Genomic DNA, 144179 nt, shown 5'->3' with positions numbered 1-144179 from the left:
TTTTTTCATAACAACATTACTTATTTGAAAAGGTAATATTATATCCGTCTGTACAGATTTCAATTTATTATGAAAAACATCAACAAAAGCCATCATTAATAAAATTAATCGAAGATTTCCAAGAATATCCTCAGCTTGTTGATAGCAATTCCAATTAAGTACCACAGATATATATTTATGGCGCATTATTGGACACTGAGCAAAAGAAAATACCATTCCGGTAGAACATTTTATTGTCCATTGTAAAAACAACATACAGCTGTAAACTTTGCTCGCACTGTGAAGGAGACCACTGAATCAGGGTTACTTCGAAACTTTAAGTTTGCGACCAAAGGTGTATTGGTATCACTGTTGTACATGTATGTACAAACTAATAGGGTCTACTCGCAACCGTGTGTGTGAATTTATCATTGACTCTTGACAAAATTATTCTCCTATCAATTATTCTCAGACCAATTTTAGTACAAAATCCAGTGATCTCTTAATCCTGCGGGTAAAAGGTCAGAAAGCGATTAGCTAGATCAGGTGGGAGGCAGCTATGTCAATACAATTATTATCTTCGTGTATTAATCATGCTAAAACCCACGTCCAAAAATAGTTCTTGTTCGTGAATCTTTGATTTCCTACAAAAACAATTAAGATCGAACAATAAAGATAAACACAGACGATGTATCAACAGAATGTTAGAAAACAAATATTATTTTAACGAGCTCAACATTTTTCACGTCAACAACTTGTAAAGTTGTTCGCACAAAACTTCACAGCTCGATGATTACCGTAATGAGGCACGATAAGTTACCAATCAATAAGACTGAACTGATTAATGGAAACCTTGTGTCAAAAACAGACTTAGAATACGTCACGCGAATAAAGCACGCTTAGGAACCAAAATTCATTGGGAATTTCGTCAAATGTTTTAAGTATACGTGCATGCTGACGTAGTGTATCGCCAGTGTGTTTACTTTTCGCCTTCAAACACATTTTAGGAAAGTTATGATGTACTCGTAAAAGTGGGGTGTTGTTGATGGTTTCACAGCGGACAGACCACCTGAGCTCGTTGAAATGTGGACCGTATTAGGTAATGACGGACGCATTACTTACCCGACTTTATTTTGGCAAGTTTTCACACAAAACTTGGTGAAAGCATTTTTTAAGAATAAATTGTAGGCTATTTCATAAACAGTAAATGGTTTTGACTATTTATCATTCTGGTATTGTGTTTCTGACATTGTTCTGATAAATATCAATACTCTGATAGTCTGACTTTCGCTGTCGTACTCTTGTATTCAATACTTTAGTCTGAACAGTGCATTGAAAATCTTTGATTGGCTGTTGTTCTTTTAGAATAATAAAACACGAAATTGAATCGCAATACTTTTAATATTTAAATTATATTTTACAATATAACTACAACTACTAGTCTACCGGCTTAATGAACTATTTAACTAAATAAACAATACCTCTGTATATGTAGTTTTTTAAAAGCAAACATACTTCCTACTAACACGAAATTACCTACTGCTGAAAAATAAGTATCAAACTTTTTACCTCATGACTGTACATATCTAATAAAAGCGCAAAATAAAGCATTATTTGATATTCATTAGCGTTTTCCACCTTTTGTAAATAATTAATTAGTGTTCCAGTTTTAGAATCAAGTCTATAGAAGCCATTGAATTTTCAACATTCAATATCTAACATGATTAGCTTTCAGCTAAATATGAAAACATTTTAAGTATATAGCCGTACTAGCCGTTTTACCGCGGTTTCATCCGTTTCCTGGGGGAACTACCTACTGTCCGTACCGGGATAAAATATTAGCCTATGGTACTCGGCAAAAGCTAAAAGCTAACCAACAGTGAAATATCTTTTTCAAATTGTTTCAGTATTTTTGAAGCCTTTAAACAAACTAAAAAATGATTTCTTTTTATTATAAGTACTAGTTAAGATGTTGTTGTTATACTATTTGATGAAAATCAAATAAACTTGAATCAAAACGTAATACACGTTAGATATTAGTATTGGTATTTCCGAAAAATATGGAAACTGCACCCACCGTGGTTCTGATTTAAATGCAAAGCCTCGGAATGGGATCGCGTCTCTGCAATCCGATCATTTATCGGGACCCTCCATTGTTGAACATCAAGTGTGTTTGCTATTGGAAATTATGATTTCTTCATATTTTCTGTATTGAAATGCGATAAATCAATTTCTATTGTTCAACTCTGCGGCTAGCTCTAGGTTTTATTCTAGAATTTTGAATTGCCTTTGTTCAACATTTTGGAAGGCTACGGAGAAGCGCTCTTTAAAATCGAATAGGTTCAGTAGGTATATATTTTTTAATACTATATCAAATTTTGCAGTACATAACAATATCGTTTTGCAGATAGTATTTAAACCTGGCTATTGTTAATCCAAACAAACGTGTATTTAAACCGTTTACGCTAGAATATTAATTAAATGTTTAACTAAATTATAGGATAGCGGTATTTATAATATAATCATTAAAAATGCAAACGGCAGGAATAAAACAATAAAATTTAATGGATTAGCACTATATTCATTTGCAAACATTTGTAAATTTTCAATTAATAGTAATTTAAAGCGTAGCTGGCGTCTGCCAAACTCATGAATAATGTTGTTAACCAAAGTTAATGCGCTCAGAATAACATTTTATTGCCAGTAATGGCGGTCGGACGCCATGCGCATATTTATTGCAACAACAATCCCGGTTTTGCTTATTTAATAAATAAAAATTATGCACGGATCTTTCTTTTTAATTTTTAAATTGAGTTCAGAAGCTTTAAAACCTTAATTCGTATACACGATATTTTTTTTCATTCAAATACACGCTAGGTAGGTATGCCAGCTTTTTAATCATTGATCGACGAGCATCCCATTACTCTTAATTCGTCTTCAAAATTAAATCAAACTCGATAACAATGAACAGTTCTGAACAAATTGACACTTGCAAATGAAATCGTTCTCGATTTGATTAATAACTCGATCTCGCAATTGTCATTTTAGAGGTACAAGTGAAATATTTAAGCGATACTTCAATAAGTCGGTAGCGTTGGTAACTCAAAGAAAAGAAGAAATAACGAATGTACGTAGTTTGTTTTAAAATGCAGGCATAGCTACGGACAAAAGCTAGTATAAAACAGCATTTATAAATAACAACAGTAAAATCGAATCCTAAAATAAATAATCATTGCATTTAAATGATTTAGCTTGATTGTGCATTCATGAATCAGTTCCGTTCAATAAATGGAAACATTAAGTTAAGCGTATGTATTTGGTTGAAATAGTTCAACATTTATTCGTAGATATTTATTTTATGAACACCGAATAGTACAGGTACGTATACCTACTAGAAGTATCAGGTACAACCTAATTGACCTTGACATATTTTCAATTTGGTAAGGGTTTTCCTCTGAAGTACCTTAGTATGGCAAAAATGGTCATAAAAGCATAAAAAGAGCCCAATTAAAATTCAATAACCACACCATCACTAGCTCGAACAAAACAAGAAAGAAGAAACCACTGAAGGATAAAGGAATCGCATTTCGCAGTCAAAATTCACTGCAATGCAATTCGTATGTAAACGCCGTAGGACAGTACATAACTCAGGACGTCGGTGGGCAGGCTAACAAATGGCTAGCAATCTAATTGAATTATGTCACCTGGACACTAGGTACCGTCTCAATTTAGACTAATTTATAACTACACCGCACACAGATATTGCTGCCGTGCGAAGCAATTGGATAAACGTATGTGCGTTAGTCCGTAAATCCCGGCTGTCAGGCAACTTGTCTTAGGTCCCAATTAAGTGACGTATTGCCAGTTAAGTATATAATACACGTGTATCAACGGAAAATCTCAGTCGTTTTATATATAACCCGATCCATCTTCCTCAAGATTATGGAGAATTTGAAGTCTAAAATACATAATATAAAATGACAGATCGTTGCGTCGTCGAGCAGCTTGACACAGGAATTCCCAATATCACCATACACGTGTCGCTTCTATTTCCGACATAAAGGCGTGAGCATTCAGTGAAATAAACAAAAACATAAATAATACTTAAAACAAACAACAAACATAACGTTTGTTAAAATCTAGTTAGTGACCGGAAACCTCAGTCAGTTTGAATAATAGAGTCAACGAGAAAATATGTGGAGAATATTTGTTATTCAACGGATCCCACCCCTCTGAAATTTTGAATACACGTAGTTTTGTAGCCGAAGTAACTTGCTTGTAGTACATGATACTCCATATCCCGACTCATGGCATAGTTTTCAACTTTTCTAAAAGAAAAGAGTAACGAGGATTTTGCACTAGTTCCATTTCAAGTACTTTGATATTTTCAGTTATTGGGGTAACAAACCTTTGGAGTAACTTTCCAGCGTTTGGAGATTTAATTAGCATCAATTTCGCATATCAAGCCAATTAATTTGATAAAAACTCTTAAGGCACAAAGTGGAATATTTAATTCGCTATTAAATAAACTCTAAACAGTATAACAGCCGGAAAATTTGCACGAAAATTAGTAAAAGCGAAGTTAAAAGTGTCAGCGAAATAATTAAATTAATGTAGTACTTCTCCCATGTCAACCATTTATGGAGTCCGGGGTAACTTTAAATTACGTTTTATTGCCTTACTTGATACCCGCGCTTTGTTACTGTGGAGTTAGGGTGTTGCCACACTAGCGCTTCGGTGACGCGCGAACAAACGACTGTGCAACATTCGCGCGATTTATGACCGACGTTAACCGCGTAAATCGTGACTAGTGGCTGCAGTCTGGTTTTCACTGAGATTCTTTATCCGCATCCACCACATAAAGCGTTTAACTCGTAAATTTACGATTGTGTACTGTAAAATCACGAACCAAACACGTAGGATGCGAACAAACTTTTGCAGATAGCGTTCCCGCAGTGATAAGAAAATTATCAGTGTGACATCACCCTTATTTGACGTGCAAATATGCCCATTATACTTCCCTCCTAATTATATTTCATTGGCCTGTAAACGCTCCTGGATTAAATAGCTGTTATAAATCTGACGAAAAATAATTGGCCAGTACTTATAAAGGGACTCAAAATGCGTTGAGTGTTTACTTAAGGCACTTTTCTTCAATGATAAGGTAAAGAAAATAATATCAGTCTTGCAGTATTTTTATTCTTAAGGCCAAAAGGGTTAAGCTGAGGGCCTCTGGAGCCACACATTTTGAAGACCCGTATCACAGATGGCGTCTCACAGACCTTACATAAAAGGATTCAACCCTTAGTTGCTCTTTTAATAAAATCCACTAGAATATTACAAACCCTGGAACAGCCTGAAAATAGAAAGTGTTACCTTAATCAAATTTAAATTATAGATACTACTACTACTACTACTAAGGAAACAGTTTCCGGAGAAAAACTATGAAACGTTTTTTTACAATATTTCCTGCATACACATAAAAAAATATCTTGGCACAATTCCAGATAGGTATAAAAATCATTGTAGTTACATTTGTATTGAACTCTCATTTTCTTTCGATCAGTAAAACAATGGTTTCTTAGATTACTACCAGTGTTTACGTACAAGCTTGTGTAGACAAGATTGCAATCATCTTCCCCTTAGTAATGCCAATATTTATGAGTAAATAGCCTCCGTGAGCATTTCACCCATATCTCGTAGTAATTACTCCGCGCACCCAGATAAAAAATAGATATAAATGCCTATAGATAGGCTTCCTGAATAAATGGGCTATCTAACGCTGAAAGATTTTTTCAAATCGGTACCATAGGTCCTGAGAGCGGTAAGCAAACCAATTATTCAATTTTCTTAAATTAAAGTATGTGTATAGGTAGGTATTCAAAAATTATATTAATTTATGAAAATGCTACATTATTTATATTATTTATATATATATTTAATTTATGAAAATGCTACATTATATAGAAGAAAATACTTCAAGATGCAATATTTCATAGTTGAGTGTCGAAATATCTGTAATGGTTATTTCCGATGTTCCGACGAGTTTTCCAAGATGTTGCCTCGGCTTTTAAACTAAGAACAGTTTCTTATTCAGAACTACAAGTTCCTTGAAAACGGGGTATTTTGATAAAGCATTGTTATTTTCAATAGTAATTGGAGTACCTACAATTTATTTAATGGGAATTGTAAAAGTTTTTCTTCAAAACATTTACGTAAAGTAATATTATAAAGAGGAAAACTTTGTATTCTTATTTGTAATGGAAAAAACTCAAAAACTAATGGACCGATTTAAAAAATCTTTCATGATTAGAAAGCTACATTATCTGCGAGTAATATAGGCTATATTTTATCTCGGTACGGGTAGAAGTTTCCACGAGATGCGGGTGAAACCGCGGGAAAACGGCTAGTTACAATGATGATTGAATTTTCGTAGGTAATTGTGATCTATCAAGAACGGTTCCCATTTTGAATTCATATTGGTATGGATAGATAGTGAGGACATGATCATCACGCTTCGAATATCATAGTTTCCCTACTCACACCGATACATTTGGGAATTTCTGTGAATGTCAATAGTCTGTATGCACTCCTTTTCACATTCATTTCAAGTTTCCATCGATCAGTTCAAACCTACATGCAATAATAAATGGGTAACTTTTATGAACCAATTTTTTTTTTTTGAAATTTATCTGTATTCATTTATTAAACTTATCGTAATGTATATTTTTGAATATTTGATTAAAAAAACAAATAATGATTACCTATATATATATTTAATGATCATCGCTCTGTTGGTTTCACAGGATATAATAATTAAGTATATTAATTAACCATCCTTTTATTTATTAAATGTGGTTATCAAAATGGATTGAGGTTTGGTGTTAATTAAAATTAATCATATTTTAGCATTGTTAAATTACGATGATTCCGGTATGTAATGTAATAAGTACATTATGTATACTAGCTGATCCCCACAGTTTCACCCGCGCCCTATAGGAATTATTTCCTGTATATAGCGCATAAAATATAGCCTGTGACACTAAGAAATAACATACGAACTTTCTTAATCAGTTTACTAGTAATATTATCTACCCTTATGTAGTATTATTTACCACAATACAAAAGTGACTTTTTATTAAATTGAGGTACATTTCAAAGAAGATAATATCTATAGAACGCATCTATAGATACTCAACATTTGTCAACTCGTAGAAGTAAATTCTTAAACCTCCTCCACTCCTATCACTAGGACTAGTGAAGTGAAAATGCATCGCTACGACCGTTGCCTTAACATCTAATTAATTCACAAACCAGCATCCTTCTCCCATCCCACTGCCCGAAGCCATCCTAAAACATATGCAGTCCTAATCACCCATTAGCAAAACAAAAGCGGTAACTCTCGTAAACTAAGATTTGCACCGTCATATCTCGTCTTAGCATCTCTTTGGGCGTAGGCCCCTGAGGCGAGTAAAATTACGGGCACATTGCAACAATGGACTAGGAAGCCCTGATGGTCTAAGTAAGGGGTATTGTTTTGCGAAATGCTTACATCGGTTCTGTGGTTGTTCATCATTGGTATAGTACCGAGACGTGTAGGTATAGGTGATGTGTCGTTAGACTTATAGAGGCACAGGATCAAACGGTTTTAGGGATTATTAGATGACACTCCAAAATTAAAGCGGATTCCTATTTTTCTAGTGCGATCTGTCCCACTGCTGGCAAGGGCCTCTACCTTTGTTTCCACTTCTCCCAAACCTCCAAGTGTTCCTGTCGTTCTTAGTTGTAGTCTTAGTTCTTCGCGCCATCTTTCCCGGGGCCTACCTTTAAGTAGTACTCAAGAATTGTAAAAGTATGAAATAAAACATGTTCAATATACACCAAGTATCAAAAAATGTCCATATACATTCGCTAACCTACTCATGTATCACAAGGTCCTTATTACGTTCAAATATTTCAAGTCTGCGACTACCTACTCTAAACTTTTGTGAAGATTCTCAAAACTTCTCGTAACACGAGCTCGAGTGGTCATGTTGACATTTTAAAGATATACTTACTTATATTTCATCCAATCAAAATCTGGTGACATTGAAACTCCAAGAACCAAGTTACGTACTTGTCCCAAAATGTCTTATGTAATAACATAATCAGCACCTTTGTATCTAGTAAAAAAAAAAACATTTCGATAGCTACCTACTTTACATATGTATCCTATTTTTTTTTTTTGAGTTTTTCGTCTCATTGCCATGTTTTCTACAAAAATCTGGCAACAAATTTTGACTTATATTACACGTTTATAATCCAAATTGTCACAGAGTATAATACAACGTCCCCGGGAGCCGTCTCAAGTCGCAGTGTAAAATTTAATGAGCCTGTCAAGCGTCAAGAAGTTACGAGTAATTCGAATTAAAAAGTTTCCCTGTGAATTAATTTGGAGTGGCGTAATAAAGACATAAGCACGAATCATGTTTGTATATCTGTGTTACTGTACTTCGTCGAAACGTGATTTACTGCGCGGATTTCATTTGAAAAGTTTTGTTATAATCATTAAAATTAAACTCGTATGTCTTTATCGCGATTTTTTTTAAGATTAAGATTTTCTTACAATCTTATTAAAGGGCTCAGTATCCATGCCAACATTTTTTCAAGGTTTGAAGCATGAGAATTTACCTTCAAATTATACCTAAGTAGGTCCTTATTTTCAGTATATTGTTTATAAACATCAACTTCGGTTTATTGTTTTGCAAGATTTGATAAACTAGATATTTCAAAAGGACCAGAAGAATTTCTGGAAATGAAAAAGGAAATTGGCAATTTTTGAAATGTTCCAATTTATTTTCAATACATTTTTCCTTAACAGTGCTACGTGCGATTTTTCGACTACTTCGAATATAGTAATAATGTAATGGTATATCAAAATATATGTTGATTAGGTAGTCACATATTTTTGGAGCTTAATAATATATTGAGTTATTGAGTACTAAATACAACATTACGTAATTACGCTGTCTTCTTTACACACACCATAAACTGGTTCTAACTGCAGGTATCACCGGTTCCTATAACATCTAAAACCACAGACTCTTACTAACAAAGTTGTCAAAAGTCCTAGTGGAGTCGAATCCTTGTATCATCCTCATAATAGCGGGCCAACCCTTTAGGAGCTCTTCAAACTTGGACGGTTAAATGTCGGCCTGAATTTGCGTGCAAGTTGCATTAAGTGAAGATAATGGTAGCACTCAGTCTTTGGGGACATTATGTGAGCTAAAGAGGAAACTTCGTGGTTTCTCTCCACACTTGCGCAGACGTTTGTTGGCTTAATTAAGAGGACGATATTTACAACTATGTTGAGGGCTTTGTAGAAAGTTTTCATTTCAACGTTGAGATTGGTATTGGTACGTGAGATATTTTATTAGTGCTGCTTTTATTTAGACTTTTTACACTTAATTTTTTTTTAACATTATAATGTGCATGATGTATTATAGATAGGTATTTTATATTAATCATAAATACAATAGAATTTCTATCTGTATCCACCGAAGAGTGGAATATGAATACCTATTAGTTCTTATATCAAATATACATATGTCAATTTTATTCTATCAAATATCAAAGTACCTAATCAACACTACACACTGAATTAAGTTCTAATTCAGCATACAAAACCACTGAAACTCAAATATTTAGACGTGTTAATTTGATTCTAAGAAATCATGTTACCGCCTAATACCTTGCTAGATATTCCTGGAATTGTATCCACTTAATCTTTACTATGTATTTTTACCCTCCAAGAGGAAACTGTTCCCTACACCAACGCCTCTTTTTTCCAAATATCCATTGAAAAACAAAAGAATGTGAAACAAATGAGACAGCGTTTGCAATAGGCCCATGAAAGCTAAATTCTCTCCAAAATGCTCATCGAATTTGGTACGCATAGGAATTTCATGGAACGTGCACAACGACCGGGTATCCAACCTATTATCATATTTAATTAAACCCCTCTCCTAGCTATATTTACTGAGATTCGTATTACATCAAAACTAATTTATCTTGATCGCATAATTCATTAACGCCCCTAACAGAATCCTCTAAAGAGGTGTTTTAGAATTTATGTAATTATTTTAAGCATTAAAATTGGTCTTGTCCCTGGGCAGAAATAAAGCTTTACATCTTCAGTTTGGGAAGGCGAAACTCAAGGCTTGTGGGGTTACAATAAATTATACCATGTGTATAATTTTCGCTAACAATAGACTAGGTTGTGGACTAGCCCTTCTCTTCCCGAGGGTAATATAAAAAGCAGCTAAAGGGTCGGTGACGCAAGACGGAAGTTCGCAATATAATATTTTTTTGCGAATATGGAATATGAGCATATGACATTGTAAAGTCAATTAATACGACTGTGTACTTATAGCGAAAACATATTTTGTATCCCTGTGTAACGAAATAAAAACTTAAAAAAAAAATAATCTCCCGTCGTGGCGAAGAACTAAGCTCTGACATACGAGATTTTTTCCTGCTATATGGAGGTCCACAGGAGGCTACCACATAGGTTCCTAGAAAATTAAATACGATTCCTAATACACAGGGATCAACTGTTATTGTTTCAACATTGCGGAAGTAGACTCCGTAGAATATATAGCCCACACGAAGACTTGTTCCCGTTAGCTTCCAAATAGTCAATCAAAACAATTGTTAGAGCAAGTTACTACAAACAATTAATAGTCAGTAACTGCTTCCCGTTCAATATTGATTCTGCCGAAGAGCTTCAGAGACTGAATTGTTCCTCTAGCAACTACTATCACATTATAATAGTGTTGGCCAGACTCGATTTGTACGTTAATTACTTGCAATTTAAAAAGTTTGTTTTCGAAAGAGAATTTACAAATTCACTTACAGAACTCTTAAACTTCTATCTATTTAGATTTTTCAGAGTTAACCTTTTTCTTGTTGAGGTTGATGGTTGACGGTCAAATATAATTTGTAAAATTAAATAATACTGTGACCTATTAAGCTCACCTCCCGAATTACTGATTATCATAATCGATATTTCGGTTATTTCTTATGAAAAATCTTCTTATGAAGGTTGAGCTTACCTAATATTTTTTGTAGATTTTACTATCATAAACCAAATTCCATTAAAAAAAAAAAACATCTACATAATCCTAAATGAAATACTAACAATAACGTTACCACATTCATAACATAATTTCTAATTAGCTCATTTGGTTTTGAATTTTAGACGGCAAATAGCGCATGTCAGAGGTAAACCGCGACTAAATTGCGGCTTCGAGTGCACAAGATCTGAGGAAGGACTGATTATAATTAGTACAAACGACCTAATTCTCTATTTACTCGGCGTAATTCAATTTACACTGGCTTATATTTGGATCTAGTAAATAGGATAATTGGGATATTTGCTTTATTTCTGTATAAAGAGCTGATTTTATGTCTAGGTGTGTTTTCGAAAGTCATAATCGGCGTAGCCTTTGAGTAACTAAATTCTGGTTCTCTTCCAGCCTAACTGGTGAATACCAACAGTAGAGCAGTAGGGAGACAGTAGAGTCAAATCTATGAAGTCTCAATGAGTTACGTATTTAGTTTAATAGTTTCAGCAGTACCAGCATATAAATAAACAAAGATCTCTATAAAAAAATGAACATATAATGTAATATTTCACTTCGAGAACACCAATGGAGCGTTAATTTAATAATAAAATATTATAAAATTCACCCCAGTAATTTTATACGAAGGACTTTTCAGGGACAGTGGACAGAATACCATAAAAACTCGAAGTGCCATTTTCACTCGATTACAATATTCCCTTTTGTGTTGTTATGGCCGAAATTATGTACTACTTTTGAGCCTCTCAATTGCCAGTAAATACTAAGTGGTATATTCTGGCAATGAAGTTAACAAAATGTGGAGTATTTAAAAGGAACATTTCTAGATATATTAACACTATTTTGGTACAGATTTTTTGTAAAGAAAATACATTTTAATGTCATCCTAATTTCCACTGGCCTTATGAAAAACTAACAAATGAGAAGTTCCTACTTTTTGCCTTCCAAAGAAAATTTAAAAGTAAGAATCTTGAGCAGCAAAGTTTTCTTTGTGGAAGTTCACTTTTCTACCTCTCTTTATTAGTAAAATTTTATGAGAACCTTCCGTTGTTGGATATTTTTAGCTAATTGTTCGAACAAGGATGCACAAAGAGGAAAAGGTTGAATGACTATTAGCCGAGAAGCCGCGCAAACGTCGAGCAGGAAATTATAAGCACCATATCTTAAAGAACTTCCCTTTTCTCATCAGCCAGCATTTTCAAGAACGGTATTTTATATTCAAAAAAGAAAAAATATGCTGCAAATGAATAAAACGGTTTCGTTGCTCAATGAACATCTTTACGTGTTAACTTTAAGGGCGCGGAAACTCGCAAAGTTGGCCTCTAAACTTTTGCAATGGCCCGATGATTTTACAGAAACCCTAAAAATTATGGCCGAGAGTTCATTATGTTAATGCATATCGGAGTAAAGCAGCTGCTATTTTCATTTAACCGTGGTATTATTATGTACAAGTGGCGAAGATAGGGTTAAGTACGGCCATCATCTCGGAACGCGCGTTTCGAACGATTATGAAACGAGTGCCATTAGCAATTAAATAATGTTTCGCGTGAAATGGCTTCCTGTGAGTAGACCTGGACATGTTTCTAATGTAGGTTGTAACTAAGTAGGTATTTTGCGCATCCAGGTGAAAAGTTATATTAAAGCCAAAAAGTTATAGTTTATAAAGCGGCTTTTCTCAATAACTGAACTATCTGACACGGGAATATTTTTTAAGTAAGTTATAACAGTACAAGCATAGACAATTACTAGTTCAGTTCATGTATTATGAACAGACCAGCTCATTTTCTGAGTTTCTAGATACGCGTGATAAAGTGATTGCACTTATCTAGAGTTATTTATATCTGTGGTAATAAGCAGACCGGGGTACGCCCGCCGTCTCGATAATCCTTTGCATATAGTTGTGCGAGTTAGCTCCCACTTAGCACTCTAGCGTGGCTTATTAACGTGTCATATCGTGAAGATTATGTAAATCTCAGCATTTAGAATTCCTAGGATATTGCAGTTTATCTCAAAGTAGCATGCAGGACGACTTTAAGTTCAGCTTGACTAACCAATATCAGACAACCTTACTGTAATATTATGAATACGAAAATAGCTTTGTCTGTCTGTCACGCTTTGACGCTAAAACTACAGAACGTTTTTTTTAACATTTGGTATAAAGATAGGTAATATAGAGTTTAAGAAAGGACATCTAGGCTTTTTTATCAGCATGCGAGAAACAGTTTCCTCGAAACACAGGTAGAACCACGAGAAACAGTGTAGGCAAAATATGTGTTTTTCATAAGCTCTTTCCTATAACTTTTGTTTTGTGTCAACCCCAATTATTTCTCCAATCGTTTACTAGATGATCCGTATTTTCATTTTGTCTATTTATTTAAATTGTTAAAGTGTATTTTGAACACTGCCGTTCATCAGTTTGTTTGCATTGAATCTTTGTTACAAATTGAATTCCAACAGTAGCTATTGGTTTAATTTAAAAACGGATTTTTATTTCATTTACGTCTGATAAATCAGAAATACCTTTTGCGTATTTGACTGGAAATTATATTTTGTTCACGACTCGAAAAATTCCGTAGTCATTTATGTGAAACGTGAATTAGAATTGTGCTCTATTTTGCCACGTCAAATGAAATTATCATTTAAAACATAAACAGTGTCGCAAATACTACAAAATATTCTCATGAATTTCAGCGCGGCGAAGTTTCTGTGCAACGTTCTGTCATCGCAAACCTCAAAGTAAAGCAAAGTCATATACTTTCGAACAACCTGTAACTGTATGTACCTACTGAAAACTGGCAAAGAACTACGGCAAACAAACTAGTGGCGACTGCCAATTGATCGATAATGGTTGGGACCGAAGCTTAAATAGGTGTATTGTGGTCGAAACACACGGAACAAATCTGTGTGTTGAACTAAAGCTATAAGTCACTGCTCGCCGATATTTATAGCCTAGTTGTGAAGCTTAACACGTTCGTATGTTTGCAGCAACTACAATAAATTCTGAACAAATATCCTCGTATTTTCAATTACACGTCACGGCGTCAGTTCGTTTTTAACTTATCAGAGTTTAATTAAGAAAATAAGTGCTGTTTGCTGTGCGAGAGTTAAATCTTTTATTGTTTCTCTTTTAGTAGGTAGTCGTTTATTTTTGAGAATGATGAGTGATCAGCTTCTGTTCTGCCAGCATTTAACAATCAGATATAAAACACAAGCTTTAGAATAAAAAAAAATTAAAATGAAAAATGTTGTGTATATTTTAAATTAATTTTTAAAAATATATTTGCATCAAGTAAAAATGGTAGTGAAGAGAAATTTTCTTGTACATATTTGCATGTAAAGCATATTGATTCCTCCATTATAGTTTGGTAACTGAAATGACATCTTCTTAATAATAAATAAACGTCTCAAGTCCCTCGTCTTCATCAATATTTAAATTATTTCCGATACTCCTACCTGCTGCTTCTGTTTTCATAGTCTTTGGGTTGAACCCTTAAGTACATTATGTTGGATAGGATCCTCCTTGTTGGATCTTCCTTAACAATAGTGCATGTGTGGTTGATTTTGTTTACATACAACCTCCTCTATTCCTCAGAGACTTTGAGCCGTCAACCCTATGCCTTATCATTTCTATAAAATTCTATATGCTAATCAAAATGAACACCCAACCAAAATCAAAATCAAAAATCATTTACTCAAACTTGGCTGCAAGACAACACTTTTTGAACGTCAAGAATTTTCCAAAGAAAGCCCCCAAATACGCCCACCCTTCACTAATTCCTATGTGTTTTTGCTGGGAAGAAGAAGTGGCGCAACAATCTCCCCAGCAACACATGTCTGTCTCTACCTAGCTAGACATGATATGGTAGGCTCAAATCAAAGTCAAAATCATTTATTGAAACTTAGGTAATTAGATTAGCAATTTTTCACGTCAAAATTACTGATGTCGAGCACTCCCAAAACCCCCCTTCCACGTCCTAGCCCAGACCGTTAGTATGTCCCAATACTATAATACCTATCTCTTGACGGCTATTGTCCCCTGAAATTGATTACCAAATTGTAGTTGAGAGTACGTTATTATTTCAAATAGATCGAAACACTCAAAATCAGTGAACGTTAGTACGATAATAGATACTCTACTGCACATGAAAATCTTTTGCAGAAAAATAAATAAATGATGTTTGCTCCATTTTCCAAGCATCTACTAACCTTCGTTATTTATACGTATTTTTCTTATAATCACATTTACCGGTATTTCTCAAGGGCACATTTAGCAGTTCCCTAGCGGCCAGGTGTTAAGTGTAGACTTTATTGTTTCTAAGGATACAATAAGTGATTTCACTAAAAGCCTCTACTTTAAGGATATAATTTATGAAGTTTTCGTAAAAAGGAACGAGGAAAAGTTTTACAAGTTAATGTGATTTGTCGAAAATTTGTATGAGCAAGTAATGAGTGATGATGACAGTTCTCAGGATGTTAATTCCGTGAAATAAAGATTAAATAAGGGTTCCTAAGTTGACTATGGAACCCTAAAAAATTGCAACAAAATCTTAACTTAGGGTCGGTGCAGGTCATTTCTTAGGGTTCCGTACCCAAAAGGTTAAACGGGACCCTATTGTTTTCGCTCCTCTGTCCATCCGTCGGTCCGTCCGTCCGTCCGTCCGTCTATTACCAGGCTGTATCTCATGAACCGTGATAGTTAGAGAAATTAAATTAAATTTTCACAAATGATGTACAAATTTCTGTTGCCACTATGACAACAAATACTGAAAACTAGAATATATTAAATATTTTGGGGGACTCCCATACAACAAACGTGATTTTTTGTCCGTTTTATAAATATTGGTACGGAACCCTTCGTGCGCGAATCCGACTCTAGGCCGGTTTTTCTTCCATACTTACTTACGTCATAAATACGTCATTATATACTTATGTCAAACAGAACCTATTTATATGTTAAAAATACTAAATATAAAGTTCGTATATTTAACGTACCTACAAATATCGAACATCAAACAAACTCCTACCTTTGCCTCAAGAATATTTGTATTAGGAAAATTAGAAATCAATCTATTTACTCGTGCGTAACTTTATATGTATGTAGGTATGTATCTTGCTTGACTATAACTGTAACACTGTAAACTCTGAACTGGTAGGCATAGTGTTATTTCCCTGTAAAAAGTGGTACGCATGAAACTATTGTACATTTAGCGAGGAACTCAAAGTTAACTAAGATATGAATTGCTGTATTTCGAGTTCTCTGTTAAATCATAATATTAAAGAACAAGCACTAACTACTTTAATATGATATAGTTACCTGTGAAATGTCAGCATCTCAACTTCCATCGTTATATTATAAATGCATATAAGTCCAATATTTTATCACTGAACATTTAAAACAAGTGGCTTCGTGTAACACGCATGGTAATACGAACGAAGAATTGATTTACTGCGCAACTCGCTGGAAGGTACAAACTTCGTCTGCTGAAGAAAATCATGAACGTTAACTTCACCATATAAGAATTCCAAACTATGTTATGCACTAGATATGGCAGTTGCTGAGCTCGCATTTATACGCTACTTACTTGAAATCCCCGGACGGATTTCAGTGAAGTAAAAAATTCAGGAATATAAAATATTTCTCGTGAATGCTGTGGCTCGTTTAAATTTTGAGCATAGCTGAGTCTAAAATGGCATTTCGGAAAGGTAATATTTGAGAGAGCTATTAACACATGATTGTACATTTTAAATCCACTACATAAACCAAAATACACTACTTAACAGAAATAAAGAATCTAAATCTCTAATTAAATAAATGGGATGTGAATAATCTACCTATAAATCTGCGTCAAACCTGCAAATCAGCTTACAAATAAAAGCCAATTTATAAACCACAAATTACGAAAAGCTACTTAAAAATAATACCCAATAATCATACTCGAACACGCTCAAAAACATTACACAACAAATAAGCCACGAAAATCCGCTACAAAAATTTTATAAGGCAAAAAATATTCTCATTTTCGAGGTACACAATCAGTAGGAATTACGCGGAGCTATTCATCGGACCATGCTTAGCATTCCATCACCAATCACGACGCTTCGAGGGTGCTCCAAATACTTCATTAGCCTGTTTCACGCGCCTCCAATCCTCCCCTACCCTCCCCCCCCTTTTAAAGGATAGCGCTGATGAGCAACATAATCTGAATTTTGACGATTTGTAAATAAAATCTTTTCACAATCGAGTTTGGCAGGGGATAAAAACATTTTTGTATTCACGGCAGGCCTGAGGGCTTAAATGCGATTTTTATTAAAGAATTTCAATTCAGTTGAAGTGGGAGTTTTGTTATGTTTTATAGAAAACTTTTGAGATTAATACGGTTTTAATGGCCGCCATTAACGTGCTGATACTTGGCTATTACGCTGCAAAACTTTTATATTGTACTTTTTCGTAAGTGCTACCTGTATTGATTTAAAACGTAACATGAAACTTTGTACTTCTTTGTGAGCAATTAAGTAGGTATATCACTTGGCTCTTAGGATACGAAAAACTAAAACTTTAAACATATCTTAATTAATTTACGTCTTACTCTTTAAAACAGCAACCTCCAAACCCAACCTTACAATTGGTTTGAAAATGAAAATGTTCATGTGTCCCCAGCCTTAAACTGCTACATGTGTGTACTCTTATTCGGAGTAAATAAATGTGGTGTACACCGTACTGTCGACTTCCAACTCAGTTCAAACAAGCTCTAACTGAATATATCCTAATTCCGAGACATGGTAATACAACTCCACACTCATTGGCAAGGTGCCTTAAGTACCTACACACTTCTAAGAAATAATTTCAACCACTAATCTGTATGAATTAGAATGTGACTGTGACAAGGTTCTAAATTATATGAGTAATCCGACCTCCTTACTGGTGAAGACGTTAATATTTTAAGAAGGATGAAAACCCAGGAATCTGATTTGAAACATTACCTGTATGTTCAGCTGTTTCATAGAACCTAAAAATAGATACTTATCTATAATTCCTCATTAAGCTTCAACTAGTTTATAAGTAAAATATGGTATTATGATGCAGAGTTTCAGAATACTTCGTACGCCTCAAGAAGTTTAAGGCATTACGTACCACCTACACTGGCAACTTGATATTACATCTTACATATTAAAACTCCTTGCGTGTTAGTTACCATCTTTGAACTTACGCCTTAGGAACTATTCTTAGTATCTAATGCCCGTTTTCACCAACAACCTCTTACCGTTTCCCTATCTAAAAGCTACTTTTAATAAGGACCCCTCCCAATTTGACACCTATCTAAATTCATTTTCACCACACTTGTACATGGATCCCTTAAGTAAGTGACAGATTACTAGTTCTACAAACGATAATGCAAAGTCGATATTTTATCGATAAAATGATTTTTCTCTACTTCTTAAGAAATAAACGTCTATCGAGTATATATTACTAAAGCCTGTGAGTTTTTTTCCTTGTGATGTTATTTTAATTTAACTTAAACTACATTACGCTATGTTTTATGCAATAAAACAGTAAAGAGGTTTTCTATAGGTGAATTTTTACCTATGTCATTCGCGCGTTTGTCAAATTGACTGATGTGTATGTGTACATAGAGTGAGGTTAATTTTGGGTTTATTATTGTTGAATAGATAAGTTTATTTTGGCAGAGAAGAGAAAACGAGGATAAACCTTTCTTGCAGAAGAAAAAGACAAGCTAGTGAAATTGCTGACGTCTCATAGAGACACAATATTAAACAAAATACGGATGGGACCACGAACGAAGCCAAAAACAAAGCTTGGATCCAGTTACAAACAGTTTTAATGCGATAGGAACCGTTTACAGGTAAATGTGAATAATATCTGTGTATAATAATATAAGATATTGCCGTTCAACTGTGTTCCTTGTTTTACTGTCGACTTCATTGTATTTTTGTTCTCCATGAGTTGATGGATTTAAGTATGGGGTTAAAATTATACATTTATTATATTTATTTAGTTTCAGGTGGTGCGAGAAATTGGAAAGACGTGTAAAAACATGCTGCGCCCAGCCCACCTCAAATTGAATTGGTGCAGGAGGATGATGATAATGTTTGGTACATCATATGAGGACTAATATTAAAATATTTGTTTACTATCTTTGTTTTAATTTATATATTTTATTATGTTCAATATTAGCCTACTTCTTACCTCCAGAGGGTATCCCCTATCACCTAGGAGATAGGCTCCTCCATATTCACCATTTTCGAATCATTGGTATCTACTGCAGTTTTGGTATTTAAGGCCAATTCAAACCTGAGCGATATTCGCTGCCGCTGTGGGTAGAGGTAGATACCGCGCGGGTTTCGCTCAGGTATTTAGTATCAAGTATAGTTACCGGCACGGATATTGAGCTCTCGGCGGAAGAGTGGGGATCGCTTTGCGCACTGTACACAAGGCAATAAACCAATAAATGGCTTCTGCGCAGGTGAAGGTCAGGGCTCAATATCCGTGCCGATAACTATACCGCGGCTAGAGCGACCTGAGCGATATTCACTGCCACTGTGGGTAGAAGTACATACCGCGCGGCAGCAGCGGCATGCATCCCAAACATCAACAGTAATATTATCGCATACCCACAGGGTTTTCTCGGCCGTAGACGGTAGCGAATACCGCTTAGGTCTGAATAGGCCTATAGTTGTCCCGGCCACCGCGAAACTACATCAGTGATTACCAGATTTGCATCTGTTATGGTCTGTGTATTTATGGACATGCAGGACTTCCTATTTTTGAATAATTCAGCGAAAAAAGTCATGATCATCGAACTTATTTCTCAGTCATCTGCTCTTTCACGTAAGATAGGTACGTGGTCTTCTAATGATTATTATTTTACATATCCACAACCTCCACAGCTTCTAAACTTTCTAAAAGTTTACGTTTCATTTCACTATCCATCGCCAGAAACGGTTCAAAATATGTTTGTATTCTGTCATGATAATGATAGGAGTTGTTTAAGCAGGCATCAATCGGGCTCCCAAGTTTAAGTGAAATTTGAAGGTTAAAATTGACACCTAGGCTTTGGTGAAAATGAAATTCTTATTAAGTGTTCCGTAAATGCTCCCTAAATTTAGGTATTCGTTGGTGAAAACGGGCATAAGAAATACATAATTAAGGATTTGCGTGTTAGGTTGTAAAGCTGAGATACGAAAGAGCATACATTTGACACGGAATACGCAAGGTTCTAACTAAGCCGAATGAAACCGCAGTGAAAGTTTGTATTACATTTTGAGGTTCTAAGAAATACTTCTCTTAGGTATATGCTCCTTTTCATACCTATTAAACAGATATAACTTGTTCCTAAGACACTTGACGCTACTCTAGCTGACCATGGTCTTCTAAACGGTGCTACAGATCTAATACATCATCGTCATCAGCCTAACCATCTGCAGGGCATAAGCCTCCTCTCACACGGAGAAGGATTGACCGTTAATCACCACGCTTGCTCAATGCGGGTTGCTCAAGGCAAGTTAATTGACAGCTGTCAAACTACCATGGAGGTTTACCTACAGCTTGTCTATGGTAATCAATAACATGATTATGATGTGCACATAGTCCTAAATACACATACGTTATACCATACAATTTAGTACGTACACAAACATTGAAACTGCAGGCAGTTAACCAATTGTGGTTTTTTGTTTCACTAAAATGTGACATGTTAAATCGAAATCCAAACGCAACGATTTTTCCTATGAAATGTTAACAAAATAGAATTTTAAATCGGTTTCGCGGTACAAATGTTCGTACTAAATGTTTTTAGTATTTCCTGTATTCCCGGTCAACCACCTATTTTACGGTACTATTGGTACCTATTGATGTTAAAGGTAGTCTAATACTATAGCATAAACTAAGCAATCAAATATTTAAAACAGGACACTTAATAGTCGAATCTATCATCGGTCTAGAAATTGGTGGCGAAATAAATATACCCTAACTATATCCACTATACCGACACCGACTTTTAAAACTTATGCCCGAAGCAGTTTTTCGCTGTTTATTTTTTGTGTTTTTTTAAATCACTTGTATTTCAATGCCCAACTTTTTCAAAATAATTTTCAGCGTCAATGCAAAATTGTTAATCTCTTTAAGTAGCATAATGATTATGTTGGTAGCAGCGGGCGGAAGAAATTAAACAATATCAGAAAGCATTGTTAAATGAACCAAAAAATTTAATCAATACAAAATGATAACATGAGCAACATGGCTAATTATTCAAACGTAACAAAAGCCTAACTCATAATTATAATAATATTTTAATATTAACTAAACACAACGCACATTTTAGCTAACAATCAGAATTTGACATAACACTAATTAACGGTATTGTTAAAGCCCTGGTTATGAACGAATTTATTATAGTTTATACCTAGTAACAATGGTACATTATGTTAGTATGCTAAATTCGCGTAATACTAACACTAACATGTTTCCTAAAATATGATTAGGTAGATTATATATATGATTTGTATAATTAATATACTTAAATAAGTTTACATATTCATAAGTTTATATTTATAAGGCCATTAGTGTAGTCTCAATATATGACATGTCATCGACACGAAAGAAGAAGAAGGCCACTATTGTTATATTCCTATGGGTCTATCAATCAGAATAATTACGAGAAAGTCATTGTGAGCTCGTCCTAAAAGGAATTCCTAACGAGGAACAATTACGATAAAACATAACATCAAAAACTACAAACCTGATTTGTGTCAAAAACACGTCGAAACTCCTAAAATAAATTGAGTTCTAAAACAGTATTTAAACTGTTTATTAACAACTAAAACTTAATCAAATTAATTTGAAAAGCAAATTAACCATTTAATAAAATTTATGTTAATATAAATATTTATATAAGAAATATTTTGCCAAACATTTGTGTCAACTGATGTTTTCTTTAGATTTCAGGCGACGGTAATTAGGAATAATTGGACGCTCAGGTGCCTGTAAACAATAAGCTATCTTCGTAATTTATCATTATGGTAGGTCTCTTCTTGATATCATTGAAGAGATTCCTAGAAGAATTGGTATTTACTTACGAAGAAAAATATTTGAAGACGCAAAGGCGCATTTCGTAAAGGCGGGCGCCTGATGCCTACGTTATACTGCAAAAATGTTATTCTTCGGGTCATTTCAATATTTCACAACCATATGCAAAAATAAGGTTGTTTTTATTTCATTTATTTTTAATTGGTTAACCAACAGTTTGTATGGGCATAAAAAACAAGCAATAAAACGAATAAACAATGATCCACAATTAAACTCAACATTTAATTTTCTTCACGTATTTTTTCTTTATATTCTCTTTATTTACTCTTTATATTCTACCATCAGTCGTGGTACATCATGCATAAGGTGAGGTACGAAGGCGAAGTCTCGAGCTATTTTATTTGACGTTCTATTGGACCACTTCCGACGCGGATATCCTTCATGCAGACAGCTTTCAAAAATCGAACGATACAAACACATTTTTCAGTATATCAAAGCTTTTACCTTTTAAAATAGGTACGTTTTTTGACGGAAAATACGACGTCCATTTTGATTTTTGTTTTTATTAACTTTGACGTTTAGTTTTATATTTTTTTTCTTTAACAGATAAACGTAGGTACCTATATTCGTTTATTATCAAAGTCGTAGAGTTATAATATCTACGAGTATTGCTAAGCCTCTCTTATGGAGAGATCAAGTCACAAGCGAAAATCAATTACCATTAAAATTGACTTCGATCCCGACTGGCCAATTTTTCATCTTTCGACTTTACTCATTCGATTCCCGTTTCATGAATTTAAATGAAACAGCAACAAGTAGTCGGTGCTATTTGGATCTGAATATTTTTCAGTTTTCGGAATGGGTAAGTTATTAATCAATCAAGTTGGAATTATTTAAAGCAGATGCTATAACGAATATGATTCATTTCGTGCATCTGCTTTCCATATTCATATCAAATTATGATGAAAACCAAGCATAACTGAGTTTTATATTTTACAGTTTTTTCTTTACAGTTTTAGTTTTACTTCTGACGACGAATAAACAAATTTTTATAAGAGGTTGTCAATTACCGCATGTACGTTTAGTAAAGTTGACTCAGTTTTTAACTGTAACTACACCTTGATAATTATCTTAATTAACATCGTAAGAGAAAAGTAATACTCCAGATGAAATATCATAAAGAAAACCCATTTCATAGATATCGCCAAAACATGAAAAGCTGCCACAAATAAAACACATTTTACGAAACAGTTACACATATACATCCTTATTTCAGCGAATTCCATCTAAATCTCTATGATCCATCCAATACTTATTCCGTACATTATAGCAGAGCCTTGAAGCACAAATCTTGAAGTCGATTACCATAAACAACGATAAAGTTTCGATATCTGAATAAAGAAAACAAAATCCCAATATAAAAAAGGAAAATTTTTTTTGGTTGTTTGTTTATACCTTAAAAGATCCAAAAATACTGAACGGATTTGAAAAATTCTTTCACTGTTGGAAAGCTAGACTATTCCCGAGTAACATAAACTATTTTTTGTTTAGATACGGGAAGTATTTGCCCCAAGACGCAGGTGAAACCGCGGAAAAACAGAGTGTAATATAATTCGATTCTCGCATCATTGGCATAATGGTAGGACGCGGGAGGCCTTATCGGAAATGCATATAGGGAGCAGTCATGTATTATGTAGGTACTGATAAAATATTATATGCTTCACTTCACTGTACACTAAAGATATGTACCTCGTAAGTATAAGATGTTTTATGGTTACAACAATCTCGATGATGATTAGTGAAACAACCTTCGCTTGAATGAACATCAGAACAGAAAAGAACAGAAAAGAGTATCTATTTATTTTACTGTAGTAGCTTTAGTATCATCATCATCTGCCTAGCCTTTTTCTCAACTATGTTGGGATCGGCGTCCTCATCACTGGGAACTGAGTAAAGAGAGCATTTAGCTTTAAGATTTATTTAAACATTTGTAGTATTCATATTTTCAGAAAGGTGATTGATACTCAAAACTGTAAAATTATTTATTTTTATCGCTTGTAACTGTCAGGTCAACCACTTCAATCCACTCAAAAAAATTGTTAAGCGTTATTCATCAAGGTTTTTTTTTTCATACAGATATAAAAGTGCCCAAAAGTTAGGCTAGGCATTTTGTATTCACCGATAGTGGTATTTACGATAACTACCGTTCCACTGGTACATAATGGCTACGGTACAATGAAGGTATTAGGTACAACGCTGTAATTTACTAGATTATATAGAACTCTACTATTGTCTGCACAACCAATTAATTAACCTATTAGGCAAAATTAATTATATCGTTAAATTAACTTCCATTACAGCAATCACAGGTTCATACGACAATATTAATAACATTTCAAACGACCATACCTTTAGATGGTTTTAGTTTTAACTACCATATAAGTAATTAATGGCCACATTGTTTCTCAATCATCTCCTTAAAGTAGCATCTCCAAGTTAAACAATTTAATTTCTGGAAAGCACCCTACTCACAAAATGTTTGCAAGCTTCATCTACCCAAAGTACATCCACAAGGTAAATAATATCTGCTCAATACTTGCACCGTCTCACAAGTAGGTAATAGTTGCAACCCGCAGTTTCATTCTGTTGAAGCCGATTACGAGTTTCCCTAGCTCTTACAATGTCGTCCAATAACAGACTCCACTTGGATTCAACACGTGAGATCGTTCGGAAACATTGTAACAATATACGCTATCACGGACTCGCCGCCTCATACCCTAATATTTAATAAAGCTTTCGAAAATGGAATTGCGATTTGAAAGAAGATTACAAGTAAGATTGTGTTTGTATTACCGAAGTTTAGGTTTTGTGTTCCAAATTATTGTAGTTTGTTCTTTTTTCTGTGGAGTGTTCATTTGTTTTATTTTAATGGGTTTTGGGACCGTTTCGAATATTGAATGTAATTGGCGGCTCATGTGTGGGCGGAATGTGTATTTCGGGCGCCTACATAAGGTCGCCGGTATGAAAAAACAAAACCAAAAAAGTATTTATCATTTATTCAGTCTCATATTTCGTTATTTCCTGTTTCAAGTTAGGAGCTATACTGAAAATATTGAGTTTCAAATTGAGTTTCGAAATACAATTAAACATTAATAAAAACTATTATATTTTTCTGTTTCCTGCAATTTCTGTACAGAATTTACATATGTATCCATCAATAAAAAACACATGTGCAAATCGACTACCAAAAAAGAAAAGCGGTCTCTTTTTAACTACCTTCGTGCCAGTCAAATTCTAGATTAACTCTATTTATTTTTCATTCTTACATTCTAAAAATAATCATTACACTAATACTCATTGAACAGAATAGTTAACACAAACTGCACTACGTTCATTAGAAGCCAACACCACGTCAGTACCGCTTACCACTTAGCTGAAGACAAAGTTCATTGGATATTGAGCTATTATACCTCCGCTGCTTAAGCCGGTTCTACTAACTAATATGTTCGGCTAACATAACCCGGGCCGGCAGATACCTTGTGTAATAGTGCAGTCTGTATATCGTGTTCCTGATTCAATTTATTGGAAGATGGTATTAACACTGATGTAAGATGGGTTTCTAGTTGGTAATTAATGTACTTAGATATTTATTGCAGTATCTATTTTTTTACGTGGGGCAATGTTTGTGACATGGTTAGACTGGAAGGCAGTTCCAACACAATTGGGAAAAGGCTAATCAGATGATGGCTGTTTGTGATATAATGATTAGAAAGCACATTATCCAGTGAGAAGGTTTTAGTACACTTTGTCGGAGTTTTTAAATGGTTGTTTTTTGCATGAAATAAAACTCCTATCTATGATTATATTTATTTACTCTGCTAAAAATTGTGCCCTGCCGCGATAGCAGGTACAAAATTGAGTTACGATTTTTCAGTTTATCATAAAATTTGCCCGTATTCGCTGTCATTTTTATGCGAAGCTATTTTTGATAAAACATAATTTTATGATTTTAGCCTTGCCATGGATGTGATGAAACATTACATGATTTTAAGAATATTATTTTAGCAACAATTATTCTTTGTCATTGAAGCAAAATAATAAGTACATCATTATATCTTCACTATTAAAATACTAATAATACTACTAGATTAACTTAATCGCCTTAGTGTGTTCAAATAAATTGATCTTTATAAATGAGATAATATGAGAGCCACTAATTCTACCAAGTGCAGTATTTCATAGCTAAGTGGAGCTTAATAAAATGCCATCATTTATAACTTAGGCCAACTTACCGACTGGGCTTAAGTTAGCAGATTATTAACGTGTCTGAAATATATTATACCAGTCATTTCTCGCAGAGTCCTATTTGTAATCATTAAAAGTTTTAAACGGTAAAGGAGTCTACACATTACTTCATCTGGCTATACCCTCTAATAATACGTACACATACATTATAAGTATAAGCAAATATTGATTTATTCAACATGTATCATGCAATAAACCAAAGAAAAGCTTATAAGTAAATGTTAATAACTAAATTAACTAATGTGTATTTGATTACATTTGGACAAATAAAACACCAATAAAAAAGTATCAGTAGTTCCGTGTGTCGATCTACTAAAATAATAAGTACAACGCTACGTAGGTTACGTAGCTAGTTACTACGAAGAGCGCTCTGTATGGCTACGATAACGTAGACGCTTGCTACGACACAGTCGTTCCTTACTAGCTTGATAAAACAGTAATAGTTCAAGGTAACTTCAGTTAATAAGTATTTTTCTAACATTTTTCTCAAAGCAGTTATATTAATTTGCCTGTAAATCTATACCTTAAAATATAAGAGGCACAATTCCCTCGTCGGAAAATTCACTGCTCCAATTCATACTATTAATTTGCAATCTCGTAAAAAAATCAAAAAATATATTTTTAATATGTACTTATATAAAATAACTAATATAAAAAAGGTAACATAAATATCCGCCGTTAATATATTAATTAGTAATTCCTCAACAGGCCGTCAGGACTTCGTAATAACTTAATACCTTGGAAACTAACGTCGACATGATATGCTGTGCCACGTGTTACACCCGGGGACGGGAAATCTGGGTCAGATAAAAAATCTTAACCAAAATGCATTATGTGTCTCTCACCTCTGTAGTAACTTTCTTTATGAAAACTAACAGCATAAAATAGAAAAAGTAACTTAATGTTTTATACGTAGGTTTAACAATTTTTTTTTTGTGTATAGTTTTAGATAGTATAATGAACCAACTCACATTGAGCAATCGTAGTGATTAGCTGAATCTTGGAAACTAACGTCGACATGATATGCTGTGCCACGTGTTACACTCGGGGACGGGATTTCTGGGTCAGATAAAAAATCTTGACTATAATGCATTATGAGTCTCTCACCTCTGTGCTAAATGTGGTATCTTTACGAAAAGTAATAGGGTAAAATAGAAAGAGTCACTTGATATTTTACACATAGGTTTAACAAAAGTTATGACGCTTATAGTGATAGATAGATAGTATAATGAACTAATTGAGCAATCGTTGTGATTAACGCTTAATAGCTTGGAAACTAACGCGGACATGATATGATGTGCCATGTGTTACACACGGGGACGGGAAATCTGGGTCAGATAAAAAATCTTAACTAAAATGCATTATGAGTCTCCTACCTCTGTGCTAAATGTGGTATCTTTGTAAAAACTGAACGCTTCACAGCTTAAACTATAAAGAATCACTTAATCCTTAATAAATAATGTATGGAGTGATTTGGTTGAAGTTTGGTATGGTAGGTTACCCAGGATTATGTAGGCTACTTTTTATAATCACACACGAGGGGGAAGCCGCGGGAAGCTGGAATTTTATACATAGGTTTACACATACATACCTACATACATAGGGTACACTTATTTTTATAGTGATAGATAGATAGATGGTAAAATGAACCAACCCGCATTGAGCAATGGTTTTGATTAACGCCGAATTTTAGGTGAGAAAGGAGATCTGTGCCCAGCAGTGGGCAAAAAAACACTGATGATGATGACGATGTATGCTGAACGTAAAAATACTATTATTTCAAGGATTACCTACATAGTGTTCTAACTACCATGAGAGGCATGAAATCTCCAAAAAGCATGCCAATGTTTTTTCTTCGTATTCAGTAAAAACTGACATGAGGTGGATTTTAAAAAATGTTTTCAGAGGAGTTTTTACGGGAAATGTTTGGGAACTTTGTCAGGTATTTTCGGTTTGTACCAGAAACATAAGTTTTCGATGCCGCTTCAATTTTAAAGTTGTTATTTATGGGCTGAAACTGGTCGTCCAACCACAAAAACCTCTTTCATTAATAAACACTTCGAGAATGTACTTGAAATGTCAGTTAGGGCCTTAAACATTAGAACAGTTCCTAAAACTGAACAAAAAAGGTTGCATTAAATATTTTAACCTCCATGCATAATACATAGACAACCTTTTCACATCACAGACAAAACATATTCAAAAATGGAACACTTATCCGGCTGTCATTCATAATTTTACGCATAGTGCGTGTCGGTACCATTCTCCCGTAAATCTGAGAGTACCGTCTACCCGTGTCACTTTGCTGTTTACTGCCGATATCTGGGCATTAGCTACTACACTTAGATTCTTACCCTTCTCGAAATAAGACGAGTCCGGGAACTGAGCAAGAATTGACTTTCCGTTCGACGTTGAAATACGTAGTACATTTTTCGTGATGCATCTTCGTTGAACATATAAATCGTGGACTCTGCTTCAGTGTAGAGAATTTACTATATGTTGTATTACAATACACATATTATTATAGAATCAGAATGAATACTATTAATTTTACATACAAACTAGTAATGTGAAAAAAATACCTAAGCACGTCGCTGGAACCACAGGAAAAAATATCATACATCTAATACATAAGTCCTTCCATTCCTTTACGCAACAATAAGGAAAAATATTGGCGAGCACTATTATAAGAATATTTATATCCGAATATTATTTATTAGTGTCACGCTCTGAATGCAAAATCACAATGCTCACACCCGAATCCCAAAAAGCTCCCACTAAGATATTACTCGAGTATTCGCCAAACAATGACAAACCAAGCAAGCACCACGAACATTCTGCCATTACAGCACAGTTTTTACTACAAAATGTAAGCTAAATAATATTTTATTCATGTCACAGAGTCCACTGTTCGAAACCAATGAATTTGTATGACGTAGATAACGCGTTTTATTGTCACAGTTAGTAAATAAATTCTCTCGCATACACCAATCATTGCAATCATGTACAGGGCTCACGTCCCGCTGGTCCGATGAAAGGTATAATCCAATCAATTATTACGCCGTGCTCCAATTCTGCACCAAAATGCAAAGAGAAAAGATTTTAATCCCAAAAACGGGGCCCACCCTAAGTGACGTCTATTTATTTTTTCTTTCGTTTTTGTTATTGGCTTTTAGCAGACGTAGATTTGTCGCATCATTACGTCGTATTTGTAATCTGGACATTGTTAGATGGCCGATTTGATGACTGAAACAAATAATGAAGATTATGAGAATGGTTTGTAACGAAGCTAATGTATCGAAACATCAGATTCGGTCGAATAAAGCGCTGTATGTTACAAGTTTAATACGTAAATATTTTATGAATTTTGTGGAATTTGGGAACAAAGGGCAACATAAGAATTTATTATTAAAAAAATGTAGTACGTAAAGCTTCACTCGAAGAAGTCTGGAGGGAAAATATCTTTAAAATGAACTTAGTCGTAACTGTCAAAGTTTAGAGGGCGTATTACAAAGTTTGATGTTAGTGCACAACAAAACTGTTTTAATCTGAAAAATGAGTTAAATATTTAATTGGTGGGTAAAAGTTTTGATATTTTGTGTATATGTTTATGAAGATTATTCTCGCGGGTCTCGTTAAAAGTCCGTTGTCAGCGCAGGACTAGAAGCATTTTTCTCATTTTGTATGACGTCAACTCGGCCCACATAAAATAACAAAGATTAACTTTTAGAATAGAATCTCCCTAGTTAATAAATATTGCCACAGAAAAACACGTACACGAACACCTAGGTACTCTAATTAATTTAACACAACGTTTTTCTTGGCCTTCCCTCCTTGCACCCTAATCTTAATTTCACTTAAGTAATTCCTTAAGTTTACCGATAAATAAGAACAAACGACACACGTAACATGGGTCAACAAGACAGGCATGAAAGATATATTAAGGTGGCGGAAAACAAAAATATTTGCAAATCTAATTATAGGGAGGAAATGTAGGTAATATTCTGAAAGTTGTCGGATAACGCGGTACGTGCCGACAGAGTGCACGCAACAAAAGGAGTTTTTCAAGGAAATGAGTTAACTTTCGCAAGCCACTGGGCTAATTCAACGGCGTACTGTGGCAAGTTTAACTTTTTCAGCTGTATTAGCCGCTTCGTCATGATACCCGAAGTACAAAGACCCCGCTACTTTGTACGGCTCGTTTTTACAATATCTGGCATTATGCGCATGTTGGAAATTGTACGAAGTGAGTTTTCGACTCGGAGGCGTATTTTATTTTTGTTCAGTTAGGGAAGTTTTTACTAGGAGCAGTTTTGCTTTTCGTTGTCTTTTATGGCTAGCCTGTAAAATCAGAGGAGGATATTTTGTTTATTGTCCAATTAACATTACAGGTAAGTGGTTAAAGTTTCGCAACCATAAATCAAGATCAACTATCTTACTTGAAAATCAAGGACGCCACTACAGCACCTTAATTAAAGTACCTACAGAATTTTCTACCGATCAGAAAGTAATATATAAAACTGTATTTAAAATTAGTTTCCCACAAACTAAAAGACGGTGTGAACTTCTCGATTGTTATATTATGAAAAATCCTGACTTTGATCGCGACTATTCGTAGTACAACATTTGGCGTTTCCTGAAGTTCGGCGGTAACCGCAAACCGCGGCATTAGTGACGATGTAACCGCTGCGGTGGCTGTGATTGTGCCTGTTATGGTAACAACCATCTTTAACTACGCTTTTAGCTTGCCACAAAGTATGTTTAAGTGTAATTTTGACAGAATTTCAGTTATTTTTTAATAATAGAGTAATCCAAATGTAAAACACACACCTATCAGCTTTGAAATTGAAAAAAGGGATACCCATCAGCATTTTAGCCTTAGTAAAGTATGTAACCAAATGATATATACTTAGGTATTACGAAATCTACGAATCTTCTCAACAAAATTGTAGAAAAAGAGCAATATCGCAACTAAATAAATTGCTCCCTAGATTTATATTGATACGAATAAAATAATGTGAACGACCAAAAGCAAGACTCAGCGAAAATATTATTGGACCGATAAATGTAATTTTTCAGATGTTGCGAAATCTCTCTTTGATTATTTATTTTTAAAATGGATTTTTACATGACGAATAATTTTTATATCGTTGATTTGATTATACGATGCATATAAATATTCCTGATTAAATCAGACCTGAAAATACCGGACTAAAATAATATCAGAACTAAAAATACATCGAATGAAATGTCCATAGTCACTGAACAAATAGAAAACCACCATAATAGTTTTATTATGACACTAGAATAAAGTTCTGAACACGAGCATAAATTGTTTTTTTTTGCTCTATGGGAACGGGCACAGCTTAAAAAAACATTGCGCTCGTATGTACTTCGATAGAAAAAACAGTGAATGGGAATAGCTATTGCAGTTTGAAAGGTTAATTCTTGCACTGAAGATATTTAAATAAAAACCGGCCAAGTGCGAGTCGGACTCGCGCACGAAGGGTTCCATACCATTATTTATGAAACGGACAGAAAAATCACGTTTGTTGTATGGGAGCCCCCCAAAATATATATTCAATTCTAGTTTTCAGTATTTATTGTTATAGCGGCAACAAAAATACATCATCTGTGATAAATTTCAGCTCTCTAACTATCACGGTTCATGAGATACAGCCTGGTGACAGACGGACGGACGGACGGACAGAGAAGCGAAAACAATAGGGTTCCCTTTTAATCCCTTTGGGTACGGAACCCTAAAAATATGTATAACTTCAACAGTATGTAGGCGTTCACTGTCAAAAAAAGAAAAATATTTAAGATAAAAATGCAAATAAATACATGGGTAACCTTATTGTTTTGCTTAATAAAGTTTATATTTTACAGTTAATGATTCGTAGAAACTCGTTATTCAATTATTTGATGTATTCTTTTGTTTAACTCATCTTTTTGTCAGACTTTACGTACATATGAAACTGATCAGGTAAGCTCTTTTAAGAGGAAATGTTTCCACAGTCTAAGTAGTAGTTAATTATATTCTGAGAAAAATGTAAACATCAAAAAGGTTGAAGAGCAAATCTAAATAGAAATGTTGCAAGCTCGCTCAAGATGCAAATTGTTTCCAGTCTAGGAATTATTGAACATTGTAGCGAATTAATAAGACTCAGAAACTTTTAAAAAGGGAATATAATCGTTTATGTGTACCTAATCCTAATTTCCGAACAATCAAATAAAAATATGCATTAAAAAAAAAAGTTTAAAACGACGACTACGGATGGTTCTTTGAACTAAGGTATCTAGCATATTTCGGCACTGGTCAATGCTACTTTTTATTTAGTTGCTAGTAGTTCCACTGGGACGCAAATACAACTGTAGGATAAAGCTGCTAGTTAATATTAATAAATTAAGTAAATAAAACCATGACGTATGTTAACATAGGTTTCCACGAGCATTCAAACAGTATGACATGTAATACCCGTCAAAAGTGTCTATCAGTTTATTTCGCTTATAATTAATTACATTTCATTTGACTTGTCACCACAAACATAATTCATTGTGTGGAATGCTGGTATGAATTCCGTGATTTACAATAATATAGGGGCTTATCGCTTACCGCATATAGAGTGAGATATTTCGTCGACATAACGTTCCTACTATTTTATTTTACTTGCTACATAATTCCCTTAGTGTTAAAAGTATTGTTATGTGCTAGATTATCAAATAAGAATTACGTACTAACCCACATAAAAATAAAATAAAACCTATTGCTGTTCGTTTATCGTGAGGTGAGTAAAGATTTTTTTCAAATGTTTATGTTTTTGAAAATGGAAATGTAGGTATGTACTTATCTACATAGCGCGCACATACGTTTTCTTTCAGGACCTTCTTAGATTTTTTTCCCATAATACGTTTAGTAAACAACATCAAGCTAACCACATTCTACCGCAACAATTAACACCCTCAACAAATGTTACCCATAAACTTTATATCCGGATATCCCGGTATAAAGATAGAAAATGTTCAGGCTCCTAATTGATTAGCTGTAGAGACCTGGGTGCAACGTAAACCCATTAATTGCCAGCCACTTCGGAGAACGATCGCTGCTATTAATAGTCTCGCAGGTAACTAGTATTGGTGGCGGTTTTATGCGTCACTTTGACTTTAGGAACGATATAGGATACTTTAGGAACGGTATAGGATACTTTAGAAAAGGTATAGACTTTATGGTATGAAATTTCGTTTGCACTTAAGTGTTATTAAAGGCGATTGGTTTGTGCCGCGGGAGTGAGTACAGTGTCATGTTTACCCTGTAATGTATTTTTAAAGAAAAATTATACTGTTGTACACTACTTCCAATGTAACTAAACATGGTCTTTCACATTTATTATAGTAAGGACAATGCATTCATTTTAAGTTTAGAGTAAGTAAGTATTAGCACAGAATTCCATTGAAATCGCGTTTCCCGAGAAAACTTAGGAGACCTGGTTATTTTCGGATTTATGACAAGTGGATACAATATCGTAGATAGATACCTAACTTAAGATAGTTTGTAACAAAATTTTCCAAACTTTTTACCGAAGTTTGAAAAGTGCTTTTTCATTTCACGAAGATACATCTTACAGAAAATATAACACGAAATAGAACGTTCCTTCGTATAAAGTTTCAAACGATTTCTCGCTTCGACAGGTCCAGTCTTTCAATGCAGTGCATCCCGCTCAGTTGCGATCAAATAAAGAATAATCGGCTTTCATTAGAAGTCGGTACTGATTTCTCTGAGGAAGTGATCAACTCCCGGCTTACGGGATCGACGAAGATTTAAAACGCGGTTCACCAGTTTCGCTTAGTAAGCAGTTCTTACTTATATTGTTTAGTGAAAATATTTCTTGATTTTGAAGGAAGGAAATACGTGGGAATTTCTTGCTACCATTATTTTTGTGTCGTTGAACTTTGGGTAAAGATAAACTATCGTTTAATTATAAGATCAAACTGAGCCTTACTTCGTTATAACAACGAATTAACTCGAAAAATAGCTATAAAATGATATAATTAGAATTATCTGTGTACTAATAACTAATTCCTTTTCCATATACAAAGGCCTTAATAACCGTCTAAGTGAATTAGTATCCTTATCCTTAGGATTATTACGACTAAGCCTCACTAAGCCTGTAAGCCCATTGCTTTAAGTACTTGCCTACATGACGTAGTTACTTATGTAAAATACATACCGTACCTATAATGGGTTCACGGTAGAACGCTGCATACTAAGTACATTTCCATTCAACTGCTCGCCAATCTCCGCTGTTTTCCATCAGAATGACTCACTGCTGTCGTCCACTTCACAAAAAGAAGTAAACATAACGGCCATCCCCGGGAAATGAGCCATTCCGCACACAGGTAACAAAGTAGATTAAGAGAGTAATTAATCGACGCCATTTGCATTTTGTTTTATCGATTAGCAAGAGATTATCGATTTAGTGTTCGATTTTTAAATTAACCGACTTTACGTTAAACTCCTACTACAAGAATAATAGCAAATCGACTTCGTACAACTTATCTTACACTAATCCATTAACGTCGACGTCGCTGCTTGTACTTGAAAATGGCAAGATAGTTTAAAAATCTTTGTAAAGAGGTTCCAAAAGGTACTGAATCAGCTTTTTGATAACATTAAATCGTGTACTTTGACTTCAAAGATCTTTGTAGGATCATATCCGTCTCGCATGTTCCTACAGTGAAAACCTCCCGAGCGCTTACCCTAATGGAACTTTGTGTTGTATCAAACTTTGATCCACAAAAGGTCAGCGGACAAAGACACAAAAATAGGAACCACGAGCTCTTTTTTATTTGTAAATAGACTCTAAAGTAGAAACTTTTTGGTCAGATCTGGCCGACTTTTTCGTTTTCACCAGCATCCGATGCACATTTTGTCGTCAGTGTTTTATTTCTCATTTTTTTCACGGAATATTGCGCTGGTGTACAGTCAAGCGTCGCTCTTAGCTAAGAACCTTTTCATTAAGTATTATTCGGAACTCTTTTATTCGGTCTTTTTCAGATTTACATCAAAATGCACTTGGAGATTGAGTCTATTAAGTGTTTAGATAGAAATGAGTGTACTGTTTAGTATAATAGAGGCAGTGTTCACATTTTAATGTAAGCACGTGTTTTTTCCAACGTTTTTTTTACACCGGTTCCTGATGATTAAGTAAGAGCAATGTCTTATATCAAGCATCTAAGCAAGTATCACGGGAACGTCTTACACTGTTTCTCTAGTAAATTCAAGGGAAATATTGCAACCGGCTTGTCGTACGGCTTATAGGTGAGAGAGTATAAGGCACGATTCTCTATAGTTAGCTATGATCTTTCTATAAAACGTTCTCAATTTTGGTGAAGTTTTCAGGAACATACAGTAAGAAAGAATAGTTATAAAATATAGATATAAAACTCGAATAGTTTTTAATTTAGATTATTAATGAAATAAAATAAATTCATTCCAATTCTCAACTCATTTATTTTCATAGATGAATAATCTCTAAAAGACTATGTCTTTTACATCCATCGCCTAATTATTAGATACGAGTATACTATTACGTAGTAAAATACTCAATCATTAACAATATCATTGACGAATTAAGGTACAGTATCCATTGATTGGGACCAATTTGCCCACATAAGCAAAATTTAAAGAAGGTACCTAAGGTAAGTAAGTACAATGAATTCGTCAGAAAAAGATATAAAATTATATATCTAAAATGTAATACCTACATTAGCTTTTACTTTTCTGGTACTTCATATAAATTTGCAAGTTTATGCTCATTAAGAAGTCATCTTTTATTGCGAGATATTTACATAAAATAAAAAGTAAAGTACTTGAAAATTGCGACAGCGCTTATACAATACATGCGTTTCTTTCTATTTGTTCTATGATATATCAATGGATACTTTACCTTATTCGTAAAAACAATGCACTTTAGTCCTTACACTTAGACAGATCTACAAAAATCATAGAGGTAATGATATGTAGATATTTTATATCTATTTGGGTTTACCTGCCTTACAAATCGGAGAAAATTGGGAAGAGATTGGCTAAATAATTTTCTAGATATGGTAAAACATTTTTCTCCTATTTCTCTTTCGTCTTAGGTACCCTAAACCCTTTAAAATCACTCATATTTTTTAAGAACAAAATAAGCGCAAAGCTACCTAACTTTTAAATTACATTATAAAATAACATATTTGACACAATATAACAATTGAAATTAAAGTTCAATCAACTGTACACAACTTTTAACATCTATAAAGTAAAATATATTCATTATAATATTTTCCAAGGATATTTAGATAACGCGGAGAATATAGTAAATATAAAATTAATTTATAATTAATAGTATATTGATAGTAGTAAGTATATAAAGCTGCCAAAAGTTTTATTAAATTAGGTACATATTGACAATCTTGCTTTTATGTCAAAAGTTGTTTTAATGATTACTATGGGTACATTTATAGTAGCAACACTTAAGGTATTTACGACTTTGCGTTGACATATTTTTTTCAATATGTTCGCTTATTCTACTTTTTCCACGTTCATAAAAAAAGTTACAAAAGTACACGAGGAATGACCAAAATTATTATAATTAATAAAACAATGATGACACTACGTAAATAAATAACAAATGAATAAAGTTTTCGTAATAATAAAAGACGGTTTCGAAGGTACAGCCATCGACAAAATTGAATATAAGTGTATCTAGTAGGTATCGGCAGTTTTCAGTCACGTATTTACACTCCATCCTCCGAGCCTTTTTCCCAAACTATGTTGGGGTCGGCTTCCAGTCTAACCGGATGTAGCTGAGTACCAGTGCTTTACAAGGAGCGACTGCCCTGCCTGACTTCCTCAACCCAGTTACCCGGGCAACCCAATACCCCTTGGTTAGACTGGTGTCAGACTTACTGGCTTCTGACTACCCGTAACGACTGCCAAGGATGTTCAATGACAGCCGGGACCTACAGTTTAACGTGCCATCCGAAACACAGTCATTGGTGTCTAAGATATACTTAGAAAGTACATACAAACTTAGAAAAGTTGCATTGGTACTTGCCTGACCTGGAATCGAACCCGCGCCCTCATACTCGAGAGGTTGGTTCTTTGCCCACTAGGCCACCACGACTTACACTAGGTCACGTATTTACACTGAGGAGCAATAAATACTGATCAGTTGCAAAAATCTTACCTTAGATATTCATACATCGTCGTATTAAGATATAAATATCAGTGTTTTCCCTGATTCATTGCACCTAAGTGTAAGTACGTTATGAGTTTGAGTAAAAAGGTTTTGCACTATTGTCGATGGTTGTACCACATTCGATTTTTAACCAACTTGGAAGAAGGGTTATGTACATAAAGTTGACACAATGCTACTACTTATAATCTATCACAGGATGTTCTGAGCTTAACATAAAGACTGACATCCTTATAAAATATTTTTTCTACAAGCTATATAGTATATCTACACGTAATATACAGTAATTATTTATACATATATAGTAACAAATTAACATTTAATAATTTCATAAATTCATCATTATTAGACATATTAATTCAATCTGGTAATTTCAAAAGAGAATGCCTTTTTTATGTTTTATTGAGCAATTTTAAGTGTCTGAACTTTTTTGCAGCTCTTAAAAAAATAACGATACCATAAAAATATTGATCCATTTACCCCGACCACCGATGTTATTAAGGAAAGAACGTTCTTTTGAAAAGTGTATGTAACTTATATTTTATAGTCAACCATTGGTAACATTAATAAGTACAAACAATTAGTCTTACATTGATAGACACTATGGATGCTCCATTTCCTTATGCCATAGCGGGGTAAATAATGTTAAAAATATAAAAAATAATAATCTACAAATATCAATGACTACAATTATTTGGCAACAACGCAGTGAAATTATTTACATAAAACACTCAGTGCTCACAATTTACTACTTACACAATTTACAATGGACGACGAAAAAGGCGTAAAACAATGAGATTTTAATCTATAATAACTACAATAAATAGTTTCTATCAGGTTTATAACCGAGGAACTCCAACACTCACCCGAATTCATGTCTTACGGTTCATTACACATTGCATCAGTCATTGACAAACTTGTTACTGGCAATTGCACACCGCACAGCGTTCTAAATTCAAATTCTATATTGTTCCTTGCACAAAAACTTACGTGGCGACGAAGTTATCAGTTGCATAAAATGCTAAGTGCGTGAGGGTGGCAGCACTGATTAATAGAACACTATGGAGGAGGTGCGATCCCTTGTCGGGTAGACCGCATTCTTGCCTGTTGTATTCGAAGCAGAAATTCTGGAAAAAAAAAACATAATATTCACAAACTATGATATTGAAGGAAAATATGTTAATTAATAAGGGCTTATATTACTATCCGAAAGGTGGTTAACCGCAATAGGAATACGCTAATAGTTTCAGTTACAAAATGAAACAATGTTCACCACTGAATATAAAATTTACAACGCGAACCACAGTTTGGGAGTCACGAACAAAATCGGAAGAGTTTTCCCGTCACGACATTGTCTCTTCGGCTTGACTTCGGGAAACTCGTAATTTTGTGAAAGAAATAATGAAACTTCTGCGAGTTCGGAAAGCTCTGCTCTTTTGAAAATGTTTATGCCTCCATATATGTAAGGGAAACCGTACTCTATGTAAGTAATAAACGGAAAACATCACGAAAGTATACAAGAATTTCCTCCAGACATACATTTTGTTTTGCCGATTTTACTGCCCAATAAAAACAGTCTAGTTAGTTTCCAGCGCCGGCAGTCTTGGCCAGGGTCTAAGAGGCTTAGCATTTTTTTGTTGTTTTGGGTGTCAGATGGGCTTAAGACACTTGCAGGAGGAAATCTTTGCGGTAATAATACTGAAGTTTTCTTTATTAAATAAATGATTAACTAACCTTAATGATATTAGACGCCATCCTCTTGAGAAAAGCGCTAGTGAATAAGGCCGCTTCGTCGCCACAGGACCTCTGAACAGTTTCTTCGGAGCACATCAGGTACTCTTGGAATGAACTGAAAATAACAAAACTTTATTAAACATCCCACAAAACCAAAGTAACCTTTAAACTTAAAGACGTAAAGGCCAAAATCGCTGATCACTTTCAATTTTAATATCACTTAATTTGCATAGAAGGGGCTTAATGAATTTTCTGTTCAGAATCAGCTACAGTTATTAAAATTTTTGCTTAAAAGTGAAAATAAAAAGTAAGGGGCCATTATAATTACTCGGTAACACCTTTTTTGCGAAGGTAATTAGAGAGAGATGTAATGATATTATAATTGCTTTCTTAACTGCAATTCTTCAAGATCTTATGTCTCGTTTGGCAGGAGAAGGATCTTTTTTGTGAAGTGTTGTAATGAACCACTCGAAATTGGGTATTAAGAGGCAATCTTATGGTCTGGTTAACTGCTGGAAAATGAGTTATCAATAAATCCCCTCCTTCGCTACTAACATGATATCCTATTATAAATTGAATATTAACTGTTAGAGACTATATATAGACTATGCCATTTATAAAAGGTATCAGAGAGGGTTAGTAAGTAGCAGGCCGAAAATTAAATTATATCGTACCGGCCAGCAATAGTACAGTGATAAACAACAGTTCCCAAATTCAAACTAGGAATATAGTGACCCTAGAAACAAACGAATGTCAAAGATTCGTTATTAGAATTTAAAATATTTAGTTTACAGTCGTTTTGAACACCATCAAACATTAGGGTTATTTTATTTTTTCGTCTAGAGTACTTTTTATGTTGCTATTTTAATTTTTTTAAGGAGCCTTTTACAGGTAATGTACCTTCTTAGGCATCTCAATATAGTTATGTACTTGTAGATGTACTTGTTATATACAAAAAAAACTACATAGACAACTTCCTTATATGTAGAAAGCTGACGTCTTAAGAGCAGGATCTCAATCACGATCAAACTGACAAGCCGATCTACCTAGTTTACAGACTGTCTAAACGTTAATCTGTCTAAAGCTTAATTCCTGATATTACCAATAACCTGTTCAGAGCATACGACGCAATATACACATTTACATTGCATATATAAGTAGACAGCAATGAAGCAATAGAATAAAATCATTCAGATGATACTCCACTTCATTATATTTTGTTCATTGTTATTGCAGAAGTGAATACATAATTGTCCATGTCAATCGTCGCTATTGGAACCAATTGACTTCTTCAATTATTAGGACGACTTTTAATGCATTAATAGAGGTAGTTATGTGTGTTTGTACCCTTGATAGTTAGCCCTTTTGATATTTAGGCCCAAAGAGCTAACCTGATACACAACTATTAGGTCATGCATACGATGATGTATTAATTTTTAAACAAAGATCTATATTTATAAACCATACCTATCTATGATACAGACCCTTCCTAGCAATAAAACAAAAGTCGAGCGGAGTATCAAACTGAACTAGAAGTTGTAATTTGTAGACAGTTTGCGGACAAGCGGGGCCCTACGTTAACCCGCACGTAGACTTGTAAACGATGGCCAATTACCGGCCGATCATGAGAGCCTATTACGTATGATGAGGCCTAATTATCGGCATTATGATAGGCCGTAATTGTACTTATTTTTGAATTGAATGAGATGTTTAAACGTCTTCATTTCGACAGTCAAATGTCTCATGATACCGTGAACGTTGAAAGATCTGGTTTAGAAGAATATAGGGGTTATTGTGTTATGTTTGTTATCTATGCTTTAATTGAAAAGAATTAGATCTTCTTACAGCCTAGAATTTGAAAACCAAGTCGAAAGTCCGATATTACTTAAAACAGCACCAATAAAATGTTTTATAGTATAAAAATATTTTTTCGAAGGCTTTAGAACAACAGCAAATGTAAAAACTGGAATTAGGAGCACCGTCGTGATTAATTAACTTTCAAAGATGGATCACGCTGTTTCTTTTATCACACAGTTTTTTCAGAAACTTTATAAGAACAAGGAAATCTTTCTTCGAAAACTAATTTATTAATTTAGGTATTTTTAGTGTTTACTCTAGTATTGTAGTTAAAAAATACTTGGCAACCTAGCCAAGTATCACTGAATGGGTCCATAATTTGAAGGAAATTAAGCGTAAAGTACACTGAGAAATTTCCAAGTAAGTATATGTTCTAGAGTGAAACTTTATGACGACCCTATTCTGCTTATACGTCTTTTGGAACAGTGCAGCAGTAAAATAGAAACTAGGTAAGTATATAGCAAATATTACAGCATATATGGTAAAGGCACGGGTACATAGCTGCATAATTTTATTAAAAATGTTATTTATGCGGAAGGACATCTAAATTAAAATCTCATAAAACCTACTATATATTACAAATGTGAACATAAAGCACGGAAAAACAAAAGAATGCGCCTCTAAAGCACAAAACACATTCGGACATCTTTTGAGAATACTATCAGTGTGTGTTCTGTTAAAATAATGTTCACATATTATTTTTATCTTTGAAATAAAATGCACAGTTTAATTCAGCTAGAGTCACAGTCGGCACAGTTCGCGCAGTTGCTTTTTTCAGTGTGGAAATAGCACTGTTTTTGTTCATCTTTCCATTGTGTCAGTGCATGGCCAGCGATGTATAAATCCTCTGATAGTGTACGAATATTTTAACTAGAAAAAACTGACCAAACGCACCACATTCCAATGCAAATGATATTCTGCACTCTAAAAATAATACTTTTACCAAACTTTGCTGAAAATAACTTGCATTATGCGAACAAAAACTCGTTAGCATCGAGATAAGGGAGAAAAAACTGACAAAGAATACGCCGTTTTCCTTTTCCATAAATCAACAAACATCTGACAAATTGCTGATTCAATTGTATGGAATGGCGGGATAAAGGAATCATTAACACATCGAAAACTCTTAAGTACACCACTTAATCCAAACTGAATCTTAATCAGGGTTTAATGGTGAGAAGAGGGACGCTCAATGTCTCCCGGACAGCCTTCCAACATCAGCTTATCCAGAACATTCTTAAAATTTACGTAAACCCGATGAAATTAATGAACGCGAAATCTTTTGGATGAATACTTTTATAAGAAAAAATTTGGAATTTCGCTACCTCTACAAATACTGCCCCGGGCCGTAAACATCAAGCTTAATTTAATGGAATATTTGACTTTCATTCACTGCGATCTTATACAAAGACACGGTCAAAATCTAAACCAAAAATATTATATTACAAAGTCGACAGGGCCCGAACCACAGGCGGGCGTTGTTAATTTACATGTAAATTGGTACAGATAAGTATTATTATCAGTGGAAATCACGCCTCAGACAAGTAATTAGTTCGTGAGGCTGGGGGAGCCTGTTCGATTTGTTGAATATTTTACTAACGCGGACTATTCAATATTCAGGACTCCTCCCGACTCTTTGAAGTACCCACTCTCTAGGACTTCTCTTGATAACTTCCATGACAGTTTAATTTGCGCATCTTGAAACTGACTGACGCCGTTCGTCTGAAGATGCCTTTATAGACCCAGAATTGCAAACAGACCGTGCTTAGTTCCATAATGTAAAAATAACAATGTATTTATGTATGAAACTGTGTTGATTCTCAATAGATATCGGCAGGCCTCTGTCACTCGACGTACTTGCGCGCGATAAATGCCTACCGCTCGCTGGGTTACCGGTAGCCCCACGCGGCTCAGGGCATTCAATAGTCACACGCGCCGCGCGCGTTCCAATATTATTATTTTTATTTCGTGGCATGTTATGCTGTTGGTTTTTATTAGGTTTTTTAAGCTACCTAACGAACTGATGGATTATTTTGAGTTGTGTTGGTTATATGCGACTAATGTAAGAGTTAGAAACATTTTATATTTATGACCTTATCTAGTAATTCTACTTTTTTTTTAATAAATTAATACTTATCTACTTTATGATTTTAACAACAGATATCATTAGGTACTTATTTTACTTTAGATACCTACTTAGTTATATGAACTGTATTGTGAGTTTTGTAGCTCAAAACACATCTCGAGTGTAAGTAGGTATAGTTCTGGTCCAACTTAATGACAACTCGAAACATTACGCGTGTCACTACGCAGAAACTAATTTGTATGAATCAACACTCGACGGAGTTGTACCATATGGGGTATGGCACTTGTGCTCGAAAAATAGTTGGAAACCGCCTTTGATTTTGACGAAAGCTTTACTTAAGTACTTACCTATGCTTACGTATTAGGTAATATTTAGTAATATGTACCCATACTCCATTTTAGTAGGCAATACAATAGTTAACTAAAGAAAATTATTCTTGATATTACTTTTTATTTAAAAACTCAGTTTTTAAAAAAGCTATCTAAAATAAGCGTAACTTTGTTTTCCTACTTAAATATTAATAAATTGTAAGAAGCAACCCTAAGCACGGCCACGGCACGGTTGCGGTCACTGAACTGTGCGCTATCGCATTGGAATAACAATCAAGCGCTCGAGCTTTTAAGGTTCATTTTATAACGCAGCTAGGAATTTGTAGGTAGTTGGGGAACTTGTAGGTGCTTATAACAGTAGGTATGGACTTTTTTGTATGGAGTGATTTATCTGTTACGTAGTAACTATTATATAATCTGTGATATCGGCCTTGTCGGTTGCCAAAAAACAAAATACCTAATCGCTGAAGCGACGGGCGCACGGCGTTGACTCGATATAAACGAGTTTGTCCTACGCGTTTCGTATTAATGTCGTTGGATTGGATCAGCACGAGATTTTTAATACATATTAATGTTTTACTGGAAATCTTTGTAATCTAAAATGATAGCAGCGAATCAAGCCACGTGGGTCGGCAAAGAAATAGAACGGATGGGGCAGATAAACTATCTTAATAGCCTAAAATGCCGAAAATGTTAAAGATCACTATCACATCAAAATAAAATACTGAAGATATTATCAAGAATCATACGATGACGTTAACTACCTTATCTTGTTTGGCGTGATTTTATTTTCACGTATGATGCATTAGGTAAACATACCAACAAGATTTAAACCTACCGCAAACCCCTAAAGAAAGTTTTCAAGCAAAACAATTTGCAGACTGTTGTCGGCGAATGGCGCACTTTGAGCATTTAGCGAGAAGTCTGCATTTATCAGTATGGATTTTACTGTAAGTGCCTCAACTCAAATAAAAGCGGGACTTGTTGGAAACTTCTAGAGATGTGCTGTGGAAACAGCGGTCTCTGTAGGTTTTGTTACACTGAATTATGCATGCACAGTGACTTTGTATACAAAATAAACAAGACAGTGATTAAAAGGGATTTAAACATCTCTACAAAGTATGAACGTCCGTTCTCTTTTACTTCATTGTGGCAAACAGAGACAAATATTTAAAATTATGATTTACACTATGGGAAGTCATAACACAATAAACAGCAAAAAAGGGAAAAAGGATTTTGTTTTATTCGCCTTTGTAATTTGTTTTGCATTCTGATGCAATACGAACAACACGGTGTCCCGAAATCAGTTTTATTTCATTTTGCATATTCCACGAGCAGCGTTCATTCTTGAAGTTCGCAGAATTCACGCGGTGTAAAATAAATAATAAAAACGCGGTGATGTTTTTCAGAGAGGCATCGAAATGGTTTTTTTTTAATTGTGTTTACAGACCTATATGGAACCGGTGAAAAAAACAAGACATTGACGAACTATCCTGAACAAAAATTGAGAATAAAATCTCAATAATGATTATTAATCACCCCGTCACAACTCACAATAGTTCTGAGAATCAACAAAGATAATATTGGGCAGTTTTGGCAGCAGCACCATACTACGACCACCAATTTAGGTGCCAATACGTACCTAGTAATTACGTGAATGGGATTTTTATGACAGACTGTCAAACAGCTCCGTGTCTCAAGGTGAATATTACTAGAAAGTGGTTTGTGACAAGAGCACTTCTATACATTTAGATGGATATGCGAAGTGCACTTTCCACGGTCAAATAACATAATAATGTGAGAAATATGGGTGACTATCTAGAAGGGGGCCCTATCTGCTGTTTTTATTGACCTCACAGAGAATTAGCCCATATTATTGGAGGAATAGTCTATGTATGTCGATTCAATACTTGTAGATTTTTTAGCTCGTCTCTACCGAAAATGAATTGAAAGTGTTCTGAATGAGAACGTAAAGCCAGTGTTATTATTTTTATAAAGAAAATTCCACTTACCAACAAACAGTTCTAAGGTGATCCTCATGGGTAGTGACGAGTCCCGTCTGATCAGTCTGGTACTGATCTCCTTGCTGATGACTGCCCAACGTCATCAGCGTCAGTTCATAGTTCTTACTGCAAGTCTCATAGTCAGACCTGACCATTTTAACACAATCTGCGTGTTTCAAGTACTCATCCTGATACTTTCCTCTGGTACATAATTCTTGGACTACGTCTGTGATGCCAGCGTAGATTCGGCGGAAGACAACTTGCTCGTGCTTTTCCATGCAGACATTTGTGTAGTTGTCTATGCATTTGATGCCCATTCGAAGCTCTCTGTAACAATGTATTGGTATTAAAAATTACTAGTTGTCCGAGTATGTTGCCCTGTGGTATCCCACTATACCTCTGCTTACTAATAAAAAGTAACTTATTTTTTTTCAAGTTAGACGTAAAGCGTTGTTGCTATAATAGAGACAGTACGTAAGTAAGTATATCTATGTAAAATATGGTACCTATAATACACCCACGAAGTCAACGGACGCATTTTTTCCTGAGCTCCACATACGTTTTCAATTTCCGTACAAATATGCGAGAACCCACATTATTCCAATACCCGGACGTAGGTACTACATAAAGTATCATACTATATAGGTTACGGGAAAGTGAGAATAATCTTCGTGTCTGAATTCAGTAAGTAAGCTATCGTTTTCAATCAAACATGGTCATGTTAGTAGCGATATGGGAGTTAATCTCCCAAAAATATATAGGTACTTCGTTCGGGGAACAAAACATGACTGTACATATTTTTCACCCTCGACCCACCTGCCTAATCCACTGTTGGGAGTTGTGCGCATTTGTAACTCCCTGTAGATATGTTACGGATGGAGCTATTAATTATTTGTGGGAGCAACATCTTAATGGTTGCTGTGGTTTCACTTGTGTTTAGTTTTTGTACGAAAAAATCAATTTCAGCCTTTACCCAGCAATTTTAGTAGATAATAAGGAATTGCAATTAAGACCAACCTCGGATTATTTGATCGTAAAAGCGGGGAGCGCCTATTTAAAAAAAATCTAATCAAAGGATTGAGTTTATTTATCCAGCTTTATTACTATGAAAGTAGAATTTACATAAATCTAGTTCAACAGAACTAATAGTGCCAACTAGTACGCCTGTTCGCTCTATTAGAAACCGTTTAGCTGCAGATGAGCTATACAAAATAGACAGACACGCTCCGATTTACTATCTGCACAAAACGTATGTATATCTATCTGTATCATATTGGTATCATCAATCCAACTATAGTTAGTCATAGTCACATATGGAAATGACCTAGAGGTAAATAGAGTAGGTTGTTTGTTTAAATTATCTTTTTATGAAGGTCCACAGAATCCCATCGGGGATCGAAACAAATTCAGTATTTTTTTTATTTTTGTTACGTGGATTTGAACAGGTAATATGAGCTTCCGTAAAATTGAACGGGCACTTTACACAAAAATATGATATAGAACGCGCCAGTTCAAATATCATTCAAATAGAACTCACATTTTATGTTGCGCATAGAAGCGTTAGTGCGCTTGTTAAAAAAGAATTATGGCTTTATCTATCGAATATGACTAATGTGAATTCGCGTGATCAATTTGCCAACACTGATAAAAGTGATCATTTTGAAAGTGATCATTTTACAAAACATGATCGAAATAAACAAACCTTATTTTCCGCTATGACTCAAACCTCGGAAATACCATAAAATATGATCTCGAATCGTTTTGCATTATCATTCCAGAACTGCATTAAACAAATACGTAAACAAAAACGAGCTAATATCATCATTTATTACTACAAATGCATTAAAGTAAACATCGTAGTGAACCCGAGAATAGCCTGGAGCTTCGCCAAAACAAACGAACATCCCGCCGGTCAAAAAATTACCACCAGAATTAGGCATGCTAATTTATCGTAATTTCAATGTTTGCCGACCCGACCGCAGTAAAGTGCTTCATTGGCTATTCAGCTCTATGAAGCGCTGACTGAAGTCCGACAACTAGTTTCAAATTGCTATTTACCGCAAACAAGAGTACTAAATTAAGATGAGCTAACTGCGTGCCGACCGCGCCATTCCATCGCTGAAGTTACTCGTCCCTGACGTAGCCAACTCTTTAGCAAAACTTACTTTCGCTAAGTTCTTGGTTGAGCGTAAATGAGAAAGATCGTTGCACCATGATATCGTTGAAGTAAAAAGACTAGCGTCCATTCTTCCGAGCGTTTGGTAATTGGAAATTGAAAGGCTTTCTTGAAGTCTTTCCGATTCAATTTTTTTTTTTAAGAGGACGAATTGGAATTTTTGGCGCCAAGGATGTCAATTTTTCTCAGTAAATACAAAACGGATCAAAATACAACTTGGTTACCTGAAAGTTCATGATATAAGCCTTATTTTGTTAGTTGTAGAAACATGATTAGGTAACTTTTATAACAGAGAAAAATATATCAAACATACCTCTTTTTAAAAAGAGATTCACATATTATGGGCAAACGGGACCGATTTAAGCCTCTTAACTTTTTGAGTAGTTGAGTATATACATACTCTTTAAAATGGTAGTAGGAATTTTTATTAAATTATCATTTCTAAATATTAAAATTACAAAACCATTTTGTCGCTTACGACTTTTAGTTATAAGCTAGCGCGCGTATTGTTATCCTCGCCCCGCTCAGACGCTCCGACCCCTTTTGGCGCCTTAGATGCGCGTGCCGGTTATGGAATTATTGTTGACCACTTCCTCGCCTTAAGCTGATTAGAATAAAATATATATTTATTTTCCGTCATTGATAATTTTTCGTCGCTGTTTAACCCTTCCGGGATAACCAGCTGTAAAATCAGTTGAGGAAAATATTATTTCTTCTCTCATAATTACCGATTATATTATAAACACGTGATATTTTGCGGACATTTTAATTAGTGCCTAATTGGTGATTTATTACTCTAAATTACCTTGATAAGCAAATCTTGCAAACGCTACATTTACAACTCTTACAGCAATTAAACTAATTATATCTGAGTCAAGAAATGTTGATTGAGTAACTTACACACAACTCTTGTCCAATTCCTCTCGAGTGAGCGCAAATGATATTTCTGGTGAACTTAGCACAGGCAGGGCCATCGAACATCTCTGCAGTAGGTCCTCTTCACGATTGCAGTGGCCTTTGACAGCTCCTGCTGACAAAACGAACAGTTAAATATTTTCGTATTCAAGCCATCGGTACGAGCTCATAAATAAATATCGCAGTGTTTGCACAGGTGGAATGAAATATCGCCCGCCAAAATTTCACTTATTTCGATTTTCGAATATCCATTAATTCGATGCTGATTCAGACATGGAATAGGCAAAAGGATTTTACATAAAGTAGAAAAGGTTGAAACAGAATAATTTAATTAGAAAAAATACGCTACTAAAATAACTTTCTGTTGGAATAGGAGCAATAAAATCTTTCTGACCTCTCGCGGCAAAATGGCAAAGAGAACAACTAAAATAACATCTTTTACGAAATATTTCACTATGTAGTTTGTATTTAGTTAGGTGAAAAGTTTAAATTAACTTTCCTTAAACTCTCTTTGAAGTCTAGAAACTTATAATTCGGAGCCTACACCGGGATTCCTGAAAGGGTATCTTTAATAGGACCCAAGGTAAAATACAATTATAAAACTTTGCAAAGAATTACTTAATTGTCTGGTTAATCAAGGAAAATCTATTGTTACTGCAAAGTACTCATATTCGTTCAAACATGATTCTCTTGGGAAAGAATGATAGGCCACCTGTTACGATTTACAATTCTGCAGTATTACGACTGACAGGGCAAAATGATCCAGTAATCAGATCCCTAAACGTAGCTCCCGTATGATGTCACTTTCCTAGGAATTTATATCGCACATATCACACAAAAACTTTATCAAATAAATCGTATGACTCTTACGTTGATTTATTGAATAAATATTTATCCGATTTACATAATATAACAAACTATCGATCTTTTGACTTCTGACTTTCTGTCATTGATGGTTGTTACACAGAATTGATTGGCTTATTAAAGTGATAGATCAGTTACATGATGTCATAACAAGATTATTGCAATGACTGATATTTACTCACGATCAAGTCAGAAATTAGAGCAAGCGCTATCTCTCGGATTCACTTGCACATTACAGAAGATAAATTTAAATTTAATTTATCCGGTCTATTCTTGTGCAGCTGTTCAGTATTACTTTGTCGAACTACTGATAAATGATAGCCCCACCTATTGGAAACTAGTGATGAACGATGGTTCTATTACACAGTGAGAGGCAGCTGCTGAATACTAAAACGAATGGCCAAATCGTCTTCAAAATCTCATCTATCTTTGTCGAATGGTGCTTCCATGATTTTTGTGTTCTACGTCACGTTAAACAATATCGGTGTTTGATTGTGCGTGTTAGCTTAATTTGTTATTTTGCGTAAACAATGAATTAGTAAAATTTCGAGTGACATATGCGGAAGTAACTAAACATAAATGAATGGACATTTTGGCATAACTTACGGCGGAACGATTTTGGGTCCACTAAGAATTTTGCCAAGCATACAGGGTGACTGAGTTGTTTACTAGTTCATTATACAGCTGATGTGTTTTTCTTATTCATCTGTCCTGTTGTGTTAGAAAGTGTTGTTATCTAGTCCTATTTGTGCGCATGCTCGCGTCACCCACGCCTGATCGTGTTTCACGTGGCGTCCACGCAATCAGCTGTTTACTCACTTATGATTGGATCGGAAAATTTTAGAGAACCTATTTGCTATACCGCATTGTCCTTTACCCCTTCGTTGTATCTTATTCACCTTCGTCTAGGAAAGTTCCAATATTGAGTGAGTATTATGTGAGTCTTGAAATATAATTTTTTGCTAATGGGGTGATCGGCAAAAAATCGGGATTAGTCCCTTCACAAATTGGCAATGGCCTCGAACGTCATCTGACATCGTGTGTATCCTGTCAAACAGGTAGTTATTTTTAACAGTGCCGTTCTTAGCACTATGCATTCCGATGGTGTGGTGGGGAGCCGAGCCCACCACGCCGCTCTCTGTCATTGGCTGGCTCACATCGTACGATGTCTTTGCATGTGTGCGTGTTGTGTACACATTATACCATACGCTCTCACTCAATCGAAGCATAATCGTGGAGCAATTTAAGAAGCATAGTATAACACAGCAGCTTGATTGAATTGCTCCGATGCCATAGGAAGTCATTCTTGCCTTGACACGATGACGTAGCTGCTCTATTTGTTTTGATTCATCATTAACCTCATAATGTAGAGTACTCAGCGCTTGCGTTGTGTTTCTATTTAGCTTAGTAAGATAACATTGTTTTGTAGGTAAGTAGGTGTTTCTCACAGGTGTATGAGTTTCTTTATCGGCACTACCTGGGAGGTAAGTTTTCACAGTCGCGGCGGTATGACGATTTCGTAACGTAGGCTAGGGACGGAAAATATCTTAAGGGTCTCATTTGTCAACGTCTTGATGTTACAAAACTTCTAGAAGTCTGAGTACTTCATTAGATATTGTAATGACTGGGATAAGGTACAGACAATATAAATTAGTTTCTTAAACAAAGAGACCTTTTAAAGACACTGATGACGGCATCTTACAAATACTTGGGTCTTTATAGGTCCTTATAATTTCATATTGAGATTAGAAACAGAATTCCTCAGACGAACATTAAGATAAGTTTCAAGCTTATTAGTCTAGAAAATTCTGCAGTTTTAATTTAGAATATGCTTCGTTTGTTCTTCTGCTAAATTAACCGCATTAGTTGAGACAGAAAAACTCAAAAGAAAAATATGTAAAAGATACACGAATAGATTGTTGTCCTGAGGCAAAATTAATTTCAGGACTACGTTTTAGTTTTGAAATTACTTAATTAATATGAAATAAGTAGAAATATTCATACCAAAGCTATTAGCTAAAAAATAGACCTGGAAAATATAAACAAAACAGCAATTTTCACTAAATGGACGCTACCTTTCTGTATAGGAGGTTCGTATCTACATATAAGGGTGTTTCAACTTTTCTTTAAACATTCAGTCAATTTACAATATTTTAGAGGAGAAGTTATTAAGAAGTGGGAATTGGCTATGAGGGGTAAATGTTCTGAAGAAACAATGAAAATGTACGTCGTTATCTATTTTAGAGGGTTATATTTCTGAAGGCAGACATAAATGACTGCGTTTATTTCACCAAGTTAGTATCTAGTGAGTGATAATGACATTGATAACGCATGTAAACTAATTTGTGTCCACAGTAGGAGACGTATAAAATTTATTTACTTAAATATTTACTGCCCTATTATTTCGTGAAGACCTTTTAAATATTTCTCCGTAATGAACAGTTGTTGTTCGTGTATTATTATACGCTATAGAATTCAATTCAAGTAGCTGGAAAATTTCCGGGCCTATAAATATAGGTCTCATTGAGTTTGCCTCTACATTGATCAATCAATAGGGAGAAATTAGTACATTGATATTAATTTGCGCTTATTGTACGTTTTCCACTAATTTGTTCAGAATAGAATGGCACTAAAAATTAAGTATTTAATTCTTTTTTTTTTAATTCTATTTTATAGGCATTTTTAAGATTCTGTACCCAAAGGGTAAAACGGGACCCTATTGTGTAATTTCGCTCCTCTGTCCGTCCGTCCGTCCGTCTGTCTGTATCTCATGAACCGTGATAGTTAGAGAGCTAAAATTTTCACAGATGATGTATTATTGTTGCCGCTTTAACAGCAAATACTGAAAACTAGAATTAAATAAATATTTTGGGGGGATCCCATACAACAAACGTGATTTTTTTGTCCCTTTTATAAATCGGTACGGAACCCTTGGTGCGCGAGTCTGACTCGCACTTGGTTGCTTTTTTATTTTTACAATGCCTACATAATACACAGCAGGTAAGTATATTTAACATCACAAATAACCTATACTCCCATCTTATCTTTTTTATTAAATTCAAGGTTGCTTAAAACAAAATAACTTTTTTTGCAAACAGAGTAGAGGTGCGTAGGTAAATCTCATAAAAAAGCAATCAAAGCCATGAAGATAATTGCCGTGTTATTTTTATTTTAAAATATGATAATCGACATAATGTTATTATTACATACAAAATAGGTACTAAGTAGATTTTTTTTCTCAATAACTACCTACTCATTTTTAGGGTTCCGTACCCAAAGGGTAAAACGGGACCCTATTGTTTTCGCTCCTCTGTCCGCCCGTCCGTCCGTTTTTCACCAGGCTGTATCTCATGAACCGTGATAGTTCGAGAGTTGAAATTTTCACAGATGATGTATTTCTATTGCAGCTATAAAAACAAATACTTAAAACTAGAATAAAATAAATATTTTTCCCATACAACAAACGTGATTTTTTTGCTCATTTCTAAATAATGGTACGGAACCCATAGCGCGCGATTCCGACTAGCACTTGGCCGGTTTTTATCAATATAACACCTTATTTCTGATTCCTTTGGCGGCAAATATTATTGTTTTTTCTATAGGTTATCTTTTATTGCTCACTTAACTTTTTTAACAGCCCACAGTGTTATCAGCTGACGGGGTGGCGTGATCCGTTAACTGTGTTGCTATAGGTGAATAAACGTTTAAACAATGCATGATGACCAATCTGTTATGCATTTACGGTTATGCAAAAAACGATGATGAAATACTAATTAAGATTTGAACGGTTTAAATATAAATTATATACTATCAATGGGTGTTTTATTCTACATAGAAATAGGTATTATATGCATCGTTAATGGATTCGATTTTGAAAGATGAAAATGGAAGAAAATACACGTGATATGTTTTTAAGAAAAACAAAATTATCAGTAGGTATATCACTAATTCACTATAATCGCTAAAATCTCATGGTCTCTATGAAAACATGTACCTACCTACAACGATAATAATATAATTACTCGTCAAATAACACTGATATTAATTGCCAATTGCCAGACAAAGACCAATTGTAAGACAAATATTCCCCATTAAAGAAACTGTCCTTACAAAACAATAATATTAGGGTTTTCCCAAGCTCCGTCGTAATTATGTCATCTCTAGTCTGCCAGATTCTAAATATAAAACTTTATACTGATATACTTAGTTATATAAATGGTTATATAAGTTGCGCGGTCATAGAATTTCAAGAAACGTAATTTAGACGGTAAAACGAGCGAATATTCTCCTCCCTATGAAGTTCCTTAGTAAGCACATAAATCCTCTTTTTGCAGTTATAGTGAGAGACAAAATGTCATCATGATTTATTTGCTATCATTCCATTAACCTTATCCAATTTATTTGGACTTCCATATATCTCTATCTGCCCTTTTAGCAGTATTCCTACCATTACCATCTTTTATACAAACCATCGACTATGTGATTTTTAATTTTATTTCCATAAGATTTACTTCTAAAAAACAGGTTTTTGAAGTCGAAACCGAAACACAAATATTTTTACTGAATGGCTGCTATAATTCTACGGACTTTCAAAAATGTTTTACGATGATTATGATTTTATGATAAGATCATTACTTATTTATTTTAATGACTCTAAATAGGCTTAATAGATTATCTCGATATAATAGAAGCCGATCCATTAATCGCATTTAATTAGTCATAATGCGCACTACGCAGATTTGCAAAGGAAAATTCCTGTGTGATACTAAGTAGGTATGTATCTGAGATAAAAAATCGCAAACAATGTTTGTATCTAGACTTACGACAGCCTTATCAACATTATCAATATCGATGTGTATTAGATAATATACGTTATCATCACACTTTGGTGGCCACTTTATTGAGTAGGTCTAGGCCCTTGACAATCTTGAACTTAATTCCTCATTTAATTTTGGTATGTTTTATTTCTAAATTAAGCTTTTCTGTTATTTGTACTCTTTTGGTAGATTATTTGACAAGGATCGGCAGTCGAAATAATGTTTTTCCAACATCCACACTTAATTAATGTTCATTCTATATGTAAATGACAAATGTGGAGCCGCAATCGTCACGCGCATACTCATTAAAAGTTTCGTTGCGCTCATAAATTACCTGCGTCAAATTGCAGGCAGATAACTAACTAATAATGATCCGACTATCCGACGAACTATGAGCGAAATGAAGAAATCCACACAAAACGTTATTATGAAAACATATCAATGTCAGAGTATATAAAGGGCCGAATGATCGCGAAGCAAATCGTCCGTCCCACTGATGTCTCGGCGCCCGCACCGGTCATTTGTCATAGCGCTCAGATGGGGTAACTTTTTGTTCAGACCGCTGACTTCATCCCAACTTTTGAAAGGAAAACGAGCCTTATTATCACACCCCGACACTAATGCCCCTCATTCTTACCGCTAATCGTCTCATTTGCGAATAATAAATTCGCTAAATTGCAATTACGCCTGAATCATCATCTTCCTAAATGACACGACGGGAACATGTAACATACATAGTTGTTTACTTTCGCGGTTGAACTGAGAAGTGCGATAACAAACATACTGGCACCATTCACATCTAGATAAATTACTATTTTCATTTATCTATACATATCATCAGATTTGCGCGGAAAATGTTTAAGCTAGCCTCCTGTGGGTAATAAATTTGGATAAAACAATTTCATCTGACTGGAATCGCACCCCAAACTATGCGGCTTACCTCATAAATCCCGATTAGCCTTCGGGTGAAAGAATGAATCAATAGATTATCCTGCAATAATATTTGTTCAACAAATAACGTATGTATCTGTTTTACTGAACTGCGAGCTATTCAAACTATTTAATTTAAAGTTAAGCTTCAGTTTTATTTTACTAGAATAAAGTGCTCCTTTGTTCCCGAACTTCTTAGTGGAGTGGAAACAATTAAGTCTTTAAGGAAAAAACTATTTGAGTCAAGTGCTTGGAAAACTCATTCAATTGATATCTCATTAATAAAGAAAATTACGTGGAAAATGAACAGGAAAATTGGTTTAAGCTGTGTTTGTGATAACTTGATAAGAGAGGGTGTTAAATGTTTCAGCAGTCCTATCTCCTTTGTTTAACTGTATAATCAGGAGAATTTCCTTGTAAGGTGAACAATAATGCGGAATAAATGCTAAAAGCTGAGCGTTCTGTCTATCAATAAATATAATTAACTTTATGATTTCTCCCTAAATTATTGATATTAACTCGAACACAACAATCGATACAAGGAAGTTTGATATGAGAGTGATTTAAGGGCTTATTTCTTTTGGGAATCATGCGTAAGTGAAATTGAAAAAGGCTCGTATTTCTCATACTCGATGTCAATGGTCAGTATTTTAATAAGCCTGTCAGCGATGGATGTGGTAGATATAAACAACCAGTTACAGGAACACAAACAGGAATCTCCTTGCAAAATTAACTGTATTAAACAAATATCATTATTATTTAATTATTACCCGCGATAAACCTTTTAAAACCCATCCACTTGGGTACGCCACAATATTTGTTTAACATTAAATGATATTTACTTTATTTAAATTATTTATTAAAGGATTTACATGCAATATCCCAAGTCCATCATTCAGAAATTTAATGAAGGGATTTAATTAAATTATGAATCTGTGGAGTGCTGCTCGAGTGAAAAACTGGTGTGCTAATGAGGTCTACGTCAGTGGTCGGACACTGGCTGAAAACCCTGAAGAGACAAATGAAATAGGTCGTAACTCGTATAACTCTTTTCCCAAAACAAAACGAGCATTAACTTCAAAGTCCTACGTTTAAAAATATTAACTTCCAAGGGTTTGGGCGCTGTAATTTACGACAGAACATACAATGCCTTTATTAATATTGTTTGCTTAAGTGTTTCGCTTATTACGAGTATTGTATAATCTTGCTTAAATTGTGATTCACTTTCGAATATTTCAACGTGACTTCTTCATGTTTTACGGACATATATTTTACAGCGTCGACCTTCTTGAAACCGACCTGTAATTTGATCACTTGAAAATCTGTTAACAATGAACTGCCATTGGAAATTGCCATCCGCTTTACGTGCCACCAGTTGAAATCGAATATTCAATCTATATCGTTTCAAAATTTTGTTTGATTACGTAAAGGCTTCAGGGGCGCCAAATTGACCGAATTCATGCCGCGGGCTGGGTGTAATTTTCCTTTTGCTCGAGCCAGAATCGCACACTGATACCTAACGTGTATACCTAACCTATTTTAACAATTCAACACACAGCGTGCTATCCAATTGTTCGAGGGAATTTTTATTCTGGACATAAACACACTGAAATATGAAAATTTTACTTGTTATGTTGCATATGTTGGTAGATAATTTAGCGTTTATACGTTTTCGATTGTTTTATTTTATACATCACGGTGGAAATTATAAATGATGTAGGTAATAGATACAGACAGAAATTAAATAAGGTAATGTTTTGCTTCTTTAAATAAATGTACGAAATCCTCCTATTTTTCTGAAAGCCGAACAGCAATCTCTTGAAAAATAAACAACAGTTTACATAAAAGAAACTTGTTCAAAAGAGTACCTAAATCCATTGCTTAAAAAGGGTTATAAGCGTATCCAAGTATACAGGAAAAATGGGGCAATTTGTGGTATCCAGGTACAAAAGTGTACTAAAGTCAACCAGTTTTAGTTGACGTTCATTTGAGTTTACAATTATGTTGAACGTAGTATGTATTTACACGAGCGAATAAAGCAGCGCTTTTCAAATGGGTCATCATCGATATTCATCACGAGGCTATTGAATCGAATAGGGCATAATTGCACGCCACTAGCTGGTACTGGCGGAGAAAAAACATTTATGGCCGTCCTTATAAATCGAATATTACGATTTACATACAACTGACGACGTAAATACGAGTAGGTAAGTATGTTTGTAAATACAGGAGACAGTGTTTGTATGTACATGAATAATTGAAAATGTATTATTCGTTTCCATGCCTACAATTTTACAATAGGAATATGAATGGTCTTTTGTTGAATTAGGTCATTCAATTAGACTTTTTGCGATCTACGCCTATGTATTCTTTTTAATTATGTATATTTAAAAAAAATGAAGATATTAGTGAGTGAAGAAATAAATGGATTAATAATTTCTTTAGAACAAAAATCACAATTATTAGTTACCTAATTTACTAAAACAGTCTGAAACATTTGCAGACTTTATACCGATAGCAAGTTAAGAAGAATGAACTAGATTTTAAAATGCATATGAAGTGCACTACATGCAGTAGTATAAATGCGAATGTCACTACACAAGTGTAAGCTAAACAAGAAGTAATTGCTGCATTTTGTGTTGCGCACAAATCAATTCAAATCAAATCAATTTATGGGACTACTCTCATGAATAGATACGCTGATGATACAGGGAACTACACTTTAGTGCAACACTACGAAATGAGGGCGTTTCATTTTCATACATAAGTACAATCTAGCAATATTGAGTTGCAATATTTTGCTTAAGATTAAAGTTAGTTCTATTAGTGGTTTAAAAAAGTGTATTTAGGTAATGTGGTAGTCTTTACAACATTAAGTCTACGACAACAACAGTTTTGGTTCTAATTAAAACTTCACCAGACGCTTCAGTGAAAACTGAAAACATGTGTGAAGGTTTTATGAACGACCTTGTACAGACTTCTATTCTAACAACATATTTACTGCACTAACAGAATATTAAAATATATGATCTAGTCAAGCGTATCAATGAGAACGGTTACCGCGTCACAGATCGTAGGCGTTTGGACAGAAGCCCGGAGACGTTGGTGCCACGCCTCGAGCTTATAATAAACAATAAAAAAAATGGCGCGCATCGTCTATGCGGTTCCAATGAACTTGTGAAGTGGCGCTAATGTATTTAGCGAGATTGTATCGTCGCGGGCGCCATAATCGTCGCCTTAGAAACCTTGCAAACAGACAATTGTTTGTTTTGCATAATTTAACGACGTATTTTAGGTGACGTCACGCGTATCATGAGTTAATTTAGTATTCCACGTGTTCTTTCAGGTTTTATTTTTATTGTGTCACTGCCCTCTGTGATTATGAAATAAATATAAATTATTTCCTGTCTTTCTCCGCGCATGTGGTGGGTATGTGGTGACCATGTTTCATAAAGCCAGAAACCAATATTTGGGGATGTTATTTTTCAAATAATTTACGCATGCTAAATTGAAGGTGACTTTACTTTTCTTACCAAAAACACGCTTAATTTTTATACATGTTCGGTCCACAAAAATGTTGTTTGGGTAAATTTTTCAGGCACTATTTTGAAATGTTTTAAAAATACATCTACCAACAAACAGTGCCCGCTTACATTTTTTATGTTACTGCACAGAATACTGTTTCTTGGAACCAATCCAGGAACGCCCTCTTGTTTGGATGAAGTCACATAAAATTATATTAAATTTTCTCAACACAGTGTTACGGGAGGAAAATGAATTTCGAATAATCTACACGTGCCCGAAAATCGTTACTGTTACTGTTTGGAATTAAGCGTTAATTCAGTAATAAAGGCAACAGTTGTTACTAAACACACAGTTTTCATGTCATGGAAATGGGTATTGATATTGGGTATGGTTATGGAGTGACGAGACGGGATGCGTAAGTAGGTAGGTATAATGAAGAGTACTCCTAATTTAAATTTACACTATCTTTTGTATAAACCTGTTACCTATAACTAGAAGGTTTTTAAATGCTATTAAACCTGTCTGAATGAATGTAACGCTAAGGTAAACGTACCAATAGTCGTCGGATTTCGGAAATCACTGACTTTGAAGCGCTACTGTGTGTTAAATATTTGATAGAAAATGAAAATTTTTGCATGACGTGATAGAGTATTTATTCATTATTCTAAATAACTAATGTTTTTTAATCATTTTGATGGGTTTATATACTTATTAAGGCAAAAGTAAAAAAAGGGCGATTTGTACCAATAGTCGTCTGATTTGTACGGATACTCGTCAAATATTCCCAGTACTCGTCAACTTTTAATGCTAATGTAAACTCTCTGCTCTTGAACATAAGGTTCAAGTTATGTACATTTTTTGTGCTTGAATTTGTTAAGCATACTTGTGCTTTTGAAACATTAGATAGGTAGATAGATAAAAAACCAAATTCCTATTTCGAATAGCAGGTCATAATCTGTTAGAAGAGCAGGTATTCAATAAAACAGTTGCATTTTAATTTATATTCCTATCTATCAAACGCTTGGAATCACCAAATCAGTCTATTAAATATATGTTATATTTCTTAATCATAATGCAGTCATGTGCATATTATGTAGCACGAGTTAGTAATTACTTTTAAAATATTTAAATTGTAAAATAAAATAATTAGTATTCACAAAAAATAAAAGCCACAATCATTTATAGCATTCCGCGGAATAATTACTAACATTCATAGATATGTAGGTAAGGTTGTCATTCATCAAAACTTCTGAACTGCTTAGCGCATGCTAAGTACCATTTGCAAAAATCTCTATAGACAGTTCAAACTGTCTACTGTCTTAAAGGTATCAATCAAAAAATAAAATATGATTAGGTACAACTAACCGTTCAAACCCAATAATAATAATATCTAATAAGCCCCACAGGGCATCTGAGGCGGATGACGGGGAGTAGCGACCCCGCGGGGCTATATATCTGAGTGCTCCGGGGAGAGTATACTGTCCCCCGTCTCCGGCCTGCCGGAGTGAAGGTCTCCCGCCTATTGGCTTGCCTTCATTGGCCGACCAGAGTGGAGTCGCTAGAGCAGGGTTAGCAGCCCTGCTCAGAGGGTAGATGCCTCGTGGTAAGTGGTGGGTGGGCCGGTGATGCTGGACCCACAGGGAGCGCGTGATCTGCGTTTAAAGTCCGCCGAGGTATCCTCACCCTTCAGCCGCTCATGTACCTGTTGCCCTCTTGTTGCGAATTTAGTGACTGATTCCCGGGGGCCCAGTAAGTGAGGTGGCGAGTCTCCACCTGCCATTTTAACATGTATTTTATACATTGTCATCGGCAGGTGTTCGGCATAGTTCCTCATCATCATCACCCTCCGAGCCTTTTTTCCCAACTATGTTGGGGTCGCCTTCCAGTCTAACAGGATTCAGCTGAGTACCAGTTCTTTACAAGAAGCGACTGCCTATCCGACCTCCTCAACCCAGTTACTCAGGCAACCCAATACAAGGGGTATTGGGTTGTTAGACTGGTGTGAGACTTACTGGCTTTTCACTACCCGTAACGACTGCCAAGGATGTTCAATGACAGCCGGGACCTACAGTTTAACGTGCCATCCGAAACACAGTCATTGGTGTCATTGCAGGATATACTTAGAAAGTACATACAAACTTAGAAAAGTTGCATTGGTACTTGCCTGACCTGGAATCGAACCCGCGCCCTCATACTTGAGAGGTTGATTCTTGACCCACCAGGCCACCACGACTTTTTTTCCAGGTTCCATAGTTCCTATAGTTTAATATATCCTAATTCGCTAACATCCCAACGCAATAGCCCAAGTAGTTTTCCTCCATAGTTAGCAATAGTTTAGCACAGAACCGGAGATTGTCCTTGGGTTCATATCTATAGTATATATAAACAGGAATAATCGTCGGTTTTGTGTCACCATTTCATTAAAGTTGTCTCAAAAGGGCGTAGGGGTAAATTTTCTTGCTGCACCTGATGGTATGTGTGGCCCCTCGATTTACAGCTTTTATGACTTTTAAAAGGCCCTCTTGCTTGTAGTTTCTTTCAGTCATGATCTGCTATTAAAATTACGATCATATCACTAAATACAGACAATTTTAAATAAAAAAATCTTACTTAAGATTACTCTTTACCCATCAATATCGAATACGACAAGCAAATAAGTGACAACGATGGAAGCTATGTCATCCTAGTTTTAAAACTGATTTTAATATTTTTTGAATCAAAACTATTTGAATGACATAATTTGTATACAGGCGCTATTAAGGCACGTTAGGAAGACGCGGTACAATACGCGTGACGAAATGCAGTTATTTCGAACAAAAAGCATAGTGTAAGAACAGTAAATTTTTGTTTGCCACAAATTGTAATCCAAGCGCAGTAGAAACAAAGGCTAGTGCTAGCCTACTTGTACCCAAAGCGGTAGATCTTAATCGAATGGCGGAGGCCTACAGCGGCCAACATGTACCTACCTGAAAAAACACTCGTAGAAAGTGCATACTTATAGAAAACAGGGGATTTAACCATTAAGAAACATATGAATTGAATCGAATAGCAGAGTAAAATTTACCCCTAAGAAAAAGCTTAAAAGAAACGCAGTTTTATGAACAAATGTAGTCTAAACCTTAGATATGTTTATTCTAGACATCATCCTCCGAGCCTTTTCCCAATCACGTTGGGGTCGGCTTCCAGTCTAACCGGATTCAGCTGAGTACCAGTGCTTTACAAGAAGCGACTGCCTATCTGACCTCCTCAACCCAGTAACCCGGGCAACCCGATACCCCTTGGTTAGACTGGTGTCAGACTTTCTGGCTTCTGACTACCCGTAACGACTGCCAAGGATGTTCACTGACAGCCGGGACCTACAGTTTAACGTGCCATCCGAAACACAGTCAATGGTGTCTAAGATATACTTAGAAAGTACATACAAACTTAGAAAAGTTGCATTGGTACTTGCCTGACCTGGGATCGACCCCGCGCCCTCATACTTGAGGTTGGTCCTTTACCCACTAGGCCACCACGACTTTTCTATATATATATGATAGATATATATATATGATGATATATGAGATATGTTTATTCTAGACAGTTATCAATTTTGTAAAAGTCCCGATATTAGCTATTTAATCGCATTTTGTACTGTAAAACACAAAATATCCTCATCATGACGAATTTAGGTGCAACTTTTGAGTATGTCCCAGTAGTCGTCATAATAATTGTAAAATTGACGGGTTTTGGGTCAAATGGGAGTTTTGAAGTACCAATAGATGTCACATTAAAAAAATATATCTTCTATGTTAAAAGTATTCCAAATTGCATATTACATAGCTAGCAAATAAACTTAACTATCTAATTAAACAAAGAAACATACCACAGACCCCACTGGAGTTATGTAAATCAAAACACAAAACCACGTGGTGAGTTTCACTTTTGACAGCTGAACTTCACGAAAAAACGATTTTGGTAGGGCACACACGTTTCAAATAACATATCTTAGAAGCCGTGACTGTTAAAACCCCGTATTGTTATTTCAATTGTGCAATATATTATCAAGAATATGTTGATATATAAACCGGCCCATTTTAAGTTCAGTAGAAAATAATAATAAAAGTTTTAAGATTAATTGACGACTATTGGGGCATGACGACTTCACCCGCGTTTACCTTATTAAAAAAAAATACAAATTACCTACTTAAGCAACAATTTTTTTCTAGTTGAGATGTATGTGTAGTAGGTACGTAAGGAAACATAATATAGGTATTTTAGACTGTCAATTGAAATAAAATTAACTCAGGCCCAGATTCAGTAGCAACATAAACGGCAGTATTCTTAAAAAAACGGTTAAATATCAATTTTCACATTCAATTTTCAAAGAAAACGGTTTCAATCTATGAAAGGATGTTCTAACTGGCTATACACGTTTAACATTGGTATAAATTGATAAAAAAATAATTTTATGAAGGCTCACGCAACCGTATCTATGAATATATTATTTTAAGTTATCCCAAAAAAAAAGTAGACATCTTAGATATGTATTTTTGTCTTATAGTTATGATGTTGAATAAAATGTGTTCGTCTTTGAAACAAAAAATGTGTTTACTTCTCGTATGACAAATACAACATCAATAAAGACAAAAAAAACAAAAACTAGGTAAATACAAGTAAAACTATTTTGATCAAACAGATTTTAGCATTTACTATGTATGTGCAAATATTGAATCACCTCGTCAGAATACTTATCATAAATGAATAATAGCGTTTCTCACGACCGCGTTAACATCTTATGGTACGTTCACACGCGCGCGTTCAAATCGACATTCAACGGGCACAGTCACGTTCACGAGCGTGTAAACGGTACGCCCGAGCCCGTGAACGCGCCCGTGCCCGTGAATGCCGCGAACCGGTCGAGTGTCGGTTTTTTGGCAAAGTTCAAAGGATGAATGTGCGGGCGCCCGGAGACTGTTTACACGCGCGCGGGCAGTCAGTCTCTCCTGCGCTTTCGTGACGATTAAACGTTCTAAGAAAGTCGCTACGATCGGAGATTACAACATGGCGGAATGGTTAACGTCGTTCATCATTTTGATTCTTTTTCCAATAAAAATAAGTTAAGCCAAAGGCTATGACAGCAACAACACCGAGATCCTCGCTGCTCGCCATTCTTGCACTGACTGACACGACGGCGCGCGTGTGAACAGCTTGAATGTCCGCCTGCCCGCGACGGGCTGCACGCCGCGCAGCCCGCCAGGCAGCCCGCCGGGCTGCGCGGCGCGCGTGTGAACGTAGCATTACAATTCACTCTTAACCTTGAAACAAAGCAAAACAGAACCTTTATCAACTCATTACTTATTAATGAAAGTTGCTGGCAAACCTTGTTACCCACTTTACTTATTCACATGCTCCACACAAGTTTACACAATCTTCGTAGATTGCCTTTAATCTGTTAAACTTGTTTATAAAATTAATTACAAACTCAAGTTAGTCAATATGATTTTGTCACTACAAAAACAGCAAATTATCTTACCGGCAGCACTCAGCATGGTGATAACAAGTAAACAGCATAAGTAAATGTCTTTAGACATCTTGAAGATGATTTAACACTTTCTTCTATAAAACAAGTATTTTTCAAATAACATTCAGTCATTCATAAATTATTTTTTATATACCCGATATTTCACTTTTCTAAAAACAATATTATAAGTTCAATGTTTATTTCCATCCAGAATAATTCACTTTAAATAATGTGCTTGCCACAAAAAGTTAGTGTATGGTTTCGTATTTAAATACGTAATTTAAAAGTTTCTAAGAAGGACGTGTGCTCCTCCACCTACACATCTATTTCAACTGGCTTCGTGAATGAATGTTTTGTGCAGCTATCCGCGCCGCGCGGGAACTGGGAAGTAGTGAACTCCACGAATGAATGAAAGGAATCACAGTAAATGTAGTTGAATGGACTCTGTACAAAATTTAGAAGATGTAGCGTGTAATGCGACACAAGCAATAAATCTGAGAACCGATTAGAGCAGGTTTTTATAAATAATAATAAATGTATTACATGACGTGGTTTGAAAAAGTATTAGATAAGAACATCTGTGGATTATAAACGAATGAGTTCTATACACTGTCAGAATGTGCCAATGTCAACAATTCTGACAGTCAGTCAGTATGATCAAATTAGACTAAAATTGAAAATAATTATTCTTTTATCTGAGGAAACGATATTAATTTGTCTATTTACGAATTTCTGAGTAAAAGTTATGTGAACTTATAACGCAAACAAAGTACACACTGAGTGAGAAGCAGTGTACCGAAATAGTTATAAACATAACCTAAAATGGCTAATAAAATCTTAGGGAATATTTTGAGAACAAGACCATCACTTTTGATGTTTAAGCGATGGGAAGGCTCTAACTCAGAGAAAAGAGTCACAGTACACGATCCTTTCTATTCGCAGCCACAGAAAAATAAAAAATCATACTTAGAGGTTGTAAAAATGTTTGAAGGCCGGGACAACCGTAGACGCGGTCATGTCGAATTTATTTACGCTGCTTTAGCAAGAATGAAAGAGTTTGGTGTGCAGAAAGACCTTGAAGTGTACAAAGCCCTACTTGAAGTGCTACCTAAAGGGAAATTGATACCAAAAAACATATTCCAGGCTGAATTTATGCATTATCCTAAGCAGCAGCAGTGTGCTGTGGATCTCTTGGAGCAAATGGAAGATAACAGTACTTGTCGTTTTCATTTTGCTTAATTTATAATTATTTTTCTGTGAATCATAACCCTATAATAACATGTTTCTCTTTGAAAGTGCAGAAGTAATGCCGGACTCGGAAATGGAACAGATGCTTCTAAACACATTTGGTAGCCGAGGAATACCTCTCCGCAAGTTCTGGCGCATGATGTACTGGATGCCCAAGTTCAGAAACCTGAGTCCTTGGTACTTGCCTGAGGAACTGCCTAATGATACAATAGAGCTGGCCAAACTTGCAATACAGAGGATAACTTCTGTAGATCCTGATATGAAGATAAATATTTGGCAGGTGATAATTTTGTTTATTGTGTTATATATTTAGGTTTTAACATCTTGATTCTTGGTTAAGATTTGATATTACATTTGCTAGTAAGTTATGATACACAACAACTGATTAACTATCAACATTTTTGTCAGACAGAAGAAATAGAGGCCAGCTTGGACAAGACTTGGATTGTGAGCGCTCAAAGTGATTCCCAGAAGATATTACTATCAGAGCAGCCAACTGATGACCCTCTGGTAGTGAAAGGACCATTTAATGTGTACCTCAGAGAGCAGGTTGTGAACTATTTCTTATTGATTGGGAAGACAAGGCCTGAACCTAAAGATGACAGTGATCCAGATGGTATATACTATTTTTATTAGTTTGTATAAATCTTTCATATTAATTGAATAATATGCTGACAATTGATCCATAGCAAAAGAAGTATAAAGATACATATATTAATTCTAAACATCCACATAAATTCTGTGCACTTGCATGCGTTTATGACTCATATTGTTTTCAGATGTTTCAAACGTAAAGAAACCTCTTGGAATACCAGGGTTTGTTGGTAGTACCAAGCTGCCATCAGTAAGGCAAACGGTGCATGAACAAGATGATGGCACAATAGTGGCTGTGTGTGCTACAGGTAAGATTTTATGACCAAAAGCCATCATTGGCTGAAAGTTTTACAGAACAAGTTACAAACGGGAAGGTTCTGCTCTGCAGAAGTAAGGCTCATTACTTCTGCAAAAAAATCAAACTGGAAGACTAGAAAGACTTTTGGGAACTAAATACTTTTTATTAATTTCAGGCACTTCATCAAGAGATTCCTTGCTGTCTTGGATCAGGCTACTAGAGAAGTATGACAACCCACTATTATCTACTATACCAGTCATATTCACACTCACTGCCCCACCAGACGAGATGGTTATTGCAGAAACACAGCCAGCCATCAAAGAAGAAAATCTTGAAGAAACTAGAGCACAATAAGTGTAAATTATTTATAGATATTCCTAGATTGTATGTAGAAAAATGTTGTTTTATTAAAATTTAAACTTGATAAGTGTTTTATATTTTATTTTTAACATAATTATAGAACTGTACAGAATCTGCAGTCATACCCAATATCTGTATAAAAGTTACATAATTGATTTAGAATATCTAAGTAAATATGAATATGTACTGATGGAATTATCCATAACATTTTTTTTATGTACATTTACTGAAATTATTATAAGCATCTGGTAAGTTTAGATTACATTATTCATAGAAGGAATCTACAGTGTTGTATCAAAAGCATATACTGTTATTCATAAGCTAACCAAACAGGTTATTACAACTTTACAAGTTTTATATCCAAGTCCATCTGTATTTGGTATCATTTGAATAAAAACCTCTTTACACAGAATCACTCATGTCCTTATAACATAAAATTGTATTTACACAAACTATATCAAGTCAGTCAATGTTCAAACACACACATAGGTTCTTATGTCCATTCATAGTCCTCATCGTCCTCGAATGATATTGTTCCCCACTGTCAAGTGATGTTGTGCCAGTCTGCTTGGGGAAGCAGGTATGTCTCGTTGGTGCTGCGGACTACGGTCACACCAGCTCCATAGTAAGGAATTACATACGCTGAACCATCTGATGGACCAACCACCTTTAAAACAGAAATTTGAAATCGTAAGATATGGATGAAATTTTTATAAACATCTTCAAGAACTCAATAGGTACAATTTATTTACTATTTTGTTTTATGTTATGTGTGAAAAGGAATACAATACACACCTGTGCAGCGATAAGTATTATATCCAACAGTTGTCCCAGAAACATAAACCCCAAAGTACAGAGTTTAGCCAGTCCAATTCCTGGGTAACCCAGGTAGAATCTGTCCAGTCCAAACATACCCAAGAATACAGATAGGAGTAACGCTATTTCTAGAGAATAACCATTCCTGAAAAAGAAACAAACTTTGTATAGTAAAATACGATTTTGATGATTGGATATTAATAAAATTGTAGTAAACAAAGAAAAGTTTAACTTACGTCCATTTACATGGCAACTTTCTTGTAAATGTGGAATTGTTTGTCTCATTGCAGATTATTCCTTCTGCTGCTATACATAGCACTGCAAAAAACCATAAACTTGAGAATATTTTTTATTCTAATATAAAACACACAAACCAAACAGGTGGAAATGAAGTAACAACTAAATTAGCAATGAGTAGTATGGGCATGCATTGGTGAATATTATAGAAAGTCAACAAGGATATCAGGTAATAACAAAATGTTCTAGTAGGTCCAATAACACACGGTTTCTCACCATCTGCTTCCCCTTCTGATGGAATTTCCTTCCCTTTAACGCATCCCTTAAACTGCTGAGTATCGGGATCAATTTGATCAACGTTCGGGTCTGGACAAATGTATTGACCTAACCGCAGGGTGCTGCAGTCTACTGTCACTGATTTATCAGCTTTAGCTTCATCTGAAGCCGCCCCAACCCGTGCATATAGAAACAATAAACAAAATTGCACGACATATATTCGTAACATGTTTTTGTTTGATAGTCAGGTAGCGATTTTAAAACCCGATTAACAAATTATTAACTGGCAAGTGCGCATTCTTTAAACGCGTTTATAACGCCACCCAGCTTTAATTATTAATGTTATTAGAGTATATTTATTTTGTTTTTCTTCGTGATTCACTTGAGAATTGGCTGCATGACATACGCAAACAGACCCATTTGACAGTGACTTGACCTCAAACCTGACTGACAGTTATGACATCTAGGCATGCAATCAGAAAAACCTGCGTTCCATATTAAGGGTTATATAAAAATTAAACCGACTAAGAACATTCAAAAGCAAAAACAACAAAGTAAGGTGCACCAGCCTAGAAGTTTGTGGAAAAATTAACATAGCTGCATCCTCTAGAAACCAACTTCTAGAGCAATGAATCTTACAGTTTTTGTTGCATGCAATTTATATGCATATTGTTGTATCGCGCAATTATATAGACCGTCTAGGGAGCACCTATGACCATAATAGCTATTTCACACACAGGGGCGGCGCGGCCCCGCGTTTACTTACCAGTGGCATGCCCACTAAAACACTGATTTACTCCTGTTCAATTTTTTTTTCTGATTCTGTGTACTACCCCTACATACTCCCATATAGGCTCTCATGTACTCTCCCATATACTACCCCAATATATGTATGTTCTCCATTATGCACTCGTTTATCTACTCCCTTAACTACTTCATGTGAACCCGTTTACTAAGAATCTTATGTTAGCTCGATCGCTAAAAATGAACACGCAGTTGAAAGGCAACTTGTATAACAAATTACGAACGCATGTGCATATTGTGCATGTATGCACTCTGTTACATTTTCGCTCAAACATGTAAAATGTTCGTTATGAGTTGGGGGAATTTAAAGTACAATTCTATAGAGAAAATTGACACACGCGTTCGTTCGTGTGATTTGAAGGCTCTTATGTTGACAGAGTGCCCTCAAGCTCTAGAGCCGTTTTCATGTTTCAGTTTCGACGCAATTAATTGCATTTGATGGTGCACTTTGTTGCAAGAGGACACGAACTGTAAGTGTATGTAAGAGGATTGGGATTTTTATTCCACAATAGGTTTTTGTATGTGGCATGTAATTTTCTTTTTTTTTATGTTTTTCGTACCATAATAAATACATAGGCATGCCTACATAGCTACGCAGGTTGTAAGTAGTAATATTTTCATGGCATTATGACTATAGTCCAATTAAAAACGGCACGGCAGCTGAAAATTTTCCTCAACAATTAGGCATTGTCAAAAAAATACCTACAATAAGGCAACGTCTGAAGGTAATGAGTCCAATCTTGAGGTGCTAACAGCCCGGTGTAATTGCAGCCAAGACTAATGTTCCCCATTACAGGGAACAAGTTTTGTTTGCCCGACAACACCTGCAGTGCGAATAAATTGCCTTTGTTAGAATATAATGAATAATGCGGATGGCTTTTGTTCGTAGTTTTGTCCGCATGATAATTAGAATGCGAATTTTGGTGTAATACCAATTACGGAATGGTCATTTAAATGTGCAATTTGTAAAACATTTATTTAAGTACCTATACGTAGGTGGATAGGTACTAGGTAGTCAAAACTTAGCGAACTATTTTTCATGTGGGTTTTTATGGACACGGAACAAACTAGAGCATCTAGCTGCTTTCGGAGCCTTGAAGAAAATAGTGTATTAAAATAGGTCGCAACGAAAATTAAATGCACGCTGGCTTTCTCAACAATTGGAATGTCTCATTAGTAGAAGTAGAACATGCAGAAGTTATTCAACGGACGAAGTTTTTCTAAACTTTGCTCGGACTCATTATACATTCAGGATAAGTCGGTAACAAACCGTGAGATGGCACAGTTCGCATCCGGACATCGAAGTCGCACTAACGAATCAACTTTAACTAGTCCATCGGTTCAACTCGCGATCGAATTAAAGAATTTATTGGTACTAGATTTGATGAAGATGCAAGAAGATGGTAGTGAGAATTACTCTTGGGCAAAGTTTTTTAATTGCAAATCTTTCTTTTTATTTGCGAGAGATGCATCATTGGTTTGACTATGACTAAAAAATCCTTTACAGGTTCTTCCATAACTTCGGAATACGCATACTCTGCAGTCATTGTGAGGATAGCCTTATTAACAAGGAACTTGACCTGTTTTTATAGACTCTCATATTAGAAGCATTTCATTAAGCGCTTTTACAGACAGCGGTATCTTAGCATACGACATCTTGATAGGTTTTCCTAGTGCTTGGACACGACTCAGATACATGGTAAGTTTATTAGCTGTTACTATGTCGGCAACAAGTGATTCCGACATATGTGATGCGACCAGCGAGGCGCACCACTCATAAATAAATAGAATACAAAAATAAACTGGTTACAAGCTTTATTATCATAATATCATTCATTAATGCAAAATCGATTACAATGATCCGCTATAAACATTAAATACCATTACAAACAATATTGGCACTAAAACTATTCTTTTTTATTTTATAGCATTTTTCTGTCCTAAGAGCACTATACTTTTCGTTGTTTGCTCCTTTTCTTGTTGAGTAATCCTCAGCCTCGCCAACCAGTAAAAGATGGGGACCTGTTGACATACATATTTTAATTAAAACATTAACCTAAAAACATATGAACATCCTCAGGGCATTTAACACTGTAATATTCGGACGCAACGAGTATTTCAAATCGTACGTGCCGCGATTTATATTTCGATGAATTTTCAGACTACAATATGGTTTGATATATGGAAAAGTTGGGTTCTCGTTGCTCGATAAAATAAACGACTTATGCTCATTTAAGAGTCTTTAGGGAACACTTAATACGAATTTCGTTCTCACCAAAGTTTAAGTATCCCTTATAACCTTTATTATTGGGGGAGCCCGTATTCTAAGTGACGTGAGTGAATTAGGGAAACGTTAAGAGATTGTTAGTGAAAACGGATATAACTCTCTAAAAAGGTAATAATTTATCACGAGCAGACATTAGAAGGTACAATAGTGGTAAAGTAGTATAGATACTGTGTATATAAACTCACGTGTTGAAGCTAGGTGCTTGTGGTTGAGGCGCCTGCGCCTGTTGCGCGAGATTGCCGAATGTCAGCGTGTTCTGTGTCGCTAAGCTCTCGAACGTAGCGTTGGATTGTGTCGGTTGACCGAAACCTGCTGCAAGTTGATACATAACGTATATTTATATAATTTTATTGCGAGTAATTCACCTTTTAAACAAGAAAAAAAGTCTAAATCAGTTCACATGTTCACACACAAGACAGACAAGTCAAAGTTATACTTGTCTAAAAATCTTTAGTTTATAACAGCCTGCTTTTGTAGCCTGCAATTTTTTGAGATCCTGCACTATCGGTTTACGATCACATTTTTCTTTATTTTCTACCGTACCGTAAAAAATATCCTTAGTTCTGTTGATGACTAGTATGGCCATTCTAGCGGCACCCATTATAACCATATTTTTGCTTATATGTGGATAATGTAGTGGGCTGCAATATTGTTTAATTATTCGTAACTATTGTAACATTTATATTGTAGCTGTTTATTGTCCCATGATGAATAAAATAAAATGACACAATATAAATTCACACTTACTAGGTTGTGCAGCTCCAAACATTTTCCCAGGAGATGTGCTACCAAAGGCCGCCCCTCCAAAGGTAGCTCCGCCCCCAAAAGCAGCCGGTGCCCCAAAGCCACCTCCGGGACTCTTGTTGAAACCACCGAACGATGAGCCGAAACCTCCTCCGCTTGGCGGCGATCCGAAGCCAGAAGGCTGCCCAAATAGGGGCTTAGCACCAAAGGACGCGGAACCACCGAACGCGGGTGCTAGGAATAAAAAGAAAATCAAAATAATATACATCAGAAATGGTAATTTTAGATGATTAATATATTTTCATAGTAAAAAGCCTGAGAGAAGAGATTCATTAAATAAAAAATTGTAATTTTAGAACTTTTATGATTATACTATGAATAAACTGTATAGCTTTATCATTGTGATTCAAAGAGGCAAAGAAAATCTTTTAGGGTCCTCTCAAAAACTCCGCTATATTACTTTATTCACATATTAGTAAATGATGGTTGAATATTATTGCACGAAATGTTATCTGACATTATCCGTTAACAAAAGAAACGATACCAACAATTTTATATACTTACTAGCTTCCGCCAACGGCTTCGCCCGCGTGGTGTGTTGATAAAAAGTAGCCTATGTGTTAATCCAGGGTATCACCTATCTACATACCAAAATTCAATCAAATCGGTCCAGCCGTTTTTGCGTGATTGAATAACAAACATACATTCTCACAAACTTTCACATTCATAATATAAGTAGGATATAAGTAGGAAGTAGGATTATCCGTTAAGACAAAAAAAATTGACAACAATTTTGTGCACCTATATAAAACCTGAAACAATATCATCGATATACATAATACATACACTCACCGGATTGCTGTGGCGATCCGAAAACAGACGGTTTGTCACCACCGCCGAACGCCGGTGCTTGTGGACTACCAAACGCCTGGCCTGTTGGAGATGGAGTGCTGAAACTACCGCCCGTCGTGTTGCCGAATATTGATGAAGCTTGCGTTGTTGCTGTTTGGCCTATTAAAGTTGATGTTATGTAAATTATTTTGTGATATGGATTTATAAAGGCAAATGTAAGAATCTTGAATGATATTATTTAGTCGAGTTTTTGATATTTTGCATTTTTCAAAATTTTCATTTCTTCCAGAAATATAACCGAGGGTAGAGAGGGTATTTAGGAAGAAATTATACCTATATATGTATTTGGAGATTTAGAAATGAGTTTAAGGTTTATGTATCTCTATCTCTATCGATCTATATCCACAAACAAAAGGCTTTCTTCTTCTAGTCCTTCTCAATTCTGTTGGTCTCGGTAAAAATTTATTCCCAAAATCTAATTACAACTAACAAGAAAGAGAAATAATCACCAAATCCAGTAGATCCAAATCCCCCTTCAGTATTACCACTGCCACCAGACCAGAAGTTGGTAGCTGGCTTCTGTTGACCGAATGCCGTGGCGCCACCACCGCCGAAAATCGCGGCCGCCGACGAATTAGTCTGGCCGAATGTTGCCTTACCGCCGAATACATTGGTGCTCCCACCGCCGAATACTGAGCCTGGCGAACTGCTACAAGTACATAAGAATAAATTAGTTTTACACTAACCGTATATTGATACAGGAACAGTATAGGTGAATTCCAATAACTTTATCCCTTCTAAGTGAGCATCTCTACACTACTGTATAAGCATTGAATTCGCATGAAATAAATGGCTGATTTCAAGGGGTTCATTTGAGGAAACCTGGACTATAAAGTCTGAAATCACCAACCCGCATTGAGCAAGCGTGGTGATTAATGCTCAATCCTTCTCCGTGTGAGAGGCCTGTGCCCAGCAGTGGGACGATAGAAAGGATGTAACAGAAGGGGTTATTTGAAGTTAATTGTAAATTCATGTAAATTGTCTCTTACCTTCCACCCCCAAATATACTGCCGCCAGTAGTCGGCGAAGGTGCGCTCGTAGTAGATATGCTAGCAGCCGCAAACATGTTAGCTTCACCGCCCCCAAATATAGAGCTCTGAGTCGTCGTAGCGGGCTGAGAGCCGAATACCGACGCTTGCGTTGTCGGTGCACTGCCGAATACCGAAGCTTGCGAAGTAGGCGTTGGCGACCCAAATACCGAAGACTGAGTTGTAGCAGTTGTCGCCCCAAATACTGATGCTTGAGTTGAAGGGGCACCGAATACAGAAGGCCCGGTGTTAGGCGATGCTGACCCAAAAACGGAAGACCCAGCACCACTAAATACTGACGGTTTTGTCGTAGTCGCCGAAGCAAATATACTCTGTGCACCAGAAGATGGGGTAGTCGTCGACGTGAAAGCGCTTGGAGTAGTAGGCGTCGCACTGCCGAATATAGACGATTGTGTAGTAGCAGGAGTTGGTGATCCAAAAACAGATTGCGTTGTAGTCGTTGCTGCACCGAAAACCGACGCTTGTGTGGTCGGCGTTGTACCGAAGACTGGTGACGTAGTCGAAGCTCCGAACACTGATGTTGGAGACGACGGTGCTGATGTAGTAGTTGCACCAAAAGCAGGCGTTTGACCGAAAGTTGAACCAAATATTGATCCCGCCTGTGTTGTTGCTGGGGCTGTTGTTGAACCAAACACTGATTGAGGTGACGGAGGCGCTTCAGGAGTTGCTGGTGCTGGAGTACTGAACACTGAGGGTTTCGTTGCATTGGCTGCACTACTGAATACCGATTGAGCAGTAGAACCAAATACTGAAGCTGCTGTTGTAGCCGTTGGTGACGTGTTTCCGAATATCGATCCTTGGGATGATGTTCCAAAGACAGAGGGAGGCGTTGGTGATGGTTGAGCTCCTGAGGAAAATATCGACGTGGCTGGTGACGCAGGCTTTGCTTGTGACGTCACAGCCGCTCCGAATACTGACGCCGCAGAAGGACTTGCAGTAGTTGTAGCAGAGAAAAGTGAAGGTTTCACTGATGTAGTTGTTTCTAATTCTTTTCCAGAGTCTGGTTTCGGTGCTGTTTGTTCAGTCGTAGGAGTACTAGGTTGTGATTTGTTATCTGCAATTAAAACATAATATAGTAAAAGAAAATTGATAAGATGCAATAAATTGTTATCTAGTAAGGAAAAAAATGATATGATACCTGCAGAAGCCGCAAGATTGACTGCGCCGAATATAGACGATATATTGGACGATGTTTTTTCCTCAGATTTTTCTGGTACTTTCACTGGTTCTGCTTTAGTTTCCGATTTTGGTTCCACGGGTTTTTGGGACTCACCTTTAAAGGAAAATTTAATTTTTATGAGACATTGAAATATAAGAAAAAAAAATTACACTATCAAACTAAATTATCAAAAACTTACTGGGAGTAGAGGCAGTTGTTTCTGAAACTGGTTGTGGCGCTGTACCAAATATAGAAGTTTTGTTTGCAGTTTGCAGAGGTAATGGCTTAGATGCTTCTTTGTTATCACTAGCCGGCTTTAGTACTACTTTAGGCTCTACTTTCTGCGGAACATTCTCCTTAGATTTCTCTTTCTCAGCAGGTTTACTTGCATCAGTCTTAACACTCGTAGTCTTCAAAACATCAGGTACAATTGGACTAGCAATAGGAGTAGAAGTCTTCAAAGCGAACAAATTTGTCAGTTTATCAGTCTTAGGTTTAAGAGATACAGTTTTAGTTTCAGCTTCAGGCTCCCCAGTTTCGCTTGATTTTGGACTGCTGAATATCGAAGTGGCTAGTTTATTTTCTGCGAAAGGCTTTGGCTCAGCTGAGAAGGCTGGTAGCTTCGGTTCAGTGAATGCTTGAGTTTTAGGTTCCGGAGCAAAAGCCTGCGGTTTAGAATCTTGTACAAATGTCTGTGGTTGGAATTTACTGAACATGTTATCTCCTACGGGTTTGCTCGTGAATAGTGTTGGCGCCGGGGTTGATGTTGCTGCTGTTGTTGTAACTAAAATCAGTGGAATATCCCATTACTTTCCATTTCACGAAGAAACAGATGACTTGCATGCATGCATACTAAACAGCTTTTATCACATTAGTCGCAAGCACACAGTAGAATCAGAAAGCCAAAATTCTTAAATTTACTTTTTTAAATATTACCGTCGTACCACAAAAACTTTTAAAGTCTGTTGAAAACTTGTTTAAAAAAATATCAGATAATGACGTTGAAATAAGGTCCATTTTGTAGCCAAACTTTTTTAGACAAGTGTTCAACAGATGTTTAAAAGTTTTTGTGGTACGACGGTTTATTTTTAGATAGAAACTTACATGCAAAAGAAGTAGGAGAACAAATAGGTTGTCCCATGAAGGTGTTAGCATCGTTCTTAGCTTGTTTATTCTGTAGTAAGTCTTTGAGGACGCTTCTCGTGTCTGCTGAAGCGGGGGTGCTTGAGAAACTGAACGCTGGTGTTACGGGCTTTAAGGGTGCCGCTTGAGGCTGTGGCTTCGGTGGCTCGGATTTAGGTTCTGCAATAAAATAATAGTAATAATATTCTGATTAAAGAAAACTACGAAAATTATGAATAAATAAATAAATAAAATAAAGATGTAGATGTAGTTAAGCTGTCCAAAAACTCGTTACCAAGTACATTAATTTGTTTGTGAATTTTAGCTGCAGCGGGATTGTTCGAAAGAGTTACCGCGGCACTGGTATATAAAGCGATCAAGAAGGAACATGGTGGGTTCTAGTCAGTAAGACTCTGACACTTCCCCACACTGCATCCACAATAGAATAGAATAGAAACACTGCATCCACAGCGGGAGGGGTTATATCAAGAAATGTCAATGAATAACAATCTACTCTCTTAAGAAATGACGAATACACTCAGTTCTTGGGTTTACGACGCAAAAGATTCGTAATTCACTGTATGGTAGTTACTGCCAATGCTTCACAGTGCGACAGTTTTGTCTAAAGAGGAATTGTGACTCAACCTTTTTCACTATCCCTATTATTATGCATTCTTCATTCTATTGTAAGCATGAATGAATATACAAATAGTAACTAAGTCTAAATACCTTCAGAAAACAGTGTTCGGGCCACACTAGCCAGTCCCGGTACAGTAGGCTTCATGCCACCGACGGGCGTGAACGACGGCACGTTGATAGGCGACGGCTTGAACGGCTCCGGCTTAGGCTCTACTTTCGGCTCCATTTTAGGTGCTACAAATGGTTGAGGTTGCACTGTGAAGAAAAAATATGTTAATTTTTTATAATATGTAAAAATCTATACTAATAAGCTTGAAAGCCTGTTGGTATGATTAGAAAAATCATTTCAGTGCCAGATAGCCAATATATCGAGGAAGGTTGTAGTAAGGTACTTCTTAACTGGGTGCAAAAAGCAGTTACCAAAGTACGCGGGTAAAACCTCTGGCGAAAGCTAAGTAACGACATACATTCAAATTAATAAAGTGACATGAGTTACCCATTATTTCATTGTGAATTATTGAATTCACTATGTTGTCAATTTTATTTTGAGCATTATGTATTTAGATTTTTCTACCGCTAACTTAAAATACAAGAAACACAAATTACCTTGTTTAATCACAGGCTTAATTTCTACCTCAGGCTCAGTTTTGACAACTTCCTTCTCCGTTTGAACTTTTTCTTTCAAACTCTTTTCATAATTCATTCTCATTGTTGCTAAATGCTGTCTCATTTCTACGTTCACAGGCTTGATTTTCACCGTCTTATGGTTTGAAAGCATATCTCTTAATGCATCGAGTTTCTGCGCTGTAAGTAGTGACTCCTTCTTCTTACCGTCGTTTGTATCCAAACTCATGTTTAGAATATTCTTTGTAAGTTTTGAGAGAGGATCCCTGTGAAATTGATTCGTGAAAAGTTACTGCGAAAGTAAGATGAAAGAAGAACGGGTTGTTCTTTCTTGGGAGAAATTAATCAATTAATCAGAGTATCAAAAAATTCGTCGATAGCTTTATGGTTCTATCACCTCGGTTTATGATTGGGTAGTTCTTATTGATAGGGACATAAGGTGTATATTAGTCTAACATCAAACCTATTAACCTACTTATTACCAAAGAAATAGAAGAACGTCTTTCTCTCCTTCATTAGATAAACTAGTTCTTATAGCAATAGCATTAAAGTCTATGTTGTTATAACCTCTAATTGTTGACTTAGTATCTTTTGTTAACTGGTTTTTGCTAGAGGAGATAGTTCTTATATCTATTGCATTAAAGTCTAAATTAGTTTAACACTTACTTGTTCCTGAACGGCGTGTTTCTCAGCAGCGAAGTGGATTTGAACATAGGTGTGACGTCACACTCGTTGAGCGTATTCCTCAGTGTACGTAATACAGCTTGCTGTCGACTTAATATCTCTTGTTGTTTGACTAGAGGCTGGTATACGTCATCTAGGACTGGACGTATCATGTGTGGACCTGACCTGTTGAAAAACAACAACATTGAGTAATTTTAATGTGTAATATAATAAACAGTATTCTACATAATATGTCTTACGTTCGATCTGTATGATTATTTGCAGTAATGACAAAAATACGACGTAATATTGAAACAATTTTAGAAAGTAGGTACCTATGTAATGAATATTAGTGTGTATTCCCTGCATGTACAATGATTGTGTACTAATTGAAGATTGTCATACATTATTTTTCTTTACAATTTCATAGCAAGCATTATCAACTAGCTTCTGCTCGCGGCTTCGAGCGTGAAGAGTTCGGTTATATCACGTTTCCAAGAGAATTCTTCAAATGTTCGGGATTAAAACTGTCCTATGTTCTTTCTCAAGGTCAACTCTATCTCTGTACCAAATTTTATTAAAATGAGTTCAGTGGTTTAGACGTGAAAAAGTAATAGACAGACAGACAGAGTTACTTTCGCATTTATAATATTAGTAGGGATATATTTACTTTTGTCAAGTTTACATAGATCTCCAAAACTTACTTGTTAGACTGTGAATCCCTCAATACAGCTTCGTTCCACTTATAGTCGAGGGACTTCTGAGCTTGTTCGAGTTGGTTTTGTACGTAATACGCGAGTTTCTTCACAGATGCTACTCGTTTCGTTGTTAGAGGATCCGCTTGAGTCCATTGGTGACTATCCTTTGCTCTGAAAGAAATACATTGTTTTTGAGATGATTATTTTACATGTACTAACATATAAAACCTTGTTCATTACATGAAGAAACCATCATCGTTCATTCCATTATTAGCCAATTTGACATTGGACATTATGTTTGTCCAAATGTGATTCTAAATTGCCCGTATTTTGATCAGATGTGCTCTTCTGCATTAACTGACAGATTACACAGTTCTGCATTTTGCTACAATTTTCTAGAATTTCGGAGGAAAAAATGTCTCCTATTACATACCCATTAGATTCAGATAAACCAGTAAATATAAAATCTGTTATCATATATTCACAGTAAGTGTATTTTATAACTTATTTTCATTTATATAATCAAAGATATTTACTATACACAACTGACATCCAAAGAATACAAAAAAAGTCATAAAGACGAAACAACTTACTCAGCATGCGTTCTCGCCTCAGCGACTACAGCGCATGCGCGAACGAGCTCCAGCTTGAGTTGCGCGATGGCGTTGCGCAATTCATCGGAAGAGCATTCCTTTCTTAGTTGTTCCGCGTCTTGAGAGTTGTAGTTGAAACTGGCGTTGATTGAGTCTATGTCGCGTTGTAACTGATGAAAAAATATAAGTTTTTATATGTTGACGTTTTTTTTTTAATAGGGAAGCTGTAAGCATCCAGTGTGGAAGATACTCAACTAGTTTGATGATGGTAATTAAACAATTACTTATGATCATAATACAAGAATATGGTGCAATACGGTTTATGTGAGCTTCATTTTCGTCATATTTACCGTGAGTGGCACCATTTACCTACAACGATAACCGAAGCATTTTTCAGTTGTCAAATTGCCGCTTTGTAATTTCGTAGGCATTTCACCTTATGATTGAGTTCACCCTTGGATTTTTGGTTCAATATAAAAGAAAAAAAAACAAAGTATAAAAGAAATATTTCTCTCATCCATAAAAATGCACTGAAAAGAGGTCCATTTATTCAACTCACCTTAGCCTGAGTTTCTCTAGTCTTCACCATAAACTTATAGAGCTCCATTTGGAAGTCATTAACTTCTTTGACGAGCATATTCTTGAGTTCCTGATTGGCTTTCATTTCGTTGATCTTCTCTTGTTCGGCTTTTAATGCGGCATTTTCTTGTATTTGTGCTGGCGTCAGTTTGGGCGCTGCGGGTGTTTGTGCCTGAAAGAAGTATCAAGGTAATTATAGTTTAGGGTTGTTTGAGTGTTTGTTTACCGAAAGCTCCGAAATTCCTGAACCTATTTGAAAAAAATCTTCCCTATTATGGGCTATAGTTTATCAAGATAGGAAAAGTAGTTTCTACTACTTACAGCAAAGCTGCGGGAAACAGTTTTTTATATAAATGAATGCGCTAAAATTACGTAGAGGTACGATTAAGCATCTGCATAGCCTTTAACAACTTTTACAACTACATACATATATCAATCTAGCAGTTTTTTACGTGGAGTAACTGCTTATCTGTCATCCTCAACCCAGTCATCATCTGGGCAACCCAATTTTTAGGATTATATGCAAAAAAATGTGACTTACCACTGTAGCTTGCAACTGAGCTATAGGTGATGGCTTAATATCTACCGGCGTTGGTTTCTGTTCCAGTTGTTGTGGCGCTGAAATAAAATATAACGGTAAATAAATGTTCAAGTAAAATATCTCTGCTGTTTTGATACTTATAGTATTTTAGTTAGAAGACCCTTAGAATACACGTCAAATTGAACAAATAAATGTTTTATATACTTTACTTTCCGTGGAATAGAAGAGACATATTTTTATTCTTTAATTAAGTACATTATATTTATTACATACCGACACTTCCACTTTTATAACTTTGTAGAGATACATATAATACAGTCTAGTTTTTAACCAGCAGCACCAGCAATATAATTTACCTGCAGAAAACAGTTGAGTCTGAGCCTGTACTCTGGGCGGTTTCGGTTGGTTCAGTATGTTGTACTGTGGTGGGGGTCCTTGTGGCTGCGCTGGCATCGACTGTACTTGAGGCTGTATTACTTGAGGCTGAAATTATTACAATATCATTATTTGTATTGTAAAAAAGGTATTTTTCCAAAATACTTTATAGGGCCAGAGACTTTCATAGAACTAAGCAGGAAGTTTTTTTGTGTCAAAATCAATTTCCAATACATTTTTTTTTCTAATTATATCTTGGACAACAATGCCTGATTAAAGATGAAGGAAAACATATTGAAAAATCCTGGACTATAAAATTTTAAATCGCCAACAAGCATTGGACATCAAATCAATTGAATACTTATGTGTCAAAGGAGGCCTGTTCTAACTTTTTTAACAAATACATATTTTTACTTAGGATTTTACTTACTTTAGGTTGAGCGAGAGGTACAGCCACAGGCGCAGGGGCGGGCGCGGGCGTCGGCGCCGGCGCAGCTTGCGGCGGTGCCTCTCCGGGGATTGAGCTGTATAAACATAGTCATTCAATCATTTACTTATTATATCAGGTGTTTGATAACGATCGAATTTCACATTGCAAATTAAATTGATATTTTCGACAGCGTCAATCAGCATGTATGTTTCTTTTCTCTAAACTCTTGACTGGTTTGGACCCAAACATGTTTCGGCAGTGTGAAACCATATTTCGACCGACATAAATGTATAAATAAATAGGTAAATTCATTAAATAAATAACGATAACATTGCAAAGGGAAATTTTGTGTGTGTGTGTTTGTTACTTATTTACACGCAAACGGATTTTCATGACACTTTGCAGTAACGTAGCTTATGTATCAGGACGTAGGTGAAACCGCTATCAGGTCAGATAGGCAGTCGCTTCTTGTAAAGCACTGGTACTCAGCTGAATCCGGTTAGACTGGAAGTCGACCCCAACATGGTTGGGAAAAGGCTCGGAGGATGATGACGTAGGTGAAACCGCATGCTGAAGCTTATGTAAAAAAAAGCTTTACAAAAAAGCCCTTACGCAGTCATAGCAGCAGCCGGCAATACAATCTGCTGCGGTGGCGAGCACACTTGAGCCGCTTGTTTGTTCAAGTTAATGACGTTGAATATCGTGAGCAGACCACTTTGTGACACCACGTGTAAGAGAGGCATGTGTGGGAGAGTTGTGTTCTCATCTGAAATGGAAGGAAATAGACGGTTATATTGTTTTATTTAAATCGAAAAAAGCTGTAACTCAGACTTCGCTATCAGACTGTTTCTTAGCTGTATACCATGAACGTGCTGTATACCTGATAGTAAAACAGTCCTATGAAGGACCTATATGATGGGGCTCTCTTACAGCAAAAATGTTTTTTTTATAGATCTGATTTTTATATGATCTGTTCTTTAGCTCCGTGCAAGAGAGTAATGGCCGAACTACAAAAACTTAAACATTTGTTGAACAGTTGTTAAAAAAATGTGTGGCTGCAAAATGCACCTTATGTCAACGTCATAATCTGTAATTTTTTTAGACAAGTGCCAACAGTTTAAAAGTTTTTGTAGTAAGGCCATCGATGTTTAAAAGCTATACATATAAGTGGAAAAACATAATAAAAGCAATCATTTTCCGGATTCTAAAGGCTTATCTTAATTTTTGAAAACAAATCTACAACAAAAAAATAAAAATAATAATAACCACCACATATGTGTGATTAAACTTGAAACTTTCTCAACTGGTTGTAAAGGTACTAACCCCATTGAATTTGGTGCGCAGCGCAGGTGTCGATACACAATCCGACTGGATAGTTCTCCTGTTTCTTATCAGTCAGAGGCAGTTCCGGTCTTGCTTCATCAGGCTAAAAACAGATAGTTTAATTAAACAATGAGAGATATAAATCCATGAAAATTATGATTTATTTAAAATGACTAATATATCTTTTCAATTACTATTGAAACTAATCTGTTTAGATAATAAAACAGTACTTTCCCGCGCGTTATCATCCGCTTCCTGCACTCAGATAAAACTTATATTTTTTTAATTCTGGCTTGATTCTCTGAATCTACATGTGTGCAGCTCATTTCGTTAGCTCTTTAACATTTATAAAATTAGTAGGATATTCTACCTGGCACCACTGCACCCAATTAGCTCCATCAGCTGATCCAAGGGATGCTATCTCCATGCCGTTTGATGAAGACGCCATTATTATATTCCTATAAAAACAAAGTGTATCAATATACCTCCATACTTTTATACCAAGTCATCCTCCGAGCCTTTCTCCCAAACTATGTTGGGGTCGGCTTCCAGTCTAACCGGATGTAGCTGAGTACCAGTGCTTTACAAGGAGCGACTGCCCTGCCTGACCTCCTCAACCCAGTTACCCGGGCAACCCAATACCCCTTGGTTAGACTGGTGTCAGACTTACTGGCTTCTGACTACCCGTAACGACTGCCAAGGATGTTCAATGACAGCCGGGACCTACAGTTTAACGTGCCATCCGAAACACAGTCATTGGTGTCTAAGATATACTTAGAAAGTACATACAAACTTAGAAAAGTTGCATTGGTACTTGCCTGACCTGGAATCGAACTCGCGCCCTCATACTCGAGAGGTTGGTTCTTTGCCCACTAGGCCACCACGATACTTTTATACCAAGTACATAGAACATTTCCATAAGTCATCAATAAGGAGGTTAACTAAAAATTCTTATGTTATCTGAAAGTAGATAGCAGAGTTTCAATTATGTTCTTACCATTGTGCCAAGCCCAGCAAATAGTAGTACCAAGGTCTATTCGACCCCATACTGTAGCATATATCTTCATAGTTCTGACAGCTAGCCTGCCCAGCTTTCGGCGTATTTATGATGGTAACGGCTGCAAGAAAAAGTAGATAACATTAACTACTATCCCACACAGTATTAGTTATTATGTAGGTATAACACGATTTAATAAAGGAATTCCAAAATTATTGTGCTGTGCAGCATGAATGAGACAGCAAAAAAAGCATGCCATAAAGTTTTAATCAAAAAAATATGAAATGTATAAAGATAAATAGAAGAAAGAATACATTATGGTACATACCTGGCCGGCTATTATCCGTAGCATTCTTATACACAGCGGCAAACTGAAACGTAGATATCCAGTAGACTGCCAATGCTTCTACAGGGGCGCCTTCTATCAAGTTGGGTGCAGCAATGGTCTTAGCTGGAGTCAGATCCGGCTTGTACTGGCTAAGGGTGCCATCGCTGTTGCCTGTCACTATTTGTTTGCCTTTAGGACTCCAGCATAGGCATCTGATGAAAGAGAATAATAGATTAGTACTAGGTGGCAATATAAGTAGCTTGGAAGTTTGTAAAATAAAAGGGTATGTTGAAAAAAATGTTTCATTGGGTTCTATCCATTAGAAAACAAAAGTAGGAACAATAGTTTGTAGTTAGTAAGTTGCTTTTTACCCAAAACACAAGCTCATTGTATTTGACCAAGAAGGCAAGAACTAGTTGATTTATGCACAATTTTTACTTATTTATTTAAAATACTTTTTGCACATTGTAAATGAACTACTGTAATGATTCTACCAACTTGCCATGGATGTGTTTTCGCAGTTTCATTTTAAAAGTGTGTCGACTATTTACCATCCTCAATACATATATTTTAATCATATTACAATGATTATATAATTTATACAAAAATACATACCTCGCCTTAGATGGCACTTTTTTGATTTGAGAAGTGCTAACTTGTGACACTAGCAGGGTGCCGTCATAGTAAGCTATGGCAATTGTGTCAGGGATGCAAGGATTCCATTGTAAAGCTGACACAAAGGTTGACGGGTTAACATCACACCTCAGAGTAAGTGCTGGTGATACATTCTGAAATTAAAATGGGGATTTGTTATAAAGGTCATAATGTAACAAGAATTAGGTGCGATTAAATGATTTTTTATCTAGTGCGTGCTACCACAGAAGTCCATCAGTTTTTTTTTTCATATGCTACTAAGGAATAGAGATGGTGCAAACTTTATGTTTACATATTGTCGAATGACCAGTTATATAAAATGTTCTTATTTAACATCAAACAATTACATCAGGCCTATTATTTATGCCGCAGGATTGTTCAAAAGAGTTAGCGCAGCCCTGCTATATAAAGGGCTTCAGAAGGGACATCATGGGTTTTAGTCAGTATGAGTCTGACACTCTGTTAACCCACAGTGGGAGGGATCATTTGATGATTTTCCCACAAAAGAAGGCCTATTATTTTTTGTTGTTGGTATACTATTATGCAACAAAAGATTAATAAAAGAATTATGCCATAAAGAAACATAAATCATAAAACTCATAGACTATACCGGATTCTGAAAGTCAGTAATTTTGTAAATAGTCAGCAGTTGTCCTCCAGTGACGGCTAACATTTCATGGTCACAACTCGCAGCAATATGAGTCGGCTTCTCTTGTAGTTTGATTGTCATGTGCTGCGGCTCACTCTCCTTGTCAATCAGTTGTTGTAAGTAGTATACTGAAAATAAAAATATAAATAGTAGATAGAAGTTTTGATAAATAATACTTTAAAGCGTTTACTATGATTGGTGTGATTGAATAGTACATAATATGGCGTTACTCAGAAATATTTCAAGTTAAGGTATTGGAATGGATCATAATGTTTTGAAGATATAAGTAATTGTAAACTTTAAACATGCTTCCTTAAAGTACAGTCAACCTCAGATCAGTGGTAACAGTTTTATAGGAAAATCGTACTTATTACTATTGAGTTAAGGTGCATGACAGTTACTACTGATGTGCAGTCTACCGTACTTGGTAAATGAAATAATGGGTTTTAGAGATAATGTTTGTCTCTTTAGCAGCTATTTTATGACATACTTAATAAATATTGAATATTATTGCATGATTAAAATGTTTCACAATGTTATGCAAAACATAACTTACCCGTTAAGTTGCCATCGGGAGAAGCAACAAAAACAAGTCCATACTTGCTGGCACAGGCCACCAGGTTGTACCCTCTGTTCGGTAGAGGATCATTTGTGTTGAACACTTTGATTTTACGTTGTAGTTTGTAGAGTAGGCTCTGTAAATGTAGTTAATAATAGTTTTTACATATAACTGATAACAAACTTTTAAATTATTTTGTGATGAAAACATATTTTAAGTCAGTGGGTAGTTTTAGGTGGTGTATACATATTTTATTTTTATGGTTAAAAAACAATCTGACAAGTAAGAGTCAATGATAGCATCAAGACAAATTCTTGATAATCCTTGGTAATCATTATTTGAGAGTGGACCACGTATTTGTATGAATTTCATGCTAAAGACTGGAATGTTGACATATGCCCTGGCTTAAAATTCATACAAAGACACTGATTATGATTCAGATTATGGCATATAACCTATAACTGTAATACATATCTTCGTTATTTAATAGGCATTTGTGCACTGAATCTAAATAGTAAATATTACTATATTAAGAATAATAAATTGAAATAAAACCAATAAAATTGTATAAAAACGGTTACGTACCGGTTCGTCAACCGAATTCGGCCCAAACAACACATCCATTGTAGTAGAATTAGAGTGCCTCGCACTCAGATGCACGCTGTTTTTAAGAACTGTTTATTTTTACACTTTATTTTAATTTTTGCACTGTATATTGGGGATTATATGAATAAAATTGTTATTTCTCAAAATAGTCGATACTATCTCCAAAATCTGTCAAAACTTAATATGCCACTGATGTCAATTTTGAAAATGACAATGACACGTAACTGTCATGTTACCGCTTTTTAAAAGAATTCATAATGTTGGATACTCAATTTTTAAGACCGTTTACCGTAGACTAAAGAAGCAAGGCGCCCTTAGACGGTCAATATAAATGAGAAATCTTTAATAATAACCCCGCACAATATCGTTGCCTTTGTATTATGGAATTTTACTGTGCGGTCTACGGTCTTATTTATTTATTTATTTGTTTAAATCAGGCTACAAAGGCCCATAGAAAATACTATACATAAATATTATAACATTAAATCATATACTAATACATATTTTACATAAACAACTTAAAACTAATGCACCAAAGTGTCGGCGTCCTGTTACGCTGCGAGGTGTCGCGTAGCCATCCTCGGAACCTCCGATATACGACACCCTTCGGCCAAAACTCTTCTTAGGGTCAAATGACTCTCTGTGTTGGGGTGATACCATAAGTACTTACTTGGTTCTCGGGATATTACCTATTTATTATATTCTCTGAGATACTTAGGTAAATTGTCGGTTTCGAAGAAAAACTAGGTAGGTATAGAAATATTCTGCAGCTGTGAAATATTAAAGAGTTTACACCAAAACTTTAAACCAAATACTGAGCTACTGTAGACAGCGACAGTGAATCGATTCACTCAATAAGCATACATACAACTTAAGTCTCTAAAGTTAATCAAAACTGAACTTACGCACTGGGAACGTTATTTTCAAGTAAGAAGGTAAAAAGATAAGGGTTTATCAGGAGCGATACGTAGGTAAACCTTTTCTTTGAACCCGTTAGGGAATTAGGATATCGGTGCCTTGATAATCGGTTGAGAAGTTGGTAGTGGTATCTGTCTACTCATTCAAATACATACAATTATTTTATTTCGAAGTAGTAGGCACTTTTTTGATAGCGACAATGTAAGGGGTAGGTACGGTAATTATTATCTAGCTAGGATTATTTTAATTAGATAATATTTTTGTAAGTAATTTTGACGAACAACTTGAAAAAAAAACATATTAAAGATTTATTCTAAGCATTTATTTTACAATCGTTATTGTGAATAAGTTCAAGGCACTAGGTGAGTAGGTGTTCCCTTCATTAATTTATTCAGGAAAATTAAGAAACTTTTTCATAATCCATTCTATAGCGGCTTCTGGAAGTGGCAACTTGAATAGATTGTAGTAGAACATGTATCTCCACGACTCCACTTTGTACAGTTCTTTGGGATCATCATCCGTTAAAGCTTTGACGAATGTCTCTATAATGTTCTCGTCCTTCAAAGAATCGTATCCTGCGTTATCAGCCGTCGCTGACTGGAGATAATTAGTGAGCGTTGTGATTCTTTTGCCGTAAAAAGATTTCTGCTTGTCATTCAAATGTTCGAGCATGGTGCTTCCTTGTGCTCCTTGGCTTGAAATTATGTTGCTGGAGCCGACAAAACCTCCTGGAATTTAAAAAAATAAGGGTTATAAATAATAATTGGTACCTAACAATAATCATCTAAAAATATTGTTAAAAAAGTCAAAAATAAACTATCTAAAAATACAAGTACAAACTGTTGCATTTATTAATATTAGGTGGGTATTAATCAAATTCTTATTAATCCTGATAATCATCATACAAACTTCTTAAAATCTATTTCTATAAATATAATTTCCATCAGGAAGCAATTACCTGGCACAAAAGCTACAGCACTCAAGCCATGTCTCCGGTGTTCCATCCTCAAAGCTCTCGTTAAAGCCAGCACGGCGGCCTTGCTGGCACTGTACGGCCCAAACCCGGGCAACGGCTGCAAGCCGCAGTGGCTTGCTACGTTAATAATACGAGGTTTTAGTGACCCCGTGTTCTGAAATGCAGAAGAGTAAAAATATAATGTGGAGGAGATCTTGTCTAGGCTACATTGTTTTATCAGGGAACGATGATGACGTGTTATTGCAGAGATTAGGTATACTACACAGATAGATTGAACTACAGTAGGTAAATGGTCAGTAAATTGTATTTTTGTAACACTACTGGTGGAAAGTGCCTTTATTTTCCCAATATAAAAATACAATTGTTTACTTGTTGTCATAGTAAAATGAAACGTGAAACAATTTAATTTTATTTCATAAGTCCAGGCTTATGTTTTCAATTAAACATTTTAAACAAGAAATAAAATTAAATATTTTCCCTATAGGCTGACATTATTTCGTCGGCTTACGATGTTCCGCATTTCGGTTGCCCAGAAAATAATACGAACGTGTCTACAGAAAATATTGTTTACGAAGTCAATTTAATTTTGAGAAAGAATCCTATTTCATTTGTTTGCTTAGAAATCACACGATTATTTGGGACGGTATCAAATTTTCTGTCGTTGTTATTACAATACCTGTTTCCGGGAAGCCGTAATAATATGAATTTTAACTTGTTGCCACGGACACCGTTATTTCGGATACGGTAGAACGAATTTCGGGTGTAGGTAATAATATCGCCTATAAGCGAAGTCCCGTCTGTATAAAGATACTAAAATAGGCACCTTCTACGAACTTATTTGATTTCGATATTTAGTCCTCTATTTTGTTTACGTAAGTATCTCTTTCACATTGATGTTACTAAAATAGACTCAATTTTTGTTTTATATAAGATGTAAAGCTCTTTACACGAAGGTGTCTGTTCACCGCCTATCGTCATAGCCTGACCTGAATACCTATCTGAATTCTTTATAATTTCAAATGTTGAATGACTAGATCCTTTATTTAAGGCTTTTAGTGTTGTTGTAATAGGTTGAAATCTATCGGTATGGACCAGTATCTAAAAAATCAAAAAGGTAGGTACCTCTAAAGCACTCTTCCTAAGATCTGGCAGGAACGCAGATACAACCTTCATGGTACCAAGTAGGTTGATGTTTACGGTGTTCTCAATCATAGCAGGGGTTTGCCACTCATAGTCGCCTATTGTCATCACTCCAGCATTGTTTACAATAGCGTGAAGCTCTGAAAGATGACAAATATAAAACAAACAAGAACAAATAGAAAACAATACAATATAAGTCCTGTATGTGGGTAGGAGAACAAAAAATACAGAATCTCGGTTTTTTTTTATAATAGTCGTAACACTGAACTTTTTCACAATTTCACTAATTAGTTTTTAAGAGCGTGTACGTCAACCGCGCGCCATTTGGCCTAAAATGGTACTTTTCAAACCACTGTTTCTCAGTAACTGCTTATCCTATAACTATGTTATTTTTTAATAACGCAAGGTAATTTTACTGTCTATATAGTTAATTGAACATAAATTTCAATTTGTGTAGTTTAAATACTTAAAACCCCTATAACGTAACAGATGTTTTATAAAATTCCCGTTCAGCGTCTATTTCGAAGCTTAAATTCATGTGAAAACAGTGGCAAATCTAATCATATTTATTTTTTTACTCATAGACGAAATCCCCATGCCTATAGTTAGTTGAAAACATTTTTTGATTTAGGTCTCTATCTTTCAGAAAAAAATATTTTAACAATGTGAAAAATTGTGAATTTCAAATGCTTTTTTTACCTATCTATCTTACTTAATTTAATATAACATTTATTTACTATAGTAATATAACTCTTTCTTTAAAACATAAACTTTATATTAAAATTTAATCTCTCGTTTTTATTTTTTTATAAATTATTTAAAAACTACTATAAAACGCTGCACGCGAGTCAACTCAAACCAGACCGCCGCAAGGCTTCACAGAGAGGACGTGTCGCTCCGTCACATCGCGTAGGGTGAATAACCTCTGCCGTGGATACCGAGAATAGAGTACATTTCAAGCGCGACCAACAAATCTTGATACATTACTATTTTATTTAAAGCTCAATTTTGAAGCATATTTTTTTTATCGATTGAGTTGAAATTTTGTTTGAATGTTCAGTTTTAATGACAATGTATGATTCTATATCCGATATGGCGGTATACCCAAGATGGAGAAAAAAATGTTTTTAATGCATTCCTACGATATGGGTATCAAATGAAAGGGCTTGCTATGAATAACTCGAAAAAAAATGTGTCGCGAGTCTAAATCCAATATGGCGGACTCCTTAGGCTAGAAATCACTTATTGCAGATGTCTGTTACCAATCGAGCTATATATTTTTTTTTTCATTTTGGATGTACCCAAATTTTGACCTTTGATCTCGAATAACTTTTGAAGCATATAGGATAGATAACTTAAAACTTTATTTGCAATGGTAAACCCAAGCTCTTCACCAATATTTGGCTTTCCGGCAATTGTTGTTATTTGACCACAATTTTTCGGCCTGGATGGACTGGACCATTCATATAAACAATCAATTTTTCAAATCGGTCCAGGCGTCTTTGGGAAATCGAGAACAATCAAATTGAGAACAATCACAAAACAATCTAATTGAAACCTCCTCCTTTCTTTTTTTTAAATCGGTTAAAATACAGAAACTCTTAACATTGTCATTAATCATCAGTCGACTATTTAGTACTGTTGAAAATTGTATGTAATATACAGAAAATCCTCAAAACCAAGGTTTTCATAGGTGCCCGTTTTTTTTGCAAAAGAGTGTAAGTATTAACGACTTATTTTCATGCTTTTATATTTTAGACATCCATAGACTTACACTATTTTCCCGCTATTAACTATTTACTAAACAATATATTTTTTGTTCTACCAATTCCACTCGAAAGGATCAAAATGGTTTGTGTGACTATACGTGAAGTATGATAGGCACGCACACAGCCGCGACGCTAGTCTGCGCGGTTTTTTGCATTGAATTACCTAAAGTTGAGATCGCGCGCCGAGCGTACACGCTCTTAACTAAATAGGACTTATTCCAATAGTGTTTCAGTAGTCGAATATTTAATTAAATTCTAAACCAACTAGAGGACTTTTACAACGCGCGCTGAATATTAATTTCTAAATTGTCTATCGGCGAAAGTTGCTTTAATTGAGTCAACTCGTTGCTCCCTTATATAACTGGGATTGGGAAATAAAATATATATCGAAGTGTACAAAAAGGACTTACTGTAATTAGGATTTTCATTCAGCAGGCTTTTCACATAATCATGAAATCCTGCTATGCTTTCTGGACTCGTCACATCTAGTGAGCAAGGGTGCACGCAGAGCTTCTTTAAACCCTCGGCTGCCTTCGTATCAACTCCATTGTACATGCCAGCTACTGTCACCAGCCCTTCGCGAGCTGATCTAGCTGCTATCGCCCATCCAAGTCCGCTATCACAACCTGTTATTGCTACCACCCGCATTATCGACATCGTCTTTAATTGGCTCAGATATAAGATTGAAAATTGTGTGGCAAAATTTTTCTTCACTTCGCTTAATTTCTTCCGTATAAACAATAGTCCAGATAAGAACGTAGCTAGGAAGGAACTGACGTCCACGAACGCGATCCTCCGACTCGTTGCATATGAAACGGGTTTCGGCTTTCGTTGCATATTTACAATGAATATATCACGTTTTTTTCTCCTGTTACGGTCCGATATTGTAAACAGAGTTCGTAAACGTATCTTTTTAAATTACAGTTCACCATCTATTTCCTTATTCGTTCATTCATGACCATTGTCTTTTTCATCAGTGAATAAATAGTTCAATATTATATTTTAAAGTTTTCTACGAGCAGAGTAGCTAATACGAACTTCGACCCTCTCAAGATTAAGCGTGTGTTGTCCCCAGCGATGATTGCTGAACAGATTAAGTTTCTCGTCCAAGAAGTTTCAATCGAGTTTAAATCGGTACTGGTTGATAACTTGTGTCTCGTACACCAATAAACGTATCAGTTCTGCGAGTCCCGATAGTGCAAGAGCGGTAGCTAGTCTCAAAGTATTAAGTGCAATTTCTGCCAGTTGATCTTAAGGAGAACGCTGCAACTTTCCTAGCTCTTAATCCTTTGACCGAAGGCGGTCGTAAGTGGTTTCTATTTAAAAAAAATAACTTCTGATTCAATTTCCTACATAAATAACTTGACTATGCATCTTTGCAACCTAAGTACCTATATCAACGAACCAATAAGACACTCAAGCGTAACTCTAAAATTAGAACTCGAATTCGGATCCCTAAGTTCTAAATCGAATTTAGGAGCCCCTAGTTGTTCCACCCTAAACTAAAATTCGTATAGTAACCGATGAAAATGTCGAATACTTCGACAAAGAGACGCCAATAAAAGAGGATCGTTTCAGCACGAATACCCATCTGAGAGATTAGACCTATTGAACGGAAACAATCTTGTATTTCTGCTTGACTTAATTCAGGATCGGATCTGTCGGCCTAAAAGTGTTTCGCTAAATATACCACAAATAATATTAAACCATTTTAACCGCATGTAAATCTGATCTTTGAATTATTTTAGCACTTAGAAGTAGAAGTGTTATATTGCTAGTCAATCAACTAAATTATTTCATTAGTCTGATAAGGTTATGTGTCAAACCAATCCATTTATTTGTAATTGATTTTGCCATGAAATCATGGGTCTATAGAATTTTATTGAAAGTTTGTGTAACGAAAAATACAATTTGTGAAGTGAATAGACTCACACTTGCATGTCGCGGTGGAGTTATATGGACGATATAAAAAATAGGGGTATAAAATTGTATGAATCGTTTTTGGTCGGCGTATCGGGCCCGTGAATAGATTGGCAAATAACAAAATGCGTTCGGCCCAGCGGGATACGCACTAATTGTGACGTGGCGCGGATATTTACCATCACAGCGTTCTTTATTTGTTGCATTGATTTTACATAAATTTGCCACCCGACGGGAGGACCGACATAGATTGTGGATGTGCCACGATATTGGGATTCAGGGATCAGAGACGAAATCGCTGATAAATTGTGTTCCCTTTTTTTTTCTAAGACCGTTTTGAGCTGTCAAAAGACGCCTGATTTGGTCATATTTTTTGTTCTAAAATCCGTGTCTCCTATTTCTATGTTCTTCCTTATATATTGGGGCCACTTAAATTAGTTAAGTACTTTCATCATAAATGCCTAGTAGTTCTGCAGTTGCCTAACTACCAGTTTCCTAACTAAAACTGGTCTTTGTGAAAAGTTTTCTCGTTAGCCAAAATCTCTTTTCGCGAAGAGAGAATCTGGTAAAAATCGAACTGGCTCACTTTTTAAAATTTCATTCATCACACTTTTTAAGTAAAAAGAAGTCGGTCCGAGGCTGTGCGGTGAATAGCGGTCATCCGACCGGCACTTTTAAGGAGAAGGGCACTCCGGGGAAATCTGTACGCCCTCCACACAGTCCTGATAATAGTGTTTGCTCATTTGAGTGTTCTTCTCCCGGATTGTGTTCCACAACGCTTCATAGTGTACGGAACGTGGAACTTGCCTTTAAGAGCCTCACAGACGAGCTGTATGTGAGTGTTATGTCAACAAACCGAAAAATGAGTATTAGTATGAAGTTCGTTATTAATAATTAGGCCTTAATATTATTTCGAAGATCAAATCATGCCGATAAGGATTGATTAAGGAGTCTTAAATATGACCTAATTTTGCGACCTTATTTACTTTCAACACGAATGTTGTAACTAGCTTTTAGTATGAAGCATAGCTACAAATTGTGAACATATATTGCTTTTTGTCGCTACCACGCCTTGAGAGGTTCCCACAATCCATCATCATTCGTCAAAGGCACGGCTTGCCGCCACTCCGCCTAAACACATACTTGGATAATAATTAAGCTGTAAGTATTTTCTATTTACCACCGAGAAACATTATGAAGCAATTTACACTATATTCAATTTTAATGGTATTGGGTAATTTTTGGGGAAAGGCAATAAAAATATACATTTGGCCGCCCCAGCGAGAAACCCTGAAGTAGCTTAACGTGGGCAGAAATGCGCCAAAATGTCTATTGTTATTTGAAATGAATTTAAACCGATGCGATGCTCCAGAAAACAAAATATCATATCTTCACGTAGGACCTTTTTTGAACCAACAGTATTTGTCTTTTCATCGTACTACAAATTGCCTTCAATTCAGTTCTGACGGAAATTCTCATAATTCATTATTATTTCTTATGCAACGTACTCCCCCTCTCATTAACAGGGAACATGTGACGGTTCCTGTAATAGTGCGGCGTTCCTATAGGAAAGTCTGTGTACAAGGATTAATGTTAGAAAGCATAAAGCTATAATGTTGGTGAATATAGCTCGCAAGTTTTCCTTGTGGTGAGGGGAAATATACATACTCGTAAAGCCATTAGATCGCTTTAGAATATTCACCCATAGGTACACTTAGAGGAAGGTTTAAAGGTGGGTTCCTTACTGCTTATGGTCCAGTGAAAACAGCAAACACGAAGTATTTAACCAAATTTTATTATTAATATCCCTATTACGTTTTCAATAAAATTAATCTTTCACTTCAATGCACAATTTTGCAATCGCTGAATACGCTGGCAATTTACGCGCCACAAAGCGAGCCTGCCAACGGCACGGCAAAACAGCTACAAAATATCACCACCTCGAATTTTACCGCTATATTTTTCAGTTCATAAAAGTTTATTTGTGCTCGATAGCATGCAAAACCTAGCTCTTGGGAAACTGAGACCTTCCGTAGCCGGCAATCATTCCGCAATATTATGCTACATTTAACACACCTAGCGTTGGTTCTGGCAAAAGAGGGTGCTACGAGCCTTTTTGCTCAAATCTATTGTATGGAAATGAATTGTGCCGCATTTGTTTTGATTTCATTTATTTGGTAGTACATGAAACATGTTTTCATGTAGTTTACGGTAACAAACAGTTGTAAATACAAAATAAAATTGCACGAAAATACAAACAACAATGATACACAATTAATTCTGCATGTTGCTTCGTATCCAGTCTCTGTAGTGATATACGTTGGTGTATAGCGAGGGCACAGAGGTCCCACAAGGCGAGTCCGCCCTCTTGCCACTCACAACACCCACTACTTCATACTTCCCGCCATACAAAGTCATAAGTGGACCGCCAGAATCTCCTTTGCACGTGTCCTCGCCTGTGTAACCCGCCGCACACATTTGCCTCCTTGATAGGCTCGGGTAGAATTTCTTGCACTTTGCCTGGGGTACGAGGTTGACGATTGTTGATTGTTTCACGTCGGATCGGTAGCGGCCGTTTCGACCCCAGCCGGCGACGGCGAGGCGGAGGTTAGAGAAGTCCGGGCTATCGATATCGATAGTTGGGAGGCAGATGGGCCGAATGTAGTCTGGAAATTGAAATACAAATTAGAGTTGAAATAGGCGTATCAATTTGAAGCTATTACAATCCGAGTCTTTAGTTTTTGTGGTGTTGGTATTGGTTTCAGTAGTAAGTTCCTAATTGTGATTGAAAATACTGTTAGTCTGAATTTACCGTGAGCTTGAATTCAGATATTTTTCAAAGATAAATATTGTGTTTAAATGTAGTTGTTCAGTCAAAACTTTCGTTGTTAGTTTGTTTACAAAACAAGTCTAGGATCAGTTTTGGTCACAACGGTAACTGAGCTTGTTATTCGAGGGTTTGTATTCTAAATTGTTGTAGGTATAAGTTGTTTCAATTAAATAATAACAATTGTTCAGCTCCACCCGGCTTAGAATAATTAACAAAGACTGAAACAATTTTGAGTATGATGAGGAATAAATTCAGTGTTGTGTTATAATAATAACGATGAGCTTGTACAAGATGAGACAACGCGTATACCTATTATTCCGGCATCATGTTCAATGTTCTAATTAGTATTATATGGTAGAAATCTATATTTATTTGTGTACATCAGCTGTTGGCGTATTAAGCGTCCTTAAGATATTATTGTGAGAATTTTCCCTTATCACGTAAATCGCGCTATGCCTGTCGTATAGCAAAATAAATATCAGTAAACTTCAGGACCATATAATTAACAATTATTTTAGCAAGAATATAGAACAATACCTAATAAACAAAAAAACAAACTTATAAATCACTACATTTATCCCTAGAAGTACCTACTTTGCAAAGACTTAAGAAATAGTTGGTATTGTATACCATTAATCAATCCATCTCAAACATACTCTTGTACTTTTTCTAGAAGGACTGTTAAGATAAATTATTATCGGACATGCTTGTTTTTATAGAAAGGGTTACATTTTAGTTCTCATAGTTGGGTAGATAAGTCACAGTATCTTCAGTTTTTCTATCACAATAAAAAGTTATCCTAACCAAGTTTCTACCAAAATTCTTAATGTCGTATACTTTATGTATCTAGTATAGATCCAAACATACTTTTTGGAAACCTAGACTTTCCTTCGAAAATTTTTTCCCTTTCCTTTAAAATGATGATTTTTAACCTGATGAAATTTTTAACCTTTCCTTTAAAATGATGAATTAGGCGTTACTTTAACTTTCTAAAATTACAAACCCTAAGCTCCAAGCTTTTGGGAATTTACTTATAACCTACGTCTTAAAAGTTTTTGCGAGTAAAATTTTCCCGATTCATCGTTGGCTTATATGGAGATATCTTACCTGTATACGGCGCGTTCCCCTGTATTCTTATCAGAGCGATGTCGTTGTTAAGATGTGTGTCGTCATACTGCGGATGCAGGGCTACATGCTCGGCTTTCATCACCACGTTTTCTATACATTTCTGACCTTGGCCTAGAACGTTTTTGCAGTCTTTTGGGAAAGTACGCTTGTCGTATTCAGCTAGGTAGATGTCGATACTGAAATGTGGTACGATAAGTTAGTCGATAGATTTTGTTGGTCGTTATTGTAGATTGATAAGTTTGTAAGAAGCTAATATATTTATCTATCTATTCTTAAGGATACGTCTACATGGGTGCATGTAACTGGAGCAAGTTAACATGCGTAAGCGACAAGAGCACGCGGGTGGATATTTTTCTTTAGTTTATGTGCGAGTTGCTGGACCCGCACGTTTAAAATGCATGTAACCTGCGCATGTGCCTCAACATGCGCCAGATTCTTGCACCGTGAAGATGCACCCTAAATTATAAGATATTTTCTCTATGAATTTTGGTGTGATTTCATTTAGTTAATTTGACGAAAAGCACAGACAATACTTACTCCACAATTTTGCCTCCTTGGTCGAAAACGCAATGTCCAGCAGTGAGAACATATTTGGAGCTGAGCAGAGATCCACCGCAGTTGAAGCCTTGTCTCTTGTCTCCGTAGTCAAATGTTATCTCCAGTAAAACTGTCCAAGGGAACTGCTCCAATTCAGTTTCTCGACCACCTGTAGGTGCAAAGGAAATATTTCTTTAAGATTTTTTCATTTTTATATAAAATACGAAAAAGCCATTTTGCAGACTTTTGCTGAATGTAATATCTTGAACATGTTTGATTTTTACCTTTTTAGACAATTTACGACCACTTTAATATGTTATAGTAAGCTAATATTCATCCTCCGAGCCTTTTTCCCAAACTATGTTGGGGTCGGCTTCCAGTCTAACCGGATTCAGCTGAGTACCAGTGCTTTACAAGAAGCGACTGCCTACCTGACCTCCTCAACCCAGTTACCCGGGCAACCCGATACCCCTTGGTTAGACTGGTGTCAGACTTACTGGCTTCTGACTACCCGTAACGACTGCCGGATGTTCAATGACAGCCGGGACCTACTGTTTAACGTGCCATCCGAAACACAGTCATTGGTGTCTAAGATATACTTAGAAAGTACATACAAACTTAGAAAAGTTGCATTGGTACTTGCCTGACCTGGGATCGAACCCGCGCCCTCATACTCGAGAGGTTGGTTCTTTGCCCACTAGGCCACCACGACTTCAGTAAGCTAATATATTCATTGGAAATTTTACCGATAAATTAATTGTCACAGACATTAAATAAGATAGATACCCATTAGAACTAGTCATTACAAAATACTTCATTAATTAGTAGAAACAGTAAGCGTATGATATTTAGTTAATAGCATTGGAAACTCCACACCACAATTTGCGTGAGTTCCAAATGTTACAGAAAATAATAGCCAGTTAATTAAAATGTCTATTACACGGCATCGTTAATTGGCATTGTAGGAACCATGGAATATTATATGTGGTTTTCTAGGTACTTGGAAACATGTTATTGATTGTTAAAAAATAAGTACCTGCAATACGATCACCGATGGATACATCAGGAGTATCAGAACGACGAACTCTCCGCTGACTGTCATAGCCATGTTGCTTCGGCATCCATGACGACCAACCACGTGGGCTGTCGTAAGAATTGCCTGACCCTCCGCGTCTCGGCCCATTGTCGTAATATGAAGGCGGTTTAGGCCTGTCTGTGCAAAAGAAAAAAAGTTGTGCCAAAGAAGTATAGAAGAGGTGCACAAAGCCTTCATCGTGCGAGAAAATGCAACCACATACTTCAAAAGTACGACCAAAACGTGCGAACAAAAGAATACCAACGGAATATTTTCTAAAATCTAATCAACAAGTTTTAATTAAACTCCCCAAGCCCTGCACCTGATCAGACTAACGTTTTACAAATAAAAGTGGCTGCTTTGTTTTACCTTTCACGTTAAAAGCGAAGCAAGCAGTGAATAGTGTACGGCAACTTACCGATAATCCTGTCGCTGTCAGACGCCTCGCGTCCGCAACATCCTGTTTCAGGCTTCGGAGGAAAGCTTGTTACAGGGCACTGCCCCTGGGTACTAATACCCCCATTACCATGCCCATGTGCGGGGAAAAATGGACTCGATGTAACATAAGGATTATTGTTAGTATTGAAGTAGTTTTTAGGCGGGTTGTACCCATAATTAGGGTTTTGATACCCATTGTTATTTCCATTATCAGATCCCCAGCCATTATTGTTCTGTCGTTTATTTCTATGTTCCTCGCTATCTGGGCTCGAATTTGGTTCGTCATTATATTCCGGGCTTGAGTCGTCGTCATCATCATTTGGAATGCCGTAGTAATTGTAATTTGGATGTCTGCTGCTTACTTTAATTCCTTGCGCCAGTTTAGAACAACATACCTGAAACGTTAACGTAAATTAAAAATTAATTACTGTTTATGCGAGGAAAGCTTTGAAAGATATCAAAATATTTTTCCCAGGAAGCTTTTAATTATTAACCGATGGTCTGGTAGCTGTCACCATACTCTTAATTGTAAATTCCCGTATAAATACGTTACACAGTTCGATGGATTCATAATTACACGGTTATTTATGAAAGCATTTTATCGTGTTGCATTTACGCTCCAAGTATTTATAATGACATATTCGGTGATTAACGACAATATTGGGATATATTGCCCAAGTCCGTATAAAATAGTAATAAATGAGAAAGTTTTGGTTTTGTATTTACATAGTCTCCTTTAGAAATGGGTGCATAGCCGAAGAGCTTGCTGTAGTCCTCGACATCTGGAGATGCGCAAGGGTATTTAATTTGCCAGGCGTCTTGTTCAGCCTTGCTAAGTTTTCCATAGGCTGCACATTTATCTGCTTTCACGCACTTGTCGCAAGCTGAAGAAAAAAATAACAAAGGTGAACTCTGGCAACCAAATTAATCTAAGTAAGATTTATAAATAGAGCAAATTTACCCTCCGCTGCGACAGTTGCTATAAAAGTTACTGCGATAAAACTGATAGTCACAAAGCGCTTCATTGTTAGATCAGGACTGTTTCAACACTTGACTTCTAAACACAATGTCTTCTCATGATCACACCCTAATGACTGCTGCGGCTATACTATGCTATCGTACTCAAATGCTTGGCTAATTATCAGGCAATGGAGGAAATCTGGTCGGGTATTTACTACTAATTACATGTCGCATCGATGATTGGACTAATAGTTTTGATGAGTCCATTGATCGACGATGCGATTATAAATCAGATTCTTAGAAGGACACAATACTCTTACATGTTTGAGGAAAGTTTGAATCATGAGGAAAATTTTTTAAACGAACTTTTTTCCTAAGTAAATAAGGTACGACGTAGTATTGTGTGGTACATTTCCAAAGTGCTTGAAGCTGCAGGGGCCCATTAGGTTGCCAAACAAATCACAATTAACTGGAGTCAGTATTACGGATTTTAGGGGCACCAGTGAATAATGACTGCTTGGGTGTGAGCTTAGTAACATTGAAGGACTGGATTGCTGATGACATTGATTTCTGCACAAATATTTATGAATTTTATTGTGCATTTCAAACGGAATTTGTGGAATTCGCAAAGTGAATTGAAAAGCAGTGGTAATTGGTCAGCACTGTGTGCTAGCGAAAACGGAATCGACGCACACCATCCCACCGGGCTGCACGGGGCCTCGCCGGGCCGCTCCGGGCCGCAGCGGGCCCCACCGTACCATGTGACAGAAACTCAATTAGCAGGGAAATACACGCTCTTTAACATACGAAATCAAACGTTGGAGTATTTGCTTTCTACAGGGTACAAACGGCTCAAACAAAACACTGTTCGTAATTTTGTTTGTCAGTTAAAATTGACTATTTTGCTCTGTCTTTGTAACATTCGTGATCTAATCACATTTCCATGGATGTACCTAGTCGTTGACATTTATTGAACAGTTTCTTTTTTTTCTACTATGAAGTCTAGTAACCGTTTAGAGGAATGTCAGGTTAAGTAAACAAAGGCAGTGAAATAACAAAATGACAATAAAGAGGTACCGACTGACATCTGAGGCTATTGTTTATAATGACATCAACGGACAGTAATCTGAATTGAGTCAATTAACTGCAATTTATCGGGCTCGTTAAAGTTCAATTATATCGTAGTACATAAGTACAAACTCCAGTAAGTAGGTGCAGTTCTTTCCCAGAGAGTTCTGCCGTTTCATAGTGCATGCAAGAGGCTCCTTTATTTGTCACTTGAGGTTCAAAGGTTTTTATTATTATAGGGGCAATTAATTCATAACATGACATTGCTACGACGTATCGTCACACAGTTTTTAATGTTACAAAATTGATTAGTTCCTGTAAATAATTGAAATATATGTATCCTGTAATTTTGAACTAAACCATTTCAGGTGATTAAGGTTAATAGATAAATTCAACGTAAGTATTAATTTCGGGTTTACCAATTAGTAATATTTTAAAGAATCCATTTTAAAATGAGCAGCTCAGAAAACCCGCAATAAACACGTGAGTGGAAACCTTACACCAATTACCATTAGTCACTTTTGATATATTATAACGGAACATTTTCAAACCAAACTTTAATATTATGTCATCTACTTAGATAAATTATTCAGCCTTAGCGGTAATTTATAACTCTCTTCAGTAACTAAAGCCGGGATAAGTCTTAAGGTATTAAAATGCGGCAGAAGTTCGTTGTACAGTTTTAAGGGACAACAGAACAGCCAGCCAATTTAATTTAGACACTAAACACCCTGGATACGATCCAAAAACTCTATTACGAAACGTAGATAGTATTATTTTAAGAAATTAGTCTACCGTAATCATGAATGTCTGGAAATTAAAATTGGAATAAGAATGGCTGTTTGAATACGATTCGTTTTTGTTTGAAAATCTTTTATGTGTAAAATTAGAAGCCTTTAGGAATCCCCAGTTGTTTGCTCTTTCGACTTTTTCTTCGGCTGTGTATTAGAGGGATACTTTTTATAACTTTTTTCTTATCTTTTTATCGGGAGGCTAACTTAGTAGTGAGACTTTGGTGTTAGTGACAAAGACGAACAACTTTAAAGGTCAAGAAAATATTACACTTTTATTTCGGTGCCATGTATGAGTACGTACGCACTTACATAACTTCTTAATATCCCCAGCTTCTTACCTCAGTATGAGGTTTCTGCAGTATTTTCCCCAGGTAAGTATGCATCATGTCTGAAATCCATCATTATAAGGTGTAAAGTTTCCTCTTCTAGACTAGAGCTCTCAGCTATTTCTGTGGAAGTAGTTTGTAAGTAAAGACCTAATAACTAGAAAGAGTGGAAGCACACATTGTTTATGAGGATACATATTCTGTCTGTTTTATGGTTTGCTGAGTAATGCTTAGGTACTAGATATTTTCCACGGTATCGCCCGCATCCTGAAAGAAATAATTCACTGAACCTAATAAACAATTGTTATGGTCTTCCCCAGTTTTTAATCAGTGTCTCTAATTACATATACCTCCCTTTAAAATAATTTTATTTTATTAACAGATTAATGAAGCCGACCCTGAACATAGTTGGGAAAAGGCTTAAAAGATGATGATTTTCGACGACCTCTGTGGCGCAATGGTCACCAAGCCGGACTGCCGAATCTGAGGTCCCGAGTTCGATTCCCGGTTCGGTCGACATGTTTGTGATGAGCAATGCTTGTTGGTCGTGGTCTGGGTGTTACAATAAGTATTTATAAATATGTATATGTGTAGCTATATGTAGTTTATCAGTTGTGTTAGCACCCATAACACAAGTTAATTAATAACTTACCATGGGGCTAACCAACCACCGTGTGTGAAAAGGTGTCCCGACATTATTTTTTTTTTTTTTGAAAAGGTGTCCCGACATTATTTACAGAATAACGTTCGAATGTACCGTATATCTAAAAATATAAAATCTAAAAAAAAACCAACGAATTGAGAATCTCCTTTATTCAGCAGTGGGTTAAAAAATAAACATGGGAAGAGTTATATTTTTACCAGAAACAGCAGTTAACAGGGTCTTAACATGGGGTATTCATCCCCTAATGGGCCACAGTGACGAACGTCCGGCTTTACTAACTACGGGCGCTTGCATCTACTTTACTCGGTCACATGTGTGTTTCCATGTCACTCTTAAAAGATTGAGTAATTTCTAGCAGAATATGTAGGTGTGAGAATATGTTAGGGGGAATTCATGTCGTTCATCTCATAAGGTCGTAATGAGGAATTACGACTTTTTATTGAAAGTTTAAGTTATTTACACAATTAGTTTTTACATGATATATAACAAGCCATGTTGAATTTTAGACTGCTTTGTATGTTATATTGCTAGTTAGTATCATTATCTATTGAATAATTAAATTATAGAATCAGGCGTTACTTTGCGTAAATCCATGACATAAAATGTATGTAGTGTAAATTCCGTGAGAAAAAAAATATAGTTTGAACAAAGTAATCAACTTTAACTTCACATTTTAACTTAGGTACTAAAGTATTAAGTACTTATCTCAACTGAAAACTTTCACAACTTCACAAAACAGTTACTAACTGACAACACAAATGACACATTGACGCATACACATAGCCACTGCTAGAACTCGGCACCCCACAATTATTTTTCCAAGACGTCGGGACTTTGACGCCTCTCAACAGATATCTGGTTTCAATTTTCTCTCAATTAACTTCAGGTTACGTTGAATTCGTCAAGTGGCACTTAGCTGTAATGGGTCTATGTGGTGAGGGGCCCTCGGGACCCCGTATTTACGGAATATCGGAAGGGTTGCTTGTCCCATTGTATCGAGAGTCACGGTCAAACCGTTCGGCGGGTTTTCTGAACTTTTGTCAATGGTGAAAGGTTATTGTAGTGTTCGTTTGGGATGTAATTATTTGTTTGTTATATTTAAGAGCTTTAAGATCTGAAAAAAAAACTCAGGGGTAACTTTTACTTCTGTAATTAGAAGGTTTTAATTTGTCCACCAGATTTAGGCAGATATCATGAAAGAATGCTAATCTGGTAGGGCACACAATATAAGGTCTGAGTATTAATACACATACCTACCCGTACGTGTGAAAACAGGATGTCATTTCAAAACAAAACTGAACCCTCTTAACCCCTTTCACAAACAATGTGAACTAAGCTTAAAATTATTATACTTATACTGGTGCAGATCTTTTAAGCTTGTTTTCGCCTCTAATCCGATTGACATGACTCTGGTCTCCCTGTCCTCACTTACGTCCTAATGGACAAAGTATATAAAACAAACTTTAGATGGGGAACCTTTTTGCCCGGGAATAGTCGGGTGTAAACCCAGTTCTGCACACTAATAAACACAGCAAGTAAGGTTTATTTAAAGATGGCTGCTATGGATGAATATGGCTTATGGAATAAGGAATGTAATTTAGGTCAGTGAGCTTGCAGATTTTATGAACAATATGGATTGAAAATTGTGGTGAGATTTTCGGTGGAAATCACGTTGCTAGCTTTTCACGTAACATTTCTTTACAGTTCGTAACCTTTCATATTTCAGAATTTACTTTACTCAAATGAAGCGAAGTTTAGGTTACTTCACCGAACAAAAACTGTAATAAAAATAATGCAATATTTACGTCAAAATAGAAAGCAAAAGTCAATATATGATGTACATCGCCCCCAGTGCACGTGTCGAAACATCGATCATGGCTCTTAGACGTCAACTGGGGTGCTCACCCTACGCCAAACATTTTCTATTATACCGCATGACTCCGTTACGTTACGTGAATAGTGTTCTTGATATTGATATTTAAAATAGTTTGGAGACGTAGATACGACGGAGATATGACAGCGGCATAATTTTACTACATTTCATCCTTTTAGGTATGAGTTTTTACCCGACTGCCAAAAAGTGTGTTTTTTATGGTATAAGCAATTCATGCAAAGAAATATTGTTTTTTAGAATGTTTTATTAATTAATTATTCCTTAAACATTCCGAAATATCGAATACGCACAACGTTAATATTCAGGTTTTTACTTCTGCTGGCACTCCCGAAGTGCAACTGGTTGTTTTTTTTTATATGGTAGGATGGACTTGGTTTCTAGTAAGTATCTATTATATAACGTTATTCGCCTACCCCTCGTGGCGGAATTAACAAGTCTCTAACCCGATATTTTAACTAACCCAACTCAACTTTATAATCTTAAAAAAAACGACATTACCACCAGACGGGGTTTATGACACTCGATTGATTTAACCATAATCTGCTGCAGAAAATTACCTCGTACATTTTGTCATTGGCCCCCAGCCAAAGGGTTATAATTTAGTTATGGCCGTACATCGTTAATCACTGTGGTCAAACAACGCTCACCGTAGCTTGGATGGATGACCGTTTAAATGCGTGTGATGGCTACTAGATTTTCTTGTTGTATGCTGTGGCACGCTCGCTGTTAATTAGTGTGGGTGCGCCTTTATTTGTTTGTCTATGGTAGGATGTGACGTTTCAAATGTATGTCTTTTAATTTTTTTAAGGTAAGCAATCGTTAATCTGTAGTGATTATAAAACATTAATAAAACCACAATTTGATAAATAATAGTAGAAAGCCTGTTAAACAAATAACAAATAATAAACTTCTTTTGAAGACGTTATTTCGAAAGTTGGTACCGTAGTCATAATTATAGATAGTAAATATCATAAAAAGCGTATCTAAAGTTTATTACTGAAAAAATATGTACTTTCATCGTAGTAAATTGAAATTAAAACTATAGTTAAGTAGCAAAGGTCACCTAGTGATACTTAAAAAAAAGTATTTTCACCCGTCTGCCTTATCTGGCATTTCTTTGTATTCGTAGACACTGAATGAAAAGTTTATTTCAGGCTCTGATAAAATAATTATGTCAGTCGCTGTCGGAAAGGCTGCCTATGCCTAGGAAGAAGAAATAAAGAAAACGTAATACTAGGAAATTAAATTTCGGAAAGGGCGTCCAACTGAAAAAAATTGCTCGTCGAGTTTTTCTCTTAGGTTTTCGTTTTTTGAAACTGGCAATGGTGCGTATAAAATTATCAATTTTTGTTAATTAGTTAGAAACTCGTTAGTCATATTACTTCCGGCTCGTTAGTATTTAAATTAGAAAAGTTTCTAAGATTTTTAAAATTATGTTCTATCATAAGTAGGTACACCTACACTTTAACATATTTCTAAAAGGAGATCAATAATTAATGAACTGTTTTATGCAAAAAACAAAAGAAGCTGGCAACAACATTCCAATGTTCCAATTTGAAAAATGATTTTAAAATTCGAACCGACGATAAACCTGTCACTTGGAATTCTAAATCCAATTCAAAAATCGTAGCAGCCAATCCCCCAGTGATTTAATTCACATATCACCTGATAAGCTGCTTAATTTTGCGAATAGGGGTGAACTTTGCTAGTTCACTTTTGGTATTTTGTGAGCCTGTCGCATCCGTCAGTGCAGTAAGCCGATTTGTCTTAATTCGGAAACAGGCAGATATTCATTTCCCTCGGTAAACTCTATTTTGTAACGTGTTTGAGTGATTGCCGGTTTTGGGGCACAGTTTTGGTGGTTTATTTCGGTGGGCTGAAAGATTTGGAGAAAATTAGTTGGGTCGACTACTTACCTATAAGGTTGTTTAGTAGTATAGGTATGATATTTGACACATTGATTGATGGCAGTGGATACTCCGAACAAAATATGTATGAAAATATGAAATCAGAAGGAACGACGACCAAAGATTATAAACAGTTTTTGCTTTGTCATGATCAGGTAAATAACAAAAATAACCTAGAAACAATGTGAGGACTGTATAAATTCCCGCAAACTAGTAAACCCAAACTTTTTATCGAACTTCAAAATTATGCTAGAACAGACGTTCTGATTTGTGAACGTGAATGTTTTAATGAAATCAAATGGGGATCCTTTTATGCGCATATTTATGGTTCGCATTTAAAATATAAATTCGGTTGTGTAGCAGCTGTAGGCCGCGTCGACGACATATTGCGTCCGTGTGATACGAGCAAAAAACCCAAACTGCGCAAAAAGTAACTTTTATTCCCACTGTTTCACTTCATAATACGTATTTTGTTGGACCAAGTTAAATGTTGCCGCTTAAACTTCCAGTGTTTACAGGATAGTGGGGTGAGTAATGGCTGGCTATTTTTAGGAGACTTTATTGTTCGCCCGTTGAATTAGACTTTTCAACATATTAAAAGCCCCTGCTTGCTTCTTTTGTAACACAACCCTTAATAGGTTTAACGAATCCTCCTTTTGTATCCTGTTTGTATGGGATTCTCTGACCAGGACGCACCTGATAAACATTATTGTACAGGGTTTATATACGGTAAGAATGAAAAAGGTCTCTTGGGATTTCTTCTGAATAATATAACGGTGACCAACTTCAACACCCATTTAGGTGGGATTTAGCAAACTTTAGAAACACATTACCCAACTGCTTCCCCGTAACTCATGTTAATATCACCATTTAACATTAATACCCACTTTAACTTGACTATTTTTTAAATAAATCCCTTTGTCGAGACCTCGTTTTCACACGTCATAAAGCGCGGGGTCGTAATTTTGAAACACTCGCTACGTCTGGGCCTGAAAGGCCTCTTTCACCGTGACTCCGTTGCACCTAACAATTTTCCCCTGCTTTCTCGTTTCGAGGGCGTTTGACGACTTGCATATAACAATGATCTTTTGACTGGCGCTAGAGCCAGCCAGGTGCAAACTTCAAAACTATGCGACTTTTTAAAGTGCCCGTTTACAGCTGGAGAAAATTAGACGACGAAATAATAGAGAGGCGGCGGGAACACCGCGCGGCAGTTCCTTTTTCCGCGCGTTTATTTTTCTGTCTTTAGAATAAACTCCGGGCTTTTATATTGCAAAAAATATTCATATTGTAGGCGGAAACAGCGTGAAATGAACGAGTTCGCGACAAAATCTCAGTCAAAGTACGTTTTTATTAAGTTCTTTATTAGATTCGCGTTAGATAAAGAAGACAATACAATTACTTTTTTTCTGTTATTATTTTATCTTATTACGTGTTGAACGGAGGACAAGGGATCATTTATTATTATTTTATGAAAATAGGTACAATTTAAAGTATGAATAAAATTCCTAGCAGTAGCCTTTTGATATCTCAGCTTAATTAATTAATTTCCTAACGGATGCCTACTGTAAAGAACTTTGAAACATAAATTGAAATTTTGCCAAAATATAAGTACCGTAAATATTTTGTTTATTGCCACAACAATCCGCTCCACTTGCACTCTCTTCAGTAAATAAAGGAGATTACATTCTTCTTGCGGTTATAAAATGGGTATAATAAAACATTATGCGTCCCTACCGCCGTTATTTGTGGCTGCACTCCACCAGGGCGCGGCAATAAGGCAAGAACACACCAGCGGTGTCGCAATAATGTTGCTCAGAGTTACGATGTGACAGATACTTTACGCCTGTGGTTATTTCGGAGACGCTATCGCACAATGCGGCTTGTTAGGTCGATATCTCGGATACTCGGATACGCGGATACAGCGAGTGTGTACGCGACCTTACTGCAAGGGGAGTAAATGAACTCGGTCTGTACTCAGGCTATGATATTTGCAAATCTTTAATATTAAATGCACAATTAGGGGAGCCGGCACTTGTTATCTGTGGCCAGCAGCCTAGTAATAATGTTTGCTGCATCATCAGGTTAGTTATTTTATTGGTCTTACATGCATTAATGCTAATTGTTTTAAACCATCATAAATAGTATCTCCCTGAGCAGGTATGATTTAGGTTCCAAGTTGTATGCATGTTGTGCGTAGATAAATAAGGTGAACATAAAATATGGAGTCTGGAAAATCGTCTTTCTCTTTTTGTAAATCCAAGCTAGTTTACTTATTATTCCATACAAACGCTCAAAGTAAACAAACACATTGTCTAAAACGTGTCAAATGCTATGCCATTACTTAATCCTTTAAAATAAATAATAGGACACAATAATGAGCGTAAAATCTACGCTAACAGGCTGAACATAATCATTAAGTTGTTACATTCTCATCAGCGATTTGTTTATACAAATTGAAAGACGAGTCATATATAATTTTACGAGGCTCCCATCCTTCATCCTGCAGGCACACTAAAGATTAAACAGTCGGCCGACTTCTTCTCTTCTTCTTCTTTCTGCCCTGTTCCCAAGTTATTTGGAGTCGGCGCAATATGTATTCTTCTTTCATACCTCTCTGTCAGACGTCATGCTTACATCCACTCGCTTCTTATACATGCCCTCTTTCTGGCAATCAATCCATTGTGAATTCAATTTTAAAGTGTTTAGTCGGTTTGATACCAAACAAATACCTGATCGTTGTAACTTGTGTACTTCCATTCATCTTCATACAGATTTATGAGCCCAAATCTAACATCGGTCGACTAAAAGTTTGAAGTGTGTTCTTTAGGTGACGTGATGAAATTAAAGAAAACGCAGTAATTACGCAGACGCGTCGTTATCCGAAGTTTCCAGGTTTACGAGCAGCGGTCTGTCGCAATCAAAACGTTTCCTACTGACGCTTACATTGATGTTTATTTCGTAGAAATGGCACTGTTTTGAAACTTTATGAAGTAATTTTTCTCAATTGACTCAGCACTGCTTTCTGAAAAATCTTGCCTCGCTTGAACTGTCATTGTATTAAGGATTTGCTGAATTAATAGCCTTTTAGGCCCAAGAAAATTAGAAGTCTAAGCATGTGAAAAATTGAACGTTATACGGCTTAGTTTGAAAAGGAAATAATTTTTATGTATCTATCTATAGGCGTGTGGACGTCTTTCGGTTAGAATAACATCGACGATCTATAGGCAGTTCAATAAAATAGGTACCTATCCATCTATGACTTAAGTTATTATTTACCTGTGTCTTATGTTTCATCAAGTTTATATCATGTCCTTTTATTACCGAAAGTGAAAATTTCGAACAAAAACAAAGCAACAACAAAAATAAAAACGTATCGGCATCCCATTTATAAGTAAAAGCTTATCGCATACTTTCGACTCTCATGAGCGTATAAACGCCGTACCGTGGCGCCGTAAAAGCCATTAACACGGTTTTTATTTCGATGTATTTATCGGCAAACACTCACATTACTTATAACCCTACAAATGATATTACACAGCTATTAACACTCGACTTTTCGTTTCCCGGAAAATTGCGCTAGAAATATTTTTGAAGTGGAATTGAAAATCTCTTGGAGCGATTTTTTTAGTGTAGGTGTTTGATGTTATTGTAGGTACCTGTATTTAATGTACTTATTTATTTTATGGTACAGTGACAGACTACAGACTAAGACAATCAGTATGGCTAAGACCACACATACCGTACATAAATCTTAAGTTCAGTTATACCTGTACATACACAGCATTCACAGTTTAATATGTTTTATGCAGGACAGTAAAGTATTGAAGAAAACCAAAATTGAGGAAAGAATTAAACAAAAATATTCTATTACGATGGCTAATTTTTTTACGTCCATGATAAACATGCATCTAAAGAATTTACTGGATGTCCGTAGCATCCGTAGATACGGTGCATGCGTTGACGATGTTAAGGTAATTATGTGAAGGTGCGACAGGCTCCTGTCTAGCGTGCTAATTAAGCCGGTACAACTTAATTGCTGCCATAAGAGGACCCGAGCTTGGCCTGTACATAGGGCTGCCATTTCGAATTTCGCCAAACCCGGACAAATATTTAAAAAAACCCGGACATTTGGCGTAAATCGCATTTTTTCCCCGGACGAGTCCGATTTTTTAACAAAACAAGACCTAATTTTTAATATTACCATAGTACTTAAATTCAATGAGGTCCTTCCTTACATGAAAAGTCAGGGCCGTCTCTAGCTCATGTAGTACCTAGTATTGAAAGATTGTGACTTAATGTATTTCGAAGGTCATAATTAAGAAAGCTCATATGGAAACTAGGAGTTACCTTCTTGATAGGTTAGCCAAAAAAATTTTGAAAAATACAAACAACTGTAAAGTGAAGTCGCCGCGAGCGCAGCGAGCGCGAAAATTTTTGAGTTTTGGGCACGGAGGAGAAAAGACTAGCGGAGGTGCCCTAACGCAGGTAGGTCACGCGCCTTCAGGTAGGTCAAATACGTCACGACTACGTCACGGCAGGCGTGGCTGGATACCGCCCATATACCGTCCTTCACATCTAACTGACATCTTGTCATAGTTGTATTTTTACCACAATTTCAACAGATTTTATTTGTTACTCGATTAAAACGATGAAATGCGCTATCATTAATTGTAGAAATTGCTCAGGATCCAAACTCAAACATACCATAGGATAACATTTCACGTGTAATTAATATTTTAACTTTAAAACATATTTTTTGCTAGAGACATCTGTCGTCGAATAGCTGCATTTCTAGAACCTCTAAGTAAATTTGTATTATTTTCGTATGAATCTTAAATCAATGTACATTATTGGTACCATTTTTTGCCTTAAAAAGCAGCTTCATTTTTCCTTGCATCCTACAAGTTTTTTTATAGATTATTTACAAACCAAAACATATGATAAATTATCATGAAAATTTAAAATTATAAAAACACCATCTTTCGGTAAGTAGTCGACTTACGTATATTTGAAGTAAAATTATGTTCATCAAGACAGAGAGACCCGTTACAAAATTAAGTGCTACCAGACATCGAAAATTCAATCACCCATAAAAAAGGTCTTATTTAAAAAAGCTGAAATTATCTTCAAATTAATCATAACCCTAACTATGTATTTCTTTTAGTAACCAGTCAGCGTCGTTGTGATCAGTTACATGTAATAAGATCTAAGACTACATTTTATAAAAACAGTATTTTTGCAATGGCTCCAAAAATTAGCGTAGGTAGATTTATTTATATTCATCATCAGTAATGTTTTACATAGGTATATCTCTCTTGCCGTACATAGTTTTTGAATGTACCTTTACTTAGAGCAATATCAGACTCACATAAAGTCTGCTATTTAGTGGATGCGCCGTTATGATACAGTTGTGAAAACTCTAATTTGATAAACACTGTCCCTATAATTTTAATTCCCATTTTTCTTGGTGAATTTCGTAATATGGCAACATCGACAATAACAACAGTCATCGCAGCACGGTTCTAGAACAAATAGAACGAATTTTCGTGCTTGTGATGCCATAGTGGCTAGTAGACGAACTAACACAATGACATAAGTTGATACTGAAATTACACCATGAGGGTATTTTAGACCCTTGGTGAATAAAAATGATTTTTCATCGAGTCTCTGTTTAATGATTCCTAGTAGAATTATACCTATTTCATTTCTGGGGGAGTAAATAAATTGTTGTGGGGCAAGTTCTGTGCACAAAATAATACTTATATAACAATTAATTTTCTAAGTTTTTTATCTCTCTCTTTTTCTTCGTTCATTTCAAATGAATGCTTCTTCAAACTTTCTAATTCAATTACTATTTTTAAAGAATTTTTTATTTTGAGTATTTACTTTACTTTTGAGTATGTCACTAGTGGCCGATGTTAGTTTAGGGTTAGATTTTAATTATCCTATTCCACGCTAGATGGATTTACAAAAAATGGGTGGTTTCCCATAAAAGGCGTATAAGGGTGTAGCACGGGTGGAGCCAGTAACGTTCCTCGTCCCCCGCTCACCCGAATTTTGGCGCGCTGCTTTGTTAGGAGATTTTACGTTAGGGCACCTCCGCTAGTCTTTTCTCCTCCGTGGTTTTGGGTCACTAAAGCACCTAAACTTGTATAATAAAAAAATCCGCAAAGTGAAGAAGCCGCAAGCGAAGCGATCGCAAAATTTTTTGAATATTGGGATATTAAAGTAGCCAAACGTAAAAAAAAATGTGTTAAGAAAAGAAGCCGCGAGCGAAGCGAGCGCGAAAATTTTGGAGTTTTGGGACACTTCGACTTCTGCATTACTAGGCGCCCGGGTTATTCGCATACCCAGGCACCATACGTTAAGATGGCCCTATGAAAAATGTCCGGGTTTTCCCCGGACACTTCTTGAAACCCCGCCCGGACGGCCCCCGGACGGCCTCCAAACGAGGACAAATCCGGGGAAACCCGGACGGATGGCAGCCCTACATGTACATCGAAATTTCATTCGAAAAATTTCAACTGCTAAGAGATATTTTCTCTAGAGTAAACTGGATCAGTAATAAAGAAAAACTATCGTAAAGTAAATCTATAAATAACTATTTCTTCCAGAAGTTATATATCTTCGTTGGAGGCGTTTTCACTAGTAAGTTTAGATGGATGGGTCCATTCCAAAGTACACGCGTAATTGTAAGTTGAGGAAAGTCATGGCGGCCGAAAGGATGACTTACTGTTAAAGTAATTGAAACTACCAAGTTTCCTCTATTTGCGGTAACAGATTTGAAATTAATATTTAATTAATAATTATATGTGCATAGTTGTATGTTATGAAGTTATTGTATTGTGATTACTTTCTAGAACCTAGAAACATTTGGCGATGCAGTACAGAGTCAGTGAAAAACAAGTAAGTAGTTTCAATTTGTTTGTTGCAACGATAACCCTCTGTATAAACGGAAAACCTTTAATCCATATAAAACTAGCAATGACTAACTCTTTACGAGAAGTAATAATAGGCGATAAAAACACAAATACATTTTTAATTAATACAAGTCTGAACTGTAGTAAAAGGTTCATAATAATTGAGGAGCGACCGATCTCTGACTATTTGCAGATCTCTTATTAATATTTGCTTGAAATTAAAACTTTCATCTGTTCTTTTCTGAGAAATTCTTTTGTTATAATGGAATACATACATTTCATTTACAAAAACCGTAATCATACAACGTGAAATTGTGAAATCTTTACATGTTAATTGTAGTTTTACTACAAAAACACTCCCCTTTAACTTGGGTTGACTTAAAAGCAGGAAGGAGCCTTTAAAATTGTTCTCTAAAGAAGCAGTGAAGTCATACCAAAATTCATACTAATGTCATAACATTCCCATTACATTCAGGTGGAATACCATAAAATATAATTAAGCAATGTCCTAAATGAAATGTCAACAGACCAACAGAGAGTAAGGGTCAACATTACCCATGTATGTCTATATAACAGGACTGTTTTGGAAGTGTTAAAGGGTCCTTAGTTCCAGGGCTGCTACTAGAAGTCTTGACGAGATTTATGCTCTGACCCTTGCAATAAACAACGCCCCGGAGACCTAATGTTTAGTGGGAATATCACAAATCTTAAGACACATGCGTCTCAGATTGTTCCGCAAACTGTACTTGGCTTAACTTATTGCAACCATCACCATTTAAATGAGCTGTGTACGTTTATGAGTGTTTTAGTGCGAAGAGAATCGATTTTAAACAAAGGTTTCCTTTTGAAGATGCAAGCATTTGTTAAGTTAATTTGTTAGTATTCAATTTCATGGATGCATGCGTAATGCTTAGAAATTAGGAACATGAAACACGTTTGAAGAGACTTTGTGCAACAGTGGGTTCTGAGCGATGGTAAAGAAAGTTTATAGAACCGTTCTGAGCTGATGGCAAGGAAAGTTTATGGAACCTTAGTTTTATCTATTTTATATGCTAAAATTGCGTTTAACTCATAAGTTTTGATTCATTATTAACTCCATTATCATCGCAAAATGCATACACATTAACCTTATATATTCAAATCACAACGAAGAACCCAGACTAAGGTCGATACTACCAAACTTTTGATATTTCACATGATAAATAGAGAGCGTCAAATCTCATTTCTGAATACCATTTCATATAAACAGTTTCAGTATATTTCAGGATTTACAGCCGCCATACACATTCAAATATCATTAGTTTTCACGGAGTACGTGACACCGAACATTTGTTTCCAATCCTCTCGAGGATTTTACTGACATTTACATTGTATATTTTTACATAAAGCTGGTTCCACATTATCGCGGCGGGAACTTCGACTTGCTGTACATTTATCACTGAAGACAAATTCGCTAAAAACTAAAGATTTTTTGCAGTAATAGCTAGGAATAATTTTAGTTTTTAACTTGTAATTTTTAATTAGATGCCAATTTTGATTTAATAATTGTTTATTTAAATATAGATTAGGCACAACAAACACTAAAAATGTTCCTTAATGGACAGTATAATAAATGCTTTCCAAAACTATTGTGCAAAACATAACTAAGTGTAGCCCAACATTTACTGCAAATTACATGCGACATTCCGTCAAACTTCTCTAATGACAGCATACACGAGACCAAGAACTTCAATATGAGATTTAATTAAGTCACACGCGATATCAGGGACAGTGTAGACACGCCATTACACAAGCCATCACGACAAAGTTGGCGTCGGCTGGCGGGCGTGAAATCGCAAAGTTAGCCCCATCTGCCTCATCGAGATCCTTAACTATTCGCTACCATGGTACCGAATAGTTGTACCTCTAGTACCGCGTGCTTCACTAGTTACTCTCATAACTTGAGTACCTAGTGACGCGAATCACGCGAAGTACGCGCTACGTTACACATCAGGTATTGAATAGCAAATGCTTAGTTATATGTAGGCGATTAGTTATTTGTTTGCCGTAATTTGGAACTGGAATTTGAGAGGTATTCAAGTTATTTTGCTTATTAAGGACCGAGGAATGTTTAAATATGTAATGTGGGTGGAATTTTTGTATTTTAATTAGGTAGATATTTTTAACCCAATATTTTGCCAAGTTTTTAAGGCTTCAGTTTATAGCCGATTTGCTTCATGGTCGTGTATGAGAAATGGTTGAAAATATAAATAAATAACATTCAGTGTAACTGTTTATTCTCTGCTTAACTTTTATGAAAAATATAAAAATACACATACATATATAGCCGCAAACGCTGCACTACATATTTATAATATCTGTTTCTAAAATTATATTTTTAATATGTACAATGTACATTATAAAAAATCTGTGAAACCGAATTTCGCTCGCGATAAATCGCTTCTCGCGGTCAGCTTTAGGTTTAATAGCTGGGTGAGGGTAACACGAACTATGCAGCTGTTGAGCTACCTCAGCTATGGAGTTTCAATCCACTTCGAGGTTTACCTGTACTTCGTAACTTGCAAATTCCCTAACAATATATCAGAGAATATTCTCAATTAAGAGTCCAAAAGTTATGTTTTGAAGTATCTGCACCCTCAATTAATATGCCATCGCTTTAATCAGCCTCCATTATCACTCAATAAATTCCCGAAAACAAATGTGTAACGCTTTCATTAAAATACAGGATTACGCAGTGCCTTAATAAGGTCTAACTCAACATAAACAAAAGGCTAACGGGTCGTAGTAATTCAGCTCAGCTTACAGCTAAGCAGTTAATTTTCCGTCTAAAGCTAGTGGCAACTTTATTGTCTCGGGGGATAATATTTCCAGTTGCATTTGCTCAAAAGCGGAGGATCGTTTACAAGTCAGCGCCGGACGGAGCCAGTCGGCGCGGGCGACGCAACTGGCGTAACGAGCAGATTGACTCCGACTTCCGCGAGTTTAATCTTCAGGGAAAATACTCGAGTCGCCCCTTTAACTTCTAACGTCTCGGAGCTGTGTGCGCTATTTGAATACGGCTAACGCAATTTGACGGGTTCGTTTTGTTTTATTCGATTGGAAATGTCGAGCTTTTCTTTTGTTTTTATTTGCGAATGGGGGAGTAAAAGTGTTGGCGGCATATCTTGTTAGTTGTAAGAGCTTCAATTGCGATTTCTTTTATGCTGTATCCTTCTGAGTAACCATGCCATATGGTATGGGTTCTGGGTTTCTGCGGTACCTATCGGTAATTTTTATCCTATTGTTAATCTCTTTGGCATAGTTCGGTTCAACTAAATCTAGTAATTTGTAATTTTAGTTATTCATTCTCATTTATAACATGAGTGGAAAACTTTACAAAATATGCTTGAATACACTGTTAATACTTAATGTCTAAATAAACACTGTATCAAACCTTTCGACCAAACCGAAAAAATCAGGTGTGAATAAAACGGCCACGTTGTCAACAGACCGACGCGACGTACCATTCACACATACGTATTATTTTGTCTTCAAATAATTTCATTCGTCGCACTGTGCATGAATATATTCAACTAGCTTCTGGATAATTTCCCCTGTGATTTGCTACATCGTTAAGTTCTATTCACGTAAAGTGGCAACCTATTGAAAAACTGTTCAAATCAGAACGTATTTACACTTAAAAAGCAGACGATGAGCGGTGAGAAAAACTGTTAGGAGACTATTTTGCTGATACAACCCCCCGCTCTATTATACTTAATTGACATCGAAATTGACTTGAATTAAGGCAATACTAAATTCAAATATGCCGTTTGATAAAAAAGTGTAAACACTGTTTGACAAAAAACAGCGAGCGAGCAAAATATTGTCAATTCACCGTACTAATAAATAATGACATAAACATGTAAATACAGACAGCGTTTAAAATCTGTGTATTCATATCCCAAAGCGACATCGGTGGGATGACGGAGGGAGCACACATTTCATTCATGTATCAATTTGTGGTTTCCCGGAATATTGACAGAACGTCAAAAGCCACGCAAAAAGCGGTCGCTCTCAAAAGAAACCAGAAAAAAAATGTTTCTTTGATAAATTATGTACCTCCTGTTCCTTGGTAGTTAGGAATTTGGAAGCAAATCGCATCGCATAAATTTTCACTAAATTCTGAATTTATCAAAGACGTACGAAATTCGATGTCAAAGAGTTGTTGAATGGTATCGCCGAAGGGCCGTGGAGGGTTAGAATTTCGCAGTTCGCTTGGAATCCCTGTGATGTCGCATAGCCGTGTGCCACTAAAACTATCATCTAGAATTCTATTAAGAAATTCTTACTGTCTACGGGGAGCCGCGTTAGAAAACCGACAAGCAATTTTAGAGGCTCTATGGATTGTCCTACCTTTACCAATGAAAATTGAATTGAAATTACTGCATAACATTACTGCATAAATCAATAACACAATTATGGCTCTAACATACGTGTGAATCATAAAGATGAATATGGGTGCAATGTTTCATGAAACGAAATCAAAACTGTATTCAGTCATTAAAATACATTATACAGACGTGAAGATCACCCACGTCGCTTTCCAACGTGTATTTAAATGAAAACTTTTAAATTATATTTATAAAAACATCACCGCAAGCGGGATAGATTATGCTGAGGCTAAAATGATACTTTTTTCCCGACCACGTACAATATTAAAAATATTTCACTCTAACACACAAGCAAGAAACATTAATTTTATTTCTTTTGAAAGTCATAAGGCAGGAAATAGTGAGTGTTCGAGGAAATTAGCTGCGTTGGCTACGTAGCAAATCTGTTTAGTACATAATTTCCTTTAGTACCTCGCCGAGAGCTTCCTCTATAAATACGATTTCCTCCCTGTATTTATTGTTTTGTGTACTTTAGAACTCGTGTGTTATGTCAATGTGTTCTTTAGTACATACATACATGTACAGTCTTTCATTTGTTTTTAGTAGACTTTTTGTAGTCAAAATGAAAGTAAAGTCGCAATCGTAAAAGTTTTGTATAATAAAAAGTGATTTAAAACGCTTGGGAGCAATTAATCCGGGTCAGTTAATTTAATATCTTCGAAACTTTGAATATTAATTTAGTGGAACTGTTAAATTAAAAGTGAAATTAGTTATCTTTGAGTACTTATATACTTTATTATTCATCCACTTCTCTCACTACACTATCTCATTTTTGAATTTAATTTAAAAATTAAGATCTTTTAACTAAACATTGTAACTATTGACCAATTGACCAACAACTATGTTCATTGTAGCGACATTATTCTCCAAGCGGTTCCTAACTCAGTACAGAGCAAATCCATTTACCATAAGTATTAATATTCACAAGTTGAGCTATTGGTTCATTAGTGCATTTCGCACGTCCCTCGCTGCACCGGCCGTGCCGAGGGCAATTCCTCTAATTAGATAACGAATTAACGTCTTCAGAGCGAAACGTTGTTTGTTTTCCTCATCACGAGTGCCTTTGCACAGCGTTTGGGAAGCATTTTGAAAGCTGATCCTGCGCTGTTGATGGCTTCGCTTTAATTACGAAGTGTGTACTAACACTCGGAGCTGTGACGCTAAGATGTTCTGTGGACAGTGTACGTTTCTTTTAATTAGAAGCTTGTGTAATTATGTCGTGGAAATGGAGATTGCGTTAACGTCTGCATGGTAGATACACGGCTAATGTTTGTTTGATTACTAGATGGGTTTTGCACAGGAATAGAACGCATTTGCAACTCTTTCTGAAGTCTGTATGTGATAGTTGCAGTTTGCATGTGATAGTTACTTTTAATTATTGGCTTGTGTAAATTAGCCCCTTGTGTAAATACAGAAAGGAGGTTACTCTGTAATTTCAGGATCTATTCGAGGATCCTTGCTAATCAGAGCTTTTCTCATTACGGTTTCTTTGCGCAATTTGGGGACTTATCCGTCGGGATGTTGGTTTTGCTTTTCTAGTGCAGTCGTCAAGATTAGAAGGGTTGGCCGAAATAAGGCTTCTTTGTTTTGAGTTTGGATATACTTTACTCTCATTTGTTTTACGTTGCGTTTTTTGCAAAAAATTAAGTTTGGAACCATGATGACAGTATTATGAATGTGAGCGAAATGCAAACTGTTGTATGTTTTGATTTTAATTTGAAAGAATGACTATTAATACTATTAATACCTAATAGAAACAAAGCTTAGAAGCGGTATCCAGGAAGTGTGTCAGCTCAATGTGTGTCCGAAACTATGTTGTTATCTGTGGAACTAATTTGTTCGCTTAGTTAGGCCGTGAAACTTGGCTATGTGTGTGTAATCAGCTAAATTCAGTTACAGGTACCTACAATCAGCCTACGAACGTGTATGCGAACAATTTTTATATGCCTGTCATTTAATAAATGCCTACTTTTAACACTTATTATAAGTATGACTTTGCAGAGATACAAATGTTGTGTTAAAATACCTGTATTGAAATTATATGTTTGATATTTTCCCATATATCATTAATACAGCTTCCATTTAATTTTGGATACATTTAATAAATTCTTCACAAAGATGGCTTCTGTGTGCTCCGGCATCTCACAAAATATATTATTACCTCCAGGTATAATTTCACACAGGCGTTCGAAAATTAAAAAGAAGCCTTACTGCGTGGGGTAATATAGGTTTATAATAAATCTGGGTGTAAGCGCTGTGTCTAGACGAGGCTGAGACCGCCGTGAAAGCTCGCTGCGAGGATTTGTCGCGCGAACACGGCTTCTTAGAACCTCCAGCCACCCACACGACGCTTGTAATCCCACATAATATTCGACACACAATACAAGGCTCGTTTCGTTGACATACAGTGGGTAGCAACGACAGCCCTACAGTAAAGATCGCCGAACAATGAGCCCTCCCCTTTATAGCTTGTAAGATTATGGCGACTGGGTATCTAAGCTCTCTGATGTCCCACTTTGCCTAACAAAAGGTCAGGCATGTTTGTCGAACGCTAAAATGCGCAACTAGCACTAAAGCTTAACGTGCTTCCAGAACAGAAAATTATAGTTATGGTAAATTTCATGTGCCATTTCACCCACCGGATCTAAGAATCAAAGTTTGTTGGCTCGTCCATAAAACCGAGTATTTCGATCGGGTGACAAACAAACATTTTTATTCCCCACAAGGAAAAGTCTTCAGCAGTAGAACTTGTTGATACTGGTTCGAACGTTTCGATATTTTTCATCCTGTCCTCACCGTCAGGTGCGACTGACGATGATTTATGTCCTCACTGAAATGGGAGAATTGAATGAGTTTTGGCTTGATTCTGTGAAATTTATTTCTTTCAACGTGTTAATATATTATGACAGATATGTTTTATTGCAAGAGTTTCCTTGAGGAAAATCGTGTCATGATTTTGTTTTCAGTAAAATGAACATTCAGTTGGGTCGTGCGATTCCCATTATAATGTTCTACAATATTTCCGTCTGGAAATGTGACCGAATCATAAATTGGTTACAAAGGTAATTCAATCTTTGGAATGAAAACATACAAAAGAGATTTAATATTATCGTGTCGCCTTATCCGAGGAGCGTGTAATAAATTCGGGGTGACGCGTCTCTTGTCTTATACACGTCGCGTGATACGCTTTGCTTCATTCATTCAATTCGACTCACCCCTATTTTTATACGGACAAATTAAATTCATTCACTAATTTAGCACAAGCTCCCGAGTCCATATTCTCTTATCTTTTGCCATCTGCAATCAAAAAAGTTTGTAAAAACGAACTGCATTCACGGCTCGAATTAAGAGAGAAAATGGAATTTTTAAAACGTCCTTTTTGTTAAAGGAGATGAAAAGCATGTCGTTATGGAGGAGTTTAAAATAGCTAATTACGTTGGAGAAAAACCCGGCTGCGAAGTATCCTGAAAACTTGTCGGCGTGCGTTTAACTGTCACCATTAAAACTTAAGCACCTACTTATATCTGTACTTCCAGCATATCTTTTTTTTTGTAAAATATTGGAATAGAAAAAAAAAAACTAAATGAAATCCAAACACTTCTGTTTCATGATGGCTCTTGGTTTCTTAGGATATTATTGAGTCTGTTTTCTTTTTTTTTTGTTTTCTTTGATGATATATGATTAATCCTAGCGTTTCCTTGGGGTCCAACTTCAGTTCAATTTTCCCGGCGTCCAGTTTTCGACAGCCGTCATACATCATTCAATAATTGCATTTTATAGTTTCAGCTTTATCTACTCTTTGGTGGGAAAACAACTTAGCATTGGAAACGTTACATTTTTTATGAACATTTTTCAGAGGTCAGTACTTACCTATCTTATGTTCTTATTATTTTTGAGCAAGTAAATTTAACGGAAAATTGACACAAACGTAAACGGACATCGCAATGATAATAACGTTACGCTCAATAAACAAATACATTTTTACAAGTAGGTAACTAATAACATTCTCACGCATTTTGCACATCACTCAGTGATCCCTCAGATTGTTTTCTTCCACGGCATTTAATTCCTATCGTACACAGCCAGCGTACTTTGAGCCCCACACTTCTTTGCAACCACCAATTAATCTACGGACAGGTGAGGTCACATTAAACGGCCACAATGTATTAGGAGCAAGACATTGCCCTTGCTTAACTGCCTTGCTCTAAATTGTCCGCCCGTCCTGTTGTTTCAACTTCCACTCAAGTTCTGCTATTACTTTTTATTTTTCTTCGTTATCTTATCTCGTAAACATGAATATAAAAGTGAGCCATATAATAATGTTACAAGATATTCTCATGTATTTACGTTACAGTGAAAAATGATAATACGATGTCGGGGATCGCATTGAGAGTTATTCGTGCAAACTTATTAAATTACAACCTCCTGTTACCAATTAGTCTGAAGCGGTAGACAATAATAAACACGGCGTTAAGTTCGCGAAGAAATACAAAAGCTTGGAATAACATAGGATTGAATTGCTTTAATGTTTATGCTACAGGTTCCAGTTACTCCATGAATAGATTGAGTTCGAGTAGTCACAACATTTTGGAATACAATCATTCCAGTAAGTAAATTGTACCTAATTTTCTCTTCATATATTAATAATCGTGCGGTAGTGTCGACGATACTTCGTTTGAAGTTTCCATTTTTTTTATTATGCATTAAATAGGTATCCCTCATAATAAAATCTGAGATGACAAAAATAGAGCGGCTTAGACAACCAATTTGTATTTTCTCGTTTACTTATAGAGCTAGTTTTTTCTTATTATCTTACAATTGAGTTGATAAATATCAAACTGCCATAAGTCCACCTACAACAAAATTTGACTTTTTAATTTAGTTCTATTCACCTTTTAAATTCAAGTTAGATAGCTCACTTCAAATGCTCGTAAGTCACAGGCATTGCCTTGAATAAAACGGTTAAATTAGTCAGTTTTTTTCAAATTCTAGTAAGTCCACAAAGACATTATTTCAAATTCTCACATGTCCATTGCGACCAATCACAAAACGTCAAATTTGTCACTATGGCGTCAGTCTTGCCGAAAGTTTTGTGATTGTAGTCGCGCTCCTCGTGTTTTTTTAGAAAATGGAAGGAAATTTAAATCAAATTGATATTGTTGAGCCAGATAAAGCACGTAAAAGAAACAGATTGAAGAGTATAGCGAAGAAAGCAAGCAAAACGAAGTTAAAATAAGTAAAATTCTAATGTTTATAAGTAATTAGTAATACCGAAGAATACATGATGGATGAGGTGTTAGATTTTGTGTAATTAGTGTATGACTTATTTTGTAATAATTATGTATCTATGGAATACCTACATATTTTTTCTATTTGATGTTTATTTTGATTTATTTTATGAACATTGAAATGTCCATGTAGTAGGTACCCCTACAATGCTAAATTAAATAAGCTAACTATACTACTTTGAGTTCGGCCCATATTCCACAACAGAGGTTAGTATTTTTCAAACCACTATAAGTCCATATTAATCATGTCAATATTTATCAATGTATCATAAGTCCAGTATGGGCATATCAATCGGCAATAAGTCCAAACTATTTTTATCTGTTTCATAGTATCTATGAATGTTATTGCTAAATTGGATCATTAAAATCCTTAGACACAGTCCATAGAACACATTTTATAACACTGTTATTACAATTTTCCATAACACTAATGTGAAACTAAAAACGTTAGTTTCCCAAATTTTGCATGAAGTGGACTTATGGCAGTTTGAAATTTATCAACTCAATTTATAGTCACACAAAACATACTTTAGTTAGGTTTATAAGATTCTACATACCTAAATTTTTTACGTTGTTCATTTTCAGTGCGATGTAAAGAGAGACATATTATTTTGTAACCGAATTTTAGCGTTACAAGCCAATTAGTGAAACTCTAGAAAGAGGTATATTAAGGACACTGAGTTTTAGCTCAATATTTTATTTTTGTAGAGACATATTATGTTTTTTGCAAGTAAGTAAGCCACGAAAATGAAATTGTATCTATTAATAATTTTATGTTTAATAATCAGAAGAACAAGTATTTATTTATTGAAATCATTAGCCTCTCCTTATTGTCATACTTTAGGACACTTGCCTCTTCTTATACCTACAGATAAAGTTGTAGCTTTGCTTTGAATTACCACGCTTGTTTAAAGCGGATTAGCAATTTCAGACTTATAAGTCCAGGAATCCTCATCAAGATGTTTTCCTTACCCTTAAGTCCTAGTCATTGGTGCCTAATATTTACTTAGAAAGTACACATAACTTAGAAATGGTACAATGCCACAGCCAGCCCTAGAATCAATCCCACACACTCGTAGATTAATGCTTTAATAAGATGACAATTGAACCGAATAAAAACATATGTCAGTAATCTAAAAACCAGTATAATAAAAGCACAATAAACACATTTCCAGCGACAATTACCCTTCGTCTTAATGCTCGCACGTTCTTTGTTAGTTTCCTTGACAAAATTCCGTCATAACACTCCGGCCGTCATTAGCAGAGAGTGGAGTTTCTCGTTATATTTTACGACCGGCCTGGTGACTGTTACTAACCCTTTAAGAGGCTGACAGCATCCAAAACAAAATACCTACGTACGAAAGAGAAGCCTGATAAGACGGACGTTCGTAACATTCGTAATATAATATTAATAAAATTAATAGCTTTAAAATGAGTTGAGTAGTTAAAAATAAAAATCAACTGAGTTATGTATTGACATATGGACTCGTTAATGTAACAAATTTTATCAATGTACGTTGATAACTTATACAGATATTTTTTTAGGAAGATCATTTTAAGAGGTAAGTTTATTTTTTTTTGTATAGAGAAAATTTTTCGAGAACGTGTTTTGAAATTAACAGGATTCTGAAAAATATGTTTAAGATTAAAATATATATTTATTCGCCGTCAAAAACTGTATTAGAGTTGGCCAAAAAAAAATATGAGACAAGCCAATTTGGGTGTTGTCAGCGCCTTAAATACGACTCCCTCTTAATATGTAATAATAAACTTTTATCTAACAACCGATTGTCTAAATATTAATTTGGCCCTTGTTATATTTGGTGTGTGAAATTAAAGTTTGATTAGTATTTCGGAGTTAATTAAAATTGTTGATGTAGAAATTTTTGGTAGGCTCTTGTTTGAGAGTTTTTTTTCGATAGATTAGGTATATCACGATCAGTTTTCCTAAAGAAAATATTAATTTTCGTTTAAAAAAATTGTACCAGGCTTAAAGCGTCATCGAATTACGCAAATAGGTCGATGTGAAATGTAACGACACTCATTTAGTATGAGTGAGCAAAAAAATGCATGTGTTAACATTTTCACTGCTACATTATGTCATAAAAAATGTATTAATTGACGAACAGACATGTCAATTTGGAAGCCGCAAACATTTACACGCCCTACAGATATTTATTCAGTCTGGATTTTTGTTTGTTCACGGCCCGCAAAGGGCATTGCAAACTCCCGCACATACATTATGCAAGCTACACTTAAACGCCTGAATTAAACCCTAACTTATTTAGCGCATACATTACTCATTCTGTTTCCGAGATATTCTGCACATGCAGTACAAAATGACCAGTGTAAGTAAACGATTACCAGTATAATAAATCTCGTAGCTTGTTCAGCAAGTCGTTTAGTAGCTACGGTTACAAATGCTAGGTTCCGGCGTTCCGTTGCAAGGACCTAGACCAAGTAGTAAATGAAGGCAATTTGCCGCATTCCACTTCAATGAATTGCAATAATCATGAGGAATTAAGGAAATGAATTGGTTGTGACTTTGGAGAAAACGTTTTCTAATACAGCATTTATAAATTTAAAATTGTTTTTTACCTGTTGTGGCCTGCTGATTTAGAGAAGCACAAGAAATAGAAATCATTTCTTTGCTTAAAATGTATGTTACAAATATGATGGTACATAATAAAATGGTAAGTAAATTGTATTCCTCTTATTGTAGTGTCGTCGTCAACAAAAATATCTTTAAAACTTAAGCCCACACCTTAAGCAACAACACATAAAACATTTAACACCCAACTTGCTGAGATTAAAGTAAGAAGCTAAACCCATTTATTCACTTTCAGAATTTAGCTCAGAGTTTTCATACACCGCTATAAAACTCGGTAATATCTTTCTAAAACTGTGGATAGTCCAAACAAAATCTGAGAAAGCTTTTAGCACACGTGTTTGTAAGTCGAGTGATGTAAATTTCGGTACTCGGAGGATAGAAACAAGTGGCTCCCAAAGTTTCAAGTATAAATCCAAAAGCTATGAAGGCTATGGAGCTCCAATTTTATATTTTACATAAAGACTTTAGTTTGAAAACAGAACTTGTTCCCTAGTTTGTTGCTAAGATTTATCGTTTCCATAAGATGCCAGAAGAGGTAACTTATAATGTATTTTTCTGGGTTGGTGTCCTAATGGATTAAAAGTATCTTTCTAGTACAAGCTTTATCATGAATGTCGGTCGCATTATTTATTGTTTCTCGTCGATAATAAAATTACAATATTTTTAACTAGCATTTTTTTGCCTGCTATCCCTAGTTTCATGAGTTAACTGTGACTATGATTGTGGCTTTTTTATGGATTCAAATCTTTTGATAAAACTGAAATTAATAACATAACTGAACGGTTCAAAAGTTGTTAAACAAAATTCTTCTCTTCAGAAGACTGCTGGGTACTAAATATGGGTGAATCGAAATTGTAATTTTAACCGTCAACAAGCTTTCCTCAACATCCAATTCCATTGTCCTAATCTTAATACTTACCTAACACTAAAGAGGTCACACAAAGCCTTTGCCGCAAAAAAGGCGTTCGTATAAATTGAACATATATTTTGCATTATTCTGTCGCCACTGAAACAACGGGTCCTCACGCGGACACTTTCCCCCTAGAGTCCCCTCTTGAAGTTTATTGACATTTACTTTCTGAGGGTAAACAGCAACCACAGGGTCGTCTGTCTCGACTTCACTCACCGCATAATGCGTCTCCTCCACGCTACCTCTTTACTGACACGGGATATTATTTGTAACCAATCCATTCCTCCAATATTCTTTTGGCACATAAACGATAGGGTGAACCGAACAACATTGCAGTTTTGCATAATCGACGCATGGAAAAGGCTTATTATAAAGAGCTTGCGTTTCGTTTAGCTTGTACACACACTTTCGTATTTAGTTTATCTTATCTACTAGTTTTACTGCTGTATTATGTTACAGATTTTAGTGCGGCTTCCGAATATTTTGTAAACGGAACCCTTTTGAATTTTCTCAATCTACTTTTATGAAGCAGAACAAAGGTAAATTCTTATGGCGTTGGATCCCTGTATAAATTAAGGTCAGATACTTCCAGTAGAAAAAGTTAAAAGAAACAAACATTGCATCTAAAGTTACGCATTAAATATATTTTAAAAACATACATTCCGCTGTAAAACTTTTCCATTTTTCCGCAGATTGTGTCTTAAGAAACTAATTAAAAATTTCGCTTCACTTAAAACTTACCGCGGCCGCCGCTATCCTGATTCGCAACTTCCTAGAATTGATAAAAAACTTTTTGTTGATCCTTCGTGTTATTCGAACGGCGGTGAAGATTTCCACGTCGGGATCTCACAGAATGGAGGGCTAAAACAATGTGTTCGGATCAAACTGGCTCGAGACGGAGCCTAATGCAATATGTATCAGCTCTCAAGAGCAGACCAACACTAGCCGAAGGCCAAAGTATCCTTCGGGAAGTAACTACTTTTTATTTAACTGAAGCAGCTATTGAAAACGCCCGACACGAAGGTAAACTTCCACAAAAATAAACGGATTTTGTTGTGCGCTACCGCATGACAAAAGCATACATATACAGTAGAGGCGATGCAAATTTTTTTTTTTGGTTGTGGTTGTTTTAATCTGGTATTTGAACACATAATTATTGCCTAATATTTCACAACCAGATGACAACGCATGTCCACGCGATACATTTCGTCCCCATAAACCCATCCGTCGTCGACCATGCGTCTGGACTAAGTAAGGCGCAGATCTATTACGTTTGAGTTATCCGTAATGTAACGAGACGCTGACTTAGCAGTATGCATTGCTGTTCGGCTATTCGGCCTCGTAACGTACCTATTTGGAATGTATTTGGCTCCTGGAACATCGCTTGGCTCGCGTACAAGTGGGACAATAACAAACGGAGCCGCTATAAAGTGGCAACGTCAATTCCAACTTGTGTGCTTTTTCACTAGTCTAGACACATTAACTAGCCATTGTGTAAAATTTGTACATTAATGTGTTGGAATCCACTGCAGTTTGTACTATAAAGAGAGATATGAAAGTTTCAACAATGTTTTTGATGGAGTGTACTTAATCTACTCCGTGTAAAAGGATCAAGTTTCATGTAGTTTGCTTCATTCTGAGTTATAAACTAGATTGTTTGTGAAACAACCCTCTCGCAGTTGCGTATAAGTATGAACATTATCGGCACCACCAATATCACGTTTACCTTTGCCAACTACGTAAACTTTTCTCTCAAGCGAATACCAAACGGAGCTGAGGGTAAAACTTTTTGTGAGTACAAAACATGATTGGACAGATTGAAATCTATAACACCGTCGGGGCTGTCGACGGCTGACGTAGGTATCCGTGCGCGAGATGATTGAGATCAAATCGAATGATTGACACGTCACTCAGTTTCCCTCATTTCGCTATTCTTTCGTATGTTTCGATTTCGGTTTGAATGCTGTCACGGTGTCACATACGATACAATTTCCAAAGGAGGAAAATTGAATTTGTGTGTCAAAACCGGAAAACGGTACCATAATTCCACCTCTTTGTTGTGGCGCACAAAACATTTAATCGACGAACAGCCAGTAAAATCCATTGTTTATACGCAACAAAATATTTTTGATTCATAAAATTTCATAACCAATATTTCCATGGAACTAACTGGGACAGAATGGCGTTCATTAAGCGTCCATTTAAACATAAATTAGGCCACCGGAACTAAAATAACGGTCTATGTTGCGTAGGCCGGTGCGGGTTGGCATCGAATTGTGATAGAGGCTGGTTTCGTTGCCAAATTGCCCTGTCCGCTTATCATCTGGCTTACGTATAGCGCTCCGCCAGAACCCTGCGCCGAGTTACATTTTAAAATTTGAATATAGACGAGATTCGAGACAAATGCCTTGATTCGCAAATGTCTTGCCTAGGCCTACTGAGGTGCGAGCTTACCATTCTTATTACATGTTGTAGAAGATTTCGTATTACTTGTAATTTGGGTAACTAGGTCAAAAGCCATTTTCGTGCCAATTTCAAAACAAAACTTACAACAATACAATTTTCATACCAACTTACCTAATACAAAAAGGTATATTAGTAATATTTATTTATAACAAACACAATTCTGTACTGAAAACGTTCAAGTTATCCATAATCATTTACTAAAACAATCAGCAATCGTGAAACTTCATTCTCCAATTTTGATATCAGACTTTCTATTGCAGTAGGATTAAAACGAAATCCCTGATGCGCGGCGCCCGGTGACGCGTGCCTAGCCCATGCATTTAAAAAGTCACTGCATATTTTTTACAAAATTGTGGAAATTTCCAGGCCACGGAGCTTAAGGGAATCGATGACTTGGAAAGCATTGGTCTCCTCGCTCGATTTGCACTGCAAATTGATTTTTATGTGGGCCGGGAAGATTCCTCTGTTTGTTTGTCATGTTACGGCATTCATCAGCTGGCTATTGTTGCTGAAAGCTGTCGTTAGGGGATCGGAAATTAAATGGTTTGTTATGTTACGTAAAAAAAGCATTGATAGAATTTTAGGATTAGATTAGTTTTGTGCACAGAGCAGAACTAAACATTACATGATGCTTCACATGAAAATAGGTAGGTAATGTTCTCAAAAACACATGTAAAACGAAGCTATTAAATAACAAAGTTCTCGTTTGCAAAAACCTGTACCACATACTCGCTTGCTTCCATATTATTATGTTAACAAAGATTTCGCCTTTAAGTCTGGATTGCTGCTCCTTTTGAAGAGCCGGAGCGGGTCGAGCTTCCTGCCGGTGGAACATAATCGCAGCCGCTTTTTGCGCTTAACTCAGCTGCTTTACAAAGAAAAACCAGCTAAGTACGCTGTAACCAGAAGAGTTCAAGGGTTCCCTAGCTAGCGTGTTCTTAAGTCAAAGGATAAATGTTAATGTTCGTTCTAAATTCGGTTAAGGTTTTCTAAATCCTACAGCAAGAGCAGAATTTGCCTTATCTAATTTTATAAGCAACGCCAGTATCTACAATGGTATGTAAATTATGTAATTATATTTCTAAGCGTAAAGGACATCCTATATTCCTATCAATAAATATCTTAAGTGTTCACAAAGTTCTTCACCAAAATCGTATTGAGCCGATATCTGAATTCAAATACAGGTAAACCTTTCAAGCACGGTAGTACTTGACGTCTTTCCAAAAGGGTCCTTAGCTCTTTCACGGATCCCCAAAACGAGAGCCAGGCTCTTAGTATCAAACGAAGGCGTTTCTGTACAGCTCTTTAATACCCCATATCTACTGTAAGTAGCATGTTCAGGTGTTTTACCGTAGTATGCATATTTTACATCCCTTTGAGTACAGTTTAATTTGCCCGAATACGGATGTTAGGAGTACGAATTGAATTTTTGTTTGGCTGCAGACAGCTTGTTAATCTTTGCTTTATGTTTTTGACATAGAAATCCGAAAGCTTGAAAAAATATATTATTATTTTCTATACATATAATGAAACCTGTCTGAATTTAGAAAGATGATTAGTCGTACTTATTTAGCTTACGTCTAAAGTGTTTACCCACCTGCCATGCCATACCTAACTTTATAATGCGTATCTACATCTGTCCTTATGGGTATATGCATCAGTACCATACTACGCTCCTGACCCTTTTCCGACAATGCTATTATGAAAAACTCTGTCAATACTTTAGGAGAAAATCGTTGTTGAGTTATATTGAATGTGTGCCTACATCATTCGCACGCTACAGTGACATTTTGTAATACTACTAGCTATACCTCTTGGTTCCGCCTCCCCGTTGCTATGGAATTTTTTATGTTCTTTGCTGTTAAACTATTATTCTATGTACCTACATATATCTCGTTTTTCTTTTTTGGTGATGTTAAAATTAAAATATTTTTTTTATTCAAATGCCTCCGATAATTTCAGAGATCAGATCATTCAAACTTCACCTTAATTAGCACCTTCGTAATAGTGTAACACCATACAGACTTAGAAGTAGGCACATATAGCAAATCGGCATATTGTTCTATCAACGCCGTCAGACGTCGCCCTGACGTGCGATTGATTTATAATGCCCAGCCCAGTCCGTACTTGGCGTGAAAATTAACAGTTGGCGAAACTACAGGTGGTCTATCTAGAAAGTTTTTGTGGCTTTCATTGTTTTTACTTGTTCGATTACGACCAGTTGGCTTCTAAGGTGGAAATAAGTGTTTCGTTTAAGTGTTTCTGAATAAGTTTATTGCAAATTGTTGTTCATGTCTGTGTGAGCTTATCTCAAAATACCTCTTATACCTACTTCAGTGGTAGATGGGTCTTCAATAACCCCAATTATAATTGTAATCTAAGCAATAAAGCTTTGCAAGACTGAGACCCTGAGATAAGCCCTACCTTAACGCTTTCCAAATCCCCTTTGTGATAACTTCGACCTATACCCAAGATATCCTCTATCTGTGATATAATAAAGCAGTGTCTGTGCCATCGGATGTGGCCGCCAACAAAAAGGCTTTTACTTCCCTAAACCTTATTCGTATAATTGACGGCAGGAGTGAGCCCCACGAACATAACATATCGAGGGAATATTTCTCGTGGAGACAGAGTCGGCGCGTCATTTCCGCCGATCCCCATAGGAACAGGAAACGCAATAAATCATCGGTCATTGTCACGTGGGGCCAATTGAACGTTGATTTTTCTTTTGCGACAAACACGATTTTATGATTTGATTTCTTTTTTTTTTGTAGCCGTATTTCCAGCAAAACATATTGCAGTCCGTTACATTTTTTGGATTTGGGATTTTAGATGAAACTGCTATTTAGGATATACGGAACACTTTTATGTATAACATTACATACATATGGATGAAGTATTCGGGTAGATCTTTGTATGCTTCCAGGGTACAAAATGAAACAAACGAACATTTAGATTATTGTAAAAAATTGTGATATATTTCTTTGTTAGACTATGAATATTTAACTGTACAAAATACATGGTGTTTCTAATTTACAATTAATATTAATTAACAAAATAATATAATTATATTATATTATACGCATATATAAAACATTACTCGATGGCCGGCGACGAGCGATCATTTGTTAACGCTTTCCTTAACTTCACCGTTGCAAATTGTTGTGGCCTGCGGGAAAAATGGAAAATATACTCCCCATGAAATAAGTATCTATTTAGGGATCTGCTTTTACTTTGATTGCAGTCATTTTGAGAATAATTTGATTTTGTTTGCTTTTTCAATTGAAAAATACTTTAGTGTGATTATTTTTAGGTAAGTCGTAATGTAAGTACTGTGTGTAGGTATAGATATATTGTTTTTTTTTCTAATCAAATATTATTGGGTCTAAATATATTATGTCATGAAAAATAAAACTTACAGAGAAAATACAAAAAAGCAGCAAACGAATAGTGAATTCATGCCTACAAAAGTAAAACAAAAGAAAGTATCAGTAAGTAATTAAAAACAAACCTCCTTTGTATTATTTGTAGACGGCTGTTTCGCGTCCCCATAAATCATACCATGGTCCAAAAGTATGGCCTTCTTCTGGCAACATCTCGTTTCCTTCCGACGGTCTTTTCAGTAACTTGGTCCGAGGAAGCAACTGTGGTCGCTGTTGCTTCAACGCTTCGTTGAACTTTTGGTCGTCAGATTCGCTGTATGGGCCCTCACTTCTACGATCGATGAAGCGCCTTGCTTCGAGCCGCGCCTCCTCTTGACGGATCTTGGATTTCTCAGCTTTCTTCGAATCAGTTTCGTAGTCATATCTCGAAGATCTCCTCTCTTGATCGCTGAAGTACGATATGTTTGCTTCATAGTACCTTTCTTCTCTGCGTCCATTGTATGGTAAGGAGCTGTCATCATAACTTCTGTTAGCTCTGCTCTTCTTTGGATCTCTGCCCTTAGTGTCAGTAAATTCTTTCTTTGTTTGTCGTCTGTCTAGCGAATAATCGATTCTTGGTTCACGAGTTGGTTCATATGGTCTACCTTCTTTTTTCTGGTTTCTCATTTCAGCCTGTGGATATTCTTTTTTATGACTTTTATGACCGTTTTCAAAATTGTTTTGCTGGTGATTCTTCTCTTCATTATGCGATCGTTTCTTGTATTTCAAGGTTCCCTCATCGTGTCCGTTGTAAATTTCTTCATTTCTGATGTCGTTATTGTTTCGTTCAATCGGTATACCGTATCTATCAGTATGTTGTTCATTGTCTTTGTACTTAAGTGTTTCAGATGATGCTGAAAACGTCTTAATTTCTTTCGAGTTATCTTTGAACGTTTTAAATTCCATCGTTTTAGGCGGACTTCGTTCATGTGCAGAAGACTTAGCTTTTTCTGAAGACAATGTGGCACGTACGTGGGGTTTGATTGGAGTCACTTCTATTTCTTCAAATTCAGGCATATAAGCATTTTCCTTGCGTTTTTTCACATCTTCTTCCATCATTTGTGTCTGTCGACGTCTATCTATTTCTTGCTGCTTCCTTGATTTCATATGATCATCTACGATTATGCAGTCATATGGATCAGTGCTCGAAGCAACAGAATTGACGTCAGAGCTGCTGTCATTATCATATTTCTGCAATATTTCTCTCCGCTTAACTGTTTTCATTACAAACCCTTCTCCGTTTTCATCGTTGTAGAAACTGTTTTCAAAGTTCGTTTTAATTGTACTCGTGTTGGTCAAATCCGAATGTCTCGACTCGTTTCGTGGAACAAAATCTTCATGTTTTTCTTCTGTTATCGATTTCTCAGACATGCTTTTCTTGTTCATATTCTGGGGTTGTTGATAGCCTTCCATGTTCTTGCGAACTTTTTCGATTCTTTCTTCGTTTTGGATTGAGCCAAGGCTTTTGGCTTGGCGTATGCCGTTTACAGCTTTCATATCTTTTCTATCAATAGTATGTGTGTCTTTAGGGCGCGGAGGTTGCCCATTTTCTGTTGGGAGAATTTTATCTGGGCTAGCTTGCTTAGGAATATCGGGTGCAGGACGCAATTCTTTTTTCATCTTTTCAAAAAGTTTCTTTTTATATTCTGGGACTGTATCAACAATATCACGATGTTGCCAGAGCGACATTCCTTCCATTATTTCCTCAGCAGTAGTCCGACCAAATTTCCAGAAGGATTTTGTCCTTTTTACTTTTTGTGAGTCCTTATCCATATCCAACATATTGCGCAACATTAATTGCTGATCGTCAGTCAAATATCCATTTGCATTGTTATTTTTGGACGTAGGGCCTCGTCTCAAGCTCTGAGTTTTAAGCATATATGCTCTATTATCGTTGTTTTGCTGAGCAGATTTACTATAAAAAATAAATAAAAGGAAAAGTGAATGGAACTAGCTTAACTACATAAAAGCAACAAAAAAAGTCAAGCATACAGGAGATTAAAAATAATCCAGATTAATGAAACTTAAGACATAGGGAAGTTTAGATACCTGATAGGCACTCGCAGTCGTTGAGCTTCTTCGTCACTGTAATCTACGTCTGGCTGTGGTGGCGGCTCGTTGGAGAATCCTGAATCATTGGAGCTATGTAGGGATACATTTCCTACAGCACCGACAGCACTTACAACAGTTTTGGCTGGTCCTGCTTTATTCTGGGCAACCTGTAGGTAAGAAAGGTAAATAATTTGAATGATTTTCAAATCTCATATCTGTTTTATATCGATTGGGCAATATATACCTGAGAGCGCATAGGTAATGTCTGTGGCCCAAAACTCCTTGTTTCTATCACAGCGTGTGTAGTAAAGCTGGCTGATGATGTAGAGTTTTTGATAGCACTGGTAGCGCCAGCAGCCGGGGTAGACGCGTGGAATGTAGCACTAGCTGAAGTACTGAGAGCACTGGGCGAGGGCGCTGGTAAAGTTGGTGGCAATCCTGGAGAACCGCTTCCAAGACGACCCTATGGAAGAAGATTATAATTTAGTTTGAAAACATAAAGATCAAGGTCGAGAAGAGGAATAAACTTATTTCCATTTTAAAGCAAAGTTTATATGACGTAATGTTTTTAGTAGGGATCGAAGTATAGTAAATTGAACTGACCTTTGAGACATGATGAGCAGTAACAGTATCACCAAACATGCGAGCTGGTGGATGTGAGTGTGTGTGTACTGTAGCCGAAGGCGTGGTTTGAGCATGTGCAATCGGTGCTGGTGGCGGAGCCTCAGATGGTGTCTGCACGCAGCTCCACCGAGCTGGTGAACTTCTGGAAGTAAAATAAATTTGTTAATACTAAAACCATAGTTTATGGATCAGAACACCTTGTCCAGAACTTGGCTTGCGAGAGAGTACTCACACAATGCCTAACATAAAATGGCAGAAAGAATTACATAAAGATTAACACAAAGGATGAGAAGATTCTAGAACATTTTTAAACTCACCCAGTATCATCCATTGGGATCGGCTCAGTATAGGCAAGAGGGAACCATCCAGCGTGATGAGAGCGCAAGTTTTCTCCATATTGCCATCCTTTAGTCCTTTCTCCTAGAAGGGCAAGTACGTCTCCTTGTTGGAAACTCAGCTGGTTGTCTCCAGCAGCAGCGTAGGCGTATAAAGCTCTTGCCAATGGCGGGTCTCTTGAAGTGCAAGTCGGTGGGGCTAGCGATGACGGACGGGTAGCTGTGCGTGTGTCGTTCACTGGAAACATAAAATTAAACCTTCATTCATTGCTCATAACAACACCAAGGGTTTGTATAAATTTTTGTGAGTGTGAGTGTCAGTGACATTGTCATTGTCAGTATTAAGTAAACTCTCTTATTCGATGGCAACCTTACCTTGATCTTCATTATTTGAGCTGGCTTGAAGATTGAAATCAGATTTGGCTCTTGACAACCCTTGAGCTGGTGACCCGAGGTCTCCAATAGACCTGACGTCCAGGCATGAAGCATCCACTGATCTAGTTTTGCGCAAAGCGGAGCCAACTGATGCTCGATCATCATCATCACCAATGCGGGGGCTGGCGTATACGTCTTCATCAGCCCAGAATGACACTTGCTGTAAACAAAATGACGTCAGTTTGAATAAGAAGGAACTCTCAAGTAAGTACACTCAGATCGACAATTAAGATGAAGCACAACCTTGTGCTCAACTAAGTAGAATCGAGTTCATGGCTTATTCCTCACGAAGCTATAAAACTTGGATCAGGATCAGATAAACAGCCATAAAATGTATTATTTGTTGGATCTACTGCAGGAGATACAATTCCTAGCGAACCATTAAGCAATTTAACAATTACATTACCTATTCTATAGGTAATTTGAAGGAATACGATCGTTAAATTGAGCAGTTTATCTTGTAAGAGTCCATAAATAATGTTACGTTAGTGGGGACAGATTTTTATGACGACATTAGCTGTGACATGACGTGATATTAGATTTATTACATCACAATTTTATTTCAGTCACATTTTGTCCGAGTTGAGTTACGAAAACCCGTTAAGGGAAAAAATCAACGTTCCGAACAGAAAGCTCTTAATTGACATTTTTTAGGGTGAATCAGGATGTTACATTAAAAATTAAAATTAATTTATTTTTGGGTAACTTATTTACCGGTGCGTCACCTGCCATTTTGTATGTTCGTCATTAATTTTAAGCAGTATTCAATTTATTTTAATTTTTGTGATAATAACCCAGAAGTATTTATTCTACATATTTAAGTATATTACCTAAAGTAATACTTATTAATTTAATTTTGTTATTGAACGAATTAAAATTGGGTTTCATGAATTTAATTCAAATCAAAATGTCAAGTTTGATTATAATTACAGATAATCTTTTGCCACAAAGTATATTCATCGATCTTCTTTAACAAGGAGCGCAATAAAACTACGTACCCTCATTCTACTGACGAACATAGCTTCAACATTAGGAGGCAGGAATTCACGGGTCCTGGATACTTCGAGCCATTCTTCCAAGCCAGAGTTGTAGGCAGCCGCTCCAGCAGTGTGGTAAGCCAGCCAGTGTTTAGCCAGGGAGCATTGTCGTTCGAGCACGAAGCCGTATCGGCGACGCTCTTGCGTCATAGCCTGAGAAGATAAAACATAAATATTAGAAGGACTTCAGGGCCTACATGAAGACCTACATAGTAGAAACGTCGGTATTTAAAGCTGTTTGTATGAGTTGAACATAAATGGTAGAATTGAACTGGAAATACTTATAAGCACTGCGCAAAAGAGATTTTTTAATAACATAATTTAAATTGTTACATTCGTAGCATGTTTTAATCTCGAACTGTTTTCAATTAATTTAAATACTCAGCAAAAGGGAGTGAAAGAAATAAGTAAATTCTCTGTAGCAATGCAGTCAGCAGTCGTTAAATATTTTTAATTAGATCATTATTGTTTCCAAGTGGTCTTTGGTATTCAATTACTAAGCTTGTCCCTGTGAATAAAACTCAATGTAGTTGTGCAAAGATCAATAAAAGTTCTATAGTATTGTTCGTTTCCCTTTGTCAGAGTATTGTGGTAGGATACAATTCGACGTTCGTTGTTACAGAGTACTTACGTTCTTCAAGCTTTGTTCGCAGAATGCATCCAATTTTGTTTTCTCTTCTTCGAGTATCTGCATGTTCTGTGAAAAATAGTGCAAAGTCATTATGAGTTCGGGAATCGTTTTCTATTGATGTTTGATTGTCATTGTGGGTTTCATGTTTATTGTGGTAAATGGTTTATGAAGTTTGTATGTTTATTGCTTTTAACATTTCTGTGATTACTATTCGTGGAAGGATCTTCCGTTCCGTGTATGTACAAAACGGCGTCCTTTTTAGAAATTAATGTTCAAATATATTTATTTACCACTCCTAATTTTAATCAAACATCTATAATAATTTATCGAAATGAGTCGCCTGTTAATCAAAATGTCTAACATACAATAGGACTGGTCCATTAACATATTACGATGTAATATCGTATTTCATGTTCATACGAGAATATATTATTTATATGAACAATTATTATGCCTATTACGTGAAAATATGTCACGGCAAGCTCTTGTGGAAATATTTTATGTACTGATATTCCTCTGGTTTCAATAATGTGGTTTGAATAATTCAATGCATTCTAGTTTCCTATTACCATTGAATGAGACTGCGCAGAATTGCAATCTATTGCACTAAAATACATAGAAATTAAATCGTTTAGCATAACCAACGGAATACATTTTAATATTATTTAGTAGAGCGACCCATTCAGATGACTGTATTTAAATTAAACAGTTTTATAAACGCATTAAATATGGTAACTCTATGCTTTTCAAATCGACGCATTGTCTTTCTTTGTACACAAGAAGTTTTTCTTTGTAAATACGAAATAGTATGAACGTACCTTCATCTCCTTATCCATGGCCGACCCAACTTTGGTAACATTTGGCTTTTTCTTCCTCTGTTTTTTTATAGTTGCAGCAGCCTTACTGTAGCTCTCCGACCGAAGCTTGTGTTGTTGTAAAAACCTCTTTTGTTCCGACTAAAACAATCAAAAAACAAATCAGTAATTGAATGTCGAATTTCAAATTTCAATTGTTTCGTGAGCCGAGTTCTCGTACGTCATATTTTTCAGCTATATGAATTTCCTAGAACGGACTTTTATGATGAAAGGGACAAAATTGTGCTTGAGTTTTGAGAGTCAAACACAGCAACTGTCTGCTGTTTGTAGTCAATAAAATCGCCCGTGTTTCGCGACTTTTATTGAATTTTTAAACTGTTGTTAGATATGTTATTTTTTACAACCATTTTCACAGTCAGTCTTTCAAATGTAATATTATTCGTGTGGTGTGAACGTACAAGAAATGGTCACAGCTTATACTGAACAAACAAACTACGCCATTTATAAAAATATATACGAGCTATGTTGTCGAAACTTTTTTAATAGAAAGTCTTATCTCCCGGGCGCTGTACTAAGCTTATTTGAACTTGGGACCCTATTCCCTTTATCCGGTAAACAATCCCTTGAAACTTGGAACTATTCACATAAAAGATTATGAAAGAAAGAAAAAACCTTATTGACTGACCTGTACTACTTTTGTATCCTTCTCCAGATTAGTTTCCAAGGGTACCAGCAGATCTACGTAGAACGCCTTCAGCTGAAACAAACAAATAACTTGTAGATTATTGGATGGGATCATTCTGATAAAGTTTCCACTACAAGGACAGAGGCAAATGTACACACACATACTTAGGTAGAAATGTTATCTTTGTCTTGTCTGTGACTTCGCCTTATAAATAGAACTTACGATATTCATTTGTTGATCTTGAATTTCCCGGTACACCTCGACGACTTTCATTAGGGCTGTTCCTGAAAATTATTGTTATTGTTTAGATTGTTAATTAAATTCATACTCTTCGGAGGAAATTATATTTAGGGCGAAATAAAGTTTACTGTTATTTAGAAAAACAAGATAGGCTCGTAATGAGCTCGACAATCCTCGTGCTTATTTTCTCGAAACAGGTACACAGAGGTTTTATTTGTTTGTTTATTATCCTTAACATAATTTTCCAGTGACATTAGATTTCATAGTTATTTTTATAACAAATTAGATGCCCTAATTACCTACTACAATAGTTCTGCTTATTATCATTATTGGAAGCATTCACTTGAGATATAGTATCCCATATTCTTAGTTCAGTAGAATTATATTATAGTTTAAGTTCTATATAAAAACAAACAGTGTTTACTATTCATACTGTTTCATCGAACATGTGCCAATATTTCTCAAAATAAAACTCCTGTAAATAAAATAAATGTCATACCAATATCGGCGCATCCTCCCCAAGTGCCCTGTTGTGCCTGTCGCCCCAGCTTGCCCACTGCATCCACATACAAACGCGATGCCGCGGCCGCACCTGCAATTTAACATTTAGATAAAGCCATATGTATGCGATGTATTCACCGAAGGCGTGGTGGCCTAGTGGGTAAAGAACCAACTTCTCGAGTATGAGGGTGTGGGTACGATTCCGGGTCAGGCAAATATCAATGCAACTTTTCTAAGTTTGTATGTACTTTCTAAGTATATCTTAGACACCAATGGCTGATAAAAAAGTGAAGGAAAACATCTTGAGGAAACCTGGACAATAAAGTCTGAAATCACCCACCCGCATTGAGCAAGCGTGGTGATTAATGCTTAATCCTTCTCCATGTGAGAGGAGGCCTGTGCCCAGCAGTGGGACGATAAAAAGGCAGTAACAGTAACAGTATTCACCGATGTATTTCCACCGTCGCCCCATTTGATCGAATACGGTTTAATGAAAACGTGCCGATCGACTCTCTCCGGGGAGAGAAAAATGAAGAATGCATCACATGTCTTTTGTTTCGTACGGGTTGTAATTGACTTAGGGAAGGGGTTGAAATGAAAGTGTAAGCGACGGGTTCTACCCCAACACCTTATAAGGATTGATTGTATTAACTCTAACTAAATTAATTTAGAACACTAAATTGCAATCTAAAGTCGTAGGTACATTCATTCATTTGGGTGCAAAGCAAAATATAAAACGGAAATAAAACAAGTTAATTTCGTTCTATGTGGGAAGATTGCTTGAAGTCACCAGGTCACAATTTACATAAACAATCAAAAATAATTAATATTTATCTAAAAATTACCATATTATGTTAAGAGCGTGTACGTCAACCGCGCGCCATTTGGCCTAAAATGGTACTTTTCAAACCACTGTTTCTCAGTAACTACTTATCCTATAACTATGTTATTTTTTAATAACGCAAGGTAATTTCACTGTCTATATAGTTAATTGAACATAAATTTCAATTTGTGTAGTTTAAATACTTAAAACCCCTATAACGTAACAGATGTTTTATAAAATTCCCGTTCAGCGTCTATTTCGAAGCTTAAATTCATGTGGAAACAGTGGCAAATCTAATCATATTTATTTTTTTACTCATAGACGAAATCCCCATGCCTATAGTTAGTTGAAAACATTTTTTGATTTAGGTCTCTATCTTTCAGAAAAAAATATTTTAACAATGTGAAAAATTGTGAATTTCAAATGCTTTTTTTACCTATCTATCTTACTTAATTTAATATAACAATTATTTACATAGTAATATAACTCTTTCTTTAAAACATAAACTTTATATTATAATTTAATCTCTCGTTTTTATTTTTTTATAAATTATTTAAAAACTACTATAAAACGCTGCACGCGAGTCAACTCAAACCAGACCGCCGCAAGGCTTCACAGAGAGAGGACGTGTCGCTCCGTCACATCGCGTAGGGTGAATAACCTCTGCCGTGGATACCGAGAATAGAGTACATTTCAAGCGCGACCAACAAATCTTGATACATTACTATTTTATTTAAAGCTCAATTTTAAAGCATATTTCTTTTTATCGATTGAGTTGAAAATTTGTTTGAATGTTCAGTTTTAATGACAATGTATGATTCTATATCCAATATGGCGGTATAACCAAGATGGGGAAAAAATGTTTTTAATGCATTCCTACGATATGGATATCAAATGAAAGGGCTTGCTATGAATAACTTGAAAAAAAATGTGTCGCGAGTCTAAATCCAATATGGCGGACTCCTTAGGCTAGAAATCACTTATTGCAGATGTCTGTTACCAATCGAGCTATAATTTTTTTTTTTCATTTTGGATGTACCCAAATTTTGACTTTTGATCTCGAATAACTTTTGAAGCATATAGGATAGATAACTTAAAACTTTATTTGCAATGGTAAGCCCAAGCTCTTCACCAATATTTGGCTTTCCGGCAATTGTTGTTATTTGACCACAATTTTTCGGTCTGGATGGACTGGACCATTCATATAAACAATCAATTTTTCAAATCGGTCCAGGCGTCTTTGAGAAATCGAGAACAATCAAATTGAGAACAATCACAAAACAATCTAATTGAAACCTCCTCCTTTCTTTTTTTGAAATCAGTTAAAATACAGAAACTCTTAACATTGTCATTAATCATCAGTCGACTATTTAGTAGGTACTGTTGAAAATTGTATGTAATATACAGAAAGTCCTCAAAACCAAGGTTTTCATAGGTGCCCGATTTTTTTGCAAAAGAGTGTAAGTATTAACGACTTATTTTCATGCTTTTATATTTTAGACATCCATAGACTTACACTATTTTCCCGCTATTAACTATTTACTAAATAATATATTTTTTGTTCTACCAATTTCACTCGAAAGGATCAAAATGGTTTGTGTGACTATACGTGAAGTATGATAGGCACGCACACAGCCGCGACGCTAGTCTGCGCGGTTTTTTGCGTTGAATTACCTAAAGTTGACATCGCGCGCCGAGCGTACACGCTCTTAATCAATATCAACATGACCAATAAAAATTAAACTAGTTTAACAAATTGATATATAAATAAAACGCCAGTCATTTTGAGACTAATAATTTCACCTATTTGCATAAATTAATGGCAATTACATCAGTAATCGGATTTGCGTCCGATCACTTATGGGTAGATAAAATCGAATCATTTTATTTATGTTAATGAAAAAAAAAACTGAGCATCGCGGTCTCGATTCGCGAATACGATAATGTTGTCGGACTTCTTTCTATCGATAACTATTATACTTATGCTATAATCTAAGTAGTGCTGTGCCTTCTTATTCGCATTATCGACATTATCTAACTAGTGAAAGTACTTATGTATTATTATTAAATTATAGCACTAAGCCGGTAAGTATGCAATAGTATTATAACTCTTTCTTCTTACGTAAAGCGGACTCTAAATATAAAATAATTTATTTTCTTTTTCTATAAAAAGTTGTAAAATGTCTAGTCACTGATGATGAATAAATGCAAGTAGGTTAATTACCAGTAGTTACGTAAATAAATCTAAGCTGCAATTAAGATATGGCATAAACATTCTGAATACACTGAACATAGGTACGTGTATGACTGTATGTAATTTCTTTAGAGCTGGGATGACTTAGTGGGGGTTTATAAAGTATTAGATTTGTGATCTAATGTATCTTTGACTAGGTGTAGGTTCCAATCGAAACAAGTTTGTCTTCCATTAATTTGTAGTCAGTACATGCTAATAGAACCGGCCAAACCAAAAAGTATTTTCGCTAAAAGTCTAACAGGGTCAGTTGATTTACCATAAAAGCGTAAAATTCTTCAAGTTCATTAGAATAATTCAAAACAAGTACTCGTATTTGGCACAAGTCAATAACGAGTACGGTTAAATACCAAAAGCTGTTGTCCTCAAATTGTTTGAAAAGTTTCGACGACATTTTTTGTCCTTTCAAGTAAAAATATTCAGGCCAGATTAAAAGAGGCTGGCATTCAATGAATCCGTAAAGTGCCACAAAATGTTAAGTGCTTCGAGAAATTTCCAATCGAGGGTTTTAGGCAAAATTAAATTTTAATATTCATTTCGCTCGATGAAAGTGAAGTTAAGTCATTATGCTTAAAAAGTAATAAAATCATGACCATCTCAAATTCAGAGAACACTGCGTAAATTACAATTAATTTGCAGTTTTTATTGTTCCCTGATGTGAATCTTTTGATTTATATGCCATAGTTTTGTATAAAGGGGACAACGAGGATAAAGGTCGGCTAATAAATAAATGGGTCACTTATTACCCCATAAAGTGAGACGGAG

At 35.8% G+C, this 144179-nt stretch overlaps 7 protein-coding genes across 12 annotated transcripts in view; 1 reads left to right on the top strand and 6 right to left on the bottom strand.

Moving 5' to 3' along the window:
• Positions 1-38138: 38138 nt before the first annotated feature.
• On the bottom strand, positions 38139-64795 carry LOC110376603 (uncharacterized). 3 transcript variants are annotated; one of them, XM_021335151.3, is made up of 5 exons: positions 64440-64795; positions 48774-48903; positions 45707-46024; positions 39423-39537; positions 38139-38815 (listed from the first exon to the last, which is right to left on the bottom strand). In XM_021335151.3, exons 1-5 carry the CDS (start codon positions 64495-64497, stop codon positions 38675-38677), a joined length of 762 nt encoding a protein of 253 aa, XP_021190826.3. In that variant the 5' UTR covers positions 64498-64795; the 3' UTR covers positions 38139-38674. The 3 variants fall into 3 exon arrangements, with proteins under 3 accessions (XP_021190826.3, XP_021190833.3, XP_049699926.2); XM_021335158.3 differs by having other exon boundaries at positions 48774-48900; positions 64440-64792; XM_049843969.2 differs by lacking the exon at positions 64440-64795 and adding an exon at positions 50259-50395 and having other exon boundaries at positions 48774-48900.
• Positions 64796-65068: 273 nt separating this feature from the next.
• On the top strand, positions 65069-66994 carry LOC110376996 (evolutionarily conserved signaling intermediate in Toll pathway, mitochondrial). Its single transcript, XM_021335670.3, has 5 exons — positions 65069-65640; positions 65729-65955; positions 66084-66291; positions 66455-66577; positions 66743-66994. Exons 1-5 carry the CDS (start codon positions 65250-65252, stop codon positions 66919-66921), a joined length of 1128 nt encoding a protein of 375 aa, XP_021191345.3. The 5' UTR covers positions 65069-65249; the 3' UTR covers positions 66922-66994.
• Positions 66995-68687, bottom strand: LOC110377004 (TM2 domain-containing protein CG10795). Its single transcript, XM_021335681.3, has 4 exons — positions 68257-68687; positions 67980-68061; positions 67723-67888; positions 66995-67594 (listed from the first exon to the last, which is right to left on the bottom strand). The coding sequence occupies exons 1-4, from the start codon at positions 68483-68485 to the stop codon at positions 67472-67474; spliced, it is 600 nt and encodes a 199-aa protein (XP_021191356.3). The 5' UTR covers positions 68486-68687; the 3' UTR covers positions 66995-67471.
• A 2171-nt stretch (positions 68688-70858) lies between these two features.
• On the bottom strand, positions 70859-86783 carry LOC110376679 (nuclear pore complex protein Nup214). Of its 2 annotated transcripts, none has more exons than XM_064038367.1 (27): positions 86571-86783; positions 85983-86121; positions 85388-85554; positions 84739-84911; positions 84124-84335; positions 83796-83916; positions 83169-83256; positions 82799-82901; positions 82088-82241; positions 81476-81569; positions 81027-81153; positions 80671-80747; positions 80110-80301; positions 79551-79720; positions 78964-79128; positions 78263-78445; positions 77579-77862; positions 77063-77227; positions 76316-76513; positions 75411-75995; positions 75191-75325; positions 73993-75106; positions 73453-73652; positions 72938-73102; positions 72095-72325; positions 71533-71659; positions 70859-71082 (listed from the first exon to the last, which is right to left on the bottom strand). In XM_064038367.1, exons 1-27 carry the CDS (start codon positions 86607-86609, stop codon positions 71052-71054), a joined length of 5439 nt encoding a protein of 1812 aa, XP_063894437.1. In that variant the 5' UTR covers positions 86610-86783; the 3' UTR covers positions 70859-71051. The 2 variants fall into 2 exon arrangements, with proteins under 2 accessions (XP_063894437.1, XP_063894438.1); XM_064038368.1 differs by having other exon boundaries at positions 72944-73102.
• A 1039-nt stretch (positions 86784-87822) lies between these two features.
• Positions 87823-92161, bottom strand: Sro (shroud). Its single transcript, XM_021336496.3, has 4 exons — positions 91805-92161; positions 89608-89765; positions 88468-88639; positions 87823-88237 (listed from the first exon to the last, which is right to left on the bottom strand). Exons 1-4 carry the CDS (start codon positions 92049-92051, stop codon positions 87897-87899), a joined length of 918 nt encoding a protein of 305 aa, XP_021192171.3. The 5' UTR covers positions 92052-92161; the 3' UTR covers positions 87823-87896.
• Positions 92162-95468: 3307 nt separating this feature from the next.
• LOC110377554 (phenoloxidase-activating enzyme 1) lies at positions 95469-102530 on the bottom strand. Its single transcript, XM_064041384.1, has 8 exons — positions 102483-102530; positions 100768-100852; positions 100049-100206; positions 99299-99717; positions 98846-99018; positions 97810-97978; positions 97252-97448; positions 95469-95980 (listed from the first exon to the last, which is right to left on the bottom strand). Exons 1-8 carry the CDS (start codon positions 102528-102530, stop codon positions 95589-95591), a joined length of 1641 nt encoding a protein of 546 aa, XP_063897454.1. The 3' UTR covers positions 95469-95588.
• A 29983-nt stretch (positions 102531-132513) lies between these two features.
• The window catches only part of LOC110375740 (uncharacterized), a 146116-nt gene continuing 134450 nt past the window's right edge, over positions 132514-144179 (bottom strand). For all 3 annotated transcript variants that reach the window (XM_049844061.2, XM_049844058.2, XM_049844059.2), the window contains 13 exons: positions 140339-140431; positions 139822-139883; positions 139600-139671; positions 138918-139055; positions 138100-138165; positions 137430-137621; positions 136372-136591; positions 135979-136234; positions 135641-135803; positions 135282-135500; positions 135035-135204; positions 133075-134900; positions 132514-132732 (listed from right to left, as the gene is read on the bottom strand). In XM_049844061.2, the coding sequence (XP_049700018.2) occupies positions 133085-134900; positions 135035-135204; positions 135282-135500; positions 135641-135803; positions 135979-136234; positions 136372-136591; positions 137430-137621; positions 138100-138165; positions 138918-139055; positions 139600-139671; positions 139822-139883; positions 140339-140431 (3467 nt within the window). In that variant the 3' untranslated portion in view covers positions 132514-132732; positions 133075-133084. The remainder of the gene's footprint in view (positions 132733-133074; positions 134901-135034; positions 135205-135281; positions 135501-135640; positions 135804-135978; positions 136235-136371; positions 136592-137429; positions 137622-138099; positions 138166-138917; positions 139056-139599; positions 139672-139821; positions 139884-140338; positions 140432-144179) is intronic.

The sequence above is a fragment of the Helicoverpa armigera genome, chromosome 2 (genome assembly GCF_030705265.1).
Source record: "Helicoverpa armigera isolate CAAS_96S chromosome 2, ASM3070526v1, whole genome shotgun sequence".
Classification (NCBI taxonomy): domain Eukaryota; kingdom Metazoa; phylum Arthropoda; class Insecta; order Lepidoptera; family Noctuidae; genus Helicoverpa; species Helicoverpa armigera.
The sequence above is the reverse complement of the archived record's forward strand: the minus strand, read 5'-3'. Positions and strand labels throughout refer to the sequence as shown.

Coding starts and splice junctions, on each gene's coding strand:
- LOC110376603 (XM_021335151.3), bottom strand. CDS start 64,497: ATGTCTAAAGACATTTACTTATGCTGTTTACTTGTTATCACCATGCTG. Junction 48,904..64,439: donor CACCATGCTGAGTGCTGCCG/GTAAGATAATTT, acceptor TCGTTTTGTCAG/CAGGAGCTGTCAAAGGCCAC. Junction 39,538..45,706: donor CACCTTAGAACTGTTTGTTG/GTAAGTGGAATT, acceptor TGTTATTTTCAG/TTCATTCCAAGAGTACCTGA.
- LOC110376996 (XM_021335670.3), top strand. CDS start 65,250: ATGGCTAATAAAATCTTAGGGAATATTTTGAGAACAAGACCATCACTT. Junction 65,956..66,083: donor TGAAGATAAATATTTGGCAG/GTGATAATTTTG, acceptor CATTTTTGTCAG/ACAGAAGAAATAGAGGCCAG. Junction 66,292..66,454: donor AGATGACAGTGATCCAGATG/GTATATACTATT, acceptor TATTGTTTTCAG/ATGTTTCAAACGTAAAGAAA.
- LOC110377004 (XM_021335681.3), bottom strand. CDS start 68,485: ATGTTACGAATATATGTCGTGCAATTTTGTTTATTGTTTCTATATGCA. Junction 68,062..68,256: donor ATCAGAAGGGGAAGCAGATG/GTGAGAAACCGT, acceptor GGTTTTTTGCAG/TGCTATGTATAGCAGCAGAA. Junction 67,889..67,979: donor AAGTTGCCATGTAAATGGAC/GTAAGTTAAACT, acceptor TTTCTTTTTCAG/GAATGGTTATTCTCTAGAAA.
- LOC110376679 (XM_064038367.1), bottom strand. CDS start 86,609: ATGGATGTGTTGTTTGGGCCGAATTCGGTTGACGAACCG. Junction 75,996..76,315: donor TTCTCCTACTTCTTTTGCAT/GTAAGTTTCTAT, acceptor CACTGATTTTAG/TTACAACAACAGCAGCAACA. Junction 73,653..73,992: donor AGTATATTTGGGGGTGGAAG/GTAAGAGACAAT, acceptor ATGTACTTGTAG/CAGTTCGCCAGGCTCAGTAT.
- Sro (XM_021336496.3), bottom strand. CDS start 92,051: ATGTCGATAATGCGGGTGGTAGCAATAACAGGTTGTGATAGCGGACTT. Junction 89,766..91,804: donor GAATGAAAATCCTAATTACA/GTAAGTCCTTTT, acceptor GTCATCTTTCAG/AGCTTCACGCTATTGTAAAC. Junction 88,640..89,607: donor TTAGGAAGAGTGCTTTAGAG/GTACCTACCTTT, acceptor TCTGCATTTCAG/AACACGGGGTCACTAAAACC.
- LOC110377554 (XM_064041384.1), bottom strand. CDS start 102,530: ATGATGCATACTTACCTGGGGAAAATACTGCAGAAACCTCATACTGAG. Junction 99,718..100,048: donor CCATTTCTAAAGGAGACTAT/GTAAATACAAAA, acceptor TTAACGTTTCAG/GTATGTTGTTCTAAACTGGC. Junction 97,449..97,809: donor CAAGGAGGCAAAATTGTGGA/GTAAGTATTGTC, acceptor ACCACATTTCAG/TATCGACATCTACCTAGCTG.